At 57.6% G+C, this 103,015-nt stretch overlaps 1 protein-coding gene across 1 annotated transcript; it reads right to left on the bottom strand.

Annotated features, from left to right (window-relative positions):
- Nucleotides 1–26,747: 26,747 nt before the first annotated feature.
- ADCY9 (adenylate cyclase 9) lies at nt 26,748–95,846 on the bottom strand. Its single transcript, XM_037507700.2, has 10 exons — nt 94,114–95,846; nt 48,787–48,977; nt 41,129–41,233; nt 40,140–40,357; nt 37,677–37,779; nt 36,722–36,930; nt 34,279–34,438; nt 33,475–33,623; nt 32,540–32,581; nt 26,748–30,089 (listed from the first exon to the last, which is right to left on the bottom strand). The coding sequence occupies exons 1-10, from the start codon at nt 95,801–95,803 to the stop codon at nt 28,898–28,900; spliced, it is 4,059 nt and encodes a 1,352-aa protein (XP_037363597.1). The 5' UTR covers nt 95,804–95,846; the 3' UTR covers nt 26,748–28,897.
- Between the last annotated feature and the right edge of the window lie 7,169 nt (nt 95,847–103,015).

Genomic DNA, 103,015 nt, shown 5'->3' with positions numbered 1-103,015 from the left:
CACAGCCACTGGGAGGATGGCGGGAGAACCTGGAAAGAATCGAAGCAGAGAAGCAGCGGCCCAAGCTCTCGGCCTGCGGACCCTGCTGGAACCCCTGGCACACTTGTGGGCGGGGCATGTGCCTGGCACCGAGCTGACCTGAGGTCTCAGCTGCTGCCCGTGATGGGGAGGACACAATGTGCAAACAGTGCGGCCAAGCACATTCCTGCGAGAAACCAACCATCAGCGCTGAGAGGACGATAGCAGGATTCGGCGTCTCTACAGTGTTTGGCTGACAAGTCGCTACCGCTAGACACACAGAGACACGGGGAAGGTGACCCGCTCTCAGGAGAAAAGACAAGCCAAGGAGACGGACCCCGAGATAAGTGGGTGTCCGAGTTAGCAGGCGAGGATGCCACGAAGGTGTCATGACTTATATTCACCTTTTAAGATTGAAAAAATACCATGGACTGGACAGCTCACTCTACAGAGATGTCCCCTCCACGGATCTGGAGGATGGAAACGCAAGGGTAGGTGACAGCAGGTTTCAGGAGGGCCAGCTCCTCCCGAGGCTCATCTCTGGCTCACAGGGGCCATCTGCTTACCCTGTCCACACAGGACGTGTCCTCCCTGCACAGACCTCCCTGGTTGTAAGGACACCAGTCATATTGGGTTAACCTTAATCACCTCTTTAAAGGTCCCACCTCGAAATGCAGTCACACTGGGTGTTAGGATTTCGACATACGAGTTCAGAGAATTCAGTTTTCAGTTCATAACATAACTGACCTCAGGAACATTATGCATATCTTACAAATGTGTGTTTGCACATACACATGCATGCACAGCTTATGACATAGGCTATCTCGGGGTAGAGGGCAGAAACAGAAGCCAATAAAACAACAAAATGGAATTTTTAGAAAAATATAATGTTTAATTAATAATCACTTACTGCACAGGCTTAAGAGAAAACTGGACTAGAAGGAAAGATCAGTGAAGTGAAAGGCAGGACAATAAAAATATATACAAACTGAAGCTTAAAGAGGAAAAAAGCATGGGGGGAAAGAGCATAGTCTTAATGACTTGTGGGACAACATCAAGTGGTCTAACATATGAATAATCGGGGTCCTGGGAGGAAAAGACAGAGAATTGGGTAGGAAAAAAATTGAAGAAATAATGGATGGAATCTCTCTATTTTTGATAACATGTACTTATAGATTCAAGAAACTCTGGAAACCCCAAGCTGGATAAACCCAAAGAAAATTTATCCAGGCACTTCACAGACAAACTACTGAAAATCAAAGATAATGAGACAATCTTGAGAGCAGACAAAGCAAAGTGACCAGGAGGTAAGGGCAGGGAGGGTCTGGAGCCCTGACTTCTCCAGCAGCAAAGGGAGCCAGAGCACAATGGAACAAGAGCTGCATGGTTTTAAGAGAACAAAAAGCATCTGTCAACCCAAAATTCTGTGTCCAGTGAAAATATCCTTCCATACTAAAGTGAAACAAAGACATTTTCTCATAAAACCAAGAGACTGTGGTTACAACCTTAGTTATAAAAATACTAATGGAGGGCCTCCCTGGTGGCGCAAGGGGTTAAGCACCACACTGTGAAGAAATCCGCAGCCTCTGCAGCACGAGTTCGATCCCCAGCCAGGGAGCAACCCACATGGCACAGCAGACCTCTCCTGTCTCACCCGCTGCTCCCCTCAGCAGTGTATTTCAGTAGATCTGCCTGTTCTGTTCCCCACTCTGTCTCTGGTGAATCCTCTCACCCCCTGCATCTCTGGCCTGTACCCCAGCTCTTGTATGCATAAATAAATAAATCTTTGAAAAAAAAAAAGAAATGCTAACGGAACTTGTTTCTGCTGAAATGAAATGATGCCACCTGGAAGACTGAATTTCCAGGAGGGGAATGAGCAACAATGAACATGGCAAACATGTAGGTAAATATATAAGAAGCTTTTCCTGCTAATTTTATTATGTGACTGTGTAAAGAAAAGTTAAAGGGTTGGGGCGAGGGCTGTTAAGGAAGGCGCAGGCAGCCTGTAAGTCACTAAGCATAAACACGGACTGGGCAGGGAGTGGGCCCGTGGAGCTACGGCATTTCCGCACTGCAGCAGCAGTGATAGCAACTCTAAGCAGACTAGGAAAAGTTAAGGATGTTCCTTGCCATCCCTTGAGCAGTTATGAAAGAAATCGTGCCTAGTGCCATTGCCAAAAATATTCAATGACTGCAAAGGAAGGCAAAAGAGGAGGAACTCCAGATCAGAAATACAGTAGACACACGGCAGTCAAATGGTAGAATGATAAATCTAAACCCAACCATAAAAATGACTATATTATATGTCAACAAACTAAGCACTCCATTTAAAAGGCAAAGATGGTCAGAATGTATTTTTTAAAGCGAAATTCAATTATATGGCGTGTATGAAGGATGGACTTTTATTAAAAAGATACAGTTTGAAAGTCAGTGGTTGGAAAAAGATGTATCATATAAGCTGTAGCATAAGGCTGAAGTGTTTATATTAATATCAGATAAAATCAACTTCAAGACACAAGTTATTACCAGAAAGAAAGAGTAACATTTCATAACAATAGAGGCTCAGCTAGAGAGACATAAAAATCCAAAGCACTTGTGTGCCCACATAAGATTTCCACTCAAAGACACAAATCAAACATTGGCATTCACTCTACTCCCTCCAGACACCTTGCTAAAATGATACTAAGACATATTTATTATAAAAAAATTCCAACATACAAAATGTATAATTGATTCCTATTTACTCACACCTAGATTTAATACTAATTTGTACCATGCTACATATGTTTCTCTTCCCCACCCTGGAGTGTCTGAAAATACATTGAGTTTTTAAAATTTTAAGTGGTGGAATTTCATTCAATAAAGGAATTTTAGAAAAACTTAACACATAAATTCAATAAAACTTTTAGAAGGAAAAAGAGGAGGAAGCTCTTTATGACCTTGGGTTAGTCAAAGAGTTCTTATATATGACAAGAAAAGCACAAACACATAAAAGAATTGATCAATGGGACCTCATAAAAATGCAAATCTTTTGTTCTCCAAAAGATACCATTAAGAAAATAGAAAGGCAAGTAACACACTGGGAGAAAATAATCCGAAATATGCATCTGTTAAAGGACTTGTATAAGAATAATACAAAGAATTCTTACAACTAAATAAGATATCTGATCTCACCTCCACCCCTCCCCAAAAGAAAACAGACAAGCAGAGAAACAGACAAGCTAGTAAAAAAAAAAAAAAAAAAAGGGAGGGCTCAGCGGTTGAGCGCTGGGCTGCAAAGCTGCCCGAAGCCTCTGCAGTGCCGGTTCAATCCCAAGGGTCCCACATGGTGCGCAGACCTCTCCTGCCACGCCCGCTTCTCCCCTCAGCAGTGTATTTTGTCAGTCTGCCTGTTCTGTTCCCCGCTCTGGCTCTGGTGAATTCTCTCACCCTCCCGCCCTTCTGACTGTACCCAGTGCTTGTATAAATAAGTAAATTTTTTTTTTTAATTAACCTGGAGGGAATACAGTTCTTTCAGGGAGAAGACAAAGAGATGAAATAAAAGAGACAGCATTTTTAATAGGAGCATTCAAAGAATGGGAAAGAGCTTTTGGAAACTAAATATATGATACCAGAAATGAACAACTTTAACTGTAAAGGTTGGCAGAGAAAAAAACAGCAAAAAGGAAATAGCAAAAAGGAAAAGAAAGAAAAACAAGGAAGGGAGGAAGGGAAGAAGGAAAGGAAAATAAGAGAGAAAAGCTAAGAAAATTAGAGGATCCACATAGGAGGTCCAACAGACAACTAATCGGAGCTCAGAAGGAAAGAACACAGTGGCAGGGAGGAAATCATCTATGAAATGTCTCAAGAAAATGTCCCAAAATGGATATATAGGAGTTTCTGGATGGGAGGGCACTGACCCAGGGGTATAAATTTAGACATAAGGGATAAATAGACATATGGTATAAACAGACATGTGGTACAAATATGCCATTTGTCTAATTTTTTTAAGTTATAATATATAAGTGCTAATAAGTAAAACATGGACTGTCCTCCTACCTTGACAAACACACCTTCAGAACTGCCTGGAGGGCTGGGTTCTGCTGCAGAACACCCAGGTCCTTTGAGTTCTGCTCCAGAATATGGAGAGGTGGGGAGAGCTGGCCCCTGCTGAATCCCCAACTCCTGGATCTGTCCCACACCATGAGGGGCCTCATGTGCACGGGGACTCGCCACCCCACACATCCCAACTGCAGCTCTACCCCCCACAAAGAGCTGCTTCTTGGCCATTCTGTAAGAACAGAGGTGCAAATAGCACAGTGGGCTGTCCTCAGGACAGGCCCAGGGAAGACACCATGGGTCCCGGAAGTGGACGCTGGGCTTGCTATTCGGAAGGAATTCCGGGTTCCAGGCATGCACCTGGATCACTGCCGGGGCCGAGGTGCCCAGTAGATCGTTGTCCTGTGGAGGAAGCATGGCTGGAGGATGGCCAGGGCTCTCCCGGTGTGGGCCTGGCATGGGAACTCTGGCCCACATCTCCGGGGGCCCTTCCCAGCTGAGGATGACAGGAGACCCAATCAAGGCACAACACTGTAAAATTTCACAGCACAGGGACAAAGAAAAGATTCTAAACGCAGAGAGAGACCAGGCTTCCCACAAAGAGCCGAGCATCAGAATGACAATGGACTTCTCAATAGCAACACTGGAAGGCAGAAGTCAGGGAATCAAAACTTTCAAAACTGCGGGGGCAGGGGGCAGAAGGGTTTCTAATCTCAGAGTCTATATCCAGCCAAACTTCTAGTGGAGTGGGGGTGTAGAATAAAGGCAATGGCAGACACAAGATTTGCTCCCTATGCACCTCCCTTTGGACACTACTGGTGACTGAGCCCTACTTAACCAAGCCAGTAAACCAGCAGTTAATGAGAGGCCCAGCTCAGGAGAGAAGCGAGGAGGCCCCCAGGAGGGGTGCGCCCCGACTCTTCGGGGTGCAATAATTACACAAACCCAGCAGCTTGCAGTAACGACCTTGCACTGCCCAGGGCAGACGCTGGGGGCGGGCTGGGGGCAGGGCCTGGCTTGGGGCCCTGCTTGGGGCCTTTCAAAGCTGAAATCCAGGTGGCAGTGGCGCCGCCTTCTCATGGGCAGCAGCCGCGGGAGGGTCTTCCTCGTGGGCCATGAGGCTGCGGGTGGCCCAGCCCTGTGGGTCGAGGACTAACGTCCCCATTGCCTGGCTGGCCCTTGTCAGAGCCTAGGGACCTCTGACATCTTTGCCCCTTCGCCCCCAGTATCTTGGCAACAGACAGCACCCCGAAGGGGGTCTCTGAGCTCACAGCACTTCTGACGTAGGTCTGGGCTTCACGCCGAGGCGAGCTCCCGTCCCAGGCCGCGCTGCGACGCGACTCCATTCTGACGCTGCCAGCAGGGGAAGGGCTCACCCCCACAACGCCGCCCCCCGTTTCAGATGCCAGTTACAAGTGTGGGTGCCCTTTACCCACCCCTCTGTCTGATGGCTACGAATTGGGGGTTTCCACGTCCCCCCTCCCTGGGCTGGATAATGCGCTGTGATGGCTCCGGGAATGCAGGGAACTTTCCTCTTGCTGGTTTGCTCCACAGGAAACAGGAGCAGCGGGCGGAGAGGCGCGGGCCGGGCCGAGACCAGACCTCTGTCCCGGGATGCTCGCTGCGTTCACGCCCCACCAACCCCCCCCCCCCCCCCGAGCTCTTTGCTTGGGGACTTAGTGGCGGTTCCATCACAAGGACCGATGACCTCGTTGGCCTTGAGTCCCCAGCTCCACTCCCGGGCCCTCGCTCCTCCCTGGAGGCCAAGGTCGCGGGGCTGGAAGCCACAGCCCTCTGGCCACGGGCCGGGCTCCTCCGGGCTCCGGCCCTCGCAGGGACCACGCAGTCACCGGGGCAGCCTGGACTCAGGGCTGGCTGGAAGGGCTCATTACCAGGAGCAGCAGACGCGCCTCGGCCCAGGCACTCGGGAAGCGACACGGCCCGCAGGCGCGGGGCCGGGAAGGGCGGAGGACCTCAGCCTCCAAGGGAGTCCCTCCCCGGCCTCGAGGGAGAAACACCCTGTGGGCAGAGCGCCCCACGCACAGGCCGCAGGGGAAGCGGAGCAGGACACTGAATTACCTTCGCCCCTCGCAGACCCGGCGCCTCCGGCCCGCGCGGGGAGAGGCGGCCGCACAGGCTCCTGGCCAGCCTGAGGGTCCGCAGCCGGGCAGCGTCCGCAGCCGTCGGGGTCTGGAGCCTGGGCCCGGGCGCACGCCAGCCCCCCACCCCGGGGAGCCCCCGGCATTTCGGGGAAGCCGAGTGGGGTGGTGGGTCTGGGATCCTGGAGCTGCCCCGCGCGCCCCGGCGGGTGTGTGGCCACAGGGCTGGGTGGAGGCGCGAGCCCCGGAGGTGGAGGCGCAGCCAGGCCCCCGCTGGGGCCGGGGGACCCCGGGGCTGGGTGGCTGGGCCTGGACGGGGCTTCTCCCGCGGCACGTGCCTCCAGGGCCCGCCCTCTCATCGGCCTGTCGAGGCTGTGCCCCAGGTGCCCTCGGGCAGCCCCGGAGAGCAGCAGCCCGCAAGCAGCCCTGGGCGCCCTGAGACTCCCGGGCGGGGGCCAAGGCTTCGGAGCCACAGGGTGGCGGGAACATCAACCCACTGCCCTGGGCAAGCGCTGGGGGCGGCTGTCCTGGGAGGAACCCCCCCCGAAAGTCCTTCCCCGGGAGATGGACCAGTCAAACCTTCCGTGGACACTCACCGCCCGCGAGGACGCCCAGCCCGGGAAGGGCCTGGCTGGGGCTGACCCCGGGCGTCCTGAGAGGAGCGGAGCCTTCCTCTGCTTGGGCTCGGGCGGCGAGCATGAGCCTGGGCACGCGGGTGTGCGGGGTTCCCCGTGGGGTCCGCCCGCCCGCGGTCACTCTGCGGAGAGCACTTTGGTGGCCCAGCCTGAGCTGAGCGGCGCGCGGTGCCCAGGGCAAGAGGGGAGGGAGGGCTCAGGGGGCTGGGACCCAACAGGTGCCCTGGAGAGCGGCGGAGGGAAGGTGCTCGGATTTGTGACTCTTGGGGCGCGTCTGGTGCAGCTGAGTGGGTTCACCCTGAGTGTCCCTGCTTCCGGGGTGCAGCCAGGCAGGGGCAGCAGCTTCTGCTAAGAGCATCAGGTCACAGCTGCCGCAAAGAGAGTGCTGGGGTCAGCCCCAGGAGGACAGGACGCTTGGGCCAGCCACGCCAGGGAGCCGGGGGAGCAGACAAGGGCGGTGTGGGCAGCCCCCACTGACCTGGAGCAGCTCCCCAGGCTCCCTCTGGGCCAGGCAGGCCCTTTCCTTGCTGGATGAGGGGGTCCCGCGAGCCCCGGGAGGCAAGAGGGGGCAGGAAGTGTTGAGATTTGAATGCCTGGACCAGCTGCGCCCGGGGCTCTGAGTCTGCTCCACTCTCTGGAGTCACCTGCAGGCCTGACCCCCAGCCCCGCCCGGCAACCCCCGGCCCTGTGGGACACTCACCCCGCGGGCCTTGCTCTCCCTAGCAGTTCTGTGACCCTGAGGACCCCTCCTCCTTCCCAGGTCCCTCCTCAGGGCACGACTGACTTGAGGCAGGCCCAGCCCCTCTGCCCCACCGGCACCTTCATCCTTCCCAGGGCCTGGCTTTCCTGGCGCGTCTCTCGATGCCACATCCCACAGCCAGAGTGTCCCCCACTAAACGTGTCCAGAGGTCCCCGGCACCCCTGCGCTGGCTCAGGGCTCTGTCCGCCGCCGTGCAGGAAGAATTTGCTGCCAGGATGCGCGTGGTGCGTAAAGGGAGACCCGCCCGCCCGTCGCCCCGTCCCTGGAGATGAGCCAGGCGATGAGGGAACCGTGGGCCGTGAGGACACTGGGGCCTTAGGACCCCCAGAGCAGCAAAGAGAGCCCATGAGGTCCTGCCAGAGACTGAGGTCCGTGATGCACGCCCCAGGGGGGGACCTTTGAGATACCCGAGCGCAGTGAAGGTTGCCCAGGCCGCGCCCTGCAGCGCTGAAGGCCCCGGGAGCACCAGCCTCACGGCAAGTGTGTGAGATCCACGGCTCCAAAATGCGGTGGCGCTGCCGAGGGCCAAGCAGACCACAGCTCCTTGCTTTCCCTCCGTCCTGCGCTGGCCCGGGGAGGCTGCCCCTTAGGGGGCTCCACGGCTCTGTCAGAGAAAGGTGCTCCCCTCTTTGATGCTCCGTTACCTCAATGGGAAGGTGTCAGCTGTTTTCCACGAGAGAGCCCGGAGCTGGGAGTCCCTGGGGGGGCACACCCGGAACTGTCGTGGGGGCCCCACCACTGCATGCGCCAGGTGGTCCCTGCACTGCCCACCGCACACGGGAAAGCCACCTGGCGGGACCCCTGCACGCACCCCCGGAGCAGCCCACCTGCCTGGGAAGCCAGTCAGCAGAACTGGGAGAACCTGTTCTGGGCTGGGCGAGGCTGGGCCAGGAGCCCAGGGGGGTGAGAGCGGGAGACCTCGGGGCAGGCTGGGCCCTGCCAGTCCGCTTGGTCTGCATCTGTCCTGCAGGCAGGTCTAGAAAACCACATATAAAGGGGTCGATGCACTTGTTTAATGGGGAGCGAGGGGCAGAGATGAGCGGGTGCCTCTCAGAGTTAAAGAACAGCAGGGGAACCTGCCCCCTAAGGGGATCCTGGAGCGGAGAGGAGAAGGCTCGTCTTCCCGGTCTGTGTTTCTGCAGGGTGAGCCCCGGGGGTTCACCTCCGTCCTGTGGGTGAGGGTGACGGGGAGCTGGGGGCAGAGCGAGGGAGAAGGCGGGAAGAAGGGAAGGGGGGAGGGAAGGGAGGGAGGCGGGGAGGGGAGGCCACGGTGCTCCCGCAGGCGGGTCCAGCTCTGGGCATCCCTGGCCACCGGGAACCGTCGCTCAAGCCGCGCGCTGCCGCCCAGCAGGCCGGGCCGTAGTACCAGCGGCAGCAACAGCGAGGGTGGGCGAGAAGGAGAGAAGCGGAACCCTCCACCCTCCTGGTGACCCCCACGGCGGTGCAGTTGCCTTAAAAACAGACCCGCGCACCCTCGGTTGAGCAGCATTTCTGTGCGACGCGGCGATTCCACTCCTGCGAACACCCGGGACACAGGAGAAGGCGCCCGTGAGTGCGCACGGCAGGATCGCTCCTAACAGCCCGAAGCAGGAACAGCTCAGATGTCTGCAAGCTGGCGCTGGAGAATAGAAGACGGCTTGTCCAGAGAGTGGGGTAAAGAGGGCTGAAGCGCAAGGACGCCCCACAACCCGGTGGGCCCCGCGCAGACGCCGCCCAGGGAGAGGAGCCGCGTCAGACGATTCCATTTGCAGGAAATGCCAGAAAGAAGAGGCAGAGGCAGAAAATAGACTCGTGGTTGCCTAGATTGGGACAGGCTAAGGGTTAGATTAGAGAAGTGATGAGGAAGGGGTGTGGTGCTCCTTTTGGGGGTGATGAAAATGCCCTCAGTTGATTGTGGTGATGAACGCACAACTCCGCGAATCCACTAACAGCCACTGAGCTGGACGCGAGGGTCGTGTGGTACGGGATTGATATCTCGGTAACACCGTTTACAGGGCCTCCCTGGTGGCGCAAGGCGTTAAGTCACAGCACTGTGAAGCTCTCCACAGCCTCTGCAGCACGAGTTCGACCCCCGGACAGGGAGCTACCCCCAGGGCACAGCAGACCTCTCCTGTCTCCCCGCTGCTCCCCTCAGCAGTGGATTCCAGTAGCTCTGCCTGTTCTGCTCCCCACTCGGTCTCTGGTGAATCCTCTCACCACCCCCCCACCTCTGGCCTGCACCCCAGCTCTTGTACGTGTAAATAAATAAAATTAAATTCTTAAAAAATGAAAATGCCGTCACAGCAGGAGGGTTCTGGCGGGCCAGGGAGCCTCCCGCAGCCGCGGTGCCGGCCTCCTGTAACCTTTCCTCCCCCACTGGGTCTGGGAAGTGACTGAGCTGGGCCACATGGGGGGACAGTAAGGGCCATTCTGATGACATAAGCCCATCAGGTAAGAAGAACAGATTCCACCGTGAGGACCCAAAGGACTCGAGGCTTGGGGGAAATGACCCCGAAACGCACACCCACCCCGCAGTGCTGCTGCCAGGCTCCGTCCCAGGGCGGCGTCTCCCCGAGCCCTGGAGGCCCCGGGCCGCTGTGTCCTCATTAAAGCGTCGCTGCACGTTCTGACCTCTGGCTGCTGATGGACCGACACGGGGGCGCAAGATGAATATTTGCTATTAAAAAGTCGAGCTGGGTCCTTCTACTTCCAGTAACAATGGCTTAGGTGATCGGTACCAAGCTGTCCAGCGGCAACAACTAAGAATGCTGGGAAAATGCACAAAGTGTGCACGAGCAAGAGTGTGAGCGTGACGGGCAAGGAGCCTCCCTGCGTCCTGGCAGCTCCGGCATCGAGCAAGGTGAGCCCGGCCCCGGCCTGCTCTCGTCCTGGGCTGCTTGCTGGTCTGAAGAGGGGGCTGGCAAGTGGAGTTGCATGTTTCCCAGCATCATGGGGCCAGGGGGCAAAGTGCTGACTGGCTGTAGCCCAGCGCAAGCCCGACTCCCAGACCACACCCACCCTGCCCTGGGGGAAGGAGGTCCCAGGGGCTGCAGTGCCGGACACCTGGCGAAGGAAGGAAAATCCTCTCTGGAGTCCAACAGCGTGATCGCGGGGCTCGGATCATCCCACAGGGAACCCCCACATACAGTGTCCAGCACGGAGGCAGCCAGGCTCAAGGGGTGACTTGATTAGGACAAGAATTTGCGAGGGATGTCTTATTTCCCCACAAAAGTGAACTTTTTTCTTAGTATGTTTTCATCTCACTTTGTCATATTGGAAACACTTTCTTCTTTAAAAAAATGTCATAGGGCCTCCCCGGTGGCGCCGCGGTTGAGCGCTGGGTTGGGAAGCTGCCCGCAGCCTCTGCAGTGCCAGTTCGATCCCCGGCCACTGGGTGAGGGTCCCACATGGCGCGCAGACCTCTCCTGCCGCCCGCTGCTCCCCTCAGCAGTGTATTTTGTCAGTCTGCCTGTTGTGTTCCCCGTTCCGGCTCTGGTGAATCCTCTCACCACCCCCCCGTGCTTCTGACTGTATCCAGTGCTTGTATAAATAAAAAATAAAATTAAAAAATAAATTAAAAAATAAACATATTGATGTGAAATCTGTTTTCAAATGATATTTTTGAGAAAACTTTATTTTCAAAGAAGATATGTCAGCAAGAGTATGTAATGTAAAAAAAAAGTGGTTTGCATTTGAGAGAAATCCCAAGACACAAAGCCACCACAACAAACCTATGTTCATTCTCCTTATTACTGTGACTTTTAATCTCCCAGCAGAAAGCTTAGTATAAAACCATTCTAATGCCACTGCAGAGCAACGAACTGGATTTTTGCAGGCTGTGACATTTAGACCACGAGGAGACTGACCCTATGGATGGAGGAAGGGAATATTGCAGATGCCACTGATACAGCAGGTGAGAGTCAGCCAAGACCAAAGAAGACTGAGTGATGCTGATGAAGTTTTGTGTGCCTGCCTAACACTCCCTCCCCACTGTCTCGCTCCCAGCTTAGAAGAAGGTGTGTGTGCGCGTGCAAGTGTGTGATCAGTAACTTCTCTCCATATTGCCCAAACCTTGACATTTTAAGTTGACGCGTTCATGGTTAACCTAGAGTTCGTATTCAGGACAAAGCAATCTAGAGTGAGGTATGAAGAAATAAATGGTCAGAAAACACAGTAGAATTGTTAAGACATAAATGATACAGAAAGAATATCTAGTGTGTTTGGAGTTTCAGGAATAGAGGAGATTAAAAAATGAGGCAGAATGATGTTTGAATAAGTCAGTTAAGTGTTTTCCAAAACTGGTAAAACACAGTAATCTACCAATTCAAGAAACCAAACAGGATAAAAAAGAAATCTACCTCTAGTATAGAAACCCCACAGAAGTGATTTTTAAAGTAGATGAAGGGAAACATCTTTTGTCTGTTGACTTTTGAAAGTGCAAATTTTGCTGAATTCAGCAAACAATGGAAGCCAAAAGTAGTAGAGTTATATCTCCAGTGTGTTGGAAGGAAACTGAACAGTACAACGACAGCCGACTTGCCAGCCTAGACTTCTGCCCGGTGAAAAAAAAAATCTTTAGCTAAGGGAATTCTAGGGTGTTCCTCAGACAGAAGAAAGAGTTGTGCCAGAGGGGAGGTGGGGGCAGAATAAGGAAATGAAAAGGGACAAAAATGTCAAGTGTGACTGTAAATCCCAGTGCACATTGATTCTATAGAATGTCTTGCTAGGTTTATAATACAGAGAGACTAAAACTCAAAACAATAAAAACACATGAGAAAAATATACTTGTTCTAAATTCCTTGAATTTTTAAGAGGAAAACAGAAATGATAATTCTTACTAAATGTGAAAAGTCAAGGTTGCATATTATAATTTCTAGAATAATCACTAATAAGAATGGTCAAAACCTGAGTAATGAGCAAATTAACAGGGGAACAAAATAAAAGTCAGAATACTCAACCAGATGAAACCAAAGTGATAAAGAGATAAAGGAACGCAGAGTAGCTGGGATGAGCAGAGCCCCTCCTCGGTGAGATGGCAAGATCAATAATTACATTAAAGGTAAGCGGGTCAGAGCTCCAGATAAAAGACAAAGATTGCCAGTCTGCATAGAAGTGAAATCTTATGTATGCCAACAACAAGAGACACATCCACAACATAGAATAAAGACATTCTGAGAGAGAAAAATGATGAAAAATTACATAACAGTGAAATACTGTGAGGTCAATTGGTGTAGCAATCCTGATATTCAAATAACCCACTTTAATCTAAAGAAGGCATCACTAGACTAGACAAAAAGGATCGCTCTATAATAACAAAGGATTATTCTAAATTTATCTGTACCTAATAATGTGGTATACAGAGCAAACATGGATAGAATTAATGGGGAAATATATTTTGTTTTCATTAGTGGTATCATGACAAGTTTTTCTTTAGTAGTTAATGAACAAATAGACAAAAAAAATAACACTGTAGAATAATGAACTAATTTGACTTAATGGACATATGTGGAAGTGTGGACCTAACAACTAAAGAATACATTATTTTCAAGATGATATGATCCATTTTAAAATTTCACTGTATATGGGACAAAATGCAAATTCCAACAAATTTCCAAGAATCAAAGTAAAACAGAAAATGTCCTCTAAAAATTGTGTATACAGGCTAAAAATCAATAACAAGAATATAATTGGAAAAATTCCTGTCTTTAAAAACTACACTTTTGAGGAATATGCCTCCAAAATGTACTTCTAAATAATGGTCTCAGAAACAATAAAAATTAGAGATTATTTTGAACTAAAAAATATATAATGGGGGAAATAATGGCACAACATCTGTGGATAAAGCCAAAGCAGTGCTTGGAGGGCAGTTTATAGCTTAATTGCATATTTTTGGGAAGGAAAAAGACTGAAATATGACAAGCTAAGCATTCATTTCAAGAGGTTAGGGGGGAAACAGAAAATAAACCCAATGAAAGAAAGTGAGAGGAAGTAAATTTTTTGAGACAAAGTAATGTTAAAGTAGAAATAAGTGTAAAAGAAGAGATATAATGGAGAATCCACAAAACCAAAATTGAAAAGACTAAAGCAGCCGATAAACCCTCAGTGAGAGTAAGTAAAAAGAAAAGAGAAAGCACAAATGACAAGAATAAGTAACGAAGATGGGACCCCCTCACCAATAAGAACATGTTATAAACTGCTTTATGCCAAAAAAAATCCTTGAAAATGTAGGTGAAATGGATGAGGAAAAATATAACCCAAATAACACAGAAAGAAGCAGCAAATATTAGATTTATAACTTTTTAAGAAATCAAACCTTCAATTTAAAAACACCCAGTGAGTATTCAAGATCCAGTGCCTCCCCGGGGAGAGCCCTGCTAAATGTTGAAGAAAGAAAACAATGCTGGGCCTTCCTGGTGGCGCAGGCAGTTGAGCGCCACCCTGTGAAGCTGTCTGCAGCCTCTGCAGCGCGGGTTCGATCACAGCCAGCCAGGGAGATTCCCACGTGGCAGCAGATCTTTCCTGTCTCGCCTGCTGCTCCCCTCAGCAGTGTATTTCAGTAGATCTGCCTGTTCTGTTCCCCACTCTGTCTCTGGTGAATCCTCTCACCCTCCCGCACATCTGGCCTGTACCCCAGCTCTTGCATGAATAAATAAATCTTAAAAAAAAAATGAAAAGAAAACAATGCTGACGTATACATCTCTTCCAGACAGCCGCAAAGCTTCAGCTCATTTTGGGATAACCTAGTGCAGCCTCTCTACCAACAGCCAAGTAGAACAGCCCTAGAAAGAGAAGACACAGGTCAACCCACGCACAAACAGGGGTGCAAAAATCCTTAGTAAAGTTTGAGCAAACCGAACAGTGTACAAGAGGATACTAGGTCATCCTCAAACTGGGTTTATGCCAGGAATGTGCGATGATTTAACATCAGGAAACGGATGAGTACAGTTCACATTAACGCATAGAAAGAGGAAATTCATGATCATCTCAAGTCTTGCCGAAGTGTTAGATAAAACTTGACATCCACGCACAATAAAAACTCCTAAGAATGGAAATTCCAGGAGAGGGAGGCAGGAAAAAAAAGAATGAAATGTCCCCAATCTGATAAAGGGTGTCCATATAAAAACCTCCAGCCCGAGAAACCCAGGGAAACCACAGCCGGAAGACAAGCTGTGAGACAGTCTGCAGGGGGGGGGGGGCGGAGCCCGCAGGCGTCCACGGCGACGTCACCAGCGACTGGTGGAGGGAATTTTACGGGGATGACACCTGAAAGGAGAAATCAAACATTGTGCAAAATTGAAAAACAGTGTAAAAATATATAAAGAAAATTTAAAAAAGGAAAAGAAGGAAATTGAATATTATCAAAATGAAAAATAAAAACCTAGAGCAAATATCATCCTTGATGGCAAAATTTGAAAGCCTTTTGCTTGAGATTGTGGACGAGAGAAGGACACTCCAGACCGTCACTTTTATTCCACGCGGAGACCCTGGTCACTGCAGCAGAACGAGAAAAAACATAGCAGGTGCAAAGGTCGGAAGAGAAAACCCCTAGGCTAGTCGTGGTGATCACAGGGTGGCTCCGCGTGAAGGAAATCCCAAAGACCCCGCGGGTCAACGTTAGAATGAAACAACAACGCCAGCAGGGCGGAGGGTGGGAGCCACACAGGAAAGCCGATTGTTCCAGAGTAAACAAAAATAAATGCGGAAGAAACCATCTCTAGTCGCTTGAGAGAAGGTCAGCGCCGGAGCGGGGAGGCTGGAAGGAGGTAAGCGCAGGCCTCTAAACAGAAAACCCAGCAAACAGTTAGTGCAGAACGTGAGGAAGACCTAAATCAAGAGAGGCCCACGTGACGGCGGCTAAGAAGACTCAGTCACGCAAGGGCAGGTGTTCTGAGGGACCTAGACTCGACGGCAGACCCAGACTCGACGGCAGACCCAGACTCGACGGCATCCTAGCCCAAGTCTCGCGGCTTTCCAGTGCTAGAGCTTGACACAGCGACTCCGAGGGGAAACGATTCAAAGGTCCACACAGCAGGACAGAGACCGGGGTGGAGCCAGAGGATGGATGGACACGAGTTAGGGACAGGCAAGGGCCGGAAGGAGTCTCAGGAAGAGGCCACACACACACACACACACACACTCACACGCTCTCACACACACACAAACTCCAGCACACACTCACATGCGCACACACACACACTCACACACCCTCTCTCCCACACTCACTCCCACACTCTCACTGTCATATACTCGCATACATACAAGCACACTCGCACACACTATCACGCTCACACACACGCACGCAAGTGCACAAGTCATAGGATTCAGGGATCTGGTTTGGGTGGGAAATCGTGGAAAACACCAGGAAGTGATGGGAACAGTCGCCGGGCGGGCAGGCCGTGGGGCGGGGGCTGGGCGTGCCCTGTGCCCTGTTCCCGGCTTGGGCTGGGTCACACCGCCCCGTGTGGGGGTCACACCGCCCCGTGTGGGGGTCACACCGCCCTTCGTGATCAGCCGTTGGCTCGTGCACTTGTGTCTCGTGTGGCTGCAGTGCGCGTGTGATCTTTCGCAATGCTTTTTGAAAGACACTGGTTTCCACACATCGGAACCAGGATGTCTAAAGTCCGTCAGAGACGAAACGAAAGTGAATGCGAAGGGAGTTATTTCATGAACCGTCACGTGGCAAAGGCCAAGGCGTCGGCCCAGCTGAGTGTGAGGAAAGTGTGGCCGGAGGCTGTTTGCTGCTGTCCACGCGGTGTGAGGCGCGGCAGCCGCCAGCCGGGGCGGCCCAGACTCACCAGGCGGGGGCGGGCCCCGTGCCCCAGGGCCTGGACGGGCTCCCGTCCCCCTGACTTGTCCTGAGCACTTTGAGACCAACTCAGGGGATGGGCCCTGAGTAGAAGGTGTGACTGTTCACGTTTCAGGAAAGTCGTGCTTCTTGGGTAAACTGAGGAACGACGCCCTGATCTCATCGGCAGCTTCCGAGGGCCTGGCGGGGTGACGCAGCTCCCCGGGAGCCATCACCTGGGCTGAGCTGGTAAAGCTGACTTTTTGAGCCTGTGCAGCAAAAGCTCAGAACTTGGTTTCAGTTTGACCCTCAGCAGCACCTTCTAGAGAGCGTGTGCAAACCCGGCTCTGCGCGTGTCAGCCCAGAGCCGGCCCGCCCGGGAGCACCTTCGGCCTGGAAGGAATTTCCGCGGGGAGGACGTCCCCAGGCGCCAGAGCTCACCCAAGGGGCAAACCAGGACCTGTAGCGCCGTCACTTTTAAAAAGAGAACTAGAGACCCACGTCCCTCACCAGCAGACACAGGATTCTCAACCGAACGGCGGCAAATAAAACCGAGCGGGCCAGTCAAGGCCGCGTCGCGCGGGGTTTATCCCAGGAGGATGACGTCAGCTCAACAGTCAAACATCAGTCGGGGGACTCTCGGACCCAGGGCCTCACCACAGAACCCAGCAGAATCTGAGGATCGTCGCAGATGCAGAGGAAGCCTTTGGCAAAATTTCGTACCCGTCACGAGAAAAGCTCCCAGCACAGGGAGAGCAGAAGGAAACCCCGGCACCATAAAGGACACGCGCGACAAGCCCACCAGGACACCAACGAAGGGAGACCGGCTCCCCTCAGCTGGGAGCAGCAAGACGGGCCCCCTGGCGCTCTGCCCGCCGCTGGGCTGCGGCCGCTGCGCTACGGCCTGAGAAGTCATGAACCCGGACTGGAAAGGAAGAAGGTCACAAAGCTGCTCCCGGGAGTCCGCGTCTCCCCCGTGGCTACGTCGCGTGTCCCATCACAGGCAGCCACGCGTCGCCCGTGCCCGATGGTGACAGGACGTTGGACAAAGGCTCACGACGACTCAACGGAGGCACCGTCGGTCAGTGGCGCGGGATGGGGAGCCCGAGCGCGGGGGAGGGAGATCCTGCCCGGGGGACGCAGCCTGGCTCTCAGCCCGGCGGAGCGGTGGGATTTCCAGGAGAAACTTCCCGACTCTGGGGTTCACGAAGACGTCGCCGCACACGCAGCACTGCGCCACGGAGGGGGGAGGAAGATAAAATGACTTAATCAAAACTTTAATCTTCTGCTCTTCCCAAGGCACCACGAAGAAAGAGAAAATGATTAATTAAGGAGACGGGAAATCCTTCCACAGCGTCGACCTGCATCCAAGCCCAGCATGCGAGTCGAGACTCGTCGCCAGGTTGTCATTGTACCTCGGGGAAGCCGAGGACGCACCCGCAGGTCAGAAATGACGAGAAAATACTCCGATCCGTATCTCGGACACAGGGACAGGACCCAGAACACGGAAGATCCTCGGATAACCCCGCAGGAACAGAAACAACCCAGTCAGACACGGGCGCCTGGGCGCGGGCTGCTTCCTGGGGCGGGGGGCGTGCTCGGGGCAGAACCCGCGACCCGGGGGCTCGGTGGATGTGCCCCAAGCCCTCGGGGTGCGTGTTTCCAAACCGGTGGATTTTGCTTTGTGAGGATAGCGCCGCCTTGAAAAACGCCTAGAACACGAGCCAGAGACGTGAGCAGGGACGTCACAAGACAAGGACAGACGCTTAGGGTGCAGGTCCCCAGGGCTGGGGGTGCAAGTTAACCCTGTGTGCGCCCTGGAAGGGCTGAATCCAGCGCAGCCAGGCTCCCAGGCAGGTGCGCGGCCCTGTCCCGCCAGCAGGAGCGGCAGGTGAACGCAACTGGCAGCAGCTCAGCCACCTTCTCACCTGGAACACCCCCCAGTCCAGCAGCTCCGCCACAGGAACTTACCCAGGGGATGGAAACACGGGCCCCTAGAACATGCACCCCAATGTTCAAGCGGCATCATTCACAGTAGACAGAAAGTGGAAACAGCCAAATCTCCAGGGCACACCGTGACAGCCACCCCACAGAGCCCCATCCAGCAAGAAAAGGGGGAGCGCAGCTGCCCCCCAAAACACAATGGGCCTCTGAGCCGGGACCCCAGCTACACAGGCCCTAGGATGGGTGATGAGATTCCACAGTAGTGGGGGCAGGTCGAGGGGGGCTGGCGGAGTGGCCCGCATGGAGGAAGGAAAGACCTCTCGGGGGTGCAAGTGTCCAGGCTGCGGGGCTGCTGGGCGCCTGGGTCAGCGTCGGGGACCTCACCCTCCGGCAGGCGGGGGTCTGGAGTCTGCGGGTCCCCAAGCGACCGAGCAGGGGTCCGTGGCGGTGCCTCCGTGTCCGCGCGGGAGGGCGGGGTGCGGGGTGCGGGGTGCGGGGTGGGAGGGGAGGGCGCTCTCGCTGTGGGCACCGGCCTTGGGAACAGACTCTCAGGCCCACGGAGGTGGCGGCGCCAGGGACCAGCTCAGGAGCCCCTGACCTGCCGCCTCCGGCCGCTCCCAAAGGGCACCTCCAACAAGCACCCTGGGGTTCCCGCGCAGCCAGGGGCACCTGCGGCCGCCCCCCAGCTCCCCCGAGCCCTCGCCGCGGCCCGGGAGCGCCCCCTCGGCGGAGGCCAGGAGCGGTGCGGCCGCGCAGCCCGCGGGGTGCAGGGCCAGGGCGCCCCCGCGGCGAGGGGCGCGGGGGGCAGGAGTCGGGGCGCGGCAGCCCGAGGCGGGCAGGGAAGGCGCCGGGGCGGGACCCGCGGGCTCTGGCGCCCGTTCCGGGCCGGGCTCGCTCCCCGCGCCGCGGGCTCCCGGCCTCTCCCCGCGCCGGCCCCGCGCCCCGAGGCCGCGGCCGCTGCGCCCCCCCCCGCCGCCACCCCCAAGGCCGGTCCCCCGCGCCCCCCGGCCGGTCCCCCGCGCCCCTCCCCCGCCGGTCCCCCGCGGCCCCCCCCCGCCGGTCCCCCGCGCCCCCCCCGCCGGTCCCCCGCGCCCCCCCCGCCGGTCCCCCGCGCCCCCCCCCGCCGGTTCCCCGCGCCCCCCCCGCCGGTTCCCCGCGCGGCGCCCACCGCGGCCGCCGCAGCGCGGGCCGGGCGGGCCGGGAGCGACACCCGCGGGTCAGGGGCGGCTCTGGGGCGCGGGGGGCGCGGGCGCCGCTGCCGACCCCGGCGGGTCACCCCCCCGGAGGCCGCGATCCCGCCGGGCCGGCGTGGGGAGCCCTGACGCCGGGCGCGCCCCTCAGCCGCTCGCGCGTGGGGTGCGGGTCCAGGGCTCGCGAGTCCCCCCGGAACGCGAGCGGCCGGCGGGGCGCGGGGCGCGGGGCGCGCTCCGGCCCCTCCAGCTCGCACTGTGGGTGCGGGGCGCTCCCCGGGGCCCCCAGGCGGGAGACCGAGGAGCCGGGGCCGAGCGGGGAGCCCCAAGGCCGCCGTGGGGGGGGGGGCGGCGGACGCCAGGGGGCGCGCGAGGCCGGGCCGGCGCCGGGAGGTCGGGGCGCGGGGCGGGGCGGGGCGGGGCGGGGCGCGGGGCGGGGCGCGGGGCGGGGCGGGGCGCGGAGATCCGGGAGGCTCCCCCGCGGCGCCGCGGGCCCGTGAAGACAGTGACGCCTTCGGAGCGGGAAACTCGGGGCGCGGAGCCGAGCGAGGCGTTTGCTGCGCGGGGGCGGGGGCGGGGCGGGGCGGGGCGGGCCCGGGGTTGCCCGAGCACCCCGCTTTCCCCGGGTCCGTCACCCACGCGGCGTCGCGCCTTGCGCGGCGAGGTCAGGCCGGGGCTGCGGGGTTCGCTCTCGGGACAGCGGCGGCCGCGGGGGACCGTCCCCGCACCCCGGCTTTGTCCCCCGCACCCCCCACAGCCCCCCACACCCCCCTTCACTTAAGGGAAAATGACTCGCCTGAGCCGCTTTTTCTCTCCGCGGACTCTGCGTGGGACCCTGGAGACACAAAGGCAGCGATGAGGCCGGGAGGCCCCAGGAGCTGTGAGCCCCGCCGCGCACCCCTGGGGTTCCACGGGAACGGGGTGGGGACGCCCGGGAACCCTCCGCTGGTTTTTGAGACTTGACATTGGGAAACCTCAGACACAGACACAGACACAGGCCGAGGCGAGCGAGGTGGGTCCTCCCTGCCCAGACGCTCCACCGCGTGGACGTCCCCGGCCCGGCCCCTGCCCGGCTCCTCTCCCGCTGCCGTCAGTGGCCGCTCGCGGGCCCTCGACTCCCCCGCTCTGGCTGCGACTGGCCCGTCTCCAGCGAGCTGGGGCAGCGGCCTGGCCCCACCTCGGGACACCTCTGGCGCCCGCTGTGCCCGCCTGTGCCCGCCAGCCCTCACGTCGGGGCTGCTCCCCCGAGCCCCTGACCTCGGGGCCTGCGGGGGCCTGTTCCGTGGCCGGGCCTGGCGGGCGCTGGCCGTTGGAGCAGACCTGAGGGAGAAGCTCCAGCAGGGACGGCGCTTCCGAGCCTTCCGCAGCAGCTGCCAAATGGCCCGTTGAGAGGGCCCGGGCCTAGATCCCCCTGGCTCTGTCTTCCAGGCCTTCTCTGAGAACTGCCAGCTCCGACGGTGCGCCCGCCGCGTCCCCAGCCCTCCTGCCAGGAATCGCCCCGCTGGCCTCCACGGAGGGGCCCCGCACACGGGAGCGGCGAAGAGGAGCAGCCACTGCCCACCGGGCTCACTCAGGGGCGCCCCCAGCGGGCTGTGGGAGCGGCGAGATGGCCCAGGCACCAGCAATGACAGCCCGAGTGCCTGGCTCTGGCCCACGGGCAAGAGCGCCCGGAGGGGCTGTCGCCTCCTGGGGGGTGGTCACATGGGGGACAGACGCCCCAAGCTCTGAGCTACGTGAACTTCACTGATTAAGTTATACCCACAAAAAGTGGAAGGTTACAAAGTCCAGCCTCCCCCCCTGTGGGCGCACAGCCCCGGCGGGGTGTCTGCTCCCGGCTCCACCAGCTGAAGGCCAGCGCCTCCTGCCCAGGTACCCGAGGCGGCCCTGCCCGCCTGCCGGTCCGTCCATCCACCTGCAGCTGTGCCGGGGCTCAGCTTCTTTGTGTGCTGCTCGCTACCCAGCACCGCGCCCGCTTCCCCAGCAGCCGCTCAGAAGGCGCAGCCCTGAGTGAAGACTCGGGGGGTGATGTCAGTGCGGGGTGGCTGGTCCTGTGGGAAGGACCGTCTCTTCCCCCCCACACGGCGCTGTCCGCTCCACTCTGGCCCTTGCCTCAAGGCCGGAGCTGGCAGCCACTTCCACGGGGAGCGCGGGAAGCCGGGCTGGGCGGATACTTCCTGCGGACCGCGCTCTTGATTTGAACAAAGCCGAGCTGGAAGAAACGAGCCCTCTGCCGCTTTGGCTCAAAGCCGTCCGAGAAAGCACGCTCGGTGCTCGCTGGTCCCTGAGCTCAGCGTTGAGCCTGCGCGGCGGGAGTCCCCAGAAAGACGGCCCCAGGGGGGCGGGGGTGCAGAGCGCGTTCCGGGCGGCCCCGAGGGGCCGGGGCTCCTCCAGCCTTGCTCTGTTTCCCGGCCCACGCCTCTGGACGGGGGCTCTGGAACCTTCCACCCCTGGCTGGCAGCAGGCCCTGTGAACATGTGGCCACACTGTGCGCTGTGGACGCTGCTGCTGGAGCTGAGGGCGGCCCGCGGCGCCCTGAAGACAGGCTGGACAGTGAGGCCTCTTGTCCCGGGGGCTGCGCCTGTGGATTAAAATCCACCCCCGAGTCCTGGGGCGCAGACACAGCGGTGAGGTCCGTGAACCAGGGCGTGTCGAAGGGGTCCCGGACGCTCTGCTTTTCTGGGCAATCGCCGACCAAAAGCGCGTCTTCCACGGAAGGTTGAACCCAGCCCGGAAGGAACAAGCAAGATCTGTGTTAACGAAACTGTATTTTGACGTGTCTCCCCAACTTCTGTCCAGGCGTGGCGTCATCCAGGAAACACCCCCAGACCGCAGGCCGCAAGCCACCGCCCAGGGCCTTCTGCTGCCCCAGCGCCGCGTCCGTCTCGCGGCCCGGGGATTCGGCAGCGGCGGACCGGGCGCGTTCAGCTCCTGCGGACAGTGGGGCTCCTTCCTGCAGCGCCAGGGCAACCCTCTCAGCGCTCCTTCGCCCGCCGGGGCGGGCCGGGGCTGACCCAGAAGGGCCCGTGACCCAGGACTCGGTGCCCGGAGCGGGTCTGGCAGGAGGTGGCTGCGTGGGGGAGGCGGAGGCAGGACGTCGCAGGCGCTGTCACCCGCTGCCAAGGCTTGGGCCTGTCTCTCGGGGCTCCCGGTGAGCTGTCACTGGCGCTTCTGGGCTTCAAGCTGCGGAGAGGAGGGTGCCTGGGGCCCGCCCAGCCCAGCCGCCCGCCCGGTGGCCTCTGGCAGGAGCTGGCACCCGAGGGCGCAGAGGTGGGGAGGAGCGGCCAGGCCCAGCGCTGCTGGCGGGCGGACCTGCGCCTCCCCTCTCAGGCCACCCCGCTCTGGCCCTGAGCAGCCCTGGGGGCCGGGCCCATCACACTGAGGCTGGCGGGCCTGCTTGGGGCTCCTGCTGGCCGTGGTCCCGCTCCACGGGCGCCTCTTGCCGAGCCCAGACCAGCCTCTTGGGCTTACACAGGAGAGTCCGGGGAGGGGGTGGGCGCCCAGACCCGGCCCGGGTTATGGTGGGGGGCCCGGGCGGGGTGGGCCGCAGCCGGGAGAGCCATCCCAGCAGCTCGTGCTGGCCCCGGGAGGCCCCGGCCGGCGGGCGGGCGGCGCTGGCTCTTCCTGGCCTCAGGCCTGTCTCGGGACAGAGGCCCCGCTCGTGAGCCCTGCTGGGGGCGCGGAGGCGGGTGCTGTGTGCGGGGACCTCGGGGCCCAGATGGGCTCTCTGGGGGCTCTGGCAGCCGTGGGAGGGCTGCCTCCCGGGACCCGCTGCGCTCTCCCCCCAGCGGACAGGCCTGAGCCCACAAGCTGGAGAGGCGAGGACTGGGTGGGCGCGGCCGCCGCCCCCCGGGGAAAGTGACCTGGGGCGCTGGGCAACAGCGCGAGGCGCGTGGCGTAAACTCGGTTTGTCTCACTTGAAACATTTCAGGGAAAAGGATGCTTTTACCCCCATCACCTGGAGAGCTGCTTCGGCTCTTGTGTTCACAGGTTGTGTTTCTGAGTCCTCGATTCTTAAATCCCGTGAGTTCGTGGAAACGACCTTCTTCCATTAAAGAGAACCCGGTGCCCGCCCCGCCCCCGCGTGTCCTGGTGCCTGGTTTGCAGCGCGACGGCAACAGGCGCCCCTGACCCAACGTTCTGGGACCTTCGACTCAGTTACAAGCCCCACAGGCGCAGGCCGCGGCCGCCCGGGGCTGAGCGGACACACCGGCGGCCGGGATGCCGTCGGGTCCTTCCTGGGAGAGGAGGCGCGTCCCTGGAGACACCAGCTGCGTCCTCAGGGTGCTCCTCGGGAAGGCCTTGCGGCTCCTCTGCCCTCGCCCTCGTCACCGCAGCCGAGACAGAGTCCCCCAAGCCCCCCTGGCTGGTGCGAACCCTCAAATCATGCTGTGAATGGCAGCCGAGAGCGCAGGGCCGGGCAGCGCCCCAGGGGCCCCTGAGCCTGCAGCGTCCCGGCCGGGAGGGCGTCTACACCCCCGGGTCGCACGTGCACGTGATAAGAATGCAGTGCGCGAGGGGGGCTGGGGACACCTGAGCGAAGGTGCGCAGGATTGTTAAGGCGGCGGCGGCCCTGCCGTCCTCCCTGGGGGCGTGGCGAGCGCGGGGACCCCCGTGCAGACGGACCCCAGGACGGTCCTCAAGCCCCTCGGTCGTGCCGCCGGCAGCTCGGGCCCCGGTCTCGCAAGTCGCGGGCGAGAGGACGCGCGTGCCTGGCTCGCCCTCCCCGCTGGCCCCCCGCGCCCCGCCGCCTCCCTTCTCTCCTGCAAAGGGGGCCACGGCCTTAGGGCACTGGGGCGGGGCGGCTCTTTCCCGGCTGGGCTGGAAGTCACGGGGACGCCGGTGCCCGGGCCAAGCCGCGGGGCTGCCCAGACCTCAGCTCTGGGGTCTGTTGCGGGACAGGACGGCTCTGCCCGGCCGCTGCCGGGGGGCGTGGGGAGACGGGTGGGGCCCGCGGGGTGGCGAGGCCGCGGCGGCATCAAGCCTCACGGGCCGCCGGCTGGGGCGGAGGCTGGCGCGCGAGGCCTGGACTCGCGGCTGAACGTTTCCTCTGAACCGATCCTGAGCCGGGTCCTTGCGCTGCCGCAGGCTGACGCGTGTCCCTGAACCCGGGGTGGCCCGAGGCCTCCCCGGGGGCGGGTCGCGGGCAGAGCGGAGGCACAGGCGGCCCTGGAGGCGAGCGGGGCCCAGAGGTGGTGCGGGCTGGAGCCCCGGAGGCCAGCGCCGGACGCCAGAGGCGGCGGCAGGGAGAGGAGGCGGCGGCCGAAGCAGGCGGGGCTCGGAGACCGCGGCTCCCCTCCCGGTCCCGGCTCGGGCCGGTGCCGACACCGCTCTCGAGGCCCTCCGAGCCCTCCCGCCCTGAGCGGCTGGGAACAGGGCAGAGGAGACGCAGAACAGCCCCTGTCGCAAGATCACGGGCGGTGGCTCCGGCCTGGTGACCCGGCACAGGACGGGGGACTCCCCGGCCTCCAGCCCAGGAGGGCCCGGGACGCTCCGCGGCTGGCGTCGTCCCGCCAGGTGCCCACAATGCGACCAGCCCAGGGTGCTTGCTCTGCCCGCGCAGACCTCGGGCCGGGCGCCCAGGGCAAGACAGGCTGCACCTCTGGGGGCAGCGGGCCCCTGAACGGGGCACGGACAAGCGGGTGCAGGCGTCGTCCCTAGCGCTCTCCCGGGCTGATCCCCGAGAGGGGAAGACGCGGCACCAGAGGGCACCCCAGGAGCTCGGGAGCCTGCCCCTCCCGGGGGGCTCAGGACTCTGTGGCCACCCCGAGAGCAGCTTCTAACCCAGCCCCCGCGACGCCCTTGGCCCCGCAGCAACGCGACAGCCGAAACCCAGGCGCTCTGGTGAGACTTGGCACACAGTAGGGACGCAGGAAATCCTGGTTGGACACGTCACTTCTCCGTTGGACAGAAATGGACTCTGACTATTCTGAGGTGCCCGAGTGGCTCTGCTGACACATCGAGCCAATGCAGACACACTCCCGACCGGCCGGCACCCCTCACGCCATCTGCGGCGTCCACGCACGGCCGCGCCCGGCCAGCCCTCGCCGGCGCGGCCCAGGGAGCTGCCGTCGAAGAGCCGAGGGGCCGGCAAGGGCAGAGCTTCAGCTTCCTCCCGCTGCTGAGGGCAGGGCGGTGCCCTGGCCCTTGGCACTCCTCGGCCCCCCGCCGCGAGAAGAGGGGTCATTTTCACGAGCATTTCTCTCCAGAGAAAGGAGCCACGATTTCCAGCTAGTTCGCGAAGGTTCTGTGAGCTTAGAAAACAGAAGAAAGGGCCAGAGCCACCGCCGCCGCCGGGGTTCCGGGAGGCCTCCCCTCCCCGGGGGGGAGCCCAGCTCCGATCACTCCAGCAGCACCGTGCCGACCCCTCGCAGCCGTGTCATCCAGGAAAACGTTTTACAAAGGAACTGTATAAAAATAGACTCAGGAAGGTTTTCAACTCCCACACTGGCCGCGTGCGCCCCCCGCTTCCTCACCGATCTCCCCGCGAGCTTCCTTTTCCTGCCCCGCGAGCCTGTCCAGGTGGCTGCAGAGATAGACGCCGCCGCGGGGACGGCAGCCCAGCGGGAGGATTTTAGGAGAGAGAGAAACCGCGAGGGATAAGCTCTGAGGCTCACGGCAAAACAATGAGGCCACCGTCCCGGCCGCTCGAGTCCCGGGCGCCCTGTCCAGCAGGGACCGGGATTCCCCGCCCGGGAGAGGCCAGGGACCCCGGGCACGCGCCCCCTGGGCATTGGCTTCCGGAGAGAATCACCGGGAAGCCTGACCCCTGCCGGCTGCCCGCTGGCTCTGGCACGGCCCACACGCTGACCCCTGCTCCGAAGCAGCCCCGAGCCCGCCGGGAGACCCAGCCCAGAAGAGCCCGAGTCTCGGAGCGCCCGGGGTTGCCTCCAGATCCGGAGGTGCTGTGAACCCTCAGATACGTGTGAATGGCACAGGTTTTTTGGGGGGGGCTGTGACTGAACAGGCGCTTCCCTGGGAGGGGCCTGGAGCGCGGCCCATCTTTTCTGAAAACCCACCTGGTTTTCGCTGCTCGTTCCTGAGCGTTGCAGGAGAAGCCGACGGAGATGCCCGCCGAAGCAGGGAAACTGCCAGAGGCACACCTGTCCTGCCACCTGCTTTAAAAAATAACCGCCCGGAAAAGGACTTCCCAAGGAAAGCGAGCGGCGGCAGAAACGTCCGCAAAGGCAGGCGGACACGCGGACACGCCGGGCTCGGCCTGCGGCCTTTCCAGCCGGGAACGGCGCGTCTCCCCGCCAGCCACGCGCCGCGGGGCCCAGGCCGAGCGGGCGGCCCCTTTTCAATGAGGACTACCAGGCGCCAAGCATTCAGTTTAGAATATTTTAATGTCCATTTCTTCAGTGGGTGCGCTTTGAAGGGATCAGAACGAGCAATTTAGAAAGAGCAGAGCAAAGCTTTTGAGAAACACCCACAGTTCTTGCTCATCTAACTGGAGGTCGTCGGCCGGCGCTGACAGCCCTCGGGCGGGCCGCGACCCCAGCCCTGGCGAAGCAGCCCCTCCCCTGCCCGGGCCCAAGCTCATGTGCGGGGGGGAGGGGGTGCAGCGAGCCGGGTGCCTTCCCAGCTCCGCTGCTCGGCCGGCCGCCCCGGGCCGCGTGTGTGCTTGTGTCTGATATTGGTGCGCGTAGGTTGATCCGACGGGCCGAGAAGAAAGTGGCAACTGGGAATCAAAGCAACTATTTACACACATTCGGTTTAGCCGCTCGGCCCAGGCTGCGTCCTCAGCAGCTGTGCTGTCCAGCGGAGACCCCGCCGGTGCCAAGGCGGGCTTGGGCCGAGGGCCGGCCACCGAGGGCCGGGCGGGGACGTCTGGTCAGACCCTCTGGGAGGCGCGGCGTGTTTGAAAGACTTTAAAAGGTGGGTGCGCTGCCCATGGAGGCTGTGCGCACTGAGCCCGGTGTCTCCGGGCCGGCGGCTGCCCCCAGGTCGGGGGAAGGTGGGGGGGCAGGGCTGTGTGGCAGAGCAACGCACAGGCTCTCAGCGGCCGCGGCTGCCAGGAGGCAAAGGCGGGGCTCGCACACCCCGGCCAGAGAGAGACCCCAGCCACGCAGCCCTCCGTGCAGGGAGGGCATCAGGTAGCTTTTCCAAGAAGAAATAAAAGCAAAGGCCCATGGCGCCTGGAAGCCACATTCTTTGGAAGCACGAGGTATCGGCACCACCGCCCACGCGCGGCCCAGGGACCCCAACGAGACTCGGCGCTGGTGGCGGGAGGGCGGGTGCTGTGGCTCGGGGCGGCCGCAGGCTCGGAGACAGCGCAGGGCATGTGGGGGAGACCCGGAGGAGGGGCTGGACCTCCGTGTCCCAGCCAAGCCCATCCTGGGGCAGGGAGGGAGCGGCGGAGTCCAGTTCCAGGTCAGACTCCACACGGGCGTCGGCAGACAGGACTGGACGCTGGGCACCGCGGTGTTTCCTAAGCCTGGGCGTCCCCCGCTGGCCGTGCTGGGGCAGGGCCGTCCAGCCTGTAGTGAAGCTGCCTGGACACAGGATGCCCCCAGGGCAGGGCGGGCCAGATCTCGGCCCAGCGGCCTTCTCATCCCACCCCTGCGGCAGGGAGCCTGCACCCAGAGCTGTGGGGCCCGTGAAGGGGGCCCTAGCTCCACCAAGGCCACACGCCAGGGGGGGAGGCCCTGAGGGACCCCCTGAGGAAGCCTTCTCCCCCTCCCTGAAACACATCCGGTTCCTGATTAAATAAATAAATAAATAAATGCAACCCTCAGGACATTTATTTTGCGACACTTCAACTTCAAAGACAAAGCCCTTTGCTCCTGCTGGGGGACCCCCGGTGGCTGGGGACGCCTGGCTGCAGAAAGGAAACCCGCTTTCAACACCTGAGGCTGGAGCCTGGGTCACAGGCTAGATCAGGCGGGTCTGGGGTCTCCGCAGCAGGTGAGGAAGCCCCAGGCTAGGAGCAGGGCCCTGGGGGCATGGGGTGGGGGCCTCCGCTGCGGCTCCCGGAACTGCCCGCTGCGGGTACTGGCACTTAATCTCAGGTCATGGATGCAAGTGTGTGTGTGTGCGGCTGTGCGTTTACATAGGAGGCAGGTAACTGGGGCACTATCGTGTATAGAGAGCAAAATAAACCTCAAGACCCTTGTATCAGCGCAAAAAAGGTGTCTGGTGAGAAAAAGCAATAAAAGTGATATCTGAACCACAGCTTTGTTGGGAAAGGCCATCGCCACCCCACGCCCGTCTCCCCGCTGGACTCCTCGCTGGACTCTGGGCGAGGCCGCCCCAAAGGCACTTGTTCTCCGAGCTGCCGGGTGGGGCGGGGGAGAAATGCGTGATGTGGACCTGAATCATTGCGATCCAGACAGAAGTCAGGCGGCGGCCCCAGGACGCCGCCTCCAGGCAGGCGCCGGGGCTGAGAAAGCACAGCCACCGATGCCAGCATGGCCAGCGGTGGGACGAAGAGCTCCCCGGCAGCCGGCGCCTCACACGCCCTTGGAGACGTCGAGCCGGGTGAGCTCGTTGGCATCCTCCAGCCCTGTGTCCTCGTGGTCGGCCTTCCCGACGGCTCTGCCAAACCGGCACCTCTCTTCGGCCCTGCCGGGGTCCCTCCACGGCCGCTTGGCGGGCGGCTGGGGGTCCTTGGCTGGCGCGCCGCTGTCAGAGCCCAGCGAGGCCCTGTCGGAGCTCTGGACAGAAGGCACCAGGCTGGCGATCTCGTCCGTGGGGGACCGCCCGATGCTGCCGTCCACCTGGACGCGGATGTCCGGGGAGATGGACAGCTGGTGCTGGGGCACGAGTCCGCTGTCCGTGCACCTGGGGTACAGGTAGGTCTTCATCTGGCCCTTGCCCTTGACATTCACGGTGCCCCGGTAGTCGAAGTCGTAGCCCATCTTGCTCAGGACGCGGTAGCTCTCCTCGCTCACCTGGATGCGGCACTCCACGCCGGTGGTGTCCATCCTGCTGGCGATGTTGACCGTGTCCCCCCAGATGTCGTACAGCAGCTTGGTGGTGCCGATGACGCCGGCCGTGAGGGGCCCGTGGTTGAAGCCCACGCGCAGCTTGAAGTTGAACCAGAGCATGTTGTTGTTGAAGTCGTCCACCACGCGCATCATCTCCCTGGCGAACTCGAACAGCAGCTGCAGGTGGCCCTGCGGGTGGCCGCCGTCCTGTGCCTGCGTGGCGTTCAGCCCCGCCGCGGCCATGTACGTGGCCCCGATGGTCTTGATCTTCTCGATGCCGCCGTAGGCCGGCTTGCCCAGCAGCTCGTCGAAGTCCCCGATGAGCTCGTTGAGGACGCGGTAGCACTCCTTGCCGCCCTCGTAGTTCTCCTCGTAGAACTCGCTGAAGTTGACGACGCTGGCGAAGATGACGGCCCCGCAGTCGTGGTTCTTGGAGTAGGTCTGGGACACCTTGAGCTGCTCGGCCACGTGGTAGGGGATGATGTTCCGCAGCAGCCAGTCGGCCTGGTCCCGCATGCTCTGGATCTTGGTGCGGTGAAGGTCAGCCTCCACGTCGCCGTGGTAGTGCAGGCGGTAGCTGACCTCGAACTCCCGGTTCAGGAACCAGACCAGCAGGAGCAGGAGGAAGAAGACGAGGATCACCTCCTGGCCAAGCAGGCTGGCCTGAAGCCGGCCATTCCGCGGCAGGGAGTTGTTGCACCGGGTCCTCTCGGAACTGGGGAGCAAAGAGAGAGGTGCGGCTTTTAGGGGTGCGGGCTCGCAGGCTCACCAGGCCCTGCCCGGGTGGCATCCGCCTCACGCCCGACACCTGCCCGGAGGCTCGCCCTGGCCGCTAGCTGACCCGGCACCGGCCGCTTGCCCACGTGCCGGGCCGCGGCCATGGTCAGGAGTCTCTGCTCCGGGCTTTTGGAGGTCATTTCCTTCCCCAGCTATGTGATCTGAAGCGTCTCAACCCCACAAGAAAGTTGAAAGACTTTAGTAAAACGCTCATGCCCGCTTCTCCTGGACCCAGCACTGCCAGCATTTTGCCACTTTGCCTTTTCCCTCCGTCAGCAATGCGCACATTCACGCACCCACGGGCATGTGAATACACCCACGAATGCACATACTGGACACACAGCACACGTACTCTCCTGAATACACTCATACAAATACGCACTCACGCAGGCACACTTGCACTCAAGTACACACACTCATGTGCACACTCACACATGCGCATGCCTCATGCTGACCCTGACAGCCAGCAGCCACACCGTGGCCCTGGCCCCGACTGTCTGGGGCTCTGTCTCCTGGGGGTGGCGCGTCCAGCCCACAGCCCCGGCATGCCCAGGCCCCCCGCAGTGTCTGACGAACATTTCCTTGCTTTCTCGTTCCACTTTAGCTCTGAAAGATTTGTAACGTCACAAAGAATTTTTCCAAGTTCTCTCCTCTCCGTGAATACGAGTTTGGCAAGACACCACCACTTCTGCTCTGGGTTAGTTGTTTCGCAAAGCCACCCGAGACACCTTACGAACAATATACAACGGACGCTCTTAAGAGTAACGCGCTGTAAGAAACACAAGGCGTCACAAGCAGCGGGAACGAGACGCTGTTGTCACATGCCGTGTGACGACCCCTGGCGGCTAGGCCTGTGGACACGCCAAGCGACCCTGGTGGTCAGGCGCCTCAGGCCCCGTGGGAACAGAGCACAGCAGGAGTCTTCTGGGTAGAATCGCATGTTCAGAATCCCATCAGGACTCTCCAAGCTGCCTTTCTAGAAAACTTAGGAAAAAATCAGGAAGGAGGAAAAGATGCCTGCTTCCTGCTGGCCAGAGCGCACGGCTGACTGGTTCACAAGGTCACCACACACCAAGGGGAGGGGGTCCGTGCTCTGCACGGGAGTCTCCGCCGCCTGTCACTTGGGGACGTTTTGCGTTGCAGAGTGGGAAAGACCATCCTTCCACGCCTACGACTGGGCCATGGCCAACAGGAGCACAGAGAACGCACCGAGCCAGTTGTCGGCACCTGCGGGTCCAGCCCGGACAAGAATGAGGCTACAGGGCTACCCAAAGCCGCAGCGTTGAAGACACAGTGTTGAAGACACATCGCGTGACCCAGCACATCTTTTTAACTGAAGCGAGTGACCCTCCAGTGCCACAGCCATGGGAAGCAGGTGGGGGGCAGCAACCAGATGCTGGGCCAGCGAGGAGAGAACTCTGGGGTTGCTGGCAATGGACACGGTCATGACTGTTTTCCTCAGGGCATCAACTTACTTCCCTAGACAGCTGCACCTCCTGAGGGTGATCAGGCAAAAGAGCCTGGCAGGCAGGGGGTTGGGGCCTAGTCTGGAAAGTGGGGACACCGCTGCCGAACGTGCCGGAGCCCGGGATGGAATGAGCGCGTGTCTCCTGAACGCTGGCCACTGGGCACCGCCAGATGTCCCAGCACTGGGCTGGGGGCTCCCCTGGGGCTTCCCGAAGGTGCGACTTATGAGACCAAAACAAATTTTGAGTTTTTAAATGTACGACGACTGGGAGGAGCAGAGTCCGCCTCCGCCTCACCGTGCTGCCCGCGGGTTTTTGTCCTTCACCTTGGCGGGCGTGGTCGGCTCTTTTTAAAGAACTGAGGAATGACCGGGTCAGTAAGTCTCCCGTCCCCGTCCTGCAAAGTCTGCTCGCGGCCCACTCCCACCTGCTCCTGCTCCAACCTGGGACCAGTCTGGGGCTGGGGGGAGGTCTGTCTTGTGATTCGTCAGACTTGACTGTCATCTCTGAGACGCCTGAGAACTATTTGACTTTCTAGATTTTTATATGGTTTATGTAAGTATTTTTTACTTCAGTATACTGAAAATTAACTTTGAAGTTTATAGTAGAGCAACATTTTCTAACACTTATGACTTCAAATATCTAGTCAGTTCTCCCAATAATCCAGGGAATAAAATGCTTCTCTTTCTTTGATTTGTGAGACTTCCCCTGTAGCACAAAAGGCTTACTTCATCCTAAAATTCAGATAACTGCACGTGTGCCTTTCACAGTAAAACCGTCCGCTGCTCCTTTAGCAGGGCTGTCCCACGTACTCCCTAAGAGCGCACATCTTCAAGATACAGCTGTGTCCGGGCAGTTTTAGAATAAGCAGAAACAATAGTTACTCTCGTTAATTCGATCTCGGCAGAATGTTCAAGCTTACCTGAAGTTCTGTGCTGCATCGAGGTGTGACATCACGATGGAACTGAAATTAAAATGCAGAAAAATACATGACTGTAAAAAGCAGACGCGGCCTCACGTGAAGGCATTTATACCAACCGGAAACGGGCCTGAACAAACCCCTTTTCTTTTTCAGCGCGCAGGTCAAGTCAGACCCTCTAGGACAGTCATTTTTGAACCATGACTCAGGCTGTGTTTCATGCGCAGCAAAGTGCGGGGACGAGCAAGCTAAAGGCTCCCGCATCACAGTCAGAGGAGCCCAGGCGCTGAGAGCAAGTTCAGACGGAAAACACCTCCCGTGCCTTCTCCGCCGCTGGGCTCACCTGGGTCGGTGCCCGGGCCCAGTGCCTGCCTGTGGTCACCCCGTGCTGCCCCACGGGCACTGGGGGACGGTGGCTCACAGGAGAAGTGATCAGACACCGACTTTAGGATTTGGAGCCGCCCTGGCTGCCAGTCCCCTCTGGGCCTCCACCTCCGGGGCGGGGAGCTCCACGGTTCCACCCCCAGACGGGATATCCCCACCAGAGCCTGTGGGCCCTTCCCAGGGCTCGAGACCCGGCGGCCTGGCCGCACAGAGGGGATGTCTTGTGCGGCTCCCAAGGCCTCCTTCACGGAGAGGAGTGTTGCGGGCGGCACACAGGGCGTGGCCAGGACTCTGCCTCTCCCTGCTCAGCTGGTGGACGTGGCCTCAGCCTTCCTTCCTCATCACCAGGCAGTCCAAGCATGGACCTGCCGCACTCTGGCTTCTGGGCAGGTCACCCAAGGGTGCCCTTTGCCAACGCGCACCACTGTTACTCCCGGGCACGCACCAAGCTGTGGGTGTCCGTGTGGGGGGGTTGCCTCAGGGGGAGGGGGGGCAGTGCATATCAGCAGATGTGGACGCCCAGCAGGGGCCACCATGCCCACGAGGCCGCGTACCTGTCCGGGCACAGGGAGACGTAGAGCAGGAGGAGGGGCCCGGCGCCCACGACTGTGGCCAGGGAGGACCGCATCCAGGAGCTGAGCTGGCAGAAGTTGCAGTAGTGCACCACGGCCACCAGGACGGCGGAGCCCGCGAAGACAGTGAACTGCAGGAGCAGGGCTTGGTCAGGGGGGCCTGGCCCAGCCCCGCCTGCACCCAGTTAACACGCCGTTGGGTGTCGCCTATCATCACCCTCCCCTCTGGCCCAGAGGCCGTGTCCGTAGACCGTTAGTCTGCAGCCCACACTTCGAGCTGTTGCCAGGGCTCTCCAGACATGTGGGAATCGCACACGGTGTTCTGGAGGGAAGGGCCGGCCCCAAGAATCACCCTGTGGAATTGGCACCTTCCAAGAGGCCCCCGGCCTCACATCCACCTGCTCCAAACACACGGGCCCCCGCAGCGACTGCGTTCTGGAGTTTTCAGGCAGGCGTCCCCCCCACCCCTACAACCTGAGCACTGACACGGGGCTGAGACCAGCCGAGACCAGCACATTCTCCAGGAGTCAGGGAAAGGGCAGAGAGCTGACCGGAAACCTGGCTAGGCTGAGAGGCAGAGAGGGCGGCATCCACTGTGGGGTGTCGGGCCGGTGGCCCATCCAGCTGCTGGGCACATGGACATCACCAGCTCCCCAGGCTCGGCCTCCAAGAAGACCAGGCTCAGGGTCTGGGGAGCGGTGCCACTCAGGGCTGCTCCTGTGGCTCTGCCCTGTCCCCCAGCCCACCACAGTCCAGAGGACACAGCCGCCGCCACGCCCCACTCACGTGTGAGTCTGTCTGGAATTCGGAGGTGACGTGTGAGTAGACAGCCAGAGCGGGGAGCGAGACCAGGACAGCCCCGAGGAGGTGGCGTGGGACCCAGCCGGAGACCCACTCCAGCAGGTGCTTGGTGCAGGCCATGACGGCCTCAGGGAAGAACACCATCCTGTGGGGGGTGGGGGGATGCCTGGGGTCAGCCTGCCGAAGCCAGGCAGCCCCCATGGCCAGTCCGCACCGCTGTTCAGGCGCCGGGCAGCCAGTGGGCGCCTCTCTTTGGGCAGGCGCCACGTAAGCTGGACCGGAGCCTGTGGTTCTGAGCAGGGCACGCATTACAGGCCAACCCCTCTACCTGCTCCTGGGGCGGGAAGCCTTGACTGTGTTCGGGAACTCTGGGGACCATTTTGGTTGCCCAATGACTGTGGAGTGTTACTGGTGTCTGGGGGGCAGGAGCCAGGACAGGGGGCGCCCACACAGCTGCCACTTGCCCGTCGCCCCTGGAGAGACCCGCTGCCGAGGGCCCAGCCAGCAGCTGTGTTTCATTCACAAACAAGCACCTCATTCTGCTCTCAAAGGTACATCTCGTCTTTTTGACCACCGAGTGGCACCGGCCGACGGCGACCCACAGCCTCTTCACCAGGCGTCCAGTGAGGGCACAGCCTCCTGCTCGATGCCATTGGGAATGGCGCCGGGGCCGTGGCTGCAGCCGCACCGAGCACCTCACACACGACATGCCTCCGTGAAGGAGGGGCAGCAGGGTGGGGGGCAACTGAGGAGGGGCAGGCCTCCGGGAGACAGAGGTTGGGGTCAGGCAGCCCTGGCCCACAGTCAGGGAGGAGGGCCCTGGGGTGTGCCCCGGGGAGACCCAGGCTGTGTGGGACACAGGCCTTCTCTGACGCCAGCCTCAGGGAGGTGGGGCAGACAGGCCCACAGCGGGGTTCTGCACCTGCAGGGCGGTGGCCAATCTGGCTGAGCTCAGCCCTCGGCCACTACCCACCCCCAGGCCCAGTCTATCCCTCTAAGACCCTGGAGGGCCCTGGCTGTCTGGTGTGTGCCCAGTGATGGAGCCCTTGGAGCATCTCCAAGAATAACCACAAATATGCTCAAAGGCAAACGAAACAGGAGCCAAGGCCCAGGAGGCAGCAGCCAGATGGGAGCCTGCGCTAGGAGCCCCAGAGCCTGCTCACAGCAGCCACAGGGGAGATGGCCGCAGGACGGCCGAGGGTCCAGAGAGCTGGGGACAGTGGTGGATAGTGCTGGGCGAGGGAGGGAGAGACTGACCGAGACAGGCAGGAACCTGGGCTGGGGGTGCTGGAGGAGGGGGGGCAGCAGTGCCTATGGGTCTTCCGTGCAACAGAAACATTCTGAAGGTCTGTGCTGGGGACGCTGCCCAACTTGCAAGTTTACTGAAACCAGTGGAGCCGTGCATGCAGGCAGGGGCTGTACTATATGTGGTTATCCCACAATCAGGAGAATTTCAAAAAGGCAAAAAACAAACAAGGAGCCCAAGGAGGCCTTGGGTGGGTCCCCCAGAAGCAGGCCTGGTGGGCAGTGGGTCCCCGCCAGCAGGGAGCGGGGTGTGGGGCTGAGACAGAGGCGCCGGCTGTGCCAGGAGGTGGCCCCGGCTGGCCCTTCAGCTCCGGCCCGGAGCCTGCAGAGATGTGGGGCCTCTGACCCTGGTGGCCTGAGGAAGCCGGGGCCCAGGTGAGAGCCAGGTGAGGTAGAACGGGGTAAGCAGATGATGATGGGGTGAGAGCAACAGGCTGGTGTGGGGGCTGGGTGGAGACAGGTGGTGGGGCAGCAGGGGTAGCCCAGGGCTGTCTATGCCTTCACATCTTGCCAGACTGTGTGGGGCAGCTGCGAACCTCTGCAGGGTGCTGGGCTGAACCCCAACATCAGGTTGGGCAGGGCCTGAGGGCCCCACTGTCTATCCAGACCCTCAGTGTCTCAGTTATGCACCACAGCAACACCCTGACGGCAGACACGGCCCCTGTCACCGCTGTGGTTCTCACCGGTGGGAATCGGGGGGCACCCTTCACTCTGTGCTTTCTGTGAAGCCCAGCCCCCCATTTGTCAGTTGCTTGTGCTTTTTGTGCAGTGGCTCAGAAACCACTGGCCAGCCGCAGCTCGTGACGATGCCCGCACCCATGCTTCCCACAGCCCTGACAGCCAGGAGAGGCCCCAGGCACCCTCCCTGCCCCCACTCACTGCCCGACTTTTTCTCTTCACCTGCTTTCCCCATCCTCCTCCTTTCTCCTTTTACGTTGACGTGGGACCCAGGGATGAGCTGGGGCCCTGGGCTGCAGAGGGCACTGGCCCTCTGGCAAAGAGGGTGCCCCTGGCGAAGGCCAGGCTCTGCCAGTAAGGCTGTGGGGGAGGGAGGACCAGCCACCAGGACTGGCCAGCAGAGGGCGCTACAGGCCAAGAGCTGGCGCACCTGAGGGGGTCTTACCTGATGGAAACCACCAGGGACAGCACCTCCAGCAGCAGGGCCGCCCCGAAGACCCCAAGGGCAGCAGGAGGGGGCGGTGTGCTGGAGGCCCCATATTTCAGGAAGCAGGTAGTGGAGAGAATCAGAAACACGGTGGTTGACAGAAACACGTCCAGGAGGGAGCTGAAGGTGGCGCTGGCGAAGGTCTTCGCGGGAGAGCTCTTCGCCACCTGTTTGGAGGGCAGGCGGGCGTGAGCAGATGCTGGTGGGTGGTGGAGCCCCCGCCCACCCCAGCAGGCACAGGGTGCGCTTGCTTCAGGGGCCGTTTCCCTGCAGTCCCCCACTAACATGAGGAAACTGAGCACAGAGACGCCAAGACTCCTGCCCAGGGCCACAGTGGCGGACCGCAAGCCGGCATGTCCTCCCACACTGCACGCATGAGCCTAGAAGGGGAGTCATCGACTGGCAACCGGGACTCTGTGTCCGGCCAGGCGGTCCCGTGGAAGCCACATGCTGGAAGCTTCCACAATTCAGCACCTAAGCTATGGAAGCTCGGGTGTCACTGCTGGGAGGTGGGCGGACAGGACTCCGGGAGGGTCCGGGACATGGCGAGTTAGCAGAGGCAACATGGAGCCTGAGAGCTCCGGCCCCAGGAGGCAGGAGAGATGCCCCACGGTGGCCTCATGAGCACTCACGCAGCCCGGGAGCCCTGAGCATTCGCCAGATATGGAGCCACTGCCAGGCGGCAGCAGACCGGGGGCCCCTGGGCAGGCCAGTGTGCCCTGCGCTGAGAGCTGAGACCAGGAGGGACCGAGAATGCTGCACATAGGCCTCTAGCATGTGGGGGGCCCGGGGTGCTGCCAGAGCGAAGACACAGTCACAAACGGTTGCAATTTCAGGCTTAGGGATGGCGGGAACCGAACACCCTGTCACTCAGGAGAGTGCCTGCAGGCCCAGCAAACGCGGTGGCCCCCACCTCTTGTTGATAGCTGCTCCTATAGGCGCGCTCCAGCTCCCGGTCCAGGAAGTTCAAGCTGAACTGGTTAATGGGTGGCTTAAAAAAATAATCTTTCATCAGGCTAGAAGAGATGATAAATGCAATTGATCAACATTCAGCTCGGTCGTTACGTGCGTTTCATCAGAAGACTGCAATTAGCACCCAAACCGCCAGCTGTGAAGCGTGTCCAGAGCTGTCTGAAGTCACCACGCCAGGCGCGGCACAGGCCCTGTGGAGGGCCTCGATGAGTCTAAATGTGACCACGCTTCATGTCTCACAAAAGGATGGCCGCTCTCCTTGTGGGAGCGCCCCCCTTCAGAACCTGCGATGCCTGCCTAACAAGCAGAGGGAGAGGACAGCCTGTCTTCCATGAAATGACTCTGAAGGACAGCAGGGCCCCGTGCGAGAGGGCAAGTTGATGTGGAAGCTTCAAGTGAAAATATATTCAGCACCGGCCGTCCTGTAGATTCAGAAGACTGACAGTAATTGCAGCCGTCAAAGCTACCAGGTAGTTACCACAAAACTGTTTACACTTGGTGTCAGCTGGTGCTGGTGCCACCTATGCAGATTGCATGTGAAACCTGAAAAATGATAAAGCTCAATGACTTTATTTTTTTTTTAAAGATAAAGTTACAATTCTTTTTTTTTTTTTTAAAGATTTATTTATTAATTTATACAAGCACTGGGTACAGCAGAAGCGAGGGAGGGTGAGAGGATTCACCAGAGCCAGAGCGGGGAGCAGAACAGGCAGACTGACAAAGTACACTGCTGAGGGGAGCAGCGGGCGGCAGGAGAGGTCTGCGCACCATGTGGGACCCTCGCCAGCAGCTGGTGACCGAACTGGCGCTGCAGAGGCTGTGGGTAGCTTCGCAGCCCAGAGCTCAAGCGCTGCGCCACCAGGGGAGGCCCTCAATAACTTTAATAGCAGAGAGATCAAACCTGCTTTCCGTGCCTCTCTTCTTGTTGTTTGGACTGCTAGCAAATAGTAAATATCCTTTTGATACTGCAGGAAACGACTATGAATGCAAAGGAATGTGAACATGATTTCAAATGGCAAACACAGCCGTGGGGAACAATCTCTCCCTACCACACAGTGACTGCCAGAATGAACTCGGAAGGGATAAAGTGCCTTGCACGTGCCTGACACACAGTAGGCTCACTGGGCATGCACCCCTCCCCTCCCTGCAGCCTAGCGGATTCTCCCTTTCATGGTGAGTAATGCCTTTCTGCATGCTCAGACTCGGAGGAGAGAGAGCTGTTCGATCCTGCATGTTAGTCCCTGCACCTGATCATGCAAGAATGGACAGAGGAAAACACCAAAGCAGCCACAAGGAGATGTGCTGCCACATTCAGCACAAAGTGACAGGTCCACCCTTCTAGAAGCTGCGCTCGCCTCTGTGATTAATACTGGGAAGTTCTGCCTCCAGGCATGGGTAACAGCTCCTTTGGACCAATCCTCCTTCATTTTATATCCATAAGGATATAAAAACGACTCCGGAAGGTACTGGAGATTGACCAAAGCAGGAAGAAAATGGGGGAGAGGCACTCATGTGAGTTCTCCATGTTTTTAACTAAAATGAGGTTGGAAATCCCAAAAGGAGAGAACCAGGGAGTAGGAGCCCCCAATTCTGCATTCAAGCTCCCCTCAGTCTCTGTAAGTCTTAGTGACTCCTGAAATGTGCGTGTGCAGCCAAGTTAAAGCTAAAAGGGCAGCTGCTGCCTGGTTTAGGGAGAGACATTTTGTGGCTTGAGTTCAGAGATGTTAACTGCCTGACCAAACAGAGACTGATACTCTTCAGAGGAATATAACAGAACCCAAAGTTTCTATGCACCATATACAAGGTGTCCAATATACTCCAAATTACTGGATGAAGAGACAGGAAAGATCCATACTGAACGGAAAAGCAACCCAGGGAGACCAGCTGGAGAGGACAGAGAGGCTTTGTATGTATGGGGATGTCACACAAGTATAACAACAGCCCAAGCAGTGAAAAGACAGTGATGGATTCTTAAAGTGTAGAACTGGACCTGGACTGCAGGTCAGGTCCAGTACAGCACCAACGTCATCTGCGTGAACTTGGTAACTACGCCTATGGGATGGGACAGGCTGGCTTTAGGGAGTGTTGTCAAGGGGTAAAGGGCGTGATGTGTGCAACTTACTGTCAAATGGTTCAGAAAAAGTGAAAAAAGTAAATTTCATAGAGAGAGAAAGTGAGAGAAGGGGAGAGAGAAAAGGAGAAAGATGGAGAATGACAGATATAATAAAAATTGGGCAAAGGCTATAAAGAGAATTCTTCGCAGAGGTCATGCAACCTTTCTGGAAGTTTCAAGTTACTTCAAAATAAACCCATGTACTGACCATGGAGGCCGGGCATGGCGCGAGGGTAAGCGAGAAGTGGGTGCCCCGTCCTGACGTCTGCTCCAGCCCTGCTCCGCCCTTACCTGTCTTCCTTGATAACATCCACAAAATGGGCATCTGTCTTTTCCCGGATGTTCTTGAATCTCAGGGGCAGGAGAGCAGACTGGTCCAGGCTCACGCCCGCCCACTTCCCCTTCTCCTGTAGGATCTCACACAGCGAGGTCTGGCTGTTGGTAAGCTTCTCCTCCTGGGGTGGGCTCAGCAGGCCGTTCTGAGTTTTGGAAGTAGGCCCTCCGGAAGCCTGCCTCAAGACAAGGAAGAGCAAGCAAAGATTGCAGAGGGGGTGCCACAAAACCTTCCCCCTTCTCCCCACCCCTCCCCACTCCCCTGGAGTCCCACTGACTATGCTGCAGGCTGAGACCTGCAGCTTCACGTGCATCTGCCTCTCCCCTATTGGCAAGTGGGCCTCAGGTGCCAGCCGCTGGAAGGAGGTGTGGTGGAAGAGCTGGGAGGGGTGGGGAGGCAAAGTCTCAGGGAAGATCTGAGGTTTCTGGATTTGCAAACCACTGACCCAGTGTTCCGGGGCTGGGGGGAGGCTGGGGGGTTCGAGGATGGATGGTTCAAGGAAACCAGCGCTGGGACTTAAGAGAAGGGGCCACGGGCTAAGTGCCAGACTGAGTGCTCCCACCAGCCCCCTGGGGGATGGCAGAGGGAGGCTTGTTGGGCGTCCCTGGAGCCAGCCGTCTTGGCTTTCTTGACAGGGCTCTTGTTGGGCCCTGCTGCCCCCGTGCAGGCCTGTCTGCAAGCTGCGGGCACGTCCTGAGGAAGCCCCTCTGCCCTGAGTCGAGGCCACTCCTGGCCCCCATCACTCACCCACGCTCCCAGCTTCTACTCAGGAGGGAGCCCCGTCCAGCTTAGCAAGTGGCCACCCCCACCCCCATCCTGCTCTTTACTGTCTATGCAGAGCCCAAGGGGTGGGGCTGGGGCGAGGAGGAGCGTCAGAACCGAGAGTCACCTTGGGTGGGTGCGCCAGGAGAGGAACTGACAGGAACAGCGGCCAAGAGCCCGTTACCTTGGTGCTGCTTTTCTGCTCCTCTTGACAGCCATTCTGGACTGTCCCTCCTTCGGCACCTGCTTCTGACTTGGGCGCAAACGTGATTCCACACGAAGGGCAGGTCTGCGAGAAAAACACGGAGCATAGGAACACACCCAGCAAACAGGGCCAGGAAATTCAAGCATGGCCGCTGCTGTTGCTACGTGCTGGCTCAGAGAATGGCTGTCACCAGACAAGGCTTAGACCCGCTCAAGCTCGCGTGGAAAATGAAGGGACAGAGTGAAAGCAGAAGCTGGCCCGGAGCCTGCACAGCGGCGCTGAAGGAGGAAACGGCCCACGTGCCCATCCGCAGACCACGGCTCAACAAACCAGGGTCTAGCCCAAGGTGGAATATTATTCAGCCATCAAAAGGACGAAGTGCTCACACTAATACACTTGGATAAAGTGTGACAATGTGACGCTGAGGGAGAGAAGTCAGGCCCCAAGTCAGACCATCTGCAGAGAACGTCCAGAAAAGGCAAATCCACAGAGATGGAAAGAAGCAATGTGGGCACCGGGGGTGAAGGGATAAGGGGCGAGGGGGTGACTCTACGGGGTGGCAGGATTCTTTCTGGGGTGATAATGACTGTGGTGATGGCTGCAGAGTCTCGCGAGTAGAGCAGGGGACCTGAGCTGTGCCCTACAAGGAGGCACTTTTGGACTCTGCTGTCATACAGACTGGCCCGGAACCCAGACTGAGCACCAGGCGGGCGCTCGACTCTGCCGAGCCGCTCCGGGGTGCGGGGGCTGCTGACAGTGGGGGATTCTTAAAAGCCTATGGAAACAGGCCGACCTAGAAGAGAGAAGCGAGGCTAGGCTCGGCAGGGACAGGCTTGGGCAAGGCTCGAATTTCTCACAGACCAGCCTCAAGCCCCTCCCGGAGATGCCCGTGGAGACCTCGTCCCTCCACTGTCACGTCTGTCAGGTGAGGGAGGGGCCTTCAGGCAGGCATGGCGGGGGGGCTGAGCGCGCAAGAGCCACCCCACCCCGGGCACTCAGCACTGGGCTCTCAGTGTGGCCTGGCAGCCCGAAGCTGCCACCAGGGGGTTTCCCAGGGAGAGGACACCCCGCAGCAGGACTTACCAGGACCTGAGATGCCGGCCTTGCGGCAGTTGTGTGCAGTGGACTGCACTGAGGAGGAGGCTGCTGTTTCACACGTTTGACACACATCTTTATGGTCCAGGCCAGAACCCAGGCCCGTCCCAAGTTAGAGTTCTAGACAACACGACAGTGGCTGGAAGAAGCCGAGACCCTGGCGAGCTGTGTAACCCGGAAGGCTGCTGCCGGCACCAGCTACACCTGGACATTGTCAGTTACTAGGAAATGAAAGCAGCTGAGCTCCAACAGGCCCGAGCACGCAGCATGGAGAGAGCCCATCAGGCGGCGCCTACAGCCCTTTACAATCCACCTCCGACTGTTTCCACTGTCAGAAACACGCCACAAAGTCGTCTCAAGCGCCCCTTGGCACCGAGCTGAACATTGACATGTGCTGCCACGAGGCCTCGCGCTTCTCACGTGAAAAACCACCCAGCCCCCGGTGCCGAGTGGCCTGCCTTCTCAGGGCCAACTGGCTTTGGGGGAGCAGCGGCAGTGTGCGGGCCCCTGCCACCCTGGCCCTCACAGACATGAGGACACAGCAAACAGTCACTTCTCTGCACTGTTACCCGCAAGCCTGGAGACGCGGGGAGACTGTGGGGACACCCGGCTTCGGAACCACCGCCCCTCTGCTCTACCACCGAGGGGCTGGGAATCTCCAAGCCTCAGTTTTCTCCTGTGCAAAATGGGATTTAATCTCCCTCAAAGAATTATCCTAAGGGCAAAAAGAGGACAGACAGGTGAAGCTTGTCAAAGGTCTAATTTTGGCACACTCACTCTGACCCCTGGGACCACCGAATTGAGGACAACGATGAGGCCACATCCTAAGGAGAACTGTGATTGATTGGTGATGCCTGCCACAAGCAAAGGGCTGGAAAAGAAGCCCTCTTGATCGACTGGTGAGGTCTGCCTCGGGTGAAGGGCTGGAGCAGGGGAAGCACATGCATTGGCCATGGCTGGCTGGCACAACGCCTGAAGAGATGGTGGGTGCTTCATACATGTTGGTGCTTAGTGTCACAGCCTCTGGGGAGTGTTTTCTGGTAATGAAGAGACAGCACCTGATAGTGTAACAGCCTCGTCTATGGCATCCTCGTCTATCTGCTTCTATCTGGGGGTTCCTGCTATCTAGGGGGCTCTTGGCATCTGTGTTTCAAATTATTGTTCTCTCTAGCACTCCCGAGGCACTTCACAAACAGGTGTCTCATCTGGATTCCCCTGGGCACACGGACTGTTCACACATGAGATATTTTGAGCATCATAGAAAAAGAATGTGAAAGGTGACATCACACTTATCAGACACCAGAGGGCTCACGGTCTCTGCAGGGATCCCTGGATGGGATGAAGGCCGCACAGCTGCAGATACATGCCCTCTGCGAAGGTCTCAGCTGCCAAGGGTTGGCAGGAAGGCTGGGGGGAGTGGGGGGCCGGAGCTGGATAACTCAAGGCTACAACCCTTTGACAACAGAGGCCAAGCAGCCGGCAGTCGCATCTAACACATGGACACATGTATGACACAGGGTGAGGCCTCACAGAGCTGCCCGCACAGGCCCTTGGAAGCAGGGGCGAGACAGATGTGGGCGGTCACGGCTGTCAGGGTCACATGCCCAGCAGTGCAGAGGGGGATCCCTATTGGGATCCCTGATGGCTGAACAGCGCTCACGGCTCACACTGCTACTTTGCTTTTGGGGGAAATTTTGTTGACTAAAGCACTAAAACGAATGAAATAAAAATCATGGAGAAGTCATCTGCCCCAAAGGAGGCATTCTCACACCCCACCGCCCCCCTCAAGCTGAAGCCCCCCTAGACGGTCCCACTATGCTGCATCATAGCGGGGCTCGTCCCCCTTCTCCACACCCCCATCAGTGCCCTTTATCCTCCAGCTTCACTTTAATGGGGTTGCAACTGGATCTTTCAGGCCAAGCAGGACCCCTCGGTGAAGCTCAAGCAGGCCTTAAGCACGGCCCCACCCCCTGCCAGAAGCTGGAGCTGCGAAGTGTCCGGCATGCGGGAACTACCCAGGGCTCCTCCCTCTGGCTCACAGGGAAGCCATGCTGGCAGGCCCCCTGCGGTGCCCCCTTGCAGGGGGTGGGGTGGGGGGCAGCAGCTTCGGCTTCAGCTTCGCTCGCTGATCTCACTGAATCCTCATAACAACCCGGGAGCACGAGCAACCCTGGGGCAGAGACACTCGTCCACCATGGGGGGCCGTGGGCCGCCTGCCTGTTCCCAGGCCACCCCGGCCTCCCCCATGCCAGGCTCTGTAGGAAGATGGACGGCGACAGCGTCTCCCTCACCCGGCGCATGTGCATGTCGTGAGCACACTCCGACACTCGCACCCTGCGTCTGCCAGGAGTCTGTGGCCAGAGCTACGGAGTGGTTCTATCTGCAGGGCGATTGCTCTTCACAAGATAAATAATTTCCAAGCCGACAGCTGTCCCTTTTCACCGCTGTTAAGGGCGGGAGCGGGAAACCTCTCTTCTGAGAACTGAGGAGGAAGCAGCGGCAGAGCCTGGCCCGGCCTGTTGAGTCCACCGCGGCGGCCGGGTCACGGGAGCTCTGGGCTCAGGGTGGCCGTGGGGCAGAGTCCGGCCCACACCCTGGACGCCTGTGCAGCAGGCCGGCCATGAGCCCCGCTGGCAGGTGAGCAGCCTGGCAGACATGTCCTTAGAGCTGGCCAGGCGTCTGGCCACCGAGCGGGCCTGGAGCGGCAGCTCTGCGTGACAGCCTAGCCGGCCGCAGGCCTGGTCACCACACGGGGCGCCCAGCAGGCCTCCCGTCCCCACGCTGCTGAAGCGAACGGCCAGGCACGGGCATGCGTACGTCAAACAGGTGGATTCTGCTGACAGAACACTGACAGGATGGAAGCACGCCGTGAGAGGAAGGAGCAACAGAAAGAGGCTGCCCCGCGTGCGGCTAACAGACAACGGGTGCAGAGGATAAGGCTTGTACTTGGGGAACCTCATCTCCACAGTGCTTGGCCCCCGGGCGAAGCCAGTTAGGTGGCACCCAACGTGTGATCTCATTCCAGTCCACAGACAATGCACAGCACACACATTTATGCTTACATGATGCAGTACCATAGAATGAAAACAGAACAAACTGCTAATGCCAAGTTAAATTTCACCTTTCTGAGCGTGACAGCCTGACAGATAGGGGAAAGTGGTTCAAGCCCCAGGGTGGGCGCCTGGCATGCTCTCGACAAAGCCATGGACACCGCTGGGGCTCTGAGCCGGGGCAGCTCCATGGCCCGAGGTCCTGCCCCCACCATGGTGTCTGACCGCCCCACGTCCTGACCCTGCAGCCTGACCCGGCCTGGTCTCTCCTGTCTTTCAATGACCTTGTCGCTGCTGAGGAGCCCCAGTCAAGTGCTTTTCAGAGTGTTACTGAACTTGGACTTGTTTGATGCTTTCCCATGGGTCAACTGAGGCTTAGGATTTGGGGGAAGCACCCCAAGAGGTGTTATTGCATCGCCACAGGTCTCCCCTGGGGTTCAGGGTCCACTACATCTGCGGAGTCACATCTGTCGTTAGCACGTTGTGTGGGTGATGAGTCTCCCCATTGTCTGATGTGGGTGGGGCCTGCCAGGCCGCCCACTGCCACGCCTCCCTCCCTCCCACCCCAGCAATGATGAGGGGATGCAAACGGCCTTTTCCCCTGAAACTGGAACCCACTGATTTCAGAATTCACGGGTGGGCTGACCCATCCCCTCAGGGGGCTCCTCTCACCCAGTCCCCTGGGCCCCCACGTCGGCTCCTGGGTCTCATCTGGCAATGAGAGCTGCCAGTGGGTGTGGGACCTGCACTACCCCAGCTGGGGCGACACACGACTTGAATACAGAGGATGCATGAAAACTCCTTTTTAAAAAGCGAACTTCATGTCCACTTTCAGAGTCAGCCGTCAGACTGTTTTCCTGACAGTTTTATCGAGACACAGTTCACCCACCACACACGTCAAGTGTGGTTTCTAGTAAATTCGTGGAGTCGCGCAAGTATTGCTACTGTCCGCTCAGACCACCGCGTTAGACACTGATCCAGTGTCTGAACCAGAGAGACCCACACTGGGCCTGTTCACGACTTTACAAGCAAATAACAAGGAGATAAAGGGAGTAACTGTTTACTTGGCCCATTGACAGAGGCCAGGTAGCCAGGAAGGGCAAGCAGGACCCTTGCAGTGACAGCCCCTGTGGGCCGCCAGCCCCGGCTTCCTCGCCGCACGATGCACATGGCCTGCAGCGGGATCCGAGCCTGGCCGAGGGGGCCCCTGGAGTGACCAAGCAAGAGCTCACGGTTCCAGCAACAGGACCTGGCCGCCAGGCCGCCAGCCCCCTAAGATGCCGTCTCCACAACGCCAGCCCAGTCTTGAACCTGCATGACCAGCAGCCCTCTCCTACACTGGGGGGGCGCTGCCTGGGGCGGGGGCCCTGCTGGGAGGGGCTGACCACAGAGCAGCAGCAGCGACGAGGACAGACGCCAGGCCCCAAGAAGGGTGAGGAGCTAAGCTCTCGGGGTGCTGGCTGTCGGGCCCCCCCCACCCCGACACCTGCACAGACAACCCCCAGGAACCCGGGAGCAAGCAGCTGGCACTTCCCATTTCTACTGCTCAAAAGATGGTACTTGAGGGGAGGCCTAGTTACAATCGACCTGACCTTGCACACACACCACTTTCTGCCCGTCATCGAGTCTGCTATCAAGTTGGCAAGGATGTGGTCAGTGACGGGGTTCCCTGCTCCCCGCATGGACACAGGAGGGCAGGCGGCAGAATCGTGAGGGGGAATCCCCCAGACTGCCAAGCCTACAGTGGAGAAGGGCCCCTCCCACTCCGTAGGATCCCAGTAATTCTGATTTTCCGGATGGCTCCGGCCTCAGGGAGCCTCTCCCCAACACCATCGGAACATTCCGGAAATGGTACCTCAAGATCCAACCCGTCCTTCCTGGGAGGTGCTCAAGTTCCTTTTAGGAATCACAGTCAACTCTACAGTCACAAGGTTCTAGAAAACGCTGAGTGAGTCTGGGAAACGCACACGTGGCAACAGGACACGTTAACCAGTTTTTGCCTGTCTAGATTCACGAATAAGCATAAATTTAAATTTAAAAATTTAAACAGAGCAAGAAATGCTTTTTTTGGATGAGAGAAGCCTCCTTAGGGCAACTTGGCAGAGTGGCTGCTCCAAAACAGGCACCCTGCACCCGTGGGTGACGCGCACAAGCACCCTGCACCCGTGGGTGACACGCACAAGCACTCTGCACCTGTGGGCAGCGCACTCGCAACCTACAAAATAACAGACACATGAATCGCTTCTTCGGGGGCTTGGCGTTCTAGTTCTCTGCTTAAATACAGTTCTGTGTGCGGCTGAGGAAATCGTCTGTCCCCAAACAATAAACCACGCGTGCAAGGCCGTGCCTACACGGGCCTCCCTGCCGCCCTGCTGGTGTCTTGGAGCTGCACTCCTCCGAGGATAGGGGGGGCACCTTCACACCTGTCCTACCGGTACCCCCGCCGGGCGACCACCTCCCGCACCCATGGGGCATCAGGCAACATCTGAGACAAGCAAGTCTTCACCCTGGGAGGAGGGGGTGCTGCTGGCAACAGTAGAGGGTGGGGAGCTGCTCGGTAATCCCCACAGAGACTTATCTGCCCAAGATGTGGGAGCGCAGACGCTGAGAGAACCTGCAGTGACCTCACAAAGCCCAGATAAAAGTGACAGATGAGCCGTCAGCAACCCAGAGCAGTGACACTCAGACGGGGGACAGGCCAGCTGGCGCCACCCCGCGGCGGCCCGTCTGGGCAGCACCAGCACGCTGGCCTTCAGACCTGGGGTGAGCAAGAGAGGCCGGGACACACTGGGACACATTGGGCAAGAGGCCGTCCCGCTGGCCCACACAGTACGGGGCTGCCTGGACTCCAAACAGCCACGAGGAATTGTCCTCGTTTTTTTAAAATGTGGAAAACAGCAACTCTCTGAACTACGCAAGCAAACAAGAGCTACCAGTGGGAGGCGTGAAGCAAATATGGAAGCTGCAAACATGGCCCGGCCATGTGGCTCATCCCTGGCCCGTTCACGCCCAGGGAGTCCCATGGTCTCGTCCGCAGGCCCTGCCCCAGGGATGTGTGTTCTTGGCCCAGCCGGCCACTTGTGAGCCCCAGACCCACAGCCTTCAAGGTGACCACGAAAGCCTGGATTTGCAGAGACGCGTGACATCAGACCCAGGGGCTCTCAAACCAGACTTGGGAGATCCCCCTTCTCCACGGGGCTCGTTGGCTCTCAGATACCCCAAAAGAAGTCACGGGTCATGGACAAAGAAAGGAACAAGCCGAGGGAGAAGCGTGGCTATGTGATGCAGGAAGGAGATGGGGGAGCGTCTGTGGCAAAACAGCGAAGATACTAAAAACGCAAAATGCCACCAACTTTATCAGTGAATTTAGAAGCCGTAAAACCAACTGCAGAGCATCCAAGGTGCCTGCCACAGGCCCAAGGCTGCTATTTTTCACATGTTCTACTGCGGAATTAATATAAAGCTTTAGAAGTAGGAAAAAAAAAAACTAACCTTAAGGTTATCAAAGGTTTTGACAGTCTGTGCCAAGTCACTGACACTCCCTGGCGACGCTGTCCCCTGTCCCCTAGGGCCTGAGGACACCCGTGAGCCGTCAATGACCTCGAGGCCAGAAAGCAAGGCCTCTGAGCAGCTGCAACGAGGCTCCTTCGCTCTCTGACCCGCTATCAGGTATGTCTTCAAACCTACGGACGAAAATTACAGTCAGCACAGCTTCAACCACCGTGTGTTGAGATGCAGCTCGATCTTGCTCCCCGCGCAGGCCCCGCTCCTGGAAAGTCGAGAGTAAAGCGAAAATGTGAGTGTCACAGCCTCCTGCTGAGTCCACCACCTCTCAGAAATGCCCGCCCCTCGGGGACCACGAGCCCCAGCAGCTCTTCTTACCCACATTCTGGCTCCCTGGAGTGGCTTCTCTGTGGAGGGCAGGGAGGAGCACCCAGGGTGCCTCTGTGAGAGCAGAAGAGCCCCATGGGGTTGGAGCTGCTACGCTTTGTGGGTTCCCCGTCAGCCACGGACATGTACAGCAGAGTGCTGGGGAGCGCAGGCCACTCCCCCACGCCAGGAGCCACACAGCTCCCAGGAGAAGCTGGCCCCACTGCACCAGGCGGGACTCAGAGCCTCCCTCCTTTTGGACTCAAAAAGTATCTGTTTTCTGTAGGGTCCAAGCCTACAGCGGGGACACGCAGCTTTTGTCTGCCTGCCATCTGGGGACCCTCGCTCTCATAAAATCTCATGAAAAAGAAAACCTGGCCAAATCACCAAGGACGCTGCACCCCACGGCCCTGGTCCAGGCCAAGCCAGGCGTTGCAGCACACAAGGCCCTGGCCCCGCCCGTCTGCAGGGAGGGCGTAGGGGCAGTTCCTCCAGACAGGACTTGGGGGATTTCTGGAAAAAAAGCAAAACTTCCGTGGAGAAATCCACTGTAAGTCCTCACTGGAATTTAGCCTGACTACAAACTCAGTGACGGGAGTGAAGACGTCATTTATCCAATAAACACGTCTGACCTGGTGCTGGTACAGAGAGCAGACTCAGGGCAGGGTCCTGTCTGGAGAGTTTATGCTGCAGCGGGAGGGGGAAGGAGGCGGGAGAAGCGTCTGAGCGCCAAGTCCTCAGTTACTTACGCTGGGTACGGAGCTAATGAACGCTTTAAAATTAATTCCTTGGATTACCTAGGGACTAATCAATAGACCTTAACTACTCCACTATTTCATCACTTAATCTCTCTTCAGCCCCTCCGCTCTCACAGAAATACTATATGGTGGTTATGCTTTAAGTCCTCTCTCCTGAGAATTTGGACAGTCCTGAGACGCCCTGTGGGCGGCTGAGCTACAGGTAGAATCAGAGAATTAAGCAAAGAATCCAGATGCTCACTGACCCCCAAAGCGGGGAACCAAACGCTCACTCTTAGCTCTACAGGCCCTAAACTTCTGGGCCTATTTTTTCCTGGGGTTTTTTTTTTTCCTCCAACAAAAATATGCATCCCAGTCAGCACCCAGACCAGTCCCACCGTGACTAACTGCATGTACAAGCCTGACAGGAGGACATGAGTTGGAGGAGACAGTAGCGTGAAAACGCCTATGTGTGGATTTGTCCTGCCCGGGGCATAAAAGCCGTGGCCTCTGCGGGCTGCCCAGGTCAAGTCCCACTCCAGCCCACCTGGGCATCTGCCAGTGCAGGACCTGGGCCCTGGAGCTGCCCCATGGACCCTCCCCGACCCCCAAACATGGGGATCAGTCACCGGGCAGCACATGGGGGGCAGTGCGGCCGCTGCAGAGGACTGCTTTGGGGAGCAGGGGATGGAGGACAGTTTTGACTGGAGGGGTGAGGAGCAGCCAGGGGAGGGTTTCCACAATGCCTAAAGCTGGCTGAGCTTAGGATGCTATTCCCTGGGAGACGCTGGCACCCCAAGCCGGGGCCCAGGTCAGGTGACTACACCCCCCACCCCTGCAGCTCCAAAGTGAAGGTGGCCTTGCTGGACCTGGAGGAGCGGCCACCACAACCCCGAAGAGGAGCCTGCAGCCGCAGGCCCCAGGCCCAGGCTACATGGAGCTGCGGCTTCCAGGTCCACTTACGGCAGGTCCCGCTACCACCTCCCACCTGCCTCACTCTCTGTTGTTGCAGGGTCAGGAAGGAAGCAGCCTGACCCTGCTCTGGGGCTTCATGCAGAATCCCTGGACGGGGCAGTTGAGGGTGCTGTGGGGCCCAGCAGAGGGCACCGTCCACAAACTGGGGTAGAGCAGGCAGGGGCTCCAGGGACATGGCTCCCAGCTGAGGCCTGGAGGTGCAGGGTCAGCCCAGAGAGCGCCACGGCAGCGGGTCCCAGAGAAGCCGTGCACAGGCCCAGAGGGAGACCCTGTAGGCACAGCTGAAGGATGGCGGCGAGCTTGGTGGGGCTGCAACAGAGAATGTGGGAGGCTGGAAGGTGGCCAGGGATGATCTGGGAGGCAGGAAGTCACAGCAGAAACAGGCCTCAACCCCCCAAGTGAGGAGGTGGAAGCAAAGCTCCCCCCACCCCAGGCCGACCTGGAGGAGCAGTGACAGTGGGGGGGTGGCCTCGGCTTCTCCACCCCCTAACCACGGGGCCCGAGGGGGCAGATGTGAGGGTCCCTAACACAGGTGCCCCAACCGCAGAGCCTGGCACGGGGCAAAACTCAGGCTCAGATTCAGTGATTATCAGCAAGGGAGGGGGCAGCGGGTGACCTGCTTATCCTGGGCGTCCTTTCATGCCCTGTCTGTGCACAAAGGCACTTGAAGAGCTGCTGAACCAGTAACTGCTCTGAATCTGCTTCTCACTTGACGTTTTCTTCCGCAAGCCCCCGGGGCCACTCTCACTGATCTGCCACCGCGGTGCTCTGAGGTCAGAGGCGCACCCGAGTCCACAGCAAGCCAAGCTGTGAACAAACAGAGCCTCTCTCCTCCTCTGGGCCCCAACACAGAGAGGCAAACTGAAGGCGGAACTTTGGCCTGAACTGGGGGCTACAGGTGTGATCAGGGGCTTCGCGGCACCAGGGCTGGCACTGAGCTCCCGCCCGCCCGCCTTGCCAGAGTCCTGAGCCGCGCGTGCAAGAGATCAAGTGTAATGAGTAACTACACGCCGGGACTCCAGGGTCTAAGTTCATCAGAAAGACTTTTTGGGAGCAGAAAGTCAAAATGTGGCAATGTGGCAGTTAAATGATTTATTTTGATCAGTGGGGTGTGAACGGGAGAATGATTACCAAGATGTCTCACTGTGTCTTCTGTAATTGATTTTAAGTCCACCAACCAGGTTTCTGGGGCTGAGCCTGGAGACGCTTCCTAGTCTGTGGCTGTGAGGCTAGAGCCTGGCGTGGCCAGAGCCCAGTGACGCCGGAGCCCAGCGTGGCCAGAGCCTAGTCTGTGGCTGCCATTCCAAAGTCTATCATCACCGCTCTGAGGACAGCCACTGACATGCACTCGCTGTGGCTCAGCCCTGGTAGACTAAGTATGGTCTGATGGTGGATGTCAAAATCCATTTTGGAAAAGAGGGATCGCTCTGGCCTCCATGCTGGGGTCCTACTCCAGGGGGCCCTTGCATTGGTGGGTGAAGTCCTCAGTCACCCACAATCAGGACCTGCCCGGCAGCTCCAGGGGGGAGGAAGGGGCACCATGAGCCGCAGCCTGGAGCTCGCCCCACTGGGAGCACCAGCCAGGCTGGGCGCTCCAAACTGCAGCTCCGTCCCTGCTGAGGTCTGTGGCAGCCTAGCAGGGAGAAGGGTTATTTAAACCCAAATGTAGCTGGTCCTCAAGGAAAGCCACGACTGAAAATGCCCCTAGCCTACCAAGCAGCCGGGCCACCGCAACAGGCTGGTTACGGCATTACCCAACGCTCCTGCTTAAGGAAACCAGATGTTTTGGTGAAAAACAAGACACATTTTTACCTTCCTAACATGAGGACACTCTGGGCAGGTCTAAGGCCCTGCTAGTCTCCGCCAGACATCATAAGGACAGTCCTGCCGGCTGCCCCAACAGGTCACGCTAAACCACGGGCTCCGCCAGCAAGTGGCTGTCAGTGAAATGAAGGTGGAGACAGAAGGCTGTGGCTGCCAGGGCCCGCGGCGGGGTACTGGGGCCTCTGCTGACGGCATGGGGCTCCCTCGGGGCGTGATGGAGAGTGAATGGGGTGACGGCTGCAGAACTTGAGTCTACTACGCTCCACTAAATTGCACACCTCTGAGGGGTGAAGAAGTCTGTGATGTCTACTTCCATGAGCTGCTTTTAGAAAAGAGAAGAAACTGCCCTCCCACCAGAGCTTCCACAAGGTGTAGCAGGATGAGGGTCAGAGGAGCAGCGCTGGTAAGAGGAGCACCCTGGGGCACCAGGCAAAGGAGCGGGCAGGGCAGGTGAAGGGAAAACGTGAACACAAAGGATTGAGACAGACAACATGGTCGAGCTGCACTGGAAAAACTTAGACAAGAAAAACGGCGAAACAACCTTGAAGGATGACACGCTCAACATGGCGAGCGCCCAGAAGTCTGGGAGAGATTAAACAAAAGAAAACAGAGCTTTGACCTTGACGGGCTATCGCCAAGAATCATCTAATTTGCAAAACCCTCACAGCCTGGGTCAGACCTGACAGAGCTGGGACCACCCAGCGCCCAGCCGCCCCGGCCTGCGGCTTCCCCCTCGCCCAGAACATGGGTCTGCAGACGTGTCTTCCCTGGGCTGGGGGCCAAGTGCCCGGGACCTGCTCAGAGCCTCCTCTGAGGGGGGCAGCTGCCCGCCTCACCCAGAAACCCCATGTCACATGAAGCAAGCCCAGTTCCTCACTCCCGAGGCCCCTTCTTGGGAGGAGATGCCCGGCCTGACACTGCGGGCCACGGCAGGGTCTGGCAAGGGGCTGCCACGGTCCCTTCTGCACAGGCTGATGCCGCTGTGCCTCCAGCCAGGGGATGGAGGGGTGCGGCCAGAGGAGGCTCGCGGGCATGTCCCAGAATCCAGGCCAGGGTCTCACGGTGCATCACGAAGGCACAGATGAAGACAAGCCCCACGTCCACTGCCAGTGGGGCAGACGGACGGACGGTGGCCCAGGACACAAGGACGGCGGTGTGGCCAGATATGACCAGGGCAGCCACAGGCAGGGGCTCGAGGGGCCAGAAGTAAGCTGGCAAGGCTTTGTGTGCTCACGGCACCAGCTCAGACTTCCTGCCCTTCTGCTTCTGGCCCTGCATCCACTGTGCAGCTTACTTTACAAAAGGGCACCCAGACTCTTCAAAGCATGGCCATCGTTCAATACGGCGGACAGGTGGGGGATAGTCCCAGATGGAAGGCGACGGCACAGGCTGAAGACGCAGATGGACCCGGCAGGAAGGCCCCAGTAGGCCCTGCCAACCCCTCAGGAGACCAGGTTTGGCCTCTATACTCCCTAAGAGCATCTTGTTAACAGCAGGTTCCCTGAGCGTGATCATTTATTTTGTCTGTGCAGGACAGTGTCCTTGTTCTCAGGAGACGCCTGCTGAAAAATTTGGGGTGCAGGGCCAGATGCCTGCAGCTGTGCTAGCCTTGCAGTGGCCCAGGGAAGAAAAGGACACACGGAGGAACAGGCGCACACACACACGCATACGTGCACATAGAAACACACCAGTGTGCACACGCACACACAAACACTTCCATGGACACACATGCACACCCGTGTCACGGGTGTGCATGCAAACACACAGTGCATACAAACACATTTACACACGCATGCCTTTGCACCCCTGTGTAAATACACACGTGCAATGCACAAACACTAGAAGGGCGTGCAAAAACACACAGCCCTTGCGTGTGCATCTGTGTAAGTGCATACATTTTAGGAGGAAGAGAGAAAGCAAATTCGGCGAAGTGCTAAGCTGGAGATCCCGGGTGAAGGCCCGATCAGTGTCCTTAAATCGCGCTTTCAGCTTTCTGCAGGTTTGACATTTTAAAAGAAAAAGTTGGAAAAAAGGAAAGGCAAACCAAAACTGTGGCAAAACCAAGCAAACATTTAGACGACACCACGAGGAAGACAAGCACCAGCAGAGGAGGCCGCCGGCGGGGGGCGGGGTCCCTCACCTGGCAGGTGGGTACGGCGCTCGCTTCCTTAAGTCAGGCTGCCGGCTTGTTTTATGTGGTCTTCTGTGTCTGTATCATATTTCACAAGTTTTACAATATTGTGGTTTCCCCAAAGAATAAACAGACCGAACAAAGCAGAACTGTGTGTGCAGCGTGGGGGGAGTAAGGGATCTACACTCCCGAGGAGCAGAGAGCCGCTCAGCCACTGGCGCCAGCTGCCCGGGCTCCCCTGCCCCTCGCCAGCCCCCCCACAGCTGCCAAAGGAGCTCATGACTCGGTTGCTAGGAAAACGCCCCTCACTCACACGGCAGGATGACTTATTAAAGGTATTGCAAGATGGTCGCTTGCTGCGGGAGCAAGTGGCTTCCAGGAAGTTATTTTCCCATAAATCACATATAAACACTTACCAAAAAATATTTAAAACTCCCATAGGACTTGGTCCTTAATTCTTTTCTCCTGCTATTGCTACAAAGATAACGGAAACAAATATTTATTGTTTACAGCTGGCTGGAATTTAATCCCAAGCAACTGGTCAGCAGACTCACACGCTGCAGCACTGACGTGCAAGATCCCACGCTGAGCGCCGGCGTCCCGCCTCAGGCAGAGCCCTGGGCAGGCCTCCGCATCCTGACCAGCTGGTGTCTCAGGACATCGGCGCTTACGCTGGAGCTCGGCTATGGGCCCAATCCCTCTACCGAGAGCCCGCGTGGATTCACGCAAGCGACTTAACCTCTTCAGGCCTCCACTTCCGACGCGATGCCGTCGCTGGTGAGAGGGTGCCGTGCGGCCTGTGTGAGCGAACTGGCGCGGCGAGCCCAGGACTGTGCCGGGCGCACAGAGGCAGCGCGTGTGTGTCTCTTAGGAGCGGCTATTCAAAGCATCGAGGGCGGTGGCAGCGCTTGGACAGCACTGGCGGAACAGCCTCGCCCGGTGACAGGCCGGGTGCAAGGCCAGGCTCAGAAGGGACCCGATCACTGAGGAGCTGCGAATACGGACCCCTGGGCCGGTTGGTGGACCTTAGGTGCCAACCCCACCACCTTTAAGCTGGCTTAATCTAATACACTCTGTGCCCCGCCTATGCATTTGTAAAACAGAAGCAGTGAAAGTTCCCAGTATATAGGGATGTTAGCAAATAACATCTGAAAAAGCTCAAAGCTTGAGCCTGAGACAGGGCCTGGTTGTGCAGGGGGTCGGGGGGACACCAACCACAGGCACGTGCACCCTGCGTGCCCGGCCTACAGAACGCCGCAAGGCCCCACAGGCGGAGCTGTCTCCACGGCTGCAGGGAGCCAGGTCTCCAGGACGGGGCCAGCCCTGCTTACCCAGACCAGAGGGCCCTGGTCACTGTCCTCCCCCTCACTGACCACCAGACCTGGCAAGCCTCCCTCCTCCTCACCCCCTTCACCTTAGCTTCTCCTGGTCACCAGCAAGTAGCTTCCCACCCACCCCTGCTCTCCAGCTCTCCCCTGACCCTACACTGTCCCCAGGACACAGCCGTCCTCACGCAGACCAGCCCAACTACGCTCGCGCAGAGTCAGCACTGAGCCCCACTCCGGGCGCAGACAGCACAGCCATCCCACCTGGCCCTGCAGTCCTGCCAGACAAGCACCGCTGCGAGACACTGGTCACAGGGCGAAGGACATGCCCAGGCCGCCATGCCCACCCAGCCCCACCGTGGCCTCCCCACAGCACAGCCAGCAACCACCCACGTGGTCACAGCCACAGGACTCCGCTGTCTCCGGCCTTTCTGGACGTTCCCAGAATATGCCGATTCTTGTCTTTTTTTTTTTTTTTTTTAATAGAGGTATGTTTATTTATTTATTTGTTTGTTTGTTTGTTTTGTTTATACAAGCACTGGGTACAGTCAGAAATGCGGGAGGGCGAGAGAATTCACCAGAGCCAGAGCGGGGAGCAGAGCAGGCAGAAGGACCGAAGTACACTGCTGAGGGGAGCAGCGGGCGGCAGGAGAGGTCTGCGCGCCATGTGGGACCCTCCTCCGGTGGCCGGGGAGCAGCCGGGGATCGAACCGGCACTGCAGAGGCTGCGGGCAGCCCCGCAACCCAGCGCCCAACCGCTGCGCCACCGGGGAGGCCCCGATTCTTGTCTTTTTAAGTGTTCCAATGAACTGAAATTGCTTTCCAATTAGCCAGAATTGCAGGCCAGTTACCTCGATTTGAAAAAAGAAGAAAATTGCTTTGAGTGCAAGATTTCATACTTGAAAACTAAAATGTTAAAGGGGACAGCTGAGGTTAGGCAGGTTGTTTCCTAGAAATAGTTACAACGATGGCGCCACGAAAACGCTGCCACATCTGCAAACCACACTCCGCTAACAGCCGGGCCAGGTCCTTGCGCACGGCGAGCCCGCTCTGCTGAAAGCGCCATGGGCTTGGCCTCAGCCATACAAGGAGCTCCGTCTGCGGGCTTCTGAGGTTTGCTCCTATGTCTTGGGTTCTGCTCCGTCACAACAGCCTGCGAAAGCGGGGAAGCTAGGCTCCGGGGGTCCGGCCCCCCGGCTCACCCTTACTGGGGAAAGAACCGCTTCATGGGGTGACCTCAACCAAACAGGGACGGGCGCAGGAGAGGGCCCTGGGCCACTGCAGGCCCTGGCGGCTCCTGGCCAGGCTCTCACCCACCAACTCTGCTACTCACCTCACGGTCCCACAGGCGGGTGCCATGACCCCACCCCAAGAAAGGTGGGCAGCAAGTGGCAGGTGCGCAGAGACCACCAGGCTCAGTTGCAAGTCAGGGGTAGAGAACCACCTGGAACCTCAGGGTGCTAACAGCACCACACCAAACCACAGGCCAGAGAGGGGCAAATCTGGGCTGTGAATAGCGGGGCCTGGGCCTCCGGGGCATTCATGCCTGGGAGGGCATGGGTATTGGGGGCAGCCGGCAGGGTTTGGCTACTGCCCTGATTTCTTCCTTCTAAAAAGCTCGACCCCTTTCTAAGCGTTCAGGTATCTTGGCGTGCTTGGGAATGCTAGACCCAACAGCACGGCAGGGGGGTCCAGATGCAGGCCTGGCCAGCAGGCCCTCCTCTGCCAGGGGCACGTGTGGAAGGAAGACGCTGCTGACTCATGAGTTCACATGAAAGTTTCTTTTTATTTTCATTTATCTGAATTCATTGAATTAAAATAAAGCAAAAGGGGGGGAACTGAGACTTCCCTCCTCACTGTCACTTGGTCAGGTCATTTTATAAGCTGAATTCTTGGGATACTTTGTCTATTTCTTCCCTCCCCCAAAACCCACTTTTACTCCAGGATTTAATCTGGCTGGTTTTATTTAAACAGGATTTAGTTTTAAATAGGTTTCCAGACAGCCCCATTCAGTGGCTAGCTGGAATGAGCTTCCGAGTTACCAGGATCTGTCGAGAGTAGCATTCTCGGAGTGGGCACCGACACGCAGTCAGAATACCACGTGACCCCAGGCCTGGGAGGCTGGGCCTGCCCAGGTGAGTGGCCTCCATAGGCGTCAGGATCTGACTTTACCTGCTGCTTCTCCTGGCCTTTGTGGGGCCCGCGGCTTATCAGCTACGCGACTTCAGCAAGACAAGTAACTTCTACTCCGGTCCTCCCTGTTGTAAAGCAGGGTTGAGAGCACCAACCTCTGCCCCATGGGGTCCCTTTGAGAATTGTATCATCTGCTAATACACACACAAAGACAAAGAGGTGCACCGGTGGGACACAAAGGGAGAGGCCCCTATCTTCGAATAATCCAGAGCCCTGCGCTCTCTGCCTAGGATTCTCTGTGCAGCCCCAAGCAGCATCGCACACGCCTGCGCCCCGCCCTGCACGCCCCATGGCCCCCCTCACACTAGCTGATGTTTCGTGCAGACCCACATGAGCTACAGTCCTCGCACCAGTTTTGCTTGTGGCATGCATGGGTGTGCACACGCATGTCTTAAGCACTAGTGATGCCGATGAAGAAACAGGGACTTACCACCCACGGGGGGCAGTGGGCTCCAGGGCGCAGGCTGCCCAGGCAAGGGCCACACGGACGCACGCGGAAGGCCCAGCGGCAGCCTGTCCCCCACCAAGTCCTGCCGCCTCTGGCCCTGTCACGAAGTCATCAGGTGAAAACCTGCGGCTCCTTGTGGAGGACGGGGGACTGGCTTGACAAAGAGGCTTCCGAGGCCCAGGCTGGGCCCACGCAGGGCGGAAAGCCACGGCCATGGGGTCCCTGGCTCATCCTCGATGCGGCCCACACGTGGCCAGGAGCTGGGTGGGGGGGGGTCTCTGTGGCAGCAGCTGACCAGGCACTGGCACTGCCCTACCCCGTTCACGTACATTAAGCCACAGGTTTGGGGACAGCTACCCACCCCCTTGCTGGCGCCCGGCAAGGCCAGTGGCTCACCCATGGGGTCAAGGACAGGCGGAGGGCCTGCTTCTCCTGAGCAGGAAGATGGGAGCTTGGGTCAAGGTGACCCCAAGACATCACTTGCTTTGTGTCTGAGAAGCGCGGAGTGTCGCCAAGAACACAGAGAAGATCCGCGTGGGAAGGAACTGGTCCTGGGCTGTTCCACTGCGGCTTCAAGGGCAGGGCAGCCCGCGCCGCACCCCTGCCTCTGCCAGGCAGCGGGGTGGTGGGGTGGGGAGGGCCCAGCCTCCCGCCTGCTCTGACCGGTGGTGCCCGGAGGCTCCCTGCTCTCAGCGAAGTGGGAACAGGCGCGGAAGAGAGAGCTCTCCCCGCTTCCCGTTCCCTGTCTTGGGGAGGAGCAGGGAAGGAAGCTCCCCACAGTCAGAAACTGTCAGGCAGACATAAAAGAGATTTAATTAATCATAAATACTATTTTAAAGCTGTGTTTGCACTGCCACTTTAAAAGTAGATCACACTAATGACATTAAAATGAAGTCTCTGTTGGAGAAAGCGACGAGCTATTGTTCAGCTCTCAATCAGCTCTTTGTTCCGCGAGAAAAATCACCCTTCCACGCTGGGAAACACGGCTCATCCTGTCACCTTCTCCTCCTCCTGCGGCTCCTGTGACTTCTCTTTGTTCGGGTGAGGAGCACCATGGGGATGAGCCTGCTATGAGGGCTGACCCATTACACCTGAGAACGACAAGCCCGCCCACCACCGGCTACCTGAAGGGGGCCCCGGGGGAGGGGAGAGGAGGTGCCGGGTCCACCACCAGAGGTCACAGCCACGGCTGTCTCCAGACCTCTCCCAAGGGCTGCGTTTCTGCCCTTACTGGATACAGTGGGAAACCCCTGGAGGCAGGAGGCTCCAGCAGCCCCTTGTGCCCTGTCCCCACACCCACGCCATGCCTGACTTGGTGTCCACGGAGGGAGGGTCGGCACTACCGGCTTGGACAGTGCAGCTGTCCCAGGCCCGGGACACTACTGACGGGTCACCTGCCGCTCGCTGGAGAGACCCAGCGATGCCCTGGGCTCCAGGTAGCGGCCCAAAGTCTCAGCAAGTGGCCTGAAAGTTCACCCAAACTCAAAACGAGCAGGATCCTGCAGCTGTCACCTCTGTGGTGAGAATCACAGTCCAGCACTCAGGGACAGGGCAGCAGGGCCCAGGGGGTACCCCCAAGCCTCAAGGACACGACCGCCTGGGAGTGTGATGATCAGGACCACCCCTGGCCCCCCTCTGCCACCCTCCTGCCAAAACCAGACAACCTGAATCCTGAAGGAACATTGAACCAGCCTAAATCAGTGACACGCTGCAAAGAAACTGGCCTGCTCCCTTCAAAGGTGCCAAGCTCAGGAGGCAAGACTCCAAGGAAGGCGCAGATGGAAGGGGACTGGGCCCTGACAGCCTGCGGTGGGGCCTCTGGGAGCAGGGGGCGGGGTACCAGACGGAGCCTGGTTCCGGCTGCCTTCCCACCCAGGGGAGGTGTCCGGGGGAGCGACATGGGCTTGTTCTTAAGAAACGCAGACTAAATGCAAGTCTGCATTGTAGTCTCAGTGGCTCAGGGAAACGGGTGAGTGTGAGTGCTGTGTGAGCACGTGTGAGCACACGTGAGAGTTCTGAGTGTATGCGTGTGTGTGCAAATGTGTGTATAGGAGAGACACAAATGTAGTACAATGTTAACAATTTGGGTAACAGGGCGAAGGCTGGCCCAGGCCTGGCGGGCACCTGACCCCAGGACAGTCCTGGCACACCCAGGCCGCACCCAGGAAAGAGGGCCCGGGGGTCACCGCTGGGCCGGCCCTCCCCGCCTTGCTCCACGCCGAGAGAGAGCGAGGCCATAAACGCCTCAACAGAAACCCCTTATCGCCGAGTTCCCACCCCACCCACGTTTACTGCCTTGTAAATGCTCAGCAGTGGGCGCTCCACAAACGGACGGACATTAACCGCAGCTGTTTGCAGTGGGGGGAAGGGTCCCCCAAACTTGCGCCCGCCCAGAACCTCAATGGATCCTTCTTTGGAAAGAGGGTCTTGACAGGCGTAACTGGTTGAGATGCGAATGCTGCGTGGGGCCTCCCCCCACAAGGGTGTCCTGAGACAGGAGGGGCGCACAGAGGGGCCACGTGGGGATGGAGGCAGAGCGAGGACAAGCCCACCAGCCAGGAAGAGCAAGGGCCTTGGCAGCCGCCAGTGCCAGGGAGAGGCGTGGGCAGGACACCCCTGCCTGGCTGCAGATTCAGCCCGGCGACACCCCCGCCGAGGCCCCAGCTGTGGCACTCATGGCAGCCGCCGGGAGCAGACGCGCTCAGGGAACATGGGGCTCACTCCCCCGCTGGGTCCTCGAACTCGCCGTCCTCTCCGGTTTGGCGCGGCCTCCCGGGCTGTGTGACGTGCCAGCCCATCCCCTCGGGCCACTTGGAACCTGCACAGGGACAGCAGCGGCTCAGGACGCCCTGGGCCATGTGTAGACTTACACCTTAGGAGACAAAACTGACCCCACGTCACGGCCAGCGGGTGTCTGCACGCACCGGCTGGCGCATAACACCGGCAGAGCCTCGGCCAGGGGCCCGTCTGCACCTCCGGCCCCGCCTCGGGGCACTGGCTGCCGTGGGAAGGCTGTGGGGTGCGGGCGGGAACCTGGCAGTGCTGGCGAGTGGGCGGCGGGCGTGACGCCGCGTGACGGAGCAGCAGTGACTCAGGAAGGAGAAGCGCTGGTGGGAGTCCTGCAGCAGCAAGCTCAGGCAGCCTCTGCACAAAACACAGTTGTTCCCGAGCTCAGTCCTGAGTCGTGCCGCCCGCTGGCCTCCAGGCCGCGTGCCCCTGGCCACCCCGCCTGCATCTATTTATAGCGGCAGCGCTGCTCACAGAGCAGCGTTTGTGTGTCCACCCCAAGGGCAGCCGCGGGCTGATTTGAAATAATATTTTGAAAACTGCCAACCAGCAAGGTCACGGAGTGTTTTGCACGGCCTGGGGTGGCCACTGCACGGCCCCCTGCTGGGCCAGGGCTGGACCGGCTCATGGACACCCAAGGAGAGTGAGCAGCACAAAGCAGCCACTGGCAGAAGGTCCCCCTGAGAGGGGCAGCCAAGGGGCAGGCTTGCTGGCCGCCTGCTCTCCCCTCAGCCTGAGCCACTGCCCTGCCTGCAGAACTTTCCCAAAACGCTGACCAAGGTCTGCTTACTATATCTTTTTCTAATGTACGTCCACTCTCTGACTGCCTGCTCCACTGTAAGTGGCCCGCGGAAGCAAGGTTCAGTGTTCTGCCACGGAACCGGGACCAGCACCAGGCAGGTATGCACCAGGCACGAACCTGTGGAATCGCTTAAATAGCAGAGACAGAGGTACTGGGAAGAGCTGATGACTGGGATTAGACTCTGGGACTCTGCCACCCCCGCCCTGGCCCCCCATTCAAGATCCAAGTTACATTTACATGTTTACAGAAGGCAGAAGGCAGAAGCAGAAAAGTGCCTCATTCTCTCAAACATGCAAAGACCGAGACCTCACAGGGCTTAGCTCTGAAAACCTCCTCACTCACCCGCCTCTTACATGTTCAGATCACTGCTGCCCACCCAAGGCCTCTTGCTGGAGAACAGGCCTCGGGAGTACCTGTGCTGATGGAAAGTATGGCTCCTATTAGTATCAAAAGGCCATCATGTCATGCAAAGAAATGCTGTCTTGTCTACAACTTGTTTTTTGGGTTTTTTTTTAAAGATTTATTTATTTATTTATACAAGCACTGGTATAGTCAGAAGCGCGGGAGGGTGAGAGAATTCACCAGAGCCAGAGCGGGGAACAGAACAGGAAGAGTGACGAAGTACACTGCTGAGGGGAGCAGCGGGCACGGCAGGAGAGGTCTGTCACGCCATGTGAGACACTCGCCAGTGGCCGGGGATTGAACTGGCACTACAGAGGCTGCAGGCAGCTTCGCAGCCCAGCGCTCAACCGCTGCATCACCAGGGGAGGCCCTACAACTTTTAAAAACCTGTATTTTTGTAACTAAGGTGATGTTGCTTTACAATCCTGTTTATGATTTAGGGGGACAGGGCCACAGCTCCTCAGATCACACCCCCACGCCACACCCGCCACCTGCACCCTCACCCTCCTCCGCAGTCCACTGGGCCCCACGCCCCTTTGCTCCCCACCCCCCCCCACCAGCTCTTGAGACTAATTTATTTTTTCAGCTTTTACATCACTGTCACAAAAACCTAATTATTTTAGGTTTGGGGAAATCAACACTGCCAGCCTCAGAAATTCTGCGAGGTCAGAAGGGTCTGGAGCAGGATCCAGGAGCAGGACCCAGTGGGCAGGGAGGGACGCCAGGCAAGCGGGCAGGGGAGCAGGGCTGGGCCGGGCACTGTCCTGATACTTCCGCACCAAAGGCGGCAGGCCCAGACAGCTGTGCTACCCAGCAGGATCCACAAGCAAAGAAGCCTTCATGAGTCTTCAGAAGGACCCCACCCACCCTTTCTCTCCCGCCTGCAGTGTCACCAGAAAGTGGACATCTTGCTGATAATGATTGATGACCAGGAGGCCACGAGGACAGGAGGGACAAAGCAGCTGCCGTGCCCCAAGACTCCAGCACAGTTCTGAAATGCTCCCGGGGGGCAGCCCCTCTTGTAGCATAACCACCAGCACAGTCAGCACTACCAGCGACCCCCACCACATCCTAAAGAAGAGAAAGCCAAGGTCACACCTCTCCTTGCAGGGAATCCTCTTAAAAAAACAAAAAGAAAAAGAAAAACCTGTCGTCCTGCCAAAATGGCCCCAGAGAGGAACCTGGGCAAGGAACGGGAGAAGTAGACAGGTGTGAGCTGTGTTGGGCAGGTGGGAGGCACCCACTAAAAATATAAAAATCGGGCCTCCCTGGTGGTGCAAGGGGTTAAGCACCACACTATGAAGCAATGCACAGCCTCTGCAGCATGAGTTTGATGCCCGGCCAGGGAACAACCCACATGGCGCAGCAGACCTCTCCTGTCTCGCCCACTGCTCCCTCAGCAGTGTACTTTGGTCGATCTGCCTGTTCTGTTCCCCACTCTGTCTCTGGTGAATCCTCTCACCCCCCGCATCTCTGGCCTGTACCCCAGTTCTTGTATGCATAAATAAGTAAACCTTTTAAAAATAATAAAAATAAAAAATAAAAATTTGTCACTCCAGTCTTAGCATCTCTCTCTGCAGGACAGTCAGACTAGTTATTGCTAATTAAGTTTATATCCTTGAATCAAGGAAACTAAAAGAAGTTTCTGAATTGGAAACCTTTGTGTTAAGGGGCAAGGGAATTATGTGCATGGGGGGGGGGGTCGACCCAAAACACAATGATCAAAGTAGGTTTTTTAGTTTAGAAAGCAATTCCCTGACCTATTAAGGGGTGGGAGTAATAACTACGTCTTCTTTTCTGTCTTACACATCTCCATACTGCTGGGTTTTGTATAATAAGCTTAATGCTACTTACAAGCTCTGCAAAAATATAAAGATATAAATGGATGACTGGAAGTAAAAGGGGCAGGGCTTCTAGTGAGTGAGAAGCTTGGCAGAACTCAAAAAAGCAAAGATGAAACCAGACAAATTAGTCAACAAACACCATTTCAGGACTGGAAATCAACCAAAGGCATATGACAAATTGATTTATTAAGAATAACAGCCAGGCCTCAGGTTGGAACAGTGGTGGTCTGCGGAGTTAGCCGGAGCCCCCAACCCTCACCCCCTCTAGCAATGATGCAGATCCACCAGGCAGGACAAGCTGAGAAAAGTGGAGGCTCTGCTGGGGTTCTAACCTGACCCAGAGTGGAGCACATTCCCGGGGAGGGGGTGGGCATCAACAGTGATCATGGAAAACTGGAGAAGGGCTGTATACTGATTGGGGCAAGCAACAGGCTGGCAGACTAGCCCAAAACTTGACAGAGAAATGCAAAGAATAAGAACCACAGGTGGCAGTGGGCAGCCCTACTTGTCCCCAGTGTTCCAGAAGGGTACACAGCTACCGAAGAGGCTAGAGAGGGTCCCAGTCATCTTCTCTCCGTGGGGAAGTAATGCAGCACACACCCACACAGGCAGCAGAAGCCCCAGTCGATAAAAACCCAGCAGACCTGCGAGAGACCCAAACACTGAAGATGTTCCTCAACCCACAGCAGACCTACCACCACAAGATGTGGCTTTGCTGTCCAGCCTCTGAATAATCTCTGGCTAAACCACTGAGCTGTGCTGACCCAGGGGGACAGCAGCTGCACAGAGCTTGGAGACTGACTCCACAGAAGTTACCCAGACCAGACACTAGCAAAAGGCACAACATGCCTGGATTGCACCAAGGGTGAAGGAAATCCAGAGTCACTTCAGCACGTGAACTGAAATATTCCGCCTGAAAAATTAAATATGAGATATGCAAAGAACGATATTCAAGAAGCTGCAGTCAAGGGGAAGGAGACATCAATGGGATGTGAAGGGGGCCCAGATATTGGACTTGGCAGAGGCTCAAAGGAGCTGCTATAAATATGGTCAGAGAAGTGAAGTATCTACTAAAGAACTAAAGTCTGATGACAGTGACTCACCAAACAGAGAATACCAATCAGGAGAAAGTACAAAAAGGAACCACATGCAGATTCTGGAGTTCAAAAGTACAATAACTGCAAGGAAGACTTCACTGGAAGGACTCAGCAAATTCGAGGCAGCAGAACAAGGGCTCAGCGAACTTGGAATCATTCGATCTGATGAAGAAGCGCAAAAGGAGAAATGCACCAAATCGCAGGCGCCAGGCACACCATCAAGTACAACAGCAGACATGTACTGGAACTCCCAAAGAAGAAGAGAGAGGAACAGAGAAAATACCTGAAAAAAAAAAAATAATGGCCAAACCTCCCAAGTTCAATTTTAAAAAAACGTAACCTTCACATCCAACAAATCCAAATAAGTACGATAAACACAGGCAGACCCACTAGCCACAGCACAAAGTGTTGAAATCCAAATACAAAGAAAAATCTCAAAGGCAACAAGTGAAAGGTGACCCATCATGTGAAGTCATGACACTGGAAACCAGAGGCAGTGGACTGGTGTGTTCAAAGATCTGAAAGAAACAGACTATCACTCAAGAATTCTATACCCAACAAAACTGTGCTTCAAAAAATGACAGAGAGAGAGACATCCCCAGACAGAGACTGCGAGGATGTGCGGTGAGCAGACCTGCCTTCTAGAAATGCCAGAGGACATCCTCAGGCTACAGGCAACTTTAATTCACATGAAGAAATAACTAATCATGTTGGCAACTAATCATATACAAAGGGTTATATTTTTTTTCCTTTTTCACAGGTAACTGACTTAAAAGACAAGTATGTAAAGCAATAACTACAGCCCTTTATTATAGAGCTTATAACATGTAAAGACATAAAACACATCATAATAGTGTCACAATGAAGAGAGGAAGATAGAAGGCTGTTTTGGGTTTTGATGTAGTTTCTTTCTGACTCTTCAAAATGCTCTCATTCTGGGAATTCCAGGAAGAAGCTCATCTATCTGTAGAATCTGTTGAGAGAGAAGGCTTTTTGCATTTGATTGCCTCTATATATATAAACCACTCACTGATAGGAAAAAAAAAGATTATTTCCAGAAACTAAGGAAGGCATTTATCATCAATAGTTTTGGGTTTGTTTTGGTTTTGTTTTTGTTTTTTAAGTTTTAAGGTTGCTAACCCTGACTTCAGAAGATCATTGGTTAGGACTCTACTTAAAAAAAAAAAAAAAAAAGGTTGGGAATTGACATAAACAAAACATCGCATCCCAATTTTTTGGAAAAGTACATTTGATTGATTGATTAAATAAATGTGTTTATAACTAGCAGTTTCTATATATTATTGGAAATGTGTTAGTATTAATTTAATGTAGACCAGATGACAGGGATATTGCAATCTCTAAGTAATTAAAATATAACTCCTGAAAAAGGTTTCTTTTTAATTTAACAAATGAATTAAAACAGAACACCAGCAAATATCCAAAGTGCAACAAAGGGGCCAAAAAAATACATGCGACAAAGAGAAAACATAACAAAATTGTAGATGTGATCCAACCACATCAATTGTTACATTACATGTAAATGGACCAAACACTTCTACATGAAAGGCAAAGACTGTCAGACTGGAAAGCAAAATAAACTTTTAGATCAAAAAGAGTTACTATAGAGAGAAAAAAATTATGAAGCTAAAGGGTCAATTCATCTGGAAGACAAAACAATTATATACACATAAGCACTTAACAGAATCCCAAAATTAATGAAGCAAAAATGGACAGAACTAAAGAGGAAAATAGACAAATTCAAAATAATATTTGTTCTATCAATTAGGGAAAATCAGCAAGGCTGTCGAAAGCTTGAACAGCACTGCCAATCAGCTTGACCCAACTGATATCTTCCTGCAACAAAAGCAAACGGCATGTCCTTTCCAGCCTCATTCCCAATGTCCTCCAGGGTAGACAGCAGGCCAAAACAAAAACAAGTGTCAACGCCTTTAAAAGGATTAAAATCACATGAAGGATGTTCTCTACCACAATGGAACTAAATGGGAGACCAAGAACATAAGAAATTTGGGATATTTACCCATTTTGGTAAATTAGAAAATATCTAGATAATTCAAGAGTCAAAAAAAGAAATCATGGTGGAAGTTAGAAAATATTTCCCACTGAATGAAAACAACAGCCCAGCACTATGGGTACAGTTACAGAAAGTGCTGAGAGGAAGATTTGTAACGTTTAAAAACCTGCAGGGAAAATGGAAAACTCAAGTCAATATCCAAAACTACTACTTTAACAAACTAGAAAAAGAACAGTCAATGAAGCATAAAGGAAAGAGAAGGAAGACAGTAGTAATGAGAGTAGAAATCAATGAATTACAGGGGAAATACAGACAAATCAGTGAAACCAAAAGCTCGCTGTCAGTCAGGAACAAGGCAAGGATGTCCATTCTCACCACTTCTATTCAGCATTGTCCTGGACCCTCCAGTCAGTGCGACATGGCAGAAAGATGACATTTTAAATGTACAGATTGGGAAGGAAGACGCAAAACTGCCCCCGTTCACAGAGGATGTAATCCTGTACATAGCAACTCCTAAGGCTGGGTCCATCCAAGACACCTACTAGAATAAGAGAGTCTAATAGTTCACAAGATACAAGATCAATATCTGAAAACCAGCTGTATTTCTACATGCCAGCAGTGAATAATCCAAAAGTGAAATTGCAATTCCATTGACAACAGCATCACAATCAATAAACATTTGGGAGTAAATATAACAAAAGAAGTGCAAAATGGTGGGGCGAAACGTAACATTGTTGAGATATCAAGTAACATCTAAAGACCGGGCGGTCCAGCTCCTGGACTGGACGACTCCACTGTCAAGATGGCGCATATACCCAAACAGAGCTACAGTCTCAAGGAGATCCAGTTAGTTTCCTCCAGAGATTGACAGGAGTGGCCGAAAGCAGAGCTGATGGCTTGGAGCTGGGCTATGCGTACCTGACAGCCCAGGATACTATTCTCTTCCCTTTCCAGGTATGAAATTACCCATAATAAAGTGCTTTTAGTTTGTCTGCTTGTTTGTTTTTCAACATAAACAACTGTTTCAAGGGCTGCTTCAGCGTTCCTCACTCTCCATCCTCTGACCTCGCTCACCTATAGGCCGCGCTTGCTCAGAGTTCACGTGATCATGGCTGTGGACGGTGGGCAGGGGCAACACCACTGCAAGCAAGGACGAGCACATGCAAGACCCCAGCTGGCAGAGCTGCATTCATGCCGGCTGCCAGACTGCCCCCAGGCCTCCATTTCCCCACACGGAGCAACGCCGCACCGGCATCTGTGGGTGTCTCATGGCCCACTGCCGCTGGAGTCTGTGGGAAGGGACTCTATTGTAAGCCAACTGCATGGTAATTTCCTTGGGCCCGGGCTAGGTACAGATTATGGAGCGCTAAGATCAAAGCTGTGGGTCTCTAAGGAGGCCGCCTCCCTGCCGTGCCCCACCCTGTCTGCAGCACCTGCACCTTCTTTTCACGTTTTATCCCCAGTGCACCAGGCAAATCGCTAGCTGAAAGGGAAAGTTAGTCATTTCATTTTCCTTCCACACTTTTGGGGCTTTCCAATTTTATTTCTCTCTCCCCTGATGGGGCAGTGCTTGATTTTCGCCAAGCATTATTCATCTCTGGAGAGCCTCGAGCCACCACGTGCCCGCGTGGGCAGCCATGAGAGGAGTCAGGGTCACAGAATAGCACCCGGCCTCCCACCCAGGCCCCTGATGCGAGGCTATCTTCAACGCCCTGCTGCTGCTTGTGGGGGTCTTCCTGGCAACAAACGAGGGGGGCCCTCCTTCAGGAATGGGTGGGAATTGGCCTAATCTGTGACAGACAACTGGGAAGTCCCCTCCATATCTCATCAGGAAACTTATAAAAACACAATTCTGAAGTTTTCACAAGTATTAAACCATAGTAATATTTAACAGATACGCCATAAATCTTTTCTCTGGAAAAAGCACACTTGGCTTCTCATTTTCCTCTACTGCTGACTTCCTCTTCCCCCTCCACTGCCTTTCCTTCTCTCCCTCTCCCTAGTCTAGAGAAAGGGCTTTACTTTTTCATGAGAAAAATATGTCCAGTAACGTTCCCACGAGGTCCACGAAATCGGTGAACATTATTTAAAATAACAATTCCCATTTTAAAAACATTTGAAAACATTTCCACCTACAGGGACAATCAGAATTTCAAAACCACCCCATGAGACTTAGCCCTGCCCATCCCAACGTTCTCATTATCCACAAAGCAAAGACTATTCCATAAAATCCTATTTTCTTTAGATGCAGGAAAATCTCAAAACAAATGCGACTTTACTATTCAACCTTCTTATCTTTCATACAATTAAACTGCAAATCATCATCTGAGACAGAAAACTTCTTAATGCCCAGCTCCATGAAAAAGCTTTTTTTTTTAAAGATTTATTTATTTATTCATACAAGCACTGGGTACATCAGAAGAGCTTGAGGGTGAGAGAATTCACCAGAGCCAGAGTGGGAACAGAACAGGCAGACTGACGAAATACACTGCTGAGGGGAGCAGTGGGCGCAGCAGGAGAGGTCTGTCGCACCATGTGGGATCCTCGCCGGTGGCCGGGGATCGAACCGGCGCTGCAGAGGCTGCGGGCAGCCTCACAGCCCAGCACTCAACTGCTGCGCCACCAGTGGAGGCCCATGAAAAAGTTTTAAGAACTGGCAACTTTTTAAAAAACGAGAAAAATAGAGAAGGGGAGAGGATAAGGAAAAATTGCATTCCAAATTAGAAACATGAACTCCTGCACAAAAGTTCAAAATCTTGAAAATGGATTTATTTATAAGACAGATTGAAATAACAAGTAGAGCCAGCACTACCTCACAGGCAGCGTGGAGCACGAATTCTCTAAACGCCTCCTTTTGCCCCATGGCTATTGCTGTCTTGGCCAAGAACGTCACTTCCTCCCCTCTGTGTCTGACAATGAACACCACCCGACAGCCTCACACACCACAACTCCAGCGCCGACCAAGGCGGTTCTGGGTCAAACCCAAGTCTACTGGTTTCAATTAGGATAGTTATCAAATTGGGATAGTTCTGGCTCGAGCCCATTTCCTGCATGGGCGGCTGAGACAACTTCAAGGCTAAGTGCCTGCCCCGGAGCCGCCCAACCTGTGCAGCTTCTGAGCTGCCGAACCCAGCTGGACCCGCCCTCCCAGCCCAGACTGGCAGTGTCCAGGGGACCCCCAGGGCGGGTTACTTCAGGTGAGCAGGCAGCCAGCAGGGGAGGGTGTCCCCATCAGCAGAACCAGATCTCCGAACCTGTCCCGCTACCATGCAGTCTCTCAAGTTGTGCTTCTGGTGAGAACTTGATCCCCCTTTCACTAAACAGGCCGCAGGGGAAGCTGCACAAACAGCTTTTTCTTTTCACTTTTGGGATTTGCAGTTCTTTATAAGAGTTTTTCTATTTGTGGGGAAAACAAAGCCTTTTAATATTACGATTTAAAGTTTTAGCGGCTTAAGACCTGAAGAATATATTGAACTTGATGCCCTCACCAGGCCCCGCATACAGCCCCCATGCTGAGGCGCCTGCAGCCTGTCCACCAGCTAGGAGGACGCACAGAGCAACATCTTCAAGGTTTTTATTGTTTTTCTGCTTATAAAAGTATTACTTATCTGTTGTAGGGGAAAAAAAGTCAGAAACAACAAAGAGTATAAAAATCTAAAAACTCCTGCAGGAGTCCCTGCAGCCCCGTCCCTGGACACAAGCAGAGCTGCGTGCACCGCGGAGCATGCCCGGCCCACGCGGCTGCCCTTCCATGGCCCCTGCACACGGCGCGGCCAAGCCTCACACATGGTGCTCTCGACAGTTGGGGGGCGGCAGCTAGGCTGCCCACGTCGGCACTCACAACCCCCCGCTCATAAACGTGGACAGTGACCCAATGACCTGGAATAGGCCTGTCGTGGTTTACACCTGATACTCGAGTGACTTCCAGCCTCCTGTCGTCACAGGTGGGGGGAAACCAGCGTCACACGAGGACGAGTCTGCACACCATTTGGCACGAATGCCCAGGAGTGAGGTAGCCAGACCACGTGACCTGCGAACTCTGACTGTGTCACCCCATGTCCCCCCAACAGAGTCGCAGAGGCCTGGGTCCCTACCCCTCACTAAGAACTGTAATCATCCCTCTTTGCAAATGAGAGAGATTTAAAAGGCCTGACTGTTCTCCTCTCAGTGTCTCCTGATTATCAGAATGCAGAGGGGGGCCGTGCCCAGCCTTGCACCGCCAGCAGTGGACGCTGGGAGCAGTGGACTCGCTCGGTGCTTAGTTTCCTTGTTTGCACAGTGGGGTAGCGGTAATGTCTACCTCCTGGGGGAACTGTGGGGCTTCAGGGAGATGAGGTGTCCAGGACACCTGGCATGGAGCTGGCACACAGTAGGAATTCAACAAAGGTCTGCTGGGCGGTGAGTCAACTGTGATTCTATCAGGCAGCCGCACAGGCCGGCAGCGAGGAGCTGTCATCCTCTCGCCCAGTCTCTGCGCAAACTGCCCTTTGTTTCTCGGGACCATGTTCCGTCTGTTCTCCCGGGACCCGGGGAGCGCCAGCGCGCTGGCCTCTGTTCTTCAGGAAAGTGAACCAGGGACTGCATGTGACCCGCCAGCTCACTGCGGCTCTCTAAAGCACTCTCACTGCGCTGTGCGAACCCCTAGCGGGATGCACATCTTTCACAGCTCCTCGGTGTGCAGTCTGGAGAGCGCTCTGAGGAAAAACCAAGGAGAAGGTAATTGTGGAAAATGGGACGCACACCAGCCCGCCTCGGGAAAAATTAAAACCAACAGAAGCTACAAAACCACATTTCGTGCAACCAACCAAGAGCCAAGGTCACCGGTCACCCAGTGAGCGGAGGCCCTGGGCGCCCCACACTGGAGAGAAGCTCCCCCAGCGTCCCCAGAGAGCAGGGCCCCGGGGAGGGCGTGAAGAGACTGGAAATCAGAGCAGAGAGGGCGCCTCCAGCGGGAGCGACAGAAGCGAGCTGTGCACCGCCACCCCCAGAACCAGGGAAGGGGAGGCCAGGCCAGCGGCCCCGGAGGAAGCATGGACGGGAGGAAACACGTGAAGAAGACCTCAAATCTAACACAAGCCATGAAACCACAACCCAAGACGGCAAAAGTCACCTCCTCTCCCAAGTGCTGGAAATGGAAATGAAGAGAAAACCTTAAAAATTGTGTCGGGGTGGGAGCGGGAGAGACACTCTATTCAGAGGAGCACAGGGAAGAATTTCAGCAGGTTTTCATCCAAACGATGCCAGCCAGAAGACAAAGGGGGTGATATCTTTAAACTCCTGAAAGAAAAAAGATTCAACATAAAATCTATCCCTTCAAAAAAAAATTTAGAAATGTGTACAATAAAACTTTGAGACAAGCAAAAGCTGACACGATTCGGTCCCAGAAGGGCTGCCCGATGAGAGAAGGAAAGGAGGCGCGGCCACCTGCACTGATGTGAGAAAGACACGGAGGTGCACAGACACACCCACAGACACACCCGGGTCTCCTGTGTGGGGAGAAGCGACCAAGAACTACTTAAGCTTGACTGGATTAAAATGTTTCGTTCAGTTCAGTTCATCAGTCCCAAGAGTGCAGCAGGCACCTGTGCTGGTGTGCATGCCTGTGCTGGTGCATGCCTGTGCTGGTGTGCATGCCTGTGCTGGTGTGCATGCCTGTGCTGGTGCATGCCTGTGCTGGTGTGAGTGCCTGTGCTGGTGTGCATGCCTGTGCTGGTGTGCGTGCCTGTGCTGGTGTGTGCATGCCTATGCTGGTGCGCGTGCCTGTGCTGGTGCGCATGTCTGTGCTGGTGTGCGTGCCTGTGCTGGTGTGCGTGCCTGTGCTGGTATGCGTGCCTGTGCTGGTGTGCATGCCTGTGCTGGTGTGAGTGTGTGCTGGTGTGCTTGCCTGGGCCAGTGTGCACGAGTGCTGTGAGCGTGGCGGGGCTGGTGTGATGGGCACCCTTTGTACACTGCGGCTCACCACCTCGTACTGACACTGTTACTGCAGGAAGGGCCACTGGACAACACGGCCCTAAAAGGCAACTGAGTGTCTAAAGCAACGATACCAACAGTGCACTGCGGGCTTATCACATGTGCAAACACAGTGTTACAGCAATCGTAACATTGTGTGTTCTGACATGATTCTTGTACAATAGATGGAGGAACATAGTATTTGGAGGTCAGCGGTGATAAGATAAAGCTACATGGTGGAAACAGATGGAATGAAAATGTGCACAGAGGAGGTGGCACGAGCAAGTCGAGCAAGTAAGCAGAGGAGAGGAAAGGAACCAGGAAAAAAGAGTGAAGCCAAAAAGGAGGCGGAAAAGGAAGAAAGTGCACACAGCCTGGGCAAGCCCGGGTTCTGCAAGGGCCGACCCCACAGCCTTGAGACTGCACGCCGTTGGGCGTAAACGCCGTCCCACGGACCCTGACTTGTATTTTTTTTTTTTTTTAGCTTTACTTATTTATTTATACAAGCACTGGGTACAGTCAGAAGCGTGGGAGGGTGAGAGGATTCACCAGAGCCAGAGCGGGTAACAGAACAGGCCGACCAACAAAATACACTGCTGAGGGGAGCAGCGGGCAGCAGGAGAGGTCTGCGCGGCATGTGGGACCCTCGCCCGGCGGCCGGGGATTGAACCGGCGCTGTGGAGGTTGCGGGCAGCTTCGCAACCCAGAGCTCAACCACTGCGCCACCGGGGAGGCCCCTGACTTGTAATTTTGATGCACAAATACAGTCACCAGGAGTCTTCCTGATGGATTCATTCTGGCCCCCAGCAGAGGCACGCGACTCGGTGCTCACGCCACAGAAAACCCACACTCGTCCACACCAAGGAAGGTGCGCAAATGACAGAGGGAATAGAAAAACCAAGTATTCCTTTGCATGGGAAACCTAAGAGTGTATTTGGGAACTAACAAAAATGTAAGACTTGTAAAGAGCCACCAGGGGTGGGAGAGTGACACAGTGAGCAGGGACGGTGAGACGCTCGCTGTATCGCCCACAGACACACGTGCAGCCGGAAGGCAACAAGGCAGGATGCTATCCTGAGCACCGGCGACGCTTGGTTCTAACCCCCTGCTTAGCCCCTGAATGGATGATCCAGGATTATTAATTTGTGGAAGAACTGGCGAGGGGAAACTGGACACTGTCACAAGACACCAGCCTCATCATTGCGTGTGCACCCCCGACCAGGGCACCGGCCCCACTGCATACACTGGGGACAGAAAATGCAGCCATGTCCCCAGGAGCTCATGCCCCAGTATGCCCAGTGGCCACTGACCAGCGCAGGGTTAGCAGTGCCGAAACCCCACAAGCCGAAACCCACAAGTAACTCTGGCCTCCCCCCAAACATCTCAGATGCCCACAGTGGACTGGAAGCCTCGGGGCTAGCAAACAGTGGATGAACTCGTGTGGTTACACGCTGCAGTGTTATAATAAATTCAGCAAAAGGCGGGAAAATGGTCCAGGGCAATTGTGAGGAGAGGAAACATGCTAGGTACGGGTCAGTCTGTCCATCTATTCACGAGGATGGGCACGTGTCCCGCAGCTCAACCCAGCCTGCCCTGGCCAGCACTGTCCATGGGGCTGAGCGACAGGGAGAAGCCGGCAGGCCCGGTTCTGGAAAGGGAGCAGGGTCAAGTCCCATCAACACCTGGCTACAGAGGGCCGGCCTATTTGGGGACCCCAAAGGCAGGGAGCATGGAGAGAGGGGCAGGTCCCTCAACGAGGAGAAAGGCGGGCACACAGCACAGGCAGCGAGAGGGCGAATGCAAGCCCGGCCAAGCCCACACCTCGGGGCCACGCTTACCTGCTCCCCTGACATCTCTATTGGGACGCTCGTCGGGGCTAAAGAGACATTTCAAAGCCAGGCACTGACTTATGTGGTCAACCTACAATCCCTCTCACGGAAACACTCAAGAGAAAAAGAGATTTAGATCCTGTGTCTTTTCTGTCCCGGGGCTGAGAGTTCTTCTTTTCACAGCGCCCGGGCCCCAGCCGCACGGGTGAATGACGAGACACCCTGGGGCTTCCACCTCGCTGGTCTCGGAGCGCCTGGTAAGAGCCGGCAGGAGGTGAGCATGCGGGACATCAGGAGGAGGGACTGCCACCCCAGCGACAGCCGTGCTCGGCCACCAGTGACCCCCCCAGGCCTGGGGCCAGTGTGGCTGGCAGTTTCAGTTCATGGGATTATTAGATTAATTCAGGGATTAAGCAAGGGCCTAAAACCAAAATGAGGCCAAGATACGGGACTTCTACGGGAAAGTCACGGTTTTGTTCGAAACTCACTCACACAAGTGAGCGCGGGGGACATGGCCAGGCCACGGCTGAATATGCCACAGGGTCTGTTCTAGAAAAAGCGAAGCAGTAGAATTCCCAGCGCACCGTGTGCAGGACAAGGACACCCCCAGGCCGGGGCGGCTTTTGTTTCTGGCCGGCTTATGGGGCCGCTTTGGCACAGAGAGGTCAAACGCCCTTCCCCAAAGGCCTTCAGTCACTCAGTGACCAGACCGGGACAATGAGCACTTAAGAAACAGGCCAGTGTTTCCTCTATTATGCTTGTTTCCTGCACTTTCCATCACCCTCTCTCTTCTCAGGGAGGGAAACACACGCCAACTCGGGTCACAAGTTACTCCGGCTATGGGGAGACAAGACAAATTTCGGGTCTTCAGTCCAATAAAAAGCAGCAGAATTACAAAGGCTGAAGAGAAGGGATTTTAACTGTATCTGATTTCCCGCTAAGTCTAAGACTCTGATTTTTAAAAGTCAGAACTAATAAGCACTCAGTTAAGTGACCAATTATACAGAAAACAGCATTTTCAGCTTTCGAGTTCTGTGCAAAGTTAGACACACACTCACCACGCAAACCAGCAAGCCCACTCCCCGAGTCTTTAGCCAAGAGAAACGAAAACAGACGTCCACAGGCTGGGGACTCTTCACAGCACTCACTCGCCGTAACCAGAGCCAGAAACGACCCCGACAGCCGTCAGCGCGGAGGGGACCCACCAGCTGAGGTCCGTGGGCAGCACGAGGACAGGCCGCCAGGGGCACCACAGACGGGGCTCGGACGCTTGTGCTGTATGAAGGGGACTGCCCAGGGGGGCCCACATGGTGAGCCCACAGGTGACGTTCCACAAAGGGGCACAACAACGACGGTGAGCAGATCGGTGTCATCCTCCATGAGCGGGGTATAGGAGGGAAGGCGGGGTGGGGGGACATGGGGACTCTCAGGAACTGGACTGCATCCAGTGACATAGCTCCCCAGCCATGAACTCTGTTAGAAGTCAGTGACCGCTGCCCTTCCACTGAGCCACTGTGTTGTCACGGAAAGGAGGGACCTGCAGCCTCCCCAGCCAGGACCGACCAGCCAGGACACGGCGGAGGTCACCCGGGCACACGCACAGCCGAGATGGCCCTGGTGCCATCCCCCAGACACTCACTCACCCTGAAACAGCGGCCCCAGGGCAGGCAGCATCCCTGACGTCTTGTCTTCCATCACCTGTCTGACAGACAGTGTCCCTTGGAACGCCTGGGCCTGAGGAGGGCAGGAGAAGCTCCCTCTGTGTGTGCTTTTTGTCTCTCTTCTGGTGAAGGGAAACATTTGCAAGTTCATAACAACAAGGAACTAAAATTAGACGAGAGCTAAACCCTGAGAGCTGAACCCTGACTTGCCGCGGGGAGATGTTCTCTTTAAACTCAGCGGCATTTTCAGGCCTGAGCCTGGGGAAAACAAAGACCTTGCTGGTGTGTGGAGGGGTCCCCTGGGGCAGCACAGGTAGCAGGAAATGCTTCCCACCCTGTGTATGCCCCAGGAGCCTCTGGGCCCCCCACACACACATTTTCTCTCCAGGCGTCCCTGTTAGACACATAATTACAGAGCACCTGAGAACTCTTCACTTGGCAGTAAAGAAAATGCCAGGACAGCTCACGCCAGAAAAGGAGGCCATGGCACCTCCCCCCCACCCCACCCCAACCCCCACCTACCATCCCTGCAGGGCAGCAACTCTTCCCCAGCTGCACACAGACAATGGGGAGTGGGTCAGGTGACAGGCTGGGGCTTATAAAGGGACAGCAGCGAAGTGGACGCCCCTTTACAGGTGACCAGGAAGGACTAAATCCCTTGAACACCTAAACCACCTGCATCTTGACATCCCGACAGCTTGAAATCTTCAAGACAGCCTTGCTCCCTGCCACCTCCCATCTGGCTGGCTTCCTCACCCTCACACCCAGAGCCAGCCTGGGGAGGGGGAGGCGGCGTCGGCAGGGGGGCTGCAGGAGTGCTCAGGAGAGCGGTGCATCCCAGGCAAAAAGAAGAGCCCAGCAGGCCAAGGGACCCAGTCTCCCACAGTGTCTCCTAAGAATAAGCTCCACATTCCAGCTCTTCCGCTATTTGGGCTACAGCTGCAGCTTAGCGGTTGCCTCCCAAGGGTCACCGCCCCTCCCCACCTGGCCCAGCGCAGACAGTTGGTTCTCACTGGGGCTCTCACTTCCATCTGCTCCAGACGGCGCACGGCAGGCTGAGCCCAGAGCAGAGAGTGCAGCACCGGCCCGCCCGGACCCGGGGGAAGTCTAGGGAAAGCTCCTCGCTAATAACCAAAAGGCGCGTGAGAGGACGCGGCCTCTTTCTCACCGGACGGCACCCCGGCAGCTGGAGCGGCCGCAGCCACCTTGGGACACGAGGGAAGACATCCCCACGGGCAAGGGCGGCAGAGCCGCGCCCCGAGCGCCCAGCTCTTGACAATGCCGTGGTGGCTCTGCCTCCACCGGCCCTGGAAGCGCATCCTTCTCAGCGATGAGACGGTAAACTTCTCTTTTTTAAAGATGCTTCGGCAGGACTCCCTCAGCTCAGAGCCAAGCACATTCTGAACGACAAGAAAAGCTCGTGTTCGTCAAAACATAAAATCTTAAGAAAACCCCCAACACCTAAGTATGTTTGATATGAAAGTGAGCATCTCCCCACAGCAGGCGACGGGCAGCGGGCGCTGGGAGGGTGCGGCGCAAGCGGAGCCTCAGCCAGGCTGCGCGGGGCGCGGGCAGCTGCTGTGGGCACCATCACGGCACCCAGGAGCCCCGCGCAGCTTTACACTCGAGAGAAAGGGAAACCCGTGCACACGAGCGTCCACAGAAGCTCATCGTGATGGCCAATGCCCCTCAGGCAGAAACAGACCAAACAGGATGGACCAGTGTCCAGCGGTGGGGGGGGGGGGAGGGGAAGGAGCCACGAGCCTGGCCCGGCTGAGCAGAGGGAACAGCCACAGAAGCGAATGGCAGAGAGGACCAGCAGGCACCAGACTCCGCAGGGAAGGAAGGCCCCCCAAAGCCCTCTGTGCCCCTCTCCGCAGAAAGCCCCCCACTGATCAGGAAGAGCTTCACCCACACACCCATGGGCTTGAGAAGGTCCTAACAGAGGCAGATCCCACTTGCTGGGATGCACGGGCCTGAGGGCTGCCCAGCGGTTTGGGGGTCATCCACCTGAGTACCCCAGGGGCTGGATCGCCAAGGGGGTCTTTACAGATGTATACCAATGAGTTGGGCTGGGGAGCGACCCCACCCCCGTGGGGAGAGCTCAGGGTGCTGGGGCACAGCTCCCACCCCTCAGCCAAGGCAGGCAGAGCCGAGGCCTCAGTCTCGCCCATCCAGCCGGCCCCAGCATCCCTGTGCCCGAGCAGGAACGTGCTCTGATCAGAAACACAGTTTGCCCCAAACAACGCTGACACTGGGTAACACCGACAGTTTACATACTCTTTCTTGTTTTAACTACATAAAAACAAATAAAAGTGCACTATGAACCCATGGCCATGTTTGGGAGTGAGCTCTCTGAGTGACCCAGGTTTTTAGAGAAATGTTCTATATTAAGTAAGCATTGTGGGAACACTGCGGCCCTGGACGGACCCCACAGCCCTGGGCTCCGAGGATGGCCGAGCGGAGAGCACCCAGCTGCCGAGGGTGCAGGGCACGCACCCACGGAGGTGGGGTGGAGGCGGGGCGGGCTTGCACGCTGTATTTAGGTCTGAATTCACTGAGCATGAACATTCCTAGAGCTGTTTTGAACTTTCCTTTTTTTTTTTTTTTTTTTTGGTCAATATTTAGATAGTGCTTTGTTTAAGCTTGCCGTAGATACCAAGTGTTTACCTTACACACAATTCCCAAGTTGCCAAACTCAATGCCAGCCTGAAGAGCAGGGCCAAAAGCACGTGTTTGTCAGAAAGGAAAGGGCCCCACACACATGGCCTCTGCCTCATGGTTCACCCAGATCACAACACCCTGCAGCTGACAGGGCCCCAAGCCTCACTGTCACCAGCTTGCCTCCAGACCCAGAGGGGTTTCCTGAAGCATCTCATGCCCCATATGGACATTTTACATGGTTCTTCTGACAAGGTGCTCATTTTAAAAAGTGCCTGAGGCTTGTCAAAGGAATCACCATGTGGCCCAGCAATTCTATTCCAAGGTATAGACCAAAAGAGCTGAAAATAGGCACTCAAACAAAAGCTACACACATGTTCTCAGCAGGAGTATTCATGACAGTCAAAGCAGAGGACTAGCCCAGCTGCCCATCAAGGGATGACAGGGAAGTAAAATAGGGTCAGTCCCTGCAGTGGAGTATTACGCAGTCATGAAGAGGAACAAAGCGCTGACAGGTGCTACAACCTGGATGAACCTGGAAAACATGAATCTGAGTGAGCAGTCAGACACAAGGCCACAGGCTGGTTCTCTTCATAGGAAATGTCTACAACAGGCAAGTCCACAGAGACAGACAATAATTAGTGGTGGCCAGGGGCTGGGAGGAGGGAGAAATGGGGAATGACTACTTAATGGGTCGAGGATTTTCTTTTGGGGTGATAAAAATGTTTTGGAATTAGAGGTAAGAACTGTACATCATGAACACACTACATGCCACTGAAATGTTCACTTTTAAATGGTTCATTTTAGGTGACATGAATTTCACGAGATCTTAGAAAGTTCTAGATAGAAGGAGCCCAACATCAGGGGTGGGTATTGGAGAATGTTTGAGAAAGCCATCAGGTGGCAGAGCGGCCTGCTCCTCCATCTCCCTCCTCCCAGCCTCTGGCCACCACTAGTCTATTTTCTGTCTCTGTGGATTTGCCTGTTCTGGAAATTTCCTACAAATAGACAGGGAGAAAAGTTAGCTCTAGATGAATCCGAAGATCCGACTTAGGGTTTTCCGTGACAAGTTTACAGAGAGGATGGTAAGAAGGCCGACACAGAGCCCAGGTGCTGGGGTGCAGCTCGTGACCCCCGGTGAGGAGTGGATGCTGGGAAGGGGGGCTCAGGGGGCAGCCGGTGTGAACCAGCTACGATCTCGAGCAATATCTTTCAAGACAGCTGCCCCCTCGCCCACACGCCTGAGTCGGTGGCGGGGCACCATCTTCTCCCACTGCCATCTTCTGGGGCGGGGTCTCTGAGGGGTTCCTTGGTGTCTGTTTCCACTGCTTCCCTTGCTCACTCTCACTGAGGTCCGGGCTGGGGAGGCAGGCGCAGGGGGCAGGGTGGGCACAGAACCCAAGTCTGACTCAGGCCTGAGGTCACAGTGGGGAAGGGGCTTCCTGCGCCGGCCAAGCCCTCCCACAGCTGCTGGCGGGTCCCGGGCATGGGTCTCAGTGCAGGGAGTTCCAACATGGGGTGAACACTTCCCACCCCTTCTCTCCCCTTCTCCCAGGACCCTTCAGAAGGGGGGACCCACTTCCCTGAAGGGAAGACAGCTCAGACTGCTGACTCTGAGGAAACCACACGCCACATATTAAGTAACGACACACCGCCTGGTCTGCAAGCCAGGACTCAATACCCCAGGCCCCGAGAATTTAATCTACTTTCATTTCTCAGCCCAGAGAAAGGCCTCACTGACCCAGAGGGCCAGGTCCACAGGGCGGGGAGGGAGGGGTCAGCACACAGGGTGACCCCTGGCCCGGGCAGGCCCCAGCGGGCGCTTGCCTTCCTGAAACAGACAGCCTCACCGTGCAGCACTTCCCAACCCCTGGGCTGGCCGTCCTGCCCCAGGTGTCCACACCGCGGGCTGGCCCAGAGGGCCCTGAGCCTGCAGAGTGCCCACAACACTGCACGATACCCTCCAGATCAGTCTCCCCTCACTTGACAGCCACACTCTCACTCAGTAAGTCGTGATAAAAGGAACTGTGAGTAAATTCTAATTAACGTGCCATTAATGTCAGGACTTAACCTATGAGTCCCCTTTTCTAGTTCTACACACTCCAAAGAAAGCTGCTTTGGTTTTGTGGGAAACATGTTCCATTCACTAAGACACTAATTTGATCTGAGTTTCCCTTTTCCTCCCCTGGAGAAATACACTAAAAATAACTGTAATAACATCTTACTCCTCCTGAGCGCAGCTCCTAGCGGCCTCACTCACTCAGGCAACAGCTGACAACCCAGAAACCAAGTCCGCAGCCCGAGTCCTTCCGCCGGCTCTCCTGTCTGCAGGGTAACACGCTTGACTGCATGTTTTTTAAAATGGAATAAAAGGGAGAACCATGAGCGAAGCTATGTCGGGGAAGCTTACTAATAGCTGCATAAGCTGAGAGCCAGCAGAAAAATTATTTTAAAACATAACTGGAAAAACAGAGCAATGTCGGTTTAATTAAAGTAAAGCAAAAATAGCTATTTTTATAGGGAAATTGCCATATCAGTAAGAGTCAAATAACAGGCAATAAAATAACAAAGTCATCAAGATAATTACATTTCATTTGGCATATTTCATTTTTAGGAAGACAAGAAAGTGTTTTACACATTTCAGCAATGTAAAGCCAAATGTCTAAAACTGTTTAAAACAGGGGAATGTCTGATGGGCAAAAGGAAAAATCCTCAGGTCTCCTGAAATCTCGACCATCCAGAAAGACTCACTAGGTCGGGCCTTGCCTCTGACAGCGTGTCGGGTGGGGTTGGCTCACAGACGCCCTCCTGCCACCCTAAAGCCATCTGGGACAGAGTGGCTAGGAGACAGGGGGAGGGGCGGAGAATTCCACATCTACCCAACCTGGACGAAGCTGGGAAAAGATAACGGCTGTTTAGAAAAAGGAAGCCAGTGCATGAAGCCTTCGCATTCAACTGCAGCTCAGCGTTAAGTCTCCCGTGCACGCCTTTCCGACCCTCCCAGCGCCGGTGAACAGGAAACTCCGTGTGCATTACCCAGCAGCGCAAGACTTCTCACATCGCCGCCGGTTCCAACAACAAAAGCTTGCTTGTTGATTTCCAGAAAGAACAACTTTTCCAGCAACCACAAAGGCGCAAACGAAACGCGGCCCCCGCACAACGGGCAGCTCGGAGCCCCGCAAGGCAGCGGGGCCTGAGCCACCGCAGCCTGGGCCGAGGCCAAAAAGTGCTCAGCAACAGGCTCGGGACAAGAGCCGCGGGGCCCGCACCCGGGACGCATCCAGAGCAGGACACCTGGACAGGCGGGGGCGCCAGGGGCGGGATTCCGGGGGGGGGGGGGGGGGGGAAGAAGAGCCTCTGCAAAGGCTGCCTGCAGCAACCTGCCCCCATCTGCGGACACACTGCGAGTCACTGAGCTGCACTTTCCTTGACGGTAAGTCAGTCCTGTCGTCCCCAGTGAGCGACAGAATCGCACGTGACGTGGACAGAGGCGCGTGGATCTCAGCCGCGCTGGTGCTATTTGTGGAGGGCACAGTTACGCCCATGCAGACATGACATGACAGGAAGCAGATGTGCATGCGAAGCTGACGTTATTCACTGTGAGAACATGTTTTATTTTAAAAAGTGTAGACTGGAGAAAAGGATAGCTGCCAAGAGCTGTTTAAGTTTATGTAGAGACAAAGTCGCTCCTACATAATGTAAGCGAAGAATGTTAAAAAGTTTAATTGAAATGGTTCACCACCATTATTGGAATTGAGAAAGCATACTATTAAAGAGACCCGTAACTCCTCAACGACGGCCTAAGATCCGTGAAGGAGGAACAGAGGTGGCTCCACTGTCCAAAACAAGCAGCTGAGTTATCAGTGTGATACTTCTTCCTGCCACCGCTGTCTTCCTCCAAAAGACCTAGATGAACTCTAAAAGCTGCACGCTGAAGGTAAGTCCCCATATGAACCCTCTGTAGACCTACAGGAGACCCCTGAGTACTTTAAGTGGTGCATGAATCAGATATCCACCAAGTCGCTATTTAAAAAAAAAAAAAGTTTTTCTAAGGTTAAAATTGCCTGCTCTGAGAACCTTGTCCACATTCCTTATTCAGGAAAGTTCCACGCACCATAGGCAACGCTGCTGAGATAAACAGAAGCCTTACTGCAAAGCGGAAGGTTCCAGGGGAGTCTATGGAATTGGAAATTGAATAGCTACTAAATAAAGAAACATGACCGGAGCTATAAAAGCAAACATTTCCACTTGCTCTTCAAATGGTAGCGGCACAAAGCCGCGATCTCAGAATCATCAGCTCAGAAAGCGTTCAGAATCACAAGTTCTTGCAGGAGCCAGGGAGAACACGGACTAACTGAAGTTACTCCAGCTGAGAAGTTCACTGCGAAGTGCGTGTGACAGGGCAAGGGACCGCCGGTGACATATGCGCCTGCGCTGCAGCTCCACAGGGCCCCATGCTGGGGGGATGGGCCGGTCATTTGGCCCCGGGAGCATGTGCCCCCCAGGCTGTGAGCTTTGCTAGGACAACACGACCCTGTCTTTCCAACAAAGTCAGGCGTTTTCCTTTCCTATTTTGTTCACCTCGCCAGCCACGCAAATCCCTGCAAATGCTGCGTCGCTTCACGAGCTGCTCTGCAGTTTGAAAGAAAGGAGAGGATAACCAGTCCAAATCTTTCACAGACCTTCATCATTAAATCCAAAAGCTTCCTTTTATCATTGGTGACCTCTAACTTCTAAGCACCAGGTGTGAGTTCAACACTTTCCAGAAGCATTAATTTGGGGACCATTAAGGGTCACACGAAGTATCTGGGAGTGTAGAGCCCGCACGCTAGCTACCCGCACGCAGACCCGGGGCGCGCCGTCAGAGCAGCCGCGATACTAATGACACAATCACTAGACATATTAGTAAACCAATATTTGCTCCGTGAGACTAATATGAAGCTTACCGATGCCAGGAAATTCATTTTATTGGCAACTGACCTTCCAATCTCTCTGCACAATAATGTTCAAACAAGATTGAAAGGATGTTTTAAGTAATAATCACTTCACATTTTCTCCAAGTCATGTCAAAAGTGTTTCTGCAAGCATTCAAGATCAAATGGGGGTCCTCCTGCTTTCTATGACAAACGTGGCCCCCAAGACCCCCCTGAATCCCACCTCTATAGTTCCATCGTATCCATTCTTACTTACAGGGAAAAAAGAATCCTGTCAAGAGTTAAGACTGCCACGCACGCCTGCAGTTTCTGGTTCTGTGAACGAGCCCCCATACGCTGAGTCTGTCTGAGCGAGGGCTCTGTTTGAACAATGCACAAAGAAGAAACCACTTCCTCGTATTAAGAACACACCATTTCCCAATCAAATGAGAGGCTTGGCTGTGCTAGCCCAGCGCATCTAGTCCACGCTTTGCCAAATATGAGGCAAGAGAGAGTCCATTATTTTCCAAAAGTGCCCAACTAGTCAGTGGAGGAGAAAGCTTACATGAAAAGGCAATCTAGTGGAGAAATTCACTCGTACAAATAACAAGGTAATTCAGCAAAGTGTTTTCCTTTCAGAAACCACCCTCCTTCTAGAGCGAGTTTCTGGACAGCTCGCTCACAAAACAAAAACGAGCAAGGATGCCCTTGAGCAGCATCCTCTCACAGGGAGAGGACTCTCTGGAGAGGCTGCAGAACGCAGAGCAGGGCAGGCTCTGCACAGTAACACGCAACCGGGGAACACCGGCCGGCCCACTAGCACTGGACGCCCTTCCCGGAGAGGCCAAAGCCTTAGTGGCGCGCTGCATCTTAACATCTACGCACGAGAAAATCACCCACGAGCATGGGGCCGCCCTCTCCGCAAACAAGATTACACAAACCCCGAGTTCCTATTTCCCAAACCAGACACAAATATAACTGGCTCCAAAGCTGCTTTCAGTCGCACATTTTTCTTTGGAAGGAAGGGAAAAAAATGAGCAGAATTTAACAGCGTTACATAAAACCCTGGAAGTGACACGCAGGCTACCCTGGAGTTCTGCCCGAACAAGGGTCTGCTGCTTTTCCACACGCTGACGGCCGCGGGGCAGGCACCAGGGTCAGCGGCACGGTCGGAGAGAAATACATTTCTTGAAATCTCTGTTTTAGAAAACTTGAAAATGATCACCCAAACGGTGCCAGCTTTCAAGCCTGTACTGCCTGGGCCTGAAGTGAATACTGGGGCTGTGACCAACTGCCCTCCTGCCCCCAGCCGTCCTGCCCCACCACTGCTTCCCGGAGGCATGTTTCTCTGTCCTGTCTCGACCCTGCCCACGGCCTCTACTTAACAAGCCGCTGGACCATTTCCTAGAAAAGCAGCTGCTGCGCCTCCTGCGCTGCGGGTGAGCTCCGTGAAGGTGCTTGGGTGTGATCTCACCCCTCTGAGTGTCCACACGCGGAGTGTGGGCAGCTACAGGGCTCACTCATCTGCCACCAGTGCTGCTGGGCACCGACCATCCCAGGCATGCCCGGCGTGGGGAGGGCGGCAGTGAAGAGACACCGAGAGAATTCCCACGCCGGGACAGAGCGTGCCGGGACGAACACGTCTCACACACCAGGTGCAAGAGGGAGAAAGGAGACGCCACCCCAGAAAGCAGCTTCAGAACAAGATTCCTATAAGGGCACTCCCAGAGCTGGGCCTTCTGGAAACTTCCCCAGCTGTCCTGGAGAGTGGGGGGCACGTTTCAGTCTGCAAACAGGTCATCCACACTTGGGTGAACGATTTCTTTCATTTTATCCTCCTTGCTGGTGGCTATTCTGGGGGAGACAGACCCAAGGAGGCTCCGGCACCCCAGGACAAGGATGTGCATCGTTGCCGGAGGAGGCCTGAGGAGACCTGCAGCCTTCTGCGGGCCATTTTCTCACATGTGGTCAGCTTGGGCTCAGTCTCTGAGTAAACACATCAGGCAAACAGAATTCATGAGACTTTAACGCCTGTCACTTCCCCACCGGCAACAGTGCTACCGAGGAGCGGCCTATCAGACGCGCAGGCTGGGTGGGGCCGGCGCCAGGCCAGGGGGACTCCCACGGCCGAGCAGGGACAGCGAGAGCATCACAGGGCACCGTGCTATCAGTAATGGAGAAATACATCAAAAAAGCTAAAATCCCAGGTTTACACTAATTCCTGAAAACCGTCCTTGGTCACAGCCTGAGAAGTGGTGGACGAAGGGAAAGATTCCAGCCAACGAAATGCGGATGTCTGCGCACAGCGGGCCTCGGCATCCTGGCGGCCGAGTAACAGTGAGGGCAGGAGCCCCGAAACCACCCTGCCCCGCAGCCACCAAGGTCACCCACTCACCCCTTCCCCTGCCGGTGTCAGGGCGGCCCCGGAAGCAGCAACAGGGTCTCCCAGCGCCATCCGCTGGCTGCAAATGCTGGCCTGGCCGCTCAGACAGGAGCTGCTTCCAGCCGCCGCCCTGCAGGGCCCCTCGTCACTCAGGGCGCGATGCTTCCCGCCCTGCCAGCGCCCAGCTGCTTGGGTGGCAGTTCAAGTCTGGAAGCTCCAAGAGGGCTGAGAGTTCCAGAATCTAGTCCAGGCCTCAAAAATGGCGGGAGCGCTTTGCCACCACTGAGTAAACACACAGTTGAGCCGAGGAGCCGCTGCGTTCGCCCCACCCCGCCCCCGCCGCCAGGATCTGCAGAGCCCCCTGCAGCCTCTCAGCTATGGAGGCCACAGCATCATAAGAAGCGTGAGGCCCAGGGAGCAGAGAGACCCCGGAACACCGCAGCAGGAGCCCCTGGCTGGCACTGAAGAGGCCGCCCAGCGGGTGGCGGGGCGTCAGGCAGGCTGCCGTCAGCCCTTTGTACGTAGGAGCTCCCCTGTTACCTGCAGAACTGCCACCCACGCAGTCTCACGCGGTCTAGGTTTCAGCACCAAATTCTACAGGACGTGCATCGAGCAGGGCGCCGGGCACCAGGGCCGGGCAAAGCGTGACTTGCTGTTCCAGAGCGGGCGGCGCGAGCACGGGCCTGAATCAGCACCTCGTGCACACCCGGCGCTCACGCAGCGGCCAGTGCGGGAGCAGCTCTCCGGCCCTGTGAGAACAGCAGAGCTGAACGCTGAAGCCCACGTCGGAAACCAAACCCCACGCACCCAGCCGCTGAACCACACCGCGGGGGTGAGCCCTGCAAAAATAAACAAGTAAGCAACAATTTAAAACACAAGGTTGATGGTCTCACCATGAACCCTGAACACCAGCAACAAAGACTTGGCAGGATCACAAAGGCTTTTGTTGAGAAAAAGTAAATGTGTGAGCTGAAGTCACTGGCTGCCCAGCCGGCCCACGGGCCACGGCCCCCGCCGTTCTAGTCAGAGCTGTTTCGTCCACAGCGTGGTCGGGGGGGTCTGTCCAAGACCCTCTGTCTTCCTAGCTCACAGTTTGGGGGAGCAGTTCTCATAGGGTGCTCCACAGACCCCAAGGTGCAGCCGAGGCCTTGGTGGGGCATCTGCAAGGCTCTGACTGTCTTCCTAAGAACAGGCCTGGCGCCTGCCTGTTCCAGCGCCGGCTCCGGCCCGCCCGCCTGCAGCAGGAAAAGTCAGTGACAATGTCCTGGTCAATGAAGGGAAAATGAAGGTCAGTGTGCGGCCCTCACCTTGAGAGCGGGCCTCTTCACCGTCCTCACTACGGAATGGGACACCTGTGCATCCCTTGCACACAGAGGACATGCTTTCGAGAAAGCCCCCATGCGCCTGCCGGGGTGCAAGCCCATTCATGGTACCTGTTGCCAACGATGACACGCGAACGTTCCCTGTGTGTGAAGATTTGACTGATGCCAATTCGAAGATGCATTAACTCGAGAAACCAACTACTTCCCACATGACCCGTGTGGGAGGGGACAAAAAGTAGCCGGGCCAAGAGTCACTCAGAGGCCACGGGGTTATCATGACAGCGCGGAGCAGATGACATTTCAGATTCCATGTGGCACCTAAGCCTTAAGAAATAGCCACATGCTGGGTGGGGTGCTGGGTGTGTGCCAAGGAAAACGTCCACGGTGCGGCGACCTCAGAAGGCCATGGAAATGCACCTCCATTTTCTGACTGCGTCTGTGCAAAGCTGGGTTTCCCACACGCTGCAGACTGCGCACCACAGCACAGACAGCATTCAGCTGACACACTTAGAAATGGTTAAAAATGGCGACTTTTTATATAAGTTTTGCCACTTTTTTTAACCCAGCGGTGTGATCTGCACACCAGAGAGGGGTGCAAAAATGCAAAACGGTGCCACTTTTCACATCAAATTTCTTTGCTTCTGAAAAAAGGTTTTTTAAGATCCACTCATGTTATAAAATGGGTCATTTACACCAACATGCCGTGGGCATAGTCATTTTTAGGGGGTGTACAGGGATCCTGAGACCATAAAATTTGAGGGCCGCTGGCTTAAAGAAGGCTCATGAGCTGTCACAGCCACTTCTGGTGACCCCAGTCCCAGAATGCCACCCTCCCCGGTCGCCCCTGGCTCCCACTCGCTCTCTAGCAGACTCTGGGGAGATGCAGCAGGCAGCTGAGTTGCAGTTGGGCGAGTTCCCAGGGTGCCTGGCCCCTGGGGCAGCCTCCACACACCCAACACACCCAGTCCCCGTAACACCTCAGCCTGGCCAGTCCGGACCTCCCACAGCCGTTCCAAACCTTCCTATTTCAAACTCTCTCACCTCTTTATACGTTCCCTCCCAGGGGGCCAGTCGCTGCTGGGGAAAATGGCCTGGAGGCGCCCATCACACAGCACAGAGGGGACGCCCAGGCCACCAGGGCAGACAGGCGAGGAGCCACGCGGCCTCATGCTGACAGCCTGCGGGATGTGAGGGCCGATGCCGGGTGCTCTGGACACCACCCCAGCGCAGAACCGCCCACCAGCAGGAAAAGGAAAACATGGGATGCATGGGACACATTCGCTCATGGTCATGACAGAACATTCGGTGCATTTTTCCCAAGATTATTCCACAGCAAACCACACAGACCACACTGGCCACAGGGAGAAACACGGCTGATGCGTGACACAGGCTGGCTAGCGGAAGGGATCCTGACACTGCTTTATTCTATCTGCTCCTTTAAAACTTTCCTTTCTTAGCAGTTCTGCCTGAAAAGATGACCCTCGGGCCTTCTTCCTTCCACCGCAACTCAGCAACCCTGGGCTTCACTCTCCTTGCCGAGGGCTAACTCTGCTCCAGAGGTGTCCACAGAAGGAAGGGCCCTGGGCCCCCCAGGAGCCACAGAACTGGTCTGAAGGAGCCTGATAAACTGTCTCAGGGCTGCCCGAGTGTGAGGCCCTGCTGGTTGTGCTCTCGGAGCCTAGTTGTCAATCAGATGCTCTGCTTCACCTTCCCTAGGCCCTTGCTCCCCAAGAGGCTGTGCCTCATGTGCACAAGAGACCTCGCTGGAAAGTGCAGGCAGCACGCAGCATGCAGCTCTCCTCCACGTGACTCAGGGGGCTGAGCGATCACACAAGAGCATGTGGCGGGACCGAGCTTGCAGGTACCAGTGGGCACCTGCCAGCCAAGCCACGGTTGAGGCAAGGGATGCAGCAGGGCAAGCAGAGTCCTCTGGAAATCTGCCTCAGGAGCCTGGGCGCCCCGACTCCCAGTTGGGTACAGCTAATTGTCAGCAACGGCCTCAGATGAGGCAAGACAGGGGCTCTTGTGCCACCTATTAGCACATGACTAAGGTCTCGGTCACCACGGTGGCCAGCGGGCAGCACCTGTCCCAGTGCACGCCAGCCATGGCTCCCCGGGTGCTCCGTGAGCTACAAGCCTGGCTTGAGGGGTTTGCTCTGCTTTATTTCTGCATCTGACAAGGTAAGGCTACTGGAAACTCCCCTCTTCAAAGACAGGATCCTTGGTGTGGAACTGGGGGACTGGGCACCTTGCTTCTGGTTCCTGATGTTGAGAGGGGAACGGAGGTGTCTACAGATGTTTTCTGACGGTTTCACTTTCTGTCTTCGTCACCTTCTTTCTAGCACAGGAAAAACCAGCAGTTCTAGACCAGCCTCACCATCTCTGCTTATGGCCCAAAGCAGGAGAGAAAAGCTCGCCACCCCCCCCCCCAAGGCCCAATGGCTCATCCCAAATGCAACGGAGGGGCCCGCCTTCCCATCCCCCAAATCAGACCCCTTCTGCTTGTTTCGAAGTGATTGTCCTCCACTCTTTGAACCATTTCCAAAATCCCAGTCCTGTGCTGAAAAATCTTTCAACTCTTTCTCAATGAGTAGCTACCTTGATCTAAAGACACACACACACACACACACACACACACACACACACACCCTTGAAGCCAGCAGTTTTTGTCTGTCTAGTTCAAGGCTGTATCCCCAGCACCTAGGACTGTGCCCAGCAAAGGTACAGAACGCTTGTTGAATGAATAAACAAATCAGGGTTCCTGCCACTCTACCCTGGATCCCCGTCACTCCACAGAAACTTCAGAGGCCACGGGCCGGGTCCTGACAGCAAACCATCTCCGTTAACTCCAGAAACTTGCAAAGCTGACTCTGTCAAGGCCTCACCCGGCCCCATACCCCCACCCAGCCCCCCTCTGTTCAAACTGACTGCTGGTCCCGCCCCCCCCACACCCTCCCCACCCCCTCGCCTCCACCACCTCTGTGATCAGCTTGCCGGGTCAGCACCCTGCCTGGGAGACCCGGAACAGCTCCCCAAGCCCAGTCTCACGCTCCCAGACCACATTCCCCCCGAACTGAAGGAGGGAGCTTTCCAAATCAGCGCCTACTCCAAAGAGCCCAGTCCCTCCAGGTCCACCAGCCTCCAGCTAGGAGTCTACCGGTGCCCCCGCTAGGAGAGGAGTGGAAGCCTTCCCTCGAGCCGCTTACTGCACTGCCCCTGCCCCTAGAAACATAACCGCCAGCCTTTGGCCCTCTATTCCCTTTCTGCCTGGAGGGAGCGCCCAGGCTTGACCGCCAGCCCCCACACTCCATCCACCCCTCAAGTAAGTGCACCCCACTGCACCCTGCCTCTCATGGGCTCTATGACAACACCCATCTCGGGGAGGGTGCAGAGGTCCTGAAGTCACATCGACGGTGCCAGGCGCATGGCACCCCCACAGTAAAGCTTCCTGAGCCAGTGAGTCAAGGTGCAGTGGCCAGGGGAGCCCGCCCGCCCCCAGAGCCCCGGGGCACACTGCAGGGGAGGGGGCTCCTCCACCAGCCAGGCCCTTCTGGAACCCGCGCACACGCAGCCCACGTTCATTTCAACACAGTCTATTAACCCCTTTACCAGAAAAGGAAATGGAGCGGTAAAGGCTGACACCGAAGTGTTCAGAGGAAGCGGCTGTTCAAAGCCGAGGCGGAGGCTGAAGGAACTCTTCTCTGTGCAAGCTCCCCCACGCGCAGGAAAGGGTCTTTACAAACGATGCGATCAGCACAATTTGGCAGATCTGCGTGATGTCAGGAGGATCGAACTGCACAGTTCCAAGAGGGCCGGGAGCTGTGCAGACGTCGGGCTCGGGAGCTCCGCCTGAAGGGTCTCCACGCCGGCCAATCGCGGCAAGAACCGTGGGCTCCGGGAAACAGCCCGGGAGGGAGACACCCGTAACCACCTGAAAGTCTGCTGGCCTGGCTGAGCGCCTCTCTTTGCCTCCCTCCCATCCAGGACAAAAACCGTCCCTTCATGAACAGAGGACACAAGGCTCATCTACCAAGCCCACGCATCTGAAGTTTAAAAAGATCCACAAACCCATTCTAGCACATTTTGGGGTCATTGTCGTTGAGGTCCTTGATCTATAAACTCACAGTGCCCACAAAGTAACAAAACTGGCACCGCCACAGACGTGGTGACTTCCAGCAGACTGAATGATCACACCTGCTTTTATTTTTGAAATGCAAGCAACACACAGTGCGAAGTGCAACTTACGTCACTGCCTTCCCTGGCCCTGGGTCCAACTTTCCTGAGTCAGCACAGCTCTGTTCTCCAGAGACCCAACCCAACACTGGGGTCTTCATGCCCAAATGCCCAGCAGGGGTTCCATTGCACCCCACCCAGTGGGCACCTGTGGACTCCAGAGCAGAGGGGAGACACTTGTCCGGTGACTGCCCAACCTCATCCACGACGCACTGGGAACTCTCCGGGGAGAGGAACACCGGGTGGAAATAGTTTATATCCTCCGTGCAGCAATCCTCCAGCTACCAGGAAAATTAATAAAATTTCTAAAAATCAAGAGAGGCTAAAAACCACGAGTAAGTAAACGACGTGACACACGCCAATCACAGGACAGAAAGACCGACCGGGAAGACGGGGTGACGGCAGGGCCGCGGCCTGGGCGAGCCCGAGAACTCAGCCTCGCTCTCTGCTCTACAACGTCACGCTCCCGACTCAGACCGAAACTGAGGCGCCCCCGGGGAGGAGTCGCTCTCCTGGGGCTGTTCGCCCTAACACAGACTGGGCGCCACCAAGCCCAGTGCAACTTCACAAACGTGGCCTTTTCATATGATTCTCTCCACGCCTCCAAAACAGATGTTTCCCTCGGTCTGGAAGACTTTAGTAAAACATAAGGACTGTTTAAGGGGGGGGGGTAATTTATTTAGAATCCTTATTTTTGGCCCTACTTATTTACACCTACTTTCCGACCTCAAAGACTTCTGTTCTTATAAAGTGAAAAAGGAGAGCAGCAGCCCAGCGCAGACATGAGGAGCAGCTGGGAGCGTCGGACCCGCGCGGGTCGGGACTCTCCGGGGGCGGCGAGCGGTGCCTGCGCGGCTCTGGCTGCCTTTCCTACTTTCAATCCACCCTGGGGCCGGCCAAGTCCAAGGCGCTAAGGTGCCCGGCCCGGAGGGAGACACATGCCGCGGGGAGAGAGCATCACTCAGCAGATGAAAGCCGGAAGCTGGAATTTTTTAGAAGCGTTCCAGCTAAAGACGCCTCCGAGGGGTGTGCAGGCCCTGGGGCTCAAGGGCCCCTAGGGGTTGAGCAACACAAAGCCTGCAGGGGAGAAGGGCTTTGTTTGGGGGTGAAGCCGTGGGGGGCGAGCACGTGAATACCAAGGCTGTCTCTTCAGGCTTGCCCCAGCTGACTGCCCAAGGGATCCGGGTGTCCAGCCCCAGGATATCAGCGTCCCGGCCACGAGGCAGCCTTCGCCCTCCTCCCCATCTCCCCGGGGTCAGTGCTCTCCCCGCTCCCTCACCCCATCCGAGAGGCCCCAGCTGAGGTGCCCCGCGCCCCAACCCCCAACCCCCGCAGACAGGCCTGCTAGGAGGGACTGCCTGCTTCTGACAGGAGCGGGGAAGGAAGTGAGGAGGCACGTACCTTTCAACTGGTCGGCCACGACGCTCTGCCCCAGACGCTCAAAGACTTTGCCGTCCTCCATTTCGTACCGATCATCTAGGTATTTGGCGGTGGCCTCGGAAATGTGGACCTTGCCGGCCACTCCCAACTGCTCCATGAGGTTGGCCAGGTTCACGTCGTTGGACCACACGTCGAACTTAAACCGCCTCATGCCCAAGATGCCGCACAAGACGGTGCCCGTGTGCACCCCCACGCGCATGTTCACCATCTCCTTCTTCTCCTGGCAGAACTGCTCGATGGCGCGGATCATGCCCAGGCCCATCTCGATGCAGCAATAGGCGTGGTCGGCGCGGGGCTCGGGGCAGCCGGCCACGCAGTAGTAGCAGTCCCCCAGCGTGCTGATCTTCTCGCACTTGGTCTCCTCGCACAGGCGGTCGAAGCGCCCGAACAGGTCGTTGAGGAGGCCCACCAGGGCATGCGCTGACTTGTTGGCACTCATCTTGGTGAAGCCCACGATGTCCGCGAACAAAATGCTGACTTCCTCGATCTGCTGCATCTTGAAGGGGCGGAAGGCGATGGGGGCCTTCTGGATGGAGGACTTCTTCTTCCGGTTCTTGGGGCTGGCGGTGGCGTGCCTTCTGACGGAGCTCTCGCTCTCCTCATCGCCCTGTCGCATCAGGTCGTCGGCTATGATCCTGGGCATCACGGAGTGGATCATCCTCTCCTTGAGGGCTTTTTCCACTTCCAGGTCCTTCCCGTGCATGATTGACTGGCCCACCTTGAGGAAGGTGCTCCGGGACCTCACCTGGGACATGATGAACAGGTGGATGCCGATGGCGTGGATGCAGACGTGGAGCAGGGCCCGGCTCACCAGCTCCCAGTGCCAGGCCCCCGCCCCAGGCGAGGGGAAGCAGTCTTCGTTTCGGAAGTGATAGCCAAAGGTCTCGAAAAGAACGGAATAGGCCACCCCCAAAAACACACTCAAGTACAAAGGCAGGTGCATGACGGTGTAGAGCAGAAGCAGCACCTCGATGCACATGGAGAAGCTCCCCACCTGAGACAGGCAAGTGTCTGCGGGCTGGGCGGGGGGCGTGTGGTTGGAGCTGTCCAGGCGGCCCCAGTCAGGCGTCAAGGCCTGGAACTGGGCGGCCAGGGTCAGGGCGCACACCAGGAGGGTGAGCGCCAGCGAGGTCCACACGTAGTGGCGCGCGTACAGCTTGGTGAAGGTAAACAGAAAAAAGCCCACGCACAGCACGAGGAGGCACAGCGCGGGGGCCGCCGTGACCGTCAGCCTGGCCCTCATGTGCACCACGAAGTAGACGCTCCACAGCAGGCAGGCGAAGCCCACGTAGAAGAGCGCGCACTGGAAGCGGCGCTGGGTCTGCGGGAAGCAGCGCTCCAGGCAAGCCTCCTCCAGGTTCACCGAGTCGAACCTCGGGTCCCACCAGCGGCTGGAGGCGCGCTCGAACAGCTGGGGCAGCCGCCTCTGCCGGCGCAGGCGGCCGCCGCCCACCCTGCGGGGCGCCCCGCCGGAGTCCCCGGAGCTGCTGCAGCTGGAGGAGATGCTGTACTTGCAGCGCTTGGGCTGGCTGCCGGAGGACAGCTGCTTGGGGTGGATTTTCACCCTCACGCTGTTGCTGTCGCCGCTGGAGTCGCAGCTCACCTCGGTGCCGTGGTGCTGCAGCAGCTGCTGGTGGGGCGGGGAAGCCATGTTGCCGCGCTCCGGGCGCCTTCCCGGGCCGGGTCACGAGTACCTGCCGGCGAGACGGCCAGAGTCACCCGCGGCCGCGGCCGCCGCCGCCCGCCCGCCCCGCCCGTCCGCCCGCCCGTCCGTCCGTCCGTTTCCCGCGGGGCGAGCAGCCGGCCCCGCCACCCCGCGCTCACCCGGACTCGCGGCTCCGCCCGGCCCGGGCTGGCGCCGTCCCACCTCCGGGCCGCCCGGACGCGCCCGACTCCGCGCGGGGCGGCCGCCTCGGGGCCCGCGGGCACTTCCCGGCGCGCGCCGGCCCGGGGCGGGTCCAGCCCGCAGCTCACGCCGCCCCGCGCGGCGGCGCGCGGCCCGTCATGCCGTCCCGCGGGCCTGCTCCGGCCGCGCGCCCGCCCCGGCCTGGGGCTCGGCCGACCCGGACGCCGGCGCTCGGCGGGGCGCGGGCTCCTCAGCAGGCGGCGCCTCAGCCCGCGGCCCCTCAGCCGGCGGCGCCTCAGCCCGCGGCCCCTCAGCCGGCGGCGCCTCAGCCCGCGGCCCCTCAGCCCGCGGCGCCTCAGCCCGCGGCCCCTCAGCCGGCGGCCCCTCAGCCGGCGGCCCCTCAGCCGGCGGCCCGAGCGCGGCGCTGCCGCAGAGCCGGCCCCGCGCCGCCGACCGCGCCGCCCACGCCGGGCGCCGGGAGCTAGAGGTGCCGCCGCGGCCGCCGCCGCCGCCGAGCGTCCCGCGGCCGCTGCCTCATGTCGGAAGAGCCGCCCGCGCCGCCGTCCCGCGCCCTCCCCCGCCCGCTGTCACTGACAGACGCGCGCCCGCGCCGCCCCTCGCCCGCCGCAGCGCGCACGCGCGGCCCGCGCACGCCGCCGCCCGGCCCCGCTCCAGGTGCGCGCGCGCGGGCGGGGGCGGGGCGGGGAGGGCGCGCGGCGGCTCCGCCCCCCGCCCGGGGCCGCGCCGCCCCCGACGCTGCGGGGCTGCGGGCTGCGGGGCTGCGGGCTGCGGGCTGCGGGCACAGCGGGGTGCGGACCCCGAGGGCTGCGGACGCCGAGGGGCGCGGAACCGAGGGGTTCGGGCGCCGCGGGCTGTGAACACTGCGGGGCTGCGGGCACCGAGGGCTGCTGGCACCGCGGGTTGCGGGCGCTGCGGGGCTGCTGGCACCGTGGGCTGCGGGCGCTGCGGGGCTGCTGGCACCGTGGGCTGCGGGCACCGAGGGCCGCGGGCACCGAGGGCTGCGGGCACCGAGGGCTGCTGGCACCGCGGGTTGCGGGCGCTGCGGGGCTGCTGGCACCGTGGGCTGCGGGCACCGAGGGCCGCGGGCACCGAGGGCTGCGGGCACCGAGGGCTGCTGGCACCGCGGGTTGCGGGCGCTGCGGGGCTGCTGGCACCGCGGGTTGCGGGCGCTGCGGGGCTGCTGGCACCGCGGGTTGCGGGCACCGAGGGCTGCTGGCACCGTGGGCTGCTGGCACCGTGGGCTGCGGGCACCGAGGGCTGCGGGCGCTGGGGCTGCGGGCGCTGCGGGGCTGCAGCCTGCGGGCTTGGAGACCGCGTCCCCAGCAGCGTGGCACCCAGAGCCGCTGGGAGAAACCTAAGGGCGCCTGCCAGTTCCAGAACAGCTGGTGTGCAGCGTTTAGGAAATCGAGACGGTCGCCCTCCCCCTCGGGACACCCTTTTCATAATGGAATAATTTCCAACTACTGCATTTGCCTTAGGGAGGCGTCTCTTCCTCTGCAAGCCTTGAGCGCCGCATCCCGGGGCGCTAACCCCGCCCGGAACGTGCTCCAGGGACCACCGCAGTCTGAGCAGCGCCTCTGGGGGCCGCCTGCAGAGGCCTGGCTGCCCCTGCGAACAGGCTCCTGCCCGGGTCCTTTCAGCATGCCTGGGCCATCGCTCCCTCCTGGCGAGCAGCTGCCTTTCTGGCTCCACAGAGAAAACCTCCAGAGGAGTCTGCTTCCCAGAGGCAAGCCCCCGAGTGGCCTCTGAGTACTCTGTCTACTCTCAGTACAGTCCCCACTCCAGTGAGGACCCTCCTCCTGGCTGGTACTTTACAGAGCTGCCGGTCACGGCGGTGGCCTCGACGTCCCTGCCATCAAGCCTCAGCCCTGGGCCCCTCCAGGTCTCACTGCCGAATTACCTAGTCTGTCCACAGTGTGCACTATAAAAAGGGGTGAATAAAAAGGGGTGAATCCGAGCTGCAATGTGGATGGCTCTTGACACTAGGAGAGTAATTGGATTCGCCAGTCATGAATACAGACCGCAGCAGTGCCATCCCATTTAGGTGCCAAATCCAGAACAGGCCAATCCATAGACCCAGAAAGCAGGTCAGCGGCGACCGGGAGCTGTGGTATAGGGCAGCAAGGGGCACTGAAACTGGCCAAGGACACTGTCCAAATAGTTTACCAGTCACTGTCTGAGTTCTTTACCCATGTGCACAATTGTAAGACTACCCAGGGTCAGGGAACAACAGCAAAGGGATTTATTTAACAAAACGGGGGGGGGGAGTTACTGAGGCCAAAAATGGCCATTTACCTCACCCAAAGCTGTGTCCAGTTAAAATGGCGTCTTCCTGCCACTGCGGACACGCGGCGGCCAGACTATAGGCCAGGTTCTGACTCACGAAGACAGCAAAAGACACAACAGATATTCCCTGAGCTGTCTAGATGCCCCAGCACAGCACCAGACAAGCGACACTCAAAACAACAGCTACGGCGGTCACGTGACCCGACCAACAGCCACACTCACGCGTCTCAGTAAGACGCGTGGCTCTGGGTGGTCGCCTTCTCTGCCAGGCCACAACAGCAGCAAAACCAGAAAACAGTTTCAATCGCTCGGCTACTTGCAAAGCCTCCAAACTCTTCCTCTCTGAGGTTGGCTGCTGGAAGCCTCCGCCTTCAGAGACCGGCAACAGCCTTCTGGAAGATGGGCGCCGTGGGGGCCCAAATCCGCCGACCCCAAATGCTGAATCCCGCCGAAACGCTGAATGAATCTGCGCCCCCTTCTGCAGTCACTTATATTTTTTACCAGTCCCTCCACCCCACTTTTTAGCGTTTTCCCTGGGGTTATCTACCTTCACCAGCAACCCCCTCCAGGGGACACCACCTGTAACAGTCTTTTAGCTTTAGCCACGGGTTACCTACAGCTGGACAGGAGTGGGGAGCAGCCGCTGAGTGTGGGGCATTCCTTTTGGGGTCACAGATGTGTTCTGTTGCATAACACTGAGAATTACAGCGCATTTTTCACTTTTAAATGGTTTAAATGGCAATTTCATGTTCTGTGCATTTTAGCACGATAAAGAGAGGGAATAAAACTAAAAGTAACACAACATCGTTGCTGAGATGCTTCTGAGAAAAGTCTAAAATTATTTTAAAAGTCCCCAAATCTTCATCGTCAGCCATGTCCGACTCCCACATCTCCCACCTTTGCAGAGGAGGCAGCCAGCGTTGCCCAGCCAGGGAGACAATCACAGCAGACGTGACGGCCGAGCATGGCCGAGCGTGGCCGGGGGGCCAGAAACCGCTGGGCACTTTCACTTGTGACCTCTCTGGTCCTAACCACAAGCCTCTGGGTGGCTAAAATTGTCCCGATTTAGAGATATGAAACCGCTGGGGGAGGGGAAGGGGGAGAGTCATTTGCCCAAAGTCACAGGGAGAGTTCAGATCCCAGCCATATCTGCCCCTGGGCCCAATGCTCCGAAGGGCCCTGGGCCTTCACCTACCCCACCTGTCTGCTGCCCCCTCCCTGCACGGCCCCAGCTGGACAGAGCCACCCTGGGCGCCCACATCCGTGTTTCCCCCAACGGCCTCAGAGATGACCTCACAGCACTGTCCCTCCTTCCCCAAGTCGCTCGGCTACCCACCCACTGATTTGCAGTGGCTTTGACAGCTGCAAATCAACTAGTCACATCGGATTTTAAACGCGATGATGGTCCTCCCCACCCCCACCTTCTCACTGTCTTCTGGGCTGCATCCCTGCCAGTGCAACCCATGACCCTCCAGAGCCTGCCAAGTCAGGTGCACCCGTGGGTCACCCCACAAACCCTGGGCTTGGGATGACGTGTGGGTGCTGGCGCTCAGCCTTGGGTCCAGTGATGCACCATCTTGACGGGGATTACAGCACCTGGAAGGTGGCCTGGGAAGGGATGGGTGCACAAAATGGAAGCACTTGGGCTTGGTGACAGTCTACCGAGAAGGATGACAACATTCATCGTCAGCCAAGATCAGGAGGGAGTTGCTGGAGGGTCCTGGGTGCCCTCCTCTCAACCCCCAGAAGGCGTGGAGGTGCCTGATACCCAGCAGACGTAGGGAAGCTGCCGCTTTCCCCGGCCACCGCCCTGGGAGGCTGTCAGGCCGACAAGGTCCTCTCTGTGCCTGTGCCGCACACAGAACTCCTAGAAAGATCTGGGGAGCCCCTCCTCACCCTCCTCCTCCCTCAGACATTCACCCAATGGGCGAGGACCTCAGTTCAAGCGGTCAGCAGAGACGGAGCCCACCGGTGGTGCTGCAGCCATCCCCATCACACTGCACCCGCGGCCTCGGCTGTGCCCGCGCTGCTCGACGTCATCAGGTGCCAACCGGGAAGAACCACTCGAAGGTGGGGCTCCCTCCTGTCAGATCATGAGTCAAAGCTTGGATGATAAGCTCGAAGCCCTTTTCTTCCCCTGAAGAGAGTGAGTTCCAGCCCAGAGGTGGCCAGCGGCCAGCAGCTGCTGCCTTCAACACAGGCAGCGGGCCGAGTGTCAGGCCAGGGAGGCCAGTTAGACCCCCAGAGTTCCTCGAGGGTGCCTTGAATGCAACTGCACATGTGGGCCCGGGCCCTGGTGCGTGGGTGCACGGCGCACAGGGGTAAGGAGATGCTGGTGTGACCCCACAAGAGAGGATGGGCGTTCCCAGGGCAGCAAGGTGCCTGGCACGCAGGCTCGCCGGCCAGCCAGCTGGGCTGTGGCTCAGACCCATCCTGTGCTCTGAGAGCCGCAGAGCAGTGGTGAGAAAAACCACACGAGGGCCGTGTAATGGCTGCCAAGGGTTGCCCACAATGCACGCCTGAACCTCGGAATGTGATGTTATTTAGAAACAGAGTTCCAGCAGATGCACCTGGTTAGCTGAGGCCACCGTGGCTTGGGTCTACGTCCACCAACTGGTGTCCTCGTGCAAGGGCCCAGACACACTGGGAGGAGGCCACGCCGGCAGGCGGTGGGAGCAGAGCACGCGGCTACCAGCTGCCTGGTCCCCAGAGGCAGGAAGGTGTCCAAAAGAAGGGAGTGGAGGGAGGCTGGGAGGCCAGAGAAAGGGCACAGCTGCAGGTCCGGGGGCGCTGCGGGTACCCGCCAGAGTACTGTTTCATTCAAGACCTGCAGTCTGCCCATGATGCCAGCGCTTCCCTGGTGTCCAGCCACTGCCTGCCCTGAGATCTCAGACTCGCCAGGCCCCGCGATGTGTGCACCAGTTCCTAAAAATAAGGCTCTGGACACGCGTGGGTGGGTGATTGGATCATTCCATCCACCATCTGTCTACCTCTCCGTCCGCTACACACACATCCTATTGCCCTGCCTGGAGAACTCCAGCGTGGGATGGGCAGTGGGATTAGTGGCCAGGAGCCATAGGGATGAACGTCCCAGAGCGAGGCCCGGGTCGGCGGGCCGTGCTGGGGATCAGCTGGGCCACAGGGCAGAGAGGACACCAGGCAATTAAACAGGACAGAGGAGGCTCAGCAGCCTTTGGAAGATTCTCGGGGCACCGCACAGGGCATGTGGGCAGACTCCCCAGCTGAGTCTGCTTCCGCAGCGGGAACCAGGGTAGTCACAGAGTGTGCTAGGGGTGACCCGCACATGCTCAGGAGCGGACACCTCCTGCCTGGCAGTCCTCAGGCCCTGTCCCAGCAGGGACTCTGGAGAAGGCAGGCTGGGGAACCGCAGAGGAGGCTGTGGCTGGAATGTGGGCGCGGCTGCCCTGGGCAGGACCCAGAATGTACCTGCCACAGAGAATTGGGGCGGGAGTGTTTTTTGGAGGCTCTGAAGGGAGGGGCAGTCACAAGCAGCAGCAGCCTAAGGACAGAGGTCCCTTGGGACAGGGAGGGAGCAGGGCCAGCCTGGAGCCCATGCCCAGCGGTTCCACGAGGATGCCACCCCCATCCCCGGATCAGTGAGCCTGGCACACACGGGACCCTGGACAGACTGCCCTGGTGACGGGGCTTTTTCCCTCCCCTCGCGGGTTTCCCGCTGGGAGCCGAGGTCCTGCCCTAATGGCTGACTGCCAGGATAGTCCACATTTGAGCCATTCTTTCTTCCGGTTATATAAGTGCCGGGACAGGACAAGGACAGAAGAGAGGCCATCCACCCAGACGTTTCAGAATGTCAGGGCCAGCCTTCCATTTCTGGCAACATCATACCCTCACCCTACTGAAAAATCCTCCTTCTCTGAAACACCTAAAAGGAAAAAAAAGTGCAGTCTTAACATAAAATGTATCATTTTAGCCATTTTCAGGAGTAGAGTTTGGCGGCCTTCACGGCACTCAGCTTGGCGTGGCCAGCGCCAGCATCCATCCCTAGAACTTCCTTGTCCTCCGGAACTGGAACTCTGTGCCCCTGAAACCCTGACTTCCATTTCCACCGTACCCCCGGCCCCCAGGAGTCCCCACTGTACTTTCTGTCTCTGGAACCTGGACCATTGCAGGTGCCTCTGCCAAGGTGAACTGCTGTTCGTCCTGGCGAGTCTGGCTTCTTTTGCCAAGCGCTGTGCCCCAAGGGCAACCACGCTGGAGCCTGTGCTGGACTCTCCTTCCTTTCCAAGCATGAAGACTATTGCATGCTGCAAAGGGACCTCGGAATCTGTCCGTGGACGTTCGGCAGTTCCCGCCGTTTGCTGCTGTGAAGGGGTCCGGGTTGGTGTAGGAGCCTCAGTGCCAAGTCTCGGCGCTTTCCTGCCCTAGTTTTGGTGATTTCTTCTTCTAGAAGTGTACTCACTTTTTTTCTGAAAATTACCAAAATAAGGTTTTTTCATAGTTTCTTACTATCTTTGTTCCTCTGCATTTGTGGTTGTGGCCCCTTCTACATTTTCACGCTATTTGTGTCTTGTATTCTAGATCGTCCTGTAGATTTACAATGACATCACTCTTTCCAGTAGCTAATCTGATTAGTCAGAAGTTGGCTCAGCCTGGATCCAAGCTGAACAAGGTGAATTCTTTTTGTCTATGTGTCACCCACTGGGTGCTCTGGCCACTCATGATCTGCCTCTC

The sequence above is a fragment of the Talpa occidentalis genome, unplaced genomic scaffold (assembly GCF_014898055.3).
Source record: "Talpa occidentalis isolate TD23 unplaced genomic scaffold, MPIMG_talOcc4v2.1 talOcc4.12, whole genome shotgun sequence".
Lineage (NCBI taxonomy): Eukaryota > Metazoa > Chordata > Mammalia > Eulipotyphla > Talpidae > Talpa > Talpa occidentalis.
Note: the sequence above shows the minus strand (reverse complement) of the source record. Positions and strands in the feature narration are given on the sequence as shown.

Bases quoted from the DNA above. Each gene is read 5' to 3' on its own strand.
- ADCY9 (XM_037507700.2), bottom strand. From the start codon at position 95,803: ATGGCTTCCCCGCCCCACCAGCAGCTGCTGCAGCACCACGGCACCGAG. The intron at 34,439-36,721 runs GTAAGACCCCCT...CACCCCCCACAG, and splicing joins TCCCTGGTGGTTTCCATCAG to GATGGTGTTCTTCCCTGAGG. The intron at 33,624-34,278 runs GTGAGTGGGGCG...CTGCTCCTGCAG, and splicing joins AATTCCAGACAGACTCACAC to TTCACTGTCTTCGCGGGCTC.